The sequence below is a fragment of the Strix aluco genome, chromosome 6 (genome assembly GCF_031877795.1).
Source record: "Strix aluco isolate bStrAlu1 chromosome 6, bStrAlu1.hap1, whole genome shotgun sequence".
NCBI lineage: Eukaryota > Metazoa > Chordata > Aves > Strigiformes > Strigidae > Strix > Strix aluco.
The window spans coordinates 3,458,744-3,602,922 of record NC_133936.1 but is presented as its reverse complement, the minus strand read 5'-3'; the positions used below and the strand labels follow the sequence as shown (position 1 = coordinate 3,602,922).

The 144,179-nt window shown below is 39.3% G+C and overlaps 2 protein-coding genes across 7 annotated transcripts; one reads left to right on the top strand and one right to left on the bottom strand.

Annotated features, from left to right (window-relative positions):
- Window positions 1-32,626: 32,626 nt before the first annotated feature.
- Window positions 32,627-102,775, top strand: ACVR2A (activin A receptor type 2A). Of its 2 annotated transcripts, XM_074828512.1 has the most exons (12): window positions 32,627-34,466; window positions 70,080-70,287; window positions 72,526-72,635; window positions 74,033-74,187; window positions 83,297-83,320; window positions 89,342-89,485; window positions 90,714-90,857; window positions 92,517-92,662; window positions 93,702-93,816; window positions 95,118-95,256; window positions 98,260-98,390; window positions 99,326-102,775. In XM_074828512.1, exons 1-12 carry the CDS (start codon window positions 34,412-34,414, stop codon window positions 99,518-99,520), a joined length of 1,566 nt encoding a protein of 521 aa, XP_074684613.1. In that variant the 5' UTR covers window positions 32,627-34,411; the 3' UTR covers window positions 99,521-102,775. The 2 variants fall into 2 exon arrangements, with proteins under 2 accessions (XP_074684613.1, XP_074684614.1); XM_074828513.1 differs by lacking the exon at window positions 83,297-83,320.
- Window positions 101,230-123,801, bottom strand: ORC4 (origin recognition complex subunit 4). 5 transcript variants are annotated; one of them, XM_074828515.1, is made up of 15 exons: window positions 123,732-123,801; window positions 122,270-122,341; window positions 119,853-119,929; window positions 118,027-118,117; window positions 115,460-115,535; window positions 114,975-115,060; window positions 112,813-112,861; window positions 112,167-112,318; window positions 110,157-110,330; window positions 109,737-109,823; window positions 105,569-105,677; window positions 104,739-104,834; window positions 104,585-104,652; window positions 103,935-104,172; window positions 101,230-101,363 (listed from the first exon to the last, which is right to left on the bottom strand). In XM_074828515.1, exons 2-14 carry the CDS (start codon window positions 122,339-122,341, stop codon window positions 103,984-103,986), a joined length of 1,326 nt encoding a protein of 441 aa, XP_074684616.1. In that variant the 5' UTR covers window positions 123,732-123,801; the 3' UTR covers window positions 101,230-101,363; window positions 103,935-103,983. The 5 variants fall into 5 exon arrangements, with proteins under 5 accessions (XP_074684616.1, XP_074684615.1, XP_074684619.1 ...); XM_074828514.1 differs by lacking the exon at window positions 101,230-101,363 and having other exon boundaries at window positions 102,469-104,172; XM_074828518.1 differs by lacking the exons at window positions 101,230-101,363; window positions 123,732-123,801 and adding an exon at window positions 123,100-123,708 and having other exon boundaries at window positions 102,469-104,172.
- Window positions 123,802-144,179: the final 20,378 nt, after the last annotated feature.

Below are 144,179 nucleotides of genomic sequence, written 5' to 3'. Positions count from 1 at the left end.
TTTAATTATTTCATATTCCTCCTCCTACGCTAGATTTCTGTAGGGCAACAGTTTTCTCTTCTCAACTACACATATAAATGTCTTCTCACTTTGTCTCATGCTTCCATTGCTACAGATAAAATATCTTACTTGTAACCTGAAAGCCCTTTTTTCTTCAAATTCACCCTTAAAACCCACTTTTATCTGTGATGCCCACAAGAAACCGCCAGCTGATAATGCTCAGATAGCTCAGAGGATGGGGGCTTTTTGGCTCTGAGTTAATGGGATTTTTGAACTATACAAAGGAAAACTGCCAGTATCATGATCTAGTTTTGTATGAGCATGTGTAGAAAAATGAAATATCCCAACAGATCGCAGAGAATCCGGCTTCTGGCAACCCGTCACTTTTTTTTTTTTTTTTTTTTTGTTTACCATACTGCAAATAGATTATAGATACTATCAATTATAGAACAGGGTCCATATGGCAAAAGTTTGCCCTATTTTGTAATTGACACCTCAGAAAATATTCATAGCTGCATGGCCATGACTAGAGCTTTTGTTGACTATAATGGGATTTCCAAACTCTACACATTTCGGAAATCTAAATGCGAGTACCCGCCATACTGCTACTAACTCAATATGTTATAAGCAATGTCACAACAATAAGCACATAAATCTGCAAATCCCAGAGTCATGGGATTATGAGAGAATTTGAAAAGAGAGTTTGTGTTTCCAAAGCAATTTTTTCCAAAGCTCAGGAAGCCCGAAAAAGGAAAAAAGATTAAAATCCTTGGTCATGAATACAAGTTAAATTTCTTTCAGCCACACTCCACACACTGCAGATTGGCATGCACGACACACTCGGAGTGCTGCTCCTCTCCACCGACATTTCCTGAGCCAACAGTGACAACATTTCATGGTGGAAAAGGTACAGGATAGCCTGGTCTGCTGTGAGACCCTGACATGACCTTTTATTTTTCCCCGTTGTTTAAACTGTGAACTCTTTCTACAGACACAGTCTTTCAAATGTCTGTGATATCTAACACAAAATGAAACCCAGGATCAAATGACACTTTTGTAAAGTACTCAACAGGCAGCAGCTTCTGTACGAGTACCTCAATTTTCCTTTTGCAGATCCTTCTTTCCCAACGAAGATGGAATACTGATTAATTTCTACACTAACTACAACAGTGTACAGTGGACTCATGAAAAATTTCTTATGGAAGTTTGACTCTATCAAAACAGAAAAAGCCATGATAAAGAGAAAAGCTTTGTTACACAGTTATAGCAGAATTTATCTGCCATTTTCTAAGGATTACTGACAGATGTAGGGTTGTACAGTACTTTTATTTAAATCTAATGGAAGAAAAAAAATGATGCTGTGGACTTAAATCTTCTTCCTATAAGACAGCTCTGACTTCATATTCTATTCTTAACCCTTATTTAATAATTTTAAATAATTATTTTATTAAATCATAATTCATAATAATTATGCTAATTCTCAATTATTCAAAGATTTTTTTTTATTTAACTATTTGCATCCTGTTTCTAGCAAGTATTGATTTTAGTGACCCTAACTTCTTCATTAAAAAAAGCTAGACAGAATTTGCTAGGGAGAGAATATATATTACATCAGGTGATATAATTCAGACAAAAGAGACAGATTTTTGGGCACAAAGCCCTTCCTCAGGTCAGGACAAAAACTGCCTTGAACTCTTTATACAGCCGAAAGTGTATTTTTCTGATTTATGGCATTTAAGATGAGATTTTTAAGTTCAACAATTTCAAAGTCGACAAATTCTGCCAAATTACCTATTGGGTACGACACTATATGTTGTAAAATGATAAAAGTGGAGAAAAAAACTAATATCTCACCCTGATCAGTAAAGTACAGCAGGCAGGTGAACCACTAACAAGTAGACACTACAGGCAGACCTAACTGTTCCTGTGCTAAGATGTTTGCAGGTAAAGAAAAACATGGACGGCTAGTAAAAGTGAAATTCAGGTCTTCCACCTCTTAAAATTCAAAACCGTATCAATGGAACTGTATTAAATTACATCAAAAAATACTTAGTGGGGAACAGCAGAATCTACTGCAGTTCTGGTTATAACAATGTTCCTGGACCAGCTCTTGGAACCTCTTCTCCGTGGACAACAGAACTCCCCATTTCAAGACCTCATGAGAATGTCGGTGAAACACTATTCCAACTATAGAATCAGGAATTTTCTTCATAGTTTTAGAATCATGAAACTTAATTTCTTGCTTATAAGCCAAGAAAAGGCATTTTTAGTCTAGCTAATTATTTGATGCAACTCTATCTAAAAAAACCAGCAGGCTATTCAATTAGTTAGGATTGGCAGCAAAAGCCATAGCATAAGCCTAAAGATATATCAAAAACTCAGCTCAAAAGCAGGCTTTTTAATCCTGATTTATAGGATTTCTTGAGACATAAAGCTTTGATCATTTTTTTTAATATCACGAAAAATTGCGAGGTCTTGTGAAATATATGTGATAGATTACGCGGGTTGTACATCAACAGACCAAACATGGGTTCAAGCCACCGCCTCTAACCTACAAGACTGCTCGTGGTCCCTCAGACACACGAAAGAAATCTGTGCATATACAAACACTATGCAGATGTTTCCACCAACCCATCATTAGCCTGAAGGATGTCAATCTCAACACAGAGGTGCTATCAAAACCAATGTAAAAGTACTAAATTTTCCACAATTTTTAAAACAAACACTGACAAAATTTATAGAATATTTAGGCATAATACCCTTTGAATAGTAACCAGGGGCTCTAGAGCTTATGAATTACTAAATTCTCACCAACTAAGTAATAGCAGACTTCAGCATTAATACACATACCGAGAAAGCACCCCAATAACTTCAAGTACAGCAAAACTTCAGTTTGAACTGACATGGGCTATTACACAACTGCTGCACTCGGTGCCAAAGGTGGCTGCATTTCAGCAACACGAGAGTGAGTCATAGTTTGCACAATCGGAAAAACTCTAGGGATGAAAAGTACTGTACAAGTCATTCATAGTATCACTAGTGTTCCAGTACTGAAATTGGCTACATGCATGAAAACACTCCCACTTACTGAAAAAACAAAGCATGACTGTCAAGGGTTTGGCTATACATCCTATATCTACTTACACCTGTTATCTTTGTTATTTTTGGCAACAGTGGTGGAGGAGTCCAGTTTAGGTGTAGATTTCACTACGGTTACAGCAGCCTATTCAACCTGTTGGCAAATTCAATCAAGCGTTGTTCTCCATGCTTGGTGTCACAGTGCAGTGCAATGGGAAAGAAAACAGGAAAATTGGAGGGGTCAGCCCCTGGTATGATGCTCCCTCCCAGGATGATGTGTAACTGTGAAGGAAGTAAACAACGGGATGAATTCTGCAGTGCACCCCTGCTGTTCGTATTCTCTGATCTCCCCCAGTTCTGTTGCTGCTTTGGAGTCATCTCCCTCTAGCTATGATTAAGGAGGCAAAGAGCAGCTTTAACAAAGAAAAACACTGAGCTGAAGACTAAGGACTTAGGGGAGATTTTTACAACATGGACTGATATCACAAATTCAATTTTTTTAATTGTTCTAGCGATGCAAGCAAAGATAAACCATAAAATGATTGTGTTCCTGATGGACAACTCTTTGGGTCTGAATAATGTTCATCTAACATATTACCCTGGCTCTGGGTGTCACCAAGGCCTTTAACACCTCTGTCTCCCGCAATCAGTCATTTAGGATGTTCCTAAGCAGGACTTTGTACCCTGAACAGTTGTTTTGTGTGTGGTTTTAGGTTTTTTGTTTCACTTCAATAGCCACTGATGGTGATTTAAAAATCTATTCATGCTTTTGGCCTCCACAATCTCCTGTAGTAGCGCATTCCAAAATTTAATTCTGTGCCATTTAAGAACACTTCACGTTTGTATACCACCAATTTCTTGTATTATGAATAATGGTGTTCAGTGCACCTTTCCCACACTATTCGTGAATTCATAGGCCCCCTCCATAACTCTCCATTTAGTGTTCTCTTTGCAAAGTGGAAAAATCCTAACTAATTCAATCTCTCTTCGCAGAGCAGTTGTTTTGTAATTTTGGTCACTGTATCTCCTCACTGTACCTTCTCAAGTTACTGTCTAGTCTTTGTAAAATCACGGTGCTGTTTGAAATAAACCATTGTTCTGCTAGTCACAGTTAAAAATCACAGTTACAGTTAAAAAACAAATCATAATCACAGTTAAAAAACACAGTTAAAAGTCCTCTCATTCATAAATATAGGGAAAAATGAGCACTCGCAAGTGAGTAACAGCACTATATCGCTTACGTGCGATATGTTGGTCCAAAGGTGTCTCACATAAAAGTTCTAGAGCTTGGGGCACTGCCTTAAAATTAAAAATCGTAATTAATGTTAAGCAGAAAATAAGTTTTGTAACCTATACAAAGATTTCAACTTCAAATTTGCAGCAGTCAACCTTGCCATGAGACTTCCCCTTTAGCTCCAAGGCAGCACTGGAGCATTGTGACTGGAAGCTGATGATTTCTTTGTACCTACCAGTAGATTTCCTACTGCATGATGGAGAGAAATTAAAAAAAACAAAACAAAACAAAAAACTGTTCTGGCTGCCTCATAATTCTCTTCTCTAGTCCTCTCAGAGTACCCAAGGGGAACAGAATGAAAACTCTTGCTACCACCACCACCACAGAGGAGCAGGGAATCTAACAGTTATAAAAAAACAGATTCTATCTATCACGCAGAGACTGCATGAGAATGACGCTGACCGGATCTGTAATTAGAGAAAAGCAATGGCTCTATACAGGTAAACCCTCACAGTATAAGGCTGTCACTCTGGGTAGATATACACTGTGGAGAAATACCAAAGAGAGCATATGGGGCGGTAAATCAGGCACTGGACCTAAGAAGATCTCAGACAGGCAAAAAACCCCAGCAAGCTGGAACAGCTGTGCCGCAGGAAACAGCAGAACAAATGGATTTACTACCTCCTGACTACAGTGATACCAATACCTCTGTAGAGAACAGCAGGGCAAATAAGGGAAACTGAAAACTGTAAGATAATTTCTTTGATAAACAAGTACTAAATATCCAAAATGCTCCTTCATTTCAGTATTTAACATTGTGTTTTGCTCAGAAAGGAAAATACAGATGACTAACGTTAACAGGATAACTCTGACATCAGACATTGAAAACCAGGCGCTGTGTTTCACGCAAGCTTATGTTACACAGTACTGACCAGTTACAGCAAAGACAAAAGTCTTTGGCTTTCTATAGCTCTATTTACACCAAACAATGCAGAGCCACTCTGAGATACATGACAAACGCTGACTGAGGTCATATTTTTACGTGGCAAAGAGCATTGCTGCGCACAGATACCAGGGCAGGTCTTTAACGTAGTCCAGCTGCTTCGGTGTAACTCAAGCTCGTTCCCGAGAAACATGATAATCCTAACGCAGCTCTACTGCTTTCGGTTCTGGAGAGGACTTGAACATTGATCTGGGTAGCTCAACTTGGCACCGCATTGCACAACACGAGCGTGCCATGACAGATTCTCTGCTCTTAGGAATTTCTGTACTATAAAATAGATAAGATGGTCCTTTATCATGGAATTGGAAGGTGAGAAGCGCTGGGGCAGAACAACTTTCCACCACAATGATTAACTGAACACAGCCAGTGCACGGCCCGTAACGCTCTCAGCAAATCCAGTGTGGAACTGTGCAGTTAACCAAAGAACAAGCGCCAGAACAAGAGGGAATGGCCTCAAACTGCGCCAGGGCAGGGTCAGACTGGCTCTTAGGAAGTATTTCTTTGCAGAAGGGGTTGTTGGGCGTTGGAATGGGCTGCCCAGGGCAGGGGGGGAGTCCCCATCCCTGGAGGGGTTGAAGAGTCGGGTTGACCCAGCGCTGAGGGATCTGGTGGAGTTGGGAACGGTCAGTGTGAGGTTAATGGTTGGACAAGAGTATCTTCAAGGGCTTTTCCAACCTTGATGATTCTGTGATAAGAACTGGGGTCCTAATTCAGCCTAATTGCACAAACTCACAGGTTATAATACGATATATTTTGGATTCAGCTGACCGGGTTCAAAGATCACTGTCTCTGGCTGGAGGCAGTTACATTACCATCTTTATTCTCCCTAAAGGCCACCATCCTCTCCAGTCACTTACTGTACAGGCAAATGTTCTCTGATCTACCCGTATCAGTCCGCTGGATCTTAAAATTCACTTCAATTTAACCTCAGCCATTTTGACAGAACTGCATTAAGAAACTACTATATACGCAATTTTTTGCAGCAGCTTTGCTAGCTTTTGGCATAAATGGAGGGATGAAGAAGTGTCGAAGTACCCTGCAGTAAGTCTCAGCTGCAGCTGGAATGGTACATCCAGCCACAGCAGTAGATTTTTGCTGCTTTTACAAAAGTAAAAGAAAATTAAGTAGGGCTTGATTTACAATTTATCCACCCGAATTCATTACTGTATTCTATTTTTCTGTATGCTGTAGGATAGGTGTTTCCTTTTAGGTATCACCCTATTACCCTGAACATTTGGTGAGGACATCTGATTAGGTTTTAATTAATTTTTTCAGAGTTTTTGACAAAGGCCTGGCATACAGAATAATTATAATACCAAGACTTACTGGTATGCAGTGAGAATATTTATGCTATATTACTTCTGTAGGAGGAAATCAAGTAACAGATTAATTTTAGCTTTTAAAAACACACATGAAAGCCCTAAAAAATGGAGAACAAGAGAGGTAAGTATCAAACCCCATAATGATCTAAAGCTGCTTAGTACAAAAACTGTAATTTTTTTGGTAAGTTATAACTTCTTTTCGTTCCAAAGATTTTTCCTGAAAAACTACCGAGAAAGAAAAGCTTTCTTACAGTTGGTAAAACATAAAATATTTTAAAATCATGACATGAAAGACTCAAAAGACCTTGAACAAAGAGTTCAAATTAATAAACTGAACTAAATTTTGAGAAACCACGTAGGGATTTATTCTAGATTGGCATATATATTACAGGAAATTAAGATTTATTTATAATAATGAAATTTATATCACAAGCATTTTTTCTGAAAAACACAAGCTAGAGAAGAAAAAAAAATAAAATTAGCATTAAAGACTAAGTTTACTAACATGAGAGTTCCGTGGCACATAAAAAGAAAATTACATCTCCCATGCATTTTGTTCCCAGAATTGTTTATTAACAACAAACAAAGAAACTCAAGTTAGAAAGGAATGTTATCTTCTCTGCCACCATCTGCAGTGGGAAACCATCCACCAAAAATATTCCCCTGAAAAATATCTAACTAGTATTGGATATCATGCTCAGAAAATTCCAAATACTGCTGAACACCATCAAACGCTCTCTTTTTCATTAGCTGAATTAGTAACGCTACACAAATCCTTCAATTGGCCCATGACAAGTCAAACCCAAATCAGCCCTACAGTCTTCAAGAGCCATTACCATCCAATTAAGCGTGTGAAAGAAAAGGCAGGTGTCCTGACAAAAACTGGTAACACAACTGGCTTACAACCATTCTCAAAAAGGAGGCAGAAAATGAACTGTGGTGAATATCACAATTGTCTCACCGCTACAATTCCAGGCAGAAACACACTCAGCACTTCATGTATTTTTTTCTATTTTAAAGATGTTTCCTGTCAGGAGGTATAGCTACACAGTGAAGTAGTTGATATTCAACAGCTCATCTGTGCTTGGTAAGGCTTGGGATGTGGTCGAACAAGGTTTGATCAGCAACGTGACCAAGTGTGCTGTGGAACTAGGAAAGAACAAGCATGGACGGCATTAATTTTAATGTGGGTTTAGAATAAAAGTGTTTTGTTTTACCCTCAAAAGAATAAGCTGCCATCTATTTTTTTAATCCACACCTAGAAAGGACATAGTGTTCCTTTATTGGGCATTATCCTACTATTTAAGGCAAGAAATAGCCATCATTTCATCTATTTAACATTCTCTAACAGAAACCATCAAGTTTCAATCAATTGCACTGGAACCAATCTCATTAAGGATATTTGATGAGTGTAACATTTAGACACAAAAGAATTATTTATTTCTGTAGTCATCAAAAACAATATTAAGGATTTAACGAGTCTCCAAGAGAGTGTGTATTCATCATAATTCATCATAAAATCTTTAAAAAAAGTTTATTCATTTGCAGTTATAATTGGGAAAAGGGATTCAAATGAATCAGCTTAAATAAATCTCAACATCTTCTCTAGCCCAACCAGTAAAAAAAAATGTTAATGCATCTAAAAGACTGTATCTATTAAGGTATGGCAAAAAAAAAAATATCAAACTGAGTATTTCTGTATACCAGCACTACATATTTCAGAACTAAAATTTTCCTCTACTCTTCTATTAACCCATTTTAAGCAGAAAACACAGTTGAAAATAACTAAGTCAAATGTAAGAAATGATCCTCCATGTATATTTTATTTGGTCTGTAATGAGTGTTTTTGAATGCTTAACTGAATGTTCATAATAAAGTACCATGTAATTAGACTTCTGACTTTCAAGTTGATTTTTCAATATTTATGTGAATCACATGACATTATCTTTTCTATCAGGTACTAACTATCAAAAATGGCTGAGAAAGATCAGCAACACAGCAGGGTTTCTTGTTGCTGTGTCTTTTGAATTCAGGTGAGGTTGAATCCTTAAATGTTATCAAAGCACTCCCAGTTTACTTTGAAATCTAAGCAACTAAGCTAAAAGAATGTCTGTAAGAAGAAAAAGTGTATAGTAAACTTATTTCAAAACAGAAACTTCACAGCAGAACAAATAATATCTTAGGCAAGAGATGATGGATGTGAAAAAGGATGATCTGCCATTAGAAAAGCTCTATTTTATAATAAACTGTGTATCTTTTAAAAATATGTTAAAATATTATTTAAAAGAAACAGGGATTAAAAATAATCTTTTGTACCAATGATAACTTATTTTTAAACTAATTTCTATTTACTTCCTGTATATGCTATGATTGTTTACTTAAAGTGGGTTATGAAGATGCATAACAAAAAAATAGCATTATAATATTAAATTAGTAATTGTTCAGTAGATGTGTGGCATTTTCTTTTGCTCAAATTACCACTGACTTCTCACAATACAGTTGTAGTACTGGATTTATTACAGAAAAGGCTGTGGGAACTCTGAGGTGCCAAGAGCCTTCCAAAATGATGGGAGAGGAGGAAAAGGCAGAGATCTGTGTCACCATATACCAGAACCAGTGGGGTGCAGAAGAGGAAGTACTTTGTGTTTCTAAGGGATGCATTCTCCTCCATGCTTGTTAATTCGATGGGGACTGAGATGACCACATCTGTGGCACCATCCTATTTGTTTCACCACCTGTTTTCTCATTTCTTGAGGTGAGGATTATTGCTATGCTTTCCCAGTTAGTGATAATAGTCCCTTCCTAAATAATACCACAGAGGCAGGCAAAGAAAAGAGAAGCAGCATTAATAAGAGTGTATGAGATGGAATGAGTAGAATTAGCACAAAATAGTCCAAAACAGAAAAGCAGTAGACCACAAGATGAGACTTGTTTCATTATCTATAAGTAGCACGATGTGTAGGAGCATATAAAGTGTGGCTACATTTCAAATATAAAAATATTACCATGAGGCTTCTCCCTCCCACTCTATTATACTCTCCAAGAGAAAAGAGAGTAGGTAGACAATGAAATTCTTAGTTCACTGCCAAGAATTCCAGTGCAAACAAATTATCAAGAGAATCAGATAAGAATAATGATGTGATATTGATAGAGAAAGCAGAAGCTCGGTATAAATTAAAGTTTAAAATAAACTGTAGGAGTGACAGAAGGAAAAGGTAAAAAGGCAGGCAGAGAAAAAGATCTGTATTTTGATAGAGAAAAGGGTATGTACATCCTGTACATACTACTGGTAGCAGCATGAACAAACAGATCTCACATTGCAGGCAATCTCCTCCTTAGATAACAAGAGCAGCAGCAATGCAAGACACTGCTTATGTAAAAAAGCAGTATGTTCAGCAGAAAATAGATCCTAGTTGCCAAAGTTAGTCACTTGGAAAATAACCTGCACTAGACTGTACTAGTATCTGTACTAAACAATGAAGAGCAAATAGGTTTTATTCCACTGTTTCAAAGTTTAAGATTTTAGTAGCTCAGTCCATTTTGCTTAGCTCATGGGAATATTACCATCGTCTCCTGAATTGCAACGCACAGTCCAAGTATTTTTACCCTGCCTGGCTTACTTTCCAAGGTTATCTAGTCTGAAGTGATCAGGTATGAAATCAGAATTCTCCTTCACAGGCCTTCTTGAACAGTCTCAGTGATCATTTCAATTGACCTAGTTTTCCTCCTTCTAGATACTCATGCTTCATGGTATCTTACTCTGATGTATTCGATACAATTCTGCAGGGAATTCCCAGAAAGATACATCCCCACTCAAGGACACAGATTTACTTAGTCTGCTGTAAGTGTACATACTAAGAAATGTTGATCATTCCAACAGAGATAAAAAAATAGTATATGGAAATCTGCAAAATTGTAAATTATGATAAGATGATTTTGTTTGGTTGCAAGTCAAATTTAATCAGTTCGACGAATTGGCAACAGTATTCTACGTAATCACAGAATCAGCATTAAATGAAAATTGTATCAGAAGACCCAAGGGAATTCAAATGAATGACGGTTGAAAGGTGGAGTAACTTTAAGAAAATGAAAAAATTAAGGGAGAAGAGGATGCTTTACTGACATATGGGAACGCCTGAAAACTTACAGGGTAGAAACACTATAATAAAAGGCAAAAGAGCTCACAGGCAGACAGTGGTGCAGCCATCACCAAGGCAATCAAATACTGATGCTCAGTTTTAAGAAGGAACAAATCACACCTAGTAAAGAATGTCTATATTGAACATGCTCCCACTTAAAGATGCTCTAAGATGAAAGTCAAGGACTTAAAAAAGATCACCCAAACTCCTAAAGATATGAACAGAACCGATTAAAACATTTTATATTTTTTTTTTCCACACAAAAGAAAATTCTACCTATAGAAATTATGGACTTTCCAGCTCTACAACTGTTTATTATATGGAAAAAAGTAAAATTGCGGTATAGCTCTGTCCTTCGTTCTTAACCAAGATAAATGATTGGAACTAAAATTAAGCCATTAACATGGATACTTTTGAATGTTGTCTTAAAACAAAAAGGGGAAAAATAAAAAAAATGTATTGCTTTGTATACAGTAATGAATCACATGTAACCTAAAGAAAAAAAAATCCATTATAATCAGAGGGAAAAAATATTTTAAACCGCTGACGACTCTTTCACATTTTACACACTTAACACAAAAAAGCATACTATATAGAAATTAGTGACCCACAAAAGCAAAATTTCTGTTACTCAAAGACGACATAAACTAGATTTCATAAAGCCAGGAAGGTCTTTGCTACCATTTATTTCCCTATGTTCTATTTTATCTATACTATTTTATTGTATGTGAGGGGCAGCATATGCTTTGAGATACAATGACAAGGTACGTATAAGCGTATATGTTGAAGTATACTACAGAGTTATGTATTTCAGCAAAAGGAAACCTTAGAAAGTTAACTGTCCAGCTTTGCAGCCTTTCTAAAGGCTGAGGATCTATACACCACCTTTCAGCTTCTTCCTCCTCCTAGCTAGCCTGCCTGTATGCTCACACATTTAAACAAGTATTGGGTCCTATTACTAGCTCGGCCAATTCCCAGTGCTTCCTGAATATTGAAAGGTAGATTTTTTTTTTAACTTTAATGGCCAATAGATCCATGATACTTCTGAACAGGACACTGCTGCTTAGGCCTGAGCTTAATATGACAATATTCACAAAAGTATTCATTTCTAAAATCATCTTGGTTGCCACCATTGCAAACTCATGTTTATGGTACCACATCCTTGTGGCCATTCATCTTTGTCTCATTTGCAACTTCTCATTAATATGAAATATTGTAAGATACTCTCAAATAAACCCCAGAGAAAGCATTTGTTGATACTTTCATTGGAAGTGTAGTGATTTTCCCTGTTTATATCAAATACTACAAAATGAGTGAACACACTCACCATCCTCCACCCACTGCATAACAAGTTAATTGTAGAGTGGTTGAATCTTCACCACGATCACAGCTATAAATAAAACCCTACTGAAAATATTAAATATATATGCTCTAATTTTCTGTGCACGTACTTGTGCTTCATCTACAACAATAGACAAAAAAGAGCAAAAAGAATGATGTTGAAGCATTTTACAGTTTTTGGTTCTCCTATACTAATTTGACCTGACTGGAAATCTAATGATTTAATAGGTATAATGGTGGAGAACTACATAGGGAAACCTTAACCCTCATTTATTTTGATAAGCAGGTCTGCTGTGGTCTTTCTGGGAAACACCTGAATAAACAATGTGTCCACTGTGTGGGTCACAGTTTGGCTACTGTATTCATAGAGAGGAATTTTTATAAAACCTCCTCACTTCTTAACATAGATACAGATATTCAACAAAACTTGAAATTGAGGGAACAGCAGATCTACAAATCAGTCACAGATTATTTTCTTTAAAGAACTGTAAGATCAGAAAACACCACTGTAAGATCAGAAAACACCACTGTAAGATCAGAAAACACCACTGTAAGATCAGGGTAAGAACAAATCCAAAGATCTTTGAAGTAAAGCCTCATGTCCACAGAGCTGGTGAGTGAACTTAGTTACAGTCAGAAGTCCTCAGACGTGCCAGTAATGATGTAGTTACAATGGTTTTCTATGAGCCGGTTTGTAGAAAGAACAGATTGAAAAGCACCTTATTTATATAAAGTCTTTGTCATTATTGTACACATAGAATTTCTTGGAGATACCTGAGTTGGGTGGCAAGTCCTATTCTATTGCAATAGGTTCGCTTACAGGGAACCTGTGATAAAGTTGATGGAATTTCACGTCTCTTCTCGGGCCATGTTTGTGCCTCATTTTATCTGAAGTATTCAGCAATTGCCTTTACCCACATAATGCAATTAAATCTGTGTAACCTAGGTACAGTCCAATGGCCACGGAAGCTAAGACTAAAAGCTCTGAATTACCTGTGTCAGCAGTCAGTCAACCATATCAATAAAGTTCAGCATAAATGTCTTGGAACTCACAGATACTAATGCTATAAACAGTCTTGCTAAGAAGAGTTAGAGAGTCTATATAATATGAATGTTACATAGATTTGTAAAAATAAAGTGATTCTTTAGTACTTAAAGTACCATTACACTTTTAAAAATAAAAAATGTAACATACTGCTAATGTTTTACACCTACATGCTACTTAAACACAGAAGTTATTATACAATTAGGCAGTAATACTGTAAGTAGTACAGCAGTACAAGACTTTGACTCTTCCTATTTAACAACACCAGAACTCTGAATTGTTTTTTCGAAGCCTCCATAATACGTTAAAGGATGTTTAGGCAAAGTTTTTAAGCACCGTGTTGATTACATAATTTGTTTTTAAGGCGTTATACTTTTCTGATTCTTTAAGCTCTTTATAACTCCCTCATCTCATTTGCACTGCTGGAGATCTTTAAACCCACTCTCTTCATAGTTAAAAACAACGTAACAAGATTAGGCTTAGAGCCAACAAAATCAAGTGTGTGCCAACCAATCTTCTGAATTCTAATTAGAACATCATTTGTATTAACCTCCATTTTTCTAACATAAGGACAATACTATTATTGCTATGATTATATCAGTGAAGTAATTATCTGTTCCAGGAATATATTGCAAGATAGAAACAATAAAATGTAATACTAATAGGACAACTTGTAGAAAGTTATTAGTAGGCAATTATTCCAGAATGCTATATATTAATCTAAAAATGTTTAATAGAAATGCAGAAAGGAGATAGCCATTCGTAGTCAAGAAGAATTTGATAAACAAGAGTACATACATGAGTATTTATGTCCTCATCTAGTGAAAAATCTTTCTAGCTGGGCAAGGAATTACTACGCTTTCACCTTTTCTGACTAGCTTTACCATCTATATTGTAACTCACTCTGAAGAGAGGATAGCTTTTTCAGTCAACCTTGAAAAATATTTTATTTTCAGCCTCTGACTTAGGAATGACAAGCATTGCTCTTTTTTTTATTCAGTTGTTAGCATGAATCAGATCACCGAGTTTACATGTGCTTACTATATGCATGGATTACTAAAATAAATGATAATGACTATTCTATATAGAAAATAAACATGTATAGTCTCCTATTATTTTTATTTAAATAAGACATTAAATATCTTTCATTACCAAAATAAAATTTCAAAAACTTTCATTAAAAACACACAAACTTAGACTGGAAATGCAGTCTAGAAATGGAATGAAGAGCTTGGTAGATATATGCTGTATATATAAACCCTCTAAAACCCAAAGATCTGTTTAGCCACCGACTAAACATATTTAATGCTTAAAAATGCTTTCCTTTCATTCGATCAAGTATGCAATCTGTATTCCAAACGCCGGTAACGCTGCTCTCTCCTGTCACTTTGCATGTCATTCCATGAAGTATTCTTTTTCTCACATTTCATGATCAATCTCAGTGTCAGATGTCTGCTCTACTCAAACCTCCCTCTCCCAGGGAAGGTCTCCAGAGGCCCCTTCCAACCTCAACCATTCTCCACAATTCTGATTCCCTCGTACCCTACACGTACCTCTCCAAATTCCTCCTATAGTTTCGCTATTGTACTTTTTCGGTTAATCTTATAAACTGTAGAGAGACTGCTTACCCAATACATTTGTGATGAATTTGGCTTGGAACAGACCAGTTTGGCATTCGGTCAAATTTTAGGATATTTCATATTACCATGTGATCCGTAACACTGAGACATTAAGAGTTTTTAGTACAAGGTAAATTTTGTAGAAGGATATTATTTGGTGAATGATATCTTCAAAATCCAATAAAGGCCCCTAAAATACCAGCCAGAACACTTTTCATATAAAAGAATACATTTTAAAAAACCAAAACCAAATCATAGGTTTTAATGCAAAAATTGCAAGACTTAATGAACTTACACGAAAATTCTGTGACTTAAATCACAGATATTATTATCACTCTCTTGCACTGAAGAGAGCTTGAAAAGCACGCATTGAAATAAATATTAAAAATAGACTTACAGCAATAATTTACCTAACTACAATCGGTGAAATGAAAACAGCATCCGTATTTTAAACAGAAAATTACCTAAATATATGTATTATCAACGGGTATATATACTCACTGAAACCTGTGGCACTCTGTGCAAACTAAACCTAACACAAAACCAAGAAAAACTGGGGATGTATGGAATGCATGTGTTTATCATAATACATTTACCCCAGTAGTATCATATATTAACATGAATCTCAAAGTGTGAAAACACTTACGGTGCATGTTTTAGCAGTTGTTTTTCAGTGAAGATGTTATTTTTGCATCTATATAAGGACACACAAAAAATATGAAATTATAAAAATCCTTTTAGGTCCACTATCTTAGAACGAATCAGCTAAACTTTCAAGAGATTATTAATTGTTAACTTAATAAATAATTAACTTCAGGTAAAACACCTCAGGTTATGGGTGTACAGTTTGAATCATATTTCCACATGGCAGGGATCAATATTGCCTGAAAAAAAATTAAGTTCTTCATAGGACATCTCAAGCTGAGCAGCAAAATTATTTATCATATACAAGAATTCAAGTACATATCTTCTTTGCAGACAGAGCAGATAAAAGTATTTTGTGCAAGGAAACACACTTCCTATAAAAACAGTCATGAAAATATCTTTTAGTATTATATAAACTCATTTTTCTACCATATAATTTATTATATAACATAAACTCATCTATATAACAATAACAATTGTGCTATGCAATTGTTTATATAAAAGTATAAGAATGTAATAACTGAAAAACTAAACTACAAAAATTGGTTTCAAAAATCTCAGTGCCTGATCTGCCAATAAAACTGTTACATATGTAATGATTTTGATCTAGGATATCAAAAATATTCCTCATTTATTTTCAAGGTAACATCACTTCATAGAGTAAAGACAGAATATCAGCTCTATCCAGAAGCAGGATGAACAGAAGCAATGAGAGCACAAGAATGACACATTTTTACTTAAAAAACAAATGGAAGTTTACAGTTAGCAAAGTAAGGCTGTAATACAGTTCCTTTATTCTAACACCACGGAAGACATGATTGCCAAATATCAATTCAGAATCACCTCTTTACGTTCAAGGATTGGTAGAGGTTCTATTACCTTATATTCAACATTATAGTCCTGTACTTTAAAAAGAGATTGTTGTCCCTGGAAATGAGTACCGTGGACAAGGGGTACTGTAATAAATACGCAGAGACAGGTACTGAAATCATTCTCTCTTAGCACCAGTCCTCATACACCTCAGGGAGAAATCAGAAGTCATGGAGTAAGGAGCAGCCACCTGGAGTACTATGGGCAAATCAAAGCCAGTTCAGCATTTCCAGTGGGCCGCAGCAATTTTGCCAGTTCTTGCTAAAGGCATCTCCTGTTACAGTGTGAGAGGTCAAGAAGCAGCAACCACCTCTGATATATCTAAGTCTCTCAGAGACAAGTTTGGAAATCAATCCACTAGAAAATGCACAGTTTCTTTATCTTGCTCCTACTTTTTGCAGAGGATTTTATTTCCTCAGGAATTTTTCACAGAAGGTAGGAGAACAAAGACACTGGAAGGACACAATTGGGAAGGGAAGAAAGCTAAAGAAAACAAACGTTGGGAAAATGAAGAGTGCGAGCTGCAGGCTTCGTAAGAGAGAAGAGGCTGCGAAGAAAAGTGGGAGGTTGCCACAGCAGACAAACCAACTCTGTTCTACAGATTGCTGTGGAGAACCTCATAGATTCTGTCAGCCAAGTGGTAAATACATATGGGAACTTCTTGCTTAAGGCTTAATCAAGCTCAGCTGCAACAAAAACTTTTTCAATTAGTTTTAAAGCCTTTCAGAATTTATAATGCTTTGCTTGATGTTTTACAAGTCACTGGGCTCAATTGCATTTAAGAAGTTAATTTCTGTTTTTGAATAGTCTTAAAGACAACCATATGACTGGAATTTCCACTCGATTCTCCCCAAAAGTATATTGCCTCTGCAGCTCATTTTAACACTGAACAGAGCAATCTTACATTTTAATACATTCAGAACTAGGTAAAGTTCCTTCCACAAGAAAATATGATTGATTGTTACAATGACAGTAATTGCATTTTAGTAAAAGTAACCATTATGGTAATTTTCCTCTAGAAAGAGACGTTTAACTAACTTAAGTAACTTGTTACTTTTCAACACATTAACTTTGGCAAATTTAACATTACAAACGTACAGAGTTCACAGACACAACAACATGCATCACTTAGGGAGTGTGCACACTTTTTTCATTTTATATATCAAGTAGTGTTTCCAAATAGTATATGCTAAAAAAATGTGCATACATAACACAGCATTAATTAAACTGTTAAGAGCAGCTACAGTTACATCTATTGCCAAGTCTCCTGTTTAAAAATTCTGACTTCAAAGTACCAAACTTCAGATCATTATGAGACATTAATTCCTAAGCATCTACAAAGATAAAATGCCAACTCTGAGAAAACCATAATAAAAGATCCTGGTGAAGCAAAGCAGATCAACAGTAACTCATGACACACCGCAAAGAGAGGTAGGCGAGTGAATGACAGAAACAGAAAAGCGTTCATAGAGGAAAAAAACTGTACAGAACCCTATAGCTGTAGATCACAACACAGGAAAAAAAGCAATTTCTGTGATAGACTACCTGCTACATCACAGTAATATCTATAAGTTACTAAAAGCCAGTATTAGCATTTAATTTCCTGTATTGCTTCCAAACGTCACTCGAATACGAGTTAGAAATGAACCAGGAAGTCTGTAGCACTGCACATGTGAAAGAAGTGCATTATTTCTTCCAACCTGCTATTTATAAACGTTCAACGCAACTTAGATGGTAGTAACTTATTATTAAAAGTGTAGTTTCTGATAATTAAGAACATAAAATAATTTCAGCATCCAGGTTTTGTTTTGTACTACTTCACATGAGTTAAAATAAAAAAACTCCACCTTTACTTTAAAGTTGTTTAAGATAATAATCATTCCTTACGCTTTAAAGGGATTCGAAAGTGGAGCTGGTTGAATTTCCATACTACTGAACATTTTTACACTAGAAAAGAACTGAAATTAGTCTGGATTGAAATGTTGTTTTTAAGAAATTTCATTTAAATGGAAATATTAAAAATTTGAATTTCAATCAATCAGATTTAAAATTTTCACTTCGACTTTCCTAGCTTACAGTTTTTGTATCTCTGGCTCCTTCTACCTCCTATACCCTTTTTGAATTGCATATAATGTTTACAGTGCAGAATTCTGTGTTCACAACTTGAGTTCTCATATACGATGTTGCAAGGAGAAGTAAATCCTTAGTCTTTCCAATAATTTTTCCTCAGCTCAGTAGTTGGAAAACTAATCTGCTCCTCTAGTTTTTCACACCTTGCAAATGAAATACCATTAGATAACTCAACTGTCAGAAGGATTTCCCCCCCCCCTAGTCAAAGGAGTACTATTAGAGAGGAGGCTATTCTTCCATGCTCACAGTATCTTGGCTGGCAGGTCCAGACTAACAGGTTCTGTCCCCATGCCATCAGCAGTGGTACACACTCCTCCCTTCTGAAAATTGCTGACCTTTCAGGTGAAATACTCCATTCTGTGTTTTAAGATGATTTTTTAAAAATTGATTTAGATTAAGGAGCTTCAGTTTAAACTGTGATTGAAGTATTTAGCTGGAACGGTCAATGGTTTTACCCTCCTCTTATTTCAAGATCCCAGTTATACTTTCAAGATAAAATAACATAGATGCTATAAGATGGAGGAGAGACTAGAGAAACTTAGAGAACAGGGCTAAGAAATAAAAAAATTAGAATATTAATCAGTATTATCTCAGTCTGTTGAACTGCTTTTTCAGCAGCAGCCTTCCAGATAATTTTAGATAAACCTTAATTTTTCTTTTTTTCATTAATTTTTAAGAAATTACACCTGTAAATTGGTCAGGGGTTTTTTGTTTGCTTTTATAACTAAAAGCAACCATTAGGTTGCAAACTCTTAGTGAAAGAAAAGCCAGAACTCTTGAGTAACCAGAATGAATTAGAAATTCACCCAATTAAAGAAATCTTTCTTTCAAATATTTTCAAGATTAAAATCTTTCCAGTGCTGTTCATCTTCTACTACATTACAATGAGAGAGCATTTAAGAAAATTTCAAAAAAAGTTTGGTTGTTCAAAGATAAAGTGAAATGAGAAAGAAATCAGTGACTGACACACAAACAGCAACAACCTAGGGAACATGTTACGAGCTTACTAAGATCCATTCCACCACAGAATTTTGTAAGACTGTTTTTATAATGCAGTGTCCTAGTTACTTTTGAGAAGAGAAGGAAACTTAGAGAGTTTAAACAGAATTGACAGCTGACTTCTATAATTAGTCCTTTATCTTTTGTGTATCTTCTAAATTTCACATGGCAAGCTACATTCCTGAATTTTGCTTTGCAGAGCATAGGAGTTAATTCTTCAATATTAGCTGAAGAAATTAATGATTTTATAGTGACTTTGCAGTTGCAGAGGTGATGTGCTTTACTCAATGCAACTCAGAATAACACACCTTTGCCCAGATGTTTAGGCTAACTGTTAAATAAACCACAAACAAAAGCAATCAGCGGTGGAGTGCAACTCTTCCCTGCCCATGCCCACGCTCTGCCTGTAACGGAACAACTGCCCATTTCCTAAGAAAGGTCTACGTGGGTCAGGTCACCTTAGGGGACCTCCAGAGAGAATGCAGCTGGGAAGAGAAACCTTCCAGCAGAGCTCTGCTGAGGAAAGGGACACCTTTAACAACTACGGCAGACATCACAGCCTCTTTCCATCCTCTGCTTTAAGCATCTGAGGTCAGAGAGAAGCAGCAGCTGTGGCGCAGGCTCGCAATGTATTAGACAAAAGTGCCAAGCAGGCAAATACAAATTGGGACTTACATGAATAACTCATAATGCATTAAATTTGGCAGGCTTATAGCAGAAAGATGGGGAAAAAAATAACATAACTAGTATTTGCATTGTACTACAAGATTACTTAAATTAAGGAGAATTTCTCTCAAAAAAAAAAAGGCATTTAATTTTTATTGAACTAGCTGTAATTGTCTCAGAAATTCCAAGCAGTACAGAAGTATGCGTAAGTACTGTGTAAGACCTGTAAGACTAAGGAAAGGAGTTGATGCAACTAACCATGGTCCATAATTTTATTCTGATGTCCAACAATGTAATAAATGAGATGTGAATGCATCCTCTAGTATATAATTTGGGATGAGTGAAACTCTGTAATTCTTTGTAATCCAAAGATAAAACACTTCTGAAACGCATAAATTATCTTAGCACAGTTTTGGAGAAAAGGAATGAGCTACTTAAACTGTCAGATTGTAATACTGACAAGCACATTTCATCTAAGTCCCATATTTTTCTCCAATTGTTTTGTTGCATAAATTCTAAATGTAACTACCTAATATAGAAAATATCTGTTGTGAGAGGTTGTTAGAGGGTAGAGAAATATTTTAGTGGGTGTGGAAACGTGTTTTCCTTAGACACAGTTTGGATCACAGAAGATACAACTTGAAGTTCTTTAGAGAAAAATGGTTAAAGGCAGGCGGGTGATACAGACAAAATGAGTCCAAGGCCACACCCTGGGTTCTATCCAAGGTGTGTCTTGGGAGTCAAGGTGTAAAAAGATGACCATTAAGCCTCCTTTTAGAATGACTGGTTGTTTAGCAAGGAGCCGCAACCTAAACTGCAGTTCCACAAGCCCTTTAAACCAGCTCTTGCATCAAAAAAGAAACTCCTGGTTTTCTTCACACACTTCTTGTGGTCTTAAAACCAGGAAGGTGAAGACCTTCAAGCCAGCATAAATATTTGTGAGGCTAGGAATGAAGCGAGTTCAGAAAGTAGTTGAAAGCTAATGTTTTGTTTTAGTTTGTTCGTTGGGCTGGTTTTAACCCAAATCAGTTCCCCAATCAATTAAGAGTGCAGCTGCAAGCACATTTGTGCAGGGCAGGGCAGCATCTCTTGGCTTATGCTGGCTTAAAGTGTTTGTGGAAGTACAGCATGAGTGTAACTAAAGCTCCGCTATAGTCTATCACTGCTAATAATCCACAAATGCCATTCCAGAACACAGGAATAGTTAAAGCATATAAATGGCCTTGCCATGTGCCTTACAGAGGGGCCTAACAGAGGAGAGCTTAGAAATTGCTGTAGCAGCTTGAAAAATAGATAAGTTTTGAGGTAACTCTGTTCCAAATCTGATTCCCAAGTCACTTGCCTCACAGTATGCTTGATGCTAACAGGAGAAAAGTACTTTCCAGACCTCGCACAATGCAGCTTCTGTGAGAAAGCTGATGACACACTTAGTGCATTCTTCCCACCTCTCTAACCCTCACCTGTCCTGCCATCCTTTGACCCTCTTCGAACCTGTCTGTAGTCTGCAACTTTCCTTCTCTATAATAAGGCCACTTCTAAGCATTTCAGTCTCTGCTTAAAATATCCAATAATGCTCCAAAGGTAACAGAGAATCAACCGGAAGTAACAGCAGACGTACCAGAAGAACCAAAAGGAAATGACACTCCAGTTTTCCCATTACTACATCATTGTAACAAACACTAGCCAGACAACCTGGATGCTCTTATTGTATTGATTTCACAAAAAGCTGGACAACCTGGATGCTTTTATTGTATGATTTCACAAAAAATACATATCCATAAGTGTTGGCTTTATGCGGAATCACAAGCTTACTGCATCGCATCAGCATATTCTACAGTCTGTTTGAAGGGTTCATCTTTGTTGCTGTATTGACATAGCAATTCTACCAGAAGTATTAGCTATGGCAAGTACTAGGAGCTCTCTACTAGAACTTGCATGAAAAATTATTTCATGCTGACTGATTTGCCACCTTTTTTACATAATATTTTATCGATGTATTTTTAAGAAACTTTTGATAAAAAGGTTGGAATTACATTCTTGTTAAATAAAAAAAAACAATCTCCACCAAAAAAAGCACATCTTTACCTGATACAAATCTTAAGCAGAATTTAAGCAAAGCAGTAATACAGAAGAATAATCACCTGCTAACAGATGTTTTATATGGTGCGTATCCCACTAAGTTTTTCTCAGGCAGGAATCAGCTAATAGGGCTTAAAGATAACAGCATGTTATTATTTAAAAATAATAGTTAAGAAAGGTTGTTTCAATATTTTGTAGTTTGTTTGCTAAAAACTCAACAATAAGTCGAGGTACAGTTGCTACTCTAGAAAGCAAATCTTGTGCATGAGAAGAGTTTTTCTTCAACTGACATTAGGCTCTAGAAGATGCAGTGTAATGTTGATGATCCTAAGAAGATCCACAAGTAAATCAGTTATTTATACAATTCCTAAATATACCTGGATAATTTCCATTCTAGAATTATGAAAAAGCATGGCAAATGATCAATTGACAGCATACTATATCCTATACACTGAGTTGAAACATGCTCCACAGTTGCACAAAGTTACTGCAGTTCAGTTATATTAACTTCATTAAACCTGCTTCCGAAACTATGATTAACTGAATGCTTCCATATTATTTAGTTGGAAAATGCGAGGGAGAGCGTCTGTTCTTACATTCTAATTTGGTTTCTCCCATCACTGCTACAAGAGACAACATGGTTCTATAAAATTCTTCTATGCTAGCTAAAACAGATGAAACATCCGACCACGTCTTAGTCCTTCCCTCCAGCATAACTCAGTGAATTGCCTGATATCTTAATGACAATAAAACTTGTAAACCAATATAGATTGGGACTATTAGTTGTAACAGATCATTAAAAGAAAAACCTGAATCAAACAAGAAAAAAACCTGCCTCTTTCCTTTCATTTGTTTTAGCCAGTGCCTGAAAACTTTCACAGCAATGTCCATTAAACTTCGCAAGAAGTGTTGTCTGAGCCTTCTCAAATGTGAAGCACTCGGCATGACCTGAACATTCAAACTTTGAGTTTGCTTAATAAAAAGAGGAAAACTAGGTAGTGCCATGCACAATTCCAGGAGAAAACCACCTGATCTTTCAACCCAAATTGCAGCCAAGCAACTGTTCCAGTGGAATAAGCCTTCAAGACCATGGGAATCTCTCTCCCAAGAGCTGTTTAAGCTTCCTTAATGCTCTTAATCCACCTTGATTTTGAAATGCTAGACACACTGGCACCCACCTTCCGACTTCCAAATAGCTGGTCAAGTGTCTGAGAGTTTCTTTTCTCTCAGTGTAGATCCTGACAGGCTTTAGGACACAGACTAACTGCGGTTTTCTACAACTGTGCTTGTGGCCTTCAAGAAACACCTTACTGGAAGTGAAAATCTCTCACGAACTTTGAGAAAAAACAGACTATGATAATGGTGAAACAACTAAATAAACCTCTCTGGAAAAGAAAGACATTATTTAGGAAATGGCACAGAAAGAGGGACCTCTAAACTACACTGCCAGCTCTCCTGGCTATGCCATTAGTTTGTCAGCATTTATGGTAAAAAGAGGAATGATGGTCTCATGGCTGAGGCAATCACTGTCAGTGTATGAATCCTTGGCCAAAAAGGCCCACTTTCATTTCACACCTTTACAAACTTCATTGTTACTACTACTACTACTAAACCACCAATACACTCATAAGCAGAAGTGACCAATAGCTTCAAAATGGTGGTGTTCCAATGGAATATTCAAATGTTTTGAGGCAAGTATGTAAAAAAAAAAAAAAATCTAGTATCCATGTGTGTGTACTTCAGCTTCCCTAGCTCCCCATATAAAAACAAACAAAACCACTTTCCTCTCTGAAGTTTTATGAAAGTTAATTACTTGATATTCCTTAAACAGGGTACATGCACTATGTATCACTAAAAAACAACCTTAGAAGCATGCTTTCATTGCCTAAAGGATTTGAAGGCAAAAAATGAGCCTTTATATTAGAAAGGTTGACTGCTATGTACAAAACTTACTAGTTAAATGGAAAAAAGGTTAGCTTTTATTCCTTTTAAAATAGCCTGAACTGAACGAACTTCTCACTATAGGGAGTAAATGAAATTTTGTCATCTCAGACATTAAAATATTATTTGTTCAATGGTTGAATTCTAATTATTATAATTTGTAGATGAATCTGCCCCAAAACTATTCAGCAGTAGAAGCCGGAGAAGGATTTAACTACCTGGTGAGGTGGACGACAGCTAAGCATATGTAACAGCAGCAGGCTGGGATCTTCTACGGGTTGCCGAAGCAAGATTATAGGTTTTAATTTACAGAACTTTAAATCACCTTGGATTGGCTCACCCCATCCATCTTGCCAAAGGCACAATCATCAGAAAGAAATGTTACAGTTTGATTCTCTTCGTTATAATAAAGTAGTGGACAGCTAGTAGGTGTTCCTTGAGAGACTTCTAAGGCTATAAACCTGCTCTGTCCTTTAGATCTGAAATAGGTCAAATGTAGGAATCTTCCATACTCTTTACAAGGAAACCTGTAATGTGCCAGATTTTCAGGAATTACAGCACTTGGGGAGAGGTATTATTTTTGTAACAGTGAACAGGAACAAAGGGGTGTCTGCAGGCTGAGCTGCTGTTGGCAGGATTATTTTAATGCTACTTAAATTCTGTGCAGAAATTATGAAAACCCTAAATCACTGATTATGGGCTGAAACCAAAACACATTAACTTAGACCAGTTCATATCTATCAGGCAACACTGTCCCAGAGTCCCACTCCTGACTTCCTCAGGATTCCTGCTACATTTCTACATAACTACCTTTAATAAAAAGCAGTGTTTTACTTGGTAGGTCAGAGAAGTGAGACACTGGAAGAGGCAGTTTAAGGTGAAACACTGAGAGGCAACAGCAGCTCTCACCTTTAATGCTGTCAGATCTCATTGCTCAGGCAGTGATGTAATAGATTTTTCTGCTACACATCATTTAGAAATATATAGAAAAAATATATATAAAAATACAGACTCTATATAATATATATATACATATAGAAAAATATATAGAGAAAAAAACATTTAGAAAAAATACAACCCTCAACAAATACAACAGAAGCTCTGGAAGCTCCCCTTCCTTTTGTAATTCTACTCTGTATCAGTATTTATTCGATGTAGCTGTTCCTCTTTCACAATGGGAATTCTAACAGCCACTATTCGCTGCTTGGAGTCAAGTATTCAAACAACAGCAGGAGCATCAGTGGCTAAGTTTCTTTCAAGGAAGGGGGTCTTAAATCATGTTCCAATCATTTCCCTTTGCAGGAAGGCTATATTTGCCCATAATTGCTGCCTCTAGAAGCAGGACAACTTCTTCTGCCACATAATATACTTGTAAGGGTTAATCCTACATTCTTCAACTAGCCACAATTATTAGTAGCTCGTTCATTACCATGGATCTTCACATTTCTTTTCTAAAATTTCAAATGACCAATTCTCAAATGCAATAGCCACAGATTTTTTGATACTTGACTCCCAGCTGCCATTTCTTTCTGAAACCAATTAGTTACATTTTGGAGCCTCTATTTCTTCACATTTTAGCAAAACCAGTTTTGAGCGCCAATATCCTCCAATCCGTCTGAATCTTCAAAAAGTCCACCTCCCCTTATTTTTCTTTAACAATTCTGTTGGGAACTTTATCATTAAGTTATCTGTTGAACCAAAAACTGGCACTCACTCGTCTTTCCCAGCACGCATCTTGTCTATGACATCGAACACAATCAAATAATATTTCCAGGAATATTTACTGAGGTTTTAAATTACTACAGTGGGACAAGAGGACCTCTCTGACAGACAGACTCAGAAACAACTGTTAACATGTATTCTCACAAAAGGCCTCTCACTCCTCTTGCTCCAGGCAGCTAACTCTAGACCTGCCGACCTTCGATTCATTGTCGAAGGGTTTCTCCAGCTAGCTATCACTGTTTGTCTCTGCTAGCAAACTCTAAAATCCACAAATACAGAGCTCAAGTTCCCTCTGTTTCCTGAAAACCTGGCCTGTGACAATACCTGTAACCTGCCTAGCTCATCTCATCATTCCACACTGCAGTCAGCACAATGCCCTTTACTAACCTATCGGGACCTTCTCATTTGTTGTTCCAAGACAGACTTCCAGAAGCCACATTCTTAAGGTTTGCAGCTCAATCTTTGTCACTTCTTTTTAATTTCAGTTGGTCGACTATTACTGTCCTATCAACTTTACTGCTACAAAAGAACTCAACATTTTAAGATTCAGGGCTGAAACGAAGAGTCAAAGGACAAGCTCTGTTGTCAGTTTGTTTAAAAATACTATAAATATATGCAACTTGTTGCTAAACTTTGAATCCAGACTGCACATCACAGCTCTGATAACTAGCCCACTCTCTTCAAGTTCTCCACCCCCACCCCTGGGGGCACTTTTCTATGTGTTTCATTTTGATTCAATGAGCAGAACAGATCTAGTTTTCTCTAGAATCTAGGTTGTATACCTGACACTTGTACTGTGCTTTTCATCAAGCTCCCATAAATTGTTTCTGCTACTAAGAAAATAGACGAAGACTTTGGGTACACTTTTGATAAAACATCTTTGGTTTATGAAAAACATATGCATTAGCTGTGACAGTGTATTTGACCTTCTTGTGCTCCTCTAACACCGTTCAATAAAAATAATATACATATACACAATTTGTGATCAAACTCTGAAGTTAAACCATATATCAAAGCTTGGAAAATTAGCCAACTCTCCTGATCCCATCCTTCAGTCACTACAGAAAGCTTCTAGTATATTTTGAATGACATCATAAGTAATTACATCTATTCAAGTATTTTTCTTGTTTCAAAAAAAAACAAAAGTCATATTAACAAAATAACTCTAAAGAGCACACAATTTAATCCTCTAAATATTGGACAATCTCTCCCCACTTTGTCCTCCTATTTCTTATGACTATTTAATTACAAATTGTCAGTCTAAAATATGTAATTCTTTATCAACGAATATACACACATATAAAGGTTTTCTAAGTAAGTGTGAAAGATATATTCTTTAAAATCTAGTATTATCAGGACACTGTAGTGAAAGAAAACACTTGTCACACATTTTAAGACTTCATCAAAAACAATGGTGAAAACATTACAATGTTGTAGCACTTTTGCTTTCTGTGATGAACACGGAGTTTGTTTCTAAAGGGGTATATAAATTATCATACTATATTCCGAGAAGAAAAATCTCTACACAGACCTGAAGAACCTTGTTTTCATAATACCGAGTACGGTTTTAAGAATTCATCTGGGATTCTTCATGGCACCTCAAAAAAAAGGATTGTATAGTATAAATGAGGACTGTAGTTCAATATCTAGAAAATTTAATTTTACTATGAAATATGTATGAAATCCTATATGATAAATGCCACAGGAATAAAAAACTGTGACAAAACAGACTGCCTCTAAGAGACAATGTAGTGTCTGAAAGCAACAGGAAGCTCCAGCCGGATGATCTTTTCTGACAAGACAGTGCAAATCCTCGAAAGAAACATCACTCTGTCCTCCAAGAAAATAGGTTAGGTATTTCTGAATCTCTGCACAAGTATGTTAAGAAAACAAAAGTCTAGATAGCGGATCAAAAATGAAAAATAATCATTGGTATATATGTAGCCTTTAACAAAAATGACTCAATGGAGATTGTATTTAAGTGCTATTTTCTGTAAAATTTTGTATCTATGTGTTTGTTTTTAAACTCAAAGCAAGGCAACACTCATCTTAGTGTAGGTCTACAGGCTCCATCTGATTCCATTAAAAAGGAATTTGTCACACACACAAACTCACTATAGAAATAGCTTTACATAACACAATACAGGCCAAATCCTATTCATTTGTAGTTATTAGTACTGCTCACATGAATAAAATGAGCACACTTGGCCAAACACCAAAGTACCTGAATCCGAAACACAGCTATGATTTCAGCTTGTATTTTACTTTCTGGATATCAGCTGCATTCAACAACTGCATGTAAAATTTATAAGCTTGATTACAAGCGTAAAAGGAGAAAATTTTGATGGACGTATATACTGACCCAATCCACAAGCATACCAGAGGCAAGCTTTTGATTTCATTTCAGTTCATCAACATTTAAAAGGTTGTTTTATTCTACATTTTTTCATGCTTTAAAGCTGTGTTATCCATACAACTGTAAAGTACCTCAGTAGTTTTGGAACAGAGTAAAAAATGCAAAATAATGAATAATTTGTAGCAATTTAATTATCTGTCCACTGCACTAAACCTGAAAATTTGTATTAAAACTCTTTTAAAACATTATGAGTTTCACATGAGTTACGCATATTCATATGAAATCAAAAATAACTTTCAGGCAGTTATTTATCTGTTAAAAAAATTAGGCTGTCCTCCAGTATCTGCACTTTTTCCCACAGCATGGAAAGTTAAGCAGGCTGGTAAGGAGGAGATCCCTGAGGAGGATTAATTTCTTGCTGTTTTGGTCATTTTTTGGTTTGGTTATGTAAGGACAGTGTCTGAACGTGGTCCTTTCTTCCTTCAGAGTTTCAAAGGGAAAATTACTTAGATCACGAGGGAAGATTAATGAGATAATGACAAGGGTTATATCTGTTGATGCTACTCCTGATATTATAAACCCCATGTTTCCCACTCTCTGTTTTAAAAATGCTTGTATAGCTCCTATGAATGAGCCTTGCACAATAGCTTCTTACCTATAATGCTGTTTCTGCGTAAACAGTATTGATTCAGTGGTAAGTGTGGAAATAGCAAAGGCACAGTCGAAATCTTCTATTCCTAGCAGCGCTCTGAAGAGAAAAATAAGACATTGCTAGGTTTTAATTCTTCTCATTATTCCCTAGAAGGAAAGTTATATTTGTGCTGCCTCTAGGCAAAGTACCATCCCACATGAACAAAAGAATGAAACTAAGATCACATCCATTTCATCTTGCTGCTGCTACTCCTGCACAGAAGCTCTCCACAGATGCTTAAGTCCCTGACACTGTATCTTCAGTGCTCATATGTCACAGTAAATGATTCATTAAAAATGCATAGACAGATTGATCTTAGAAGAGGGAGAAAAGATCTGCAGTTTAAGGCGAAAGGAAAATAGAAACGAAAAGTCAAAAGGTAGAAAAGGGAAACACCCCCAAAATTCACATCAGAAAGGCATGCAAAAAGACACTTAAAAAGAAAGAGGAGACAGCAACTGTGTTGGCATTTAATATGTCTGCTTGGGATGAAACTCATCATTTTACTAGCAATAAAAGCAACAGCCTAGAGAAAGCCCAAAGCCCTTAAAGCATTTTGTATCAAGTACCTCACAAAAATGGTAGGCAATTTCTACTAAGATCTGTACAATATTTGCACCAAACTACCTGATTTTTTTTTAAAAAAATGTAATTGAGAGCAAATCCCTAATGCAGATATAGATAGCTCTATTGATATTGTGCCTATAATGACACAACTGAAACAATATTATGGTGCTGCATCCACACAACAAAACTGTTTTTCATTGTTTGCATACCAAAAATGACCATATTTGTACCTCTCCTTGCTTGTTTCTTTTCATATGCTACGCTAGGTAGGTCTGCAAAGGATGCAAGGCTTATGTGCAGCACCAGTGGGCTTGAAAACTGTCTGATGCTTCTGGAAAGGTATGAAACTGTGAGCAGGTTGCCTGATCCTGGTTACTACTAGTCATCCTAAGTCATATACCACTTGCCATGTTCCCATGCTGCCTCAAAACTGGAAGGAAAAGAGGGAAAGGCATCGCTTCCTTCGTGATTCCTGCAGTCTCCATAAACACATGATTGACAAGACTAACCCTATACTATTACTATTTTTCTAGTATTTTCTGGATGGCCAGAAGGCTTTGCTCTGCTAAAGGAATCCTACAAGCAAAAAAACACCCATGCTTAAGCATAATAAGCTACTTGAGTAAGAGACACCTCCTTACTATGACATTCATGCAAATGCTGTTACGTAGCTGATGTATTTATTCTATTTTTATTAAAAATCATTGGTAAAATACGAACATGGACCATAATTTACATTGTGTCAGTAAAAAAAAAATAAAGCCAAATACCTACAATGGGAAGTATATATACATATTTTCACACACACACGTACAATAGCAATATTTTTAGCTATAATTTCCTACTCATGTGGCAACATGATGAGCATTTTGAAGAAGCTGAGCCAAGTGAAAATACAACCTGCAGAACAGGTCACGTTTAAATATTCTGCTATTGAAGAATATTAAAAACTACAGATTAAGTAGGAGTGTTGTAATACATTAATTAATGCTTGTAAATCATTCTGAAATACTTGGATAAAAGATGGCATAAAAAGTGTTGCCACATGTCTTGATGCTTCTAGATGTGCACAATTCCTTACATCTTGTTTTGCTTTTTTGGATGTTTCAAATCATCAAAAATATCATCACTGGATGAATTCAGTGTTGGGAAGTGTTTGAACACGGCAGAGAACCACCAAGGATGCTCGAATCCTGATTAAGAAGTCAAGCAGATCCCTCAATATAAATAGACTGAAATATCTACATTGCTTCATGTCTGAATCGAAGTGTTAGTGGTGGCTCTTCAGGTCTAGTTACTGATCACCTCTGTTGATCAGTGAATTAGCACAGCTGAGCTTGGCAGTATTACTCAGCCTTGACTTGGCTGTATATTCACATATGTGAAATCCATACAATACTCCTTCCAATCTAGTACCCCCTAGTATTCCACAACCCAAAAAACTTAACCATGCCATCAAGCAGACTGAAAAGGAAGGTATCTGGAATCACTCAATACCGATCCAGGGTTAGCAAACAACATAACCAGTTTTCAGAGAACTTGGAGTTCTTGATTATGCAAGCACAGTCCTTTATAAAACACAGAAATTAAAGGCCAGCATGAAGGCCCTTACGCTTTCCCACAATGCTCTCCAGATCTAAGAGACAAGTCTTCCTTTTTATTCAGAGACAAGTAAGGTATTTAATGGCATCCATTTTAAAAAAGGCGTAGGGAGCGTCACCAAACTCACAAAAGAGCAGAACCACTGTCCTTAAGGGGGATAATGTAGTACAAAAGCCTTTTACCTAGAAGGAGACAAAGTAACCACCAATATACACACCTTCTCCAAAAGGTAAGAACACTGGAAATTATTTGTCCTTCCTGTTCTCTCCCTTCTCTATTCCAAACCGAGCACATGTACTGCTTTATACCCACGTCGTGGAGCACAGACTGCTCGTTCTGCTCTCGCACAGCACGTAAAACAATGTAGTCTTGTGCCCGTCTCGCAAAACTTCTAAAGGCTATCTCCCTACAAATAAATACCGCAAGCCGCTGGTCTGTGGCAGCCAAAGGACAAACAATGAGAGGAAACAGAAGTTTGTTGTGATTCAGAGGGAGGCGAAGCGAGCTGCCAGGGGCAGGAAGCACAGCCACCATGGGAGCGCAGCACCCCTGTTCTTCAGGGCAACCCGCGCAAACGTTCATGAATCGCACGTGATACGCTGTGGAGGTACAACCCCCTATTAACGTAGTACCTTGGTGTGGCGGCGAAGGCTGTAAGACTTCTGTAAGACACTCTGGATGTTGTGGTGGCAGCGACTACCCCGAGGAACGTGCCTGCCATTGGGGACCACCACAGGCCCCACTGCCGGCCAGGACTCCCTGGCAGGGAGCAGCAGGGGCATTTCTGGGTGGGGGAGTGAGGCAGAAGGCCAGGAAAGCGGCGTTTGACATCGCTGATAGCAGCTCACAGCTTTACACCGGGTCTCACAGCGTTTCTTGTGGTAGTTTTGTTTTTTTTTTTTCCGCCACCGGGGAAGGGCCGCGGTCAGGGAGAAAAGCTCCCGAACATCCAGAACAAGCCCCACGAAGGTGAATTAATAATAAGGGGGGGGGGGGGGGGGGGGGAAGGGGACCGGCAGGCGCCAGCTCTCCTCCTCCGGCGCCGGCAAGGCAGGGCACAGCGAGCAGGTGCCGGCGGGCGGCGCGGTCAGGCCCATCCCTCACACCTGCCGGTAACGGCTGCCTCCAGCAGCCGCCGCCCTGGGTTCCCCAGGAGAGAGGCGGCAGAAACCGGCCCTTAAACGACCTTCGCTCTGCAGAACGGGCGGGACAGAAGCGGGGCGGGGGCAGCGGCCAAGAGCGGAGCACCGGGGCGGGCGGGCGAGCGAGGGGCCGCGCCCAGAGGCGGGCGGGAAGGCGGGAAGGGAGGGGGGGAGAGAGGGAGGCGCGCGCACGCGTGTGCGCGCGGGCAGGTAGGGGCGGGGGGAAGGCGGGAGCGCGCACCGCCCCGCCTCGCCACGAGGGGAGGAGGCATGGGGGAGATAGGCGGGGCCTAAGTGGCGGCCGCTGGGTCGTGAGTGGGCAGGGCTGCTGTCAATCCGGGGCGGCGCGCGCGGCCGCCCGGCGTCGCGCGAGGGGCTGCCGTGATTGTGGGGGAGGGGGGGAGGAGGAGGAGAGGAAACAAAAACAATCGCCCGGGCGCCGCCATCTTGGGTCCGTTCTCCACGCCACACAAGTGAATGGGTAGATATGAAATTACCACAGGGGAGCAGCAACAGCAGCAGGGTACGGAGGGCTGTTCCGAGCTGCCAGCTGGACTCGGGAGACTCTAGAGACGGCTCCTGCCGCCGCCACCGCCCAGAGAAAAACCCCGGGCTCGGCCTTTTCTCCTCGCCAACCCCTAAACTGCACTCCTGGAGGGACAAAGTTGGTCTCAGCCGCGCTGCCTCCGCCGCCCGGGAGACGAGAGAGTTGCGTTCAGCGGCGGCTTCCTCGGAGCCGGGAGTGAGCCGGGGTCAGAGTTAGGGGAGAGGGGGACGAGGGGCTTCCTCCCCCCACTGCCCGCCGCCCGGGGCTCGCCTGGTGCGCTCTGTGGGGGACACGAGGAGCAGGCAGCGGGAGCCCAGCAGGCTTTTCCTTTCCAGCCCTGCTGCTTCTTATTCCTTGCTCCTAAAAGGAAGAGAAAAAAAAAAAAAAAAGGCAAGGACTGGATTGAGGGGGGTTGTGGGGGGGGGGTGGGTGGGTGGGTGCTGCCTCGGGTCTCCGTTTGAACCAGCGGTGAGGCGGACGGAGGGGCGGCGAGGGAGAAATGTGTCCGTGAGGAGTTAGGAAAGGAGTGTGCATCAAGCAGAGGAGTCCCAAGCCTGCTTTCGCGGGAGGAAGAAACCCAAACCCGCCGCCCGGCGAGCCCGGTCGTCCCCGGTGCCCGCAGCCTGGCTCGCCTCCTCGCTTCCAAAGCAGCTGACTTCCCCGAGAAGCACGGCACTCAAGGAAGGATTTGCCACAAAGAATATATCACCCTCCTCCCCAGCGGCTGGATACTGCATTTATTATTTTTATTTTTTTTTTCCAGTCACTCTTCTGTGTTTAAATACCAAATATAGCCTCTTGGGGGGGAGGGGATGGCAATCTCTTAGAAGAATTTGAAATCTTGCTGGGGTTGCACGGCCCGGGAGAAGGACGGCGGAACCGGGGGGAGAAGGGGAGGTGAGCGGCTCTCGGTGACTGGCGGAAGGACTCGAGATTTGCCACTTTTCGGGAAGCCCGAAGGTTGGTTTGTTACCAAACTGTTGTTTCTCCCCTTTTCTGGGTTACGCTAAATCCCTCAGCATTATTAAAGAAAACCGAAGCGTTGCCCACGTGTAGCTAGCTGGTGGCTTGCGTTTTTTTTTTTTTTTTAAGATAGTTTTCATCAACAAACTGACAAATTTTCCTCCCTTCACCCGGAGGCTTTTGAGGTTTGAAACTGAAATGGAGCTACTTTTCTCCCAAACACTACATGTTGTATGAGGGGAGCCAGGACGAAAACATCGTGTTTACCGATTTCGAAACGACTCCCCGACACTCGGCACCCACGGGGGATGCTTCACGGAGCTTGATGTGGAAAAGAGTTGGAGTGTGCTCAGAGACTTCGTCGTGTCCAGCAGCTTAATTGTTGACTTTTTTTTTTAAAGTGGATTCGTAGCATACTTTTATGAATTAAATTTTGCCACCGTTTGTACAGAAGCCAAATGACACGTGTGTTTTGAAACACGGTTCCAAATATATCCATCCCTCAACCCGGATTCTCGCTAGAAAGAGCCGGAGGGAGATCGTCAGTGTCTAAACAAATCTGATTTTACTGTTTTATGAACACTATTTGCTGCAGAAGTGTTGCTATAGATTGCTTTATAACGGTTCAGCAAGAAGGGAGATTTTCCAGCTTGCAGGACCCAGGAAACTGGATACTTTAAGTCACTTAAATGTTTTAACAGCATTGGAAAATGGGAGCTGCTACTAAGTTGGCGTTCGCTGTTTTTCTTATCTCTTGTTCTTCAGGTAAGTGAATGGTCTTGGTTTTTAAACGTAAAGCTTTGGTGTCAGCACTTAAAAGAGCTTGAGGTTAACTTTGTTTAGTGTGAATGAGGAGAAACCTTTTTTCAGATGACCTATGTTTGGGGATGGCAGTTGACTATTAAAGGCAGAAGCTGTTTTCATCGTTATTCTTAAAAATGTATAACATGAGCACTTCAAACGCGTGAGGCGCTTGGATTTCAGATCAGTTGTGTGGAACAAAGGTGGAGGCATAACCACCTAGTGTCACATACAGTAGTCTGGCAGCGCAGTTATTAGGGTTTCATGGTGATTTTCTTTTTTAAAAATAAGAATTACCCAGCTGAAATACTCTTAACTTCAATTAGATCTCTTATTCCGGACCATTCACGGGTGAATGGCAACCTTCATTAATGCTTCATTAGTTTAGAATAGGCACCGCTCCGAAAGCGTTAGCTCGTCCTTTAATGATAGCGAGGGGTGTGTGCCTGTGTAGACGTGTGCACAGAATTGGGCTGAAAAGGCAGACTTTCAGTTTCTAAACAGTAATTTGGAACGCTTTGTATTTTGCTACTCAGTACCGCCTTGCGCTGCAAAAAAAGCTACTACTTTCCTCTTTAAAACAGCAGAAGTTGAGTTTCAGACGCCAGCTCTTGAGTCCTGAGAAGCCAGCGGGGTGTGAGGACTTCCCCACGCTTCTTGAGGAGGAAAATTGTTGTGGTAGCAACCAGTGGTTGGGGGAAACTGCTGGTACATTTCTGCTTGAAGCTCCATCGGTTTCACAAAAAAACTATTGTGGGCTGTGTAACGCGTCTACTACTAGTTTACACGGCAAGCCTGGCACTTTGCTTACCCTGTGGATGTGTATATAGTCCTCTGTGTAGGTTGATAACGCTTTTTAGCGTTCTTGCACGGTGTGTGAAGGTACACTTGTTTACCAGTCTGAAAGCCAGCAGACGAGTGCTCAGCTTTTCAGTGTAACCGGTGTAAGGGAGTAATGAGATCCATATAACAATGCCTTTTAAAATTTCAGTGTTATAATGTACAGGATTTTGCTGAACAGGACGTTTTCTTGTGGTTAGTAAATGGATAGTCTAGTCTGGTGTCTGTAGCGGTATTGATCAATTCCGTGTGCACTAAATGTGCTGTGAAATGGCGAGCGCTGCCAGAAATAAACCAAAAAAATCCTCTCTGTTTTAACCAGATAAATAACAGAGCAGGTTAAGGACAGGCAGAGGTTGGTTGGTTTCTTTGTTTTATTAGAGTATTCATTTATTCCTCTCTTGAAACAAAACACGATGTCTTCTGACAGTTTTGTCATGCAGTAGAAGTGGTGTCTTTAATTTTTTCCTAATACCTTATTTTTAAGTTGCTCGAGCAACATTCCTCTTAATTCAGGAACATTTTCTGCAGGAAAACTTCCCCCCCACCCCCCCACTGGCAGTTTCTGGAAGACTTGGTGCCATCTGCTCTTCATGTCTGTCTCTCCTTTCCACGTCCTTCTATTAACATCTTTTTGCCTAGAGCACAGAATAGTTATCTTGTTGACATTACCTATCCGACTTACTAAAAAGAATGGTTAAGCAGCAAGAGCTGTCTTTTCTTTAGCATTTCTTGCTCAGGTTATTCTTGGTAAGGTAAAAGGTATCTTGCCTGTGAAGATGGAATTAATCTTTGCTAAATGAGCAGGAAACTGGCTGCAATTCGGACTGCACCTCATGTTAATGACATTGTTTTGGTGGTTGTTCCAGTACTACACATAGAGCGTTCAGGTATTTAATAATTATTAAACTATTTTCTACTCACCCAAAATTTTAGAGTATCCGCGGTTCTGGTGTAGGTCTAAAAAGAAATAAATTCAACAGGAAGCTTTTGTTTTTACGATCAAAATGAAAAGATTATGTAAGTTTTTAGCACAAAGTACAGGCATTTTGATAAGTAGTGTTTCTTCTCTTAACTGTAACTTGTTTCGGTTTAAAATCGTACCTGATCAATTGATTCTAATGTCACGGTCAGAAGAAATTGTTTCTTTTCCAGTCTTTAGTCTGAAAAAAGTCTGCCCAGGCTATATATTCAACAATATTGGCAAAGGTTGAAGAAATCCCAGAGTTCAGGTGTGAAGGTGTCTGGTTTGTCTTTCTCCTGTATGCAGTCTCCAGCTACTCTGAGTGTGTGTGCTGGGGAGTGGGGGTGTTGGTTTTCTGTATTAATTTATTTTTACATGCAACTATTTTCTGCAGTTGTTTACACAGCCAATTAATACTAGTGTTCTTTAAATAGGTGCAAATGTTGTGGGTTTTTTCCTATGTGGTGGGTGTGGAAGTGGTCTTTTGGTTGAAGGCATGTTATTTCACTAGCTATAACTGCTGTATGAAATCCTGGAAATGTACTTCAAATGGATGGGAATTTCCAGTGAATCTAATAATCTTAGCTAAGGGAGTGAAAATATTTCCCCTTTCTGACTAAGATATTTGAAAAAGAGCATCTGTGTTATGTTAGGCTTTAAAATATTTGTAGATGCTTGGGTAAAAGTGGGTGTGGGTTTGCACTCATTTGTACTAATTCAAGAGAAGGAGATGAATGTGTATTAACTACACATGAAAACAAAGTGCCTGGGTCAAGGTTCTGTAATTTTTATATAAACCTGTGTGCATTTTTTATTTAATAAAGAACAGAAGATCCTGAAGTAGTAATAAAATACTTAGGAACAATTGAATGAGCTTCCTGTGCCTCTGCTGTAGGTGAGGTAAGATTGTAGGTGAGTTTAAAAAAAGAAAAATAGTAAATAAACCAGCTTGTTCATCAAAGAATGCTTCTCTTTAGATATTATCTATATTATCTCCTCCCCCAAGGAAGTGTGTTTCAGTGTCCTCTAGTTTTTGTGATTGCCGAGTTATACTTTATGAAATTTCAGGAACAGAGAAAGTGCACTTTCATAATTTTCTGTCACATTTCAGAATATATACCCTATGCAGACGAAAATGTGGGAGATGTTGAAGTACTGGATTGTCTTCAACCAAAATCTTCCATTGTGGGTGCTGTAATTTTTAACATTTCATGGTTCCTTTTGTTAAATTCCTTATTTCCCAAACCATCATTTCTTTACTGAGCTCCCGGCTCTGTCTTTGGTACCTGAGTGGTTCATCATCAAAGTAGTTCTGCAGTTCTGAGTATCTTACAGGGAACAAATCCTGTATTTGTTAAAACTCACTTAAGCTAAATTCATGCTAAAAATCACCTAAGCAAAAGAAAGCCCATTAGAAAAGTGTTAGTCTTCTCTTTTCTTTCTTAATGCTAGATCATTCTCAAGCCACTCAGAAGGTCTTGAGTAATTGTGCTAAAGGAAATGACATGTCAAAGATACGTTTGTAGTTGAAGTAGCATTTTCACTGCATGGGAACTTTGATTTTTAATTTATTCTTCTCCTGACTCACAATGATGATTACCATGGGAAATGAGTGTTTAATTCCCACCCCCCGGGAAAAAAAAAAAAAAAAAAAAAAATTAGAACTGTAAAGTCTAAGATACTGCTCTGGCTTCAGCAGCTGAATGGTTAGGTGTTCTGAAGGGATTGAGGGGTGGGAGGTGAGACTCTTTTTTCTTTAATTTTACTACTGTAAGGTTTTTTTGACTGTCCTCTCATTAGTAGTTTGGTAGCACTTGAAAATCCTGCCAAAGGGCTGGGAGTATTGTTTGTGAAATTGTCTCTGCTGGTATGTTCTCTGCAAGCGGCCCGTGATTGTGGTTGAACTCTAATCACTTCATTGCACAGGCAGAGCAATAAAACACTTCAGACTTAGTATTGCTTTTAAAGTATAAGTTCTGCTCAAGATTCCTTTTTTATAAGTGTACGCTTTTTTGTATTAAGTGCGTTATCATTGGGCAATACCCCAGCACTCTTGATGTTGCTGTTGAGAGCAGGACTTGTAAACCTACTTAATATTGTTTCCAAGCATAGATATGTTTATGTAGATGTAAATGTTACGTAGTTTACAAAGTTTCATGGTTCCAGGTTGGTGTTACAACTTTGATTACAGATCAAAATTCTGTTACTATTTTTATATAATCTGTTAATACTTAACAGCAGTTTCAAACCCTAAATCTTCTGGGTTATGAAAAATAGCTGTACGAGTGCTAATGCAATATTAGAACATGGAAGCATAGTTCCAGTAGAGCTTTAGAGAGAGAGATGTTTCCGGAGAGATGCTGCTGTCATGGGTTTATTTCCATATCTACCTTTCAGACACAAGTCTTTTCTCATAGAAAAAGCTTAAATAAGTTTGTCTTCAAATGCTGGATGCTATGTAAGTTGGTGGAGGGAGGTGTTCTGTGCGAGGTGTTTGCTGCTCTGTGGGGGTGCAAGGAAGTAATTACTGCTATCATGAGTAATAGTTTTCAGCTGGTTTTAATGGAGAGTATTTGAATGCCATTTCTTCCCCCCCCCCCCCCTTTTTTTGAAATTTGGGGGTGAAATTCCTTAGGTGATGGGTTCAGATGATTTGTAATGAGGATAGACAAATACTTTTTTTGTTCCCTCTGTTTAACTATAGAGGTTCATTTTCGTCATTAGTTTTAGGTAGGGGGAAAAATAACAGTAACTCCAGTGTTTTTCCTTCTTACTGATTCTGCCTTCTCTTCCAACGTTTTACACTTCTAGTTTTGACAGTGCCTGGCTTTCAACTCCCATAGCTTATTTCTCTTTGGAATTCAGTTCTATTTCAAATCATCATTATGAAGTTTCTATGAATAGTGTCTGGATCTCTTGAAAGTCAGTAGTCATCTTTATTCACAGACAAGTGTGGTGGACACAGCATGCAACAGTAATCTTTTGGAGACCTGTGTGATTCGGAGCCGAGATATAGCAGGTCCTGGGTGCTTATCCTTGGGAAATCATCTGGAGAATAAGCATTAGAACATGGGCTGTAAAAAGATAGAGGTTGACAAGGAATCTGATTGTGGAAGAGATTTCTTGGTGAAGGGGAGATGCGTTTCCACCACTTAATTAACGGAAAGCAGATTAATGCAAATGTCTGCTTTAGCTGGTTGGTAGAATACATGGTCTGTTAGCTATCTGATGTTCCTGAAAATGAGAACTCTTTAAAAAGATCAAGAAAATTACGAATTTTACAGCCAAGTTCTTGTGTGATGAAATCTTAATGTGTTTTTGTTGCCTTGGTGCTTAAAATTCAGCATATCTTATTTCCTGTTATTTCCATATGGAAATTGAAGTGTTATTGGATGCCAGTGACTTTGTGGCATCTCTTATCTTCTCTCCCCTACACTGTCTGTGTGGTGGTGGAAATTTTTTTCTTAGAAACAGTTTGTGACTACGGTGCCAAACAGCAGAGCATATTTAGGCTTAATCCCACAGAAAATGAATATTTACTGCCATATTGTTTACATTGCATATCTTTGTGGCTAAGAATCCCAAATGTACATTAGATAGATCAAATACTTCAATTGTTGGTGGAAAGGGCAGAGAAGGCTTTATCCACTGCAGTAATTATTGTAATAGTTTCACTGTCAAGTAAGCCTTGATGGGAAAGGTTTCATGGTTTTCTTCTGAATTTCCTAGTTAAAGCTGTAACTGGAAGCAAGCAGTCTGGCTAGGAAAAAAAATAGCAGTTCACTAACTGGAGGCATAAATCTTTGGTTATGTGGTTAGAGGTATTCGAAAAACACTTGGAAATGAGGGAAGTGTTTGTGGGAAGACTACCTGTTCCCGCAGCCAGAAGCAGCTGGAGGTAGCGCTGGTATTGTTGTTAGTGGGATCTGCTGAGCCTGGGCATGGGAGGTGTGAAGTACTTCTTTGTACCCACCTCTAGTTAGGTGCTGCCACAAAAAAACGAATTACTTTAGATCAGTGAAAGAGTGTGCCGTCTCTTTGTAGAGCTTTCTTCTGTTGCACGGTTCTCCCAAATTGATCCATTTTCAGGCTCGCAGTCAAAGGAGGATGAGCAGGATGGTAGCCTTTACCTCTCTGTCTGTGATGGTCCTCCTAATGAACTGTGCTGCTGTTGCTTTCAGGCAGACACTTCGTTATGGAGAAGATGAGCAAGTGACATACTTAGAATTGTCTTGATGCCGTCAAAGGTCCGAGTGACGGCTGTGTAACCTAAAATCTTGGTGACTTTATGGTGTAGCAGTGGAAGGACAGGAACGCTTGTGTGTACTGCCAACTCAATGTCTCGCTGATTTTTTGAGGTTAACTAAAGTATTGCTGAATTCTAAAAACTTGCCTTGTGAAAATACTGGTATTCTTGTATTCTACCAGTGTTCCTGGTTAAATTGGTGCAAGATAATCTGTTTCAATCAGGATGCAGAGTCAGTCCAAAATGTAATTAATTTCAGTGTTATTCTTGAGTTACTGAGAAAGCTTGTTAGAAACTCTTAAACTACATTGCTTTGGCCTTCATATGATGTTGAGTACCTTTAGTTGGCAAGAAGGCTACATGTTGTTGAAGTAATTTAAGTGGCTAGATACGGCCTTTTGAGATTCCTTATTTTGTTAAGGTATAATTTCTATTTTTAAGGATTTATATGAAGCTGTAATTAGGTGGTAATTCAACTCAAAATGCTGAAACCAGAATGTAATTAAAAGTAAACCCCTATATACTCCTTACTGTGATGGGCATGTAAGAAATCACAAAATACTTTTTTTTTTTTTCTTTTGTAACTAATTACATGAGGGAAACATTGCCTATAGTTAGTGAATTGAAGTGACAGAAAAGCAAGATACTTGAGAAGAATCAGCGTTTTACAAATGCTAGATCTTAGCTAAAATGAAAAACAAGACTATATCTCAATTTTTTTTTTGGTTTGAACTTGGAGATAGCCATCAACTAAGCTGAAATTGAGAAAATGAACGTTGTATTCTGCATTTACAAATGGTCGGTATTGCTTTCTGATTTTGTGTGCCTAAATGAGCCTGTTCTCACAGTTGGGAATAATCTACTGTCTATAATGATGTCAGCAAATCAGTGAACTTTTACTGTTTTAATTCTTGACACAGTTTAAAGCTAATACCTGAAAGGTTACTGAAGACATTTAATTTCTTAAAAAATTAAAGTTTTGTTTTCAGGAAGTGTCTGCATAATTATTTTTAAAACCGGGAATAAGAATCTATGTTGCTCAGGTTTGTTGCTTTTCGATAGTTTTAACTCTGTGTCTTTCACTCCTAAATGGAATACATTCAATGTATTGCTATTTTGCCAGAAAAAGTTAGTTTTGATAACTGAAATTGCAGAGTTTCTTGTGGCAGATTGACTTTTTAAGTTGGAATGTACATCCATCCTGTTTAGAAACAGAGAAGGGAGAAGGTGGTCATTTAGAATATTGTTTCTATATTTTCTGAAAGATACCAAACTTTTTATGAGGATAAGTCAGTATGCAGTTTTTATTCTGGAAAAAAGTGGAAAGGGGTGAGGCGACTCAGTGTTCGTTTTTAAGATTTTTTTTTTTTTATATATGATTGACTGTAGATCTGAAGAATGTTTTAGGGGCGATCTGTGACTTGTCTCTTCTGACTGTTTCTAAACTTCTTAGTGAAATGAGGCTGCAGAGTGAATGCAAATGCTGCTTAACTACTAGTGCAGCCCTGATACTGTTTTAGCTTGTGCCAACTGGTATCTAATGAGATAACATGTAGGCACAGTTTGAGGGGTAGTGCAGGCAGGGGACCAGTGCCAGGATGCTCAAGATTGTACCAGAATTCCTGCAGCTTCAGGTCTTCAGTGCACCCTCATCTTGTATCTGAGAGCGTGGAGTATGTACCATCAGTATGCTGGGAAAACATTATAATGATTTACACTGGGTTCCAGCTTAGTTTTTGCATTATTTTGGATGTTCAGATTAAAAACTGTCCTGCTTACTAAAAAACAAACAAACAAACAAAACAAACCCAAACAACCAAACCAAACAACAAACCAACCCCAAACCTGCTTTCGGGGCCAGAAGAACATGCCACGGGGAGGAGGTCTGTGGTCAAGTACGATGTGGAATGGACAGACTCAATCTATGACACGTAGCCAAAGGGCCAGTGAACAGTCCCTGGACCTGTTGTGATCTGCAGTAGAAATACGTGACTTGAAGGAGAAAATTCGTGCTTCATGTTTAAAGATTATTTCTATTTTAGATGCTTATTGAAAGTTTTGATGCAGGAACAGTGCAATTGGTGGTTACTGTAATCTTCCAGTCTACCTGTTCTTTAATGTCACTTCATAATAATGGCTCTGAATAGAAATGCTAGCTTCTTGCTTGAAATTACTTTTTAAAATCATAGCAGCATAGATTCCTGTGGGTCATCAGACGATCTTCTCTAGCATCATGCTCAAAGCAATGTATTGTTAACCAAACAATATGGGCTGCCCCGGGCAGTGGTGGAGTCCCCATCCCTGGAGGGGTTGAAGAGTCAGGTTGACCCAGCGCTGAGGGATCTGGTGGAGTTGAGAACGGTCAGTGTGAGGTTCATGGTTGGACTAGAGGATCTTCAAGGGCTTTTCCAACCTTGATGATTCTGTGAAACCTCCAGGTTGTTTTCAGCAGAGCTGCTGCCTTGTCTGACAGCCCCTGCTTGTACTGATGCAAGGGTGCTCAGGCCCAGGGCATCCCCTTTGTCCTTGTTGAATTTTGTGAGGCTCCTGTTGGCCCACCCCCCAAGTCTGGGTTCTCCTGAGTGACATCCCTGCCACTGAGCACCCCACCCTCTGGCATTATCTGCAGGCTCGGTGGTGCCTTACACCACCTCCTCCAGCCATCCCTAAAGGTATGGGACAAGGTGGGTCCTAGGGTGGGCCCTTGGGCTGCGATACCTCGCATCCTGCTAGGGACATGTTCCTTACCTGGACGGTTCTATTCCAATTGCATGTTGGCTGTATCTCGAGCTTCATTTTCTACTCAGCTGATTTTGACTTCATTTCAGCAGCTTCCTTCCTTTTGGTGACTTACGAGAAGAGCTCCAAATCACAAGTTTGTAACTGAAGCTGTATAGCATGACCTTATTTTTTCAGGTTGAGAGTTCTAATCTCATCTAGATAACGCTAATCTCTAGTCTTTAAATACCACCTAAATGATCATGGTGATCTTTATTCTCTCAGCTGTATTTTGAATACTTGGATTTCAGTATCAATGTGTAAGTTGAAATTTAATCTGTTTTTTAAAAGCTATTTTTAAATATAACCATTTTATCAAGCCTTCTGACATGAAAAACTGTTTCCTTCTAGGAATTTTGAGGAAGAGCCACATAAACAGGGAAGTGGTTTAATCTTGTTCTGTTAGTGTTAAGCATATGAGACAAAATTAAACTTAGCAGTAAGTAACTGTTAATTTTAGAAATTTTGGTAGTGTTTGTCAGTAGAGGGTACAGATAGTTCTCTCTAGCTCATAGCAATTACATGATGGAAGAGTTTTCTTTAAATATTTCCATGTTTCAGGGTTGAAAAACATTTAGGCTGTGAAAGTTGCAGAAATTTTAAATTGCACACAATTGTTTGAATTACTGTACTTTTTATAATAAATGATGTATTTTTTCATCATTTGTTTATAAAGCTACTTTGAAAGTAGTGTAGAGAAGACCACTGGTTAAATACTTTCATTTTAATTCTCTGATCTTTAATTTTGAAAAGGGTCTGTTTTGCAAGTTATCCCTAGGGATAATTGTGTTTCATTAAATTTAACCCAAACTGTCAAAAAGGTTGTATTAAATGGCTTTTTAAAATGTTACGGTTTGATTACATTTTCTGTTACTTCAGCTTGTGGCACATACTGGGAGGGGACAGACCCCAACAAATTAAGCTTCATCTAACCTTGCCTCTTTAGAATAATATAAATCAGTGGTGAGATCTTAATTAGTTTGTATGTGCCATATATGTACTAAGAGAAAGATACAGAATCGTGAATAATTTGTAAGAAGGTTACTTAAAACCACAAGATGGTTTTGTTCCCATTCTTGCCCCCAAATAAATTGCTTCCTCCCTAAAAAAACAGCACCCCCAAACTTAGCAGTGAGGAGTGACTTACTAACACTGTGAGAGACCCCCTATGAAAGAAAATACATGGCAGTTTAGTGAAAGTCATCTATTTCTGTTCACTTGAAAAAATACTGAATCACATCCTATTAGGTTAGAGGCTTTCAAAGAAGCCAGGAGTCCTCAGGTCCCACTTTTTATTCCAGTGGAAATAGAGTGGATCCCTTATGAAAAATCTTGGTGCTCCAGTGTGCAGCTGTACTTTTCCAGTGGCTTACAAAAAACATTCTCATGGATGGCAGATAAAATTAATTTTGGTTGGCTTTTGTCCCCTGTAAATGAGAGAACTGTACTTTTGACAAGTTGAACTCAAATCTGCCTTTTGTCTCCCCCAAATGATTCTGTAAAGTATTACTAAAACAACTTTTTGTTTAATTACTTCTTAAAACCTTACAATTTGTTTGATTTTACAGCTTGGAATGATTCAGAAAATACATTTGAATGCTGCTTAGACCTATGGCAACAGGTGCTCTGGAGATTTTGTTTGAAGAAGGGAGAAGTTTTCTCCTGTCCCTTACTCTTTTGTGTCCCACCAGAATGTGTGAGGGCAGAAACTTTTTTTCTTTTCTAGCATCCCCTAATACACTGACTCTGTACCTTTGAGAACACCTACACAGAGGCTGTATAGTAGATAATTTGCTAAAAAAAAAAAAGTAATCCAGCTTTTCAAATGAGGAAGAAGTATGATGGGAAAGAGAATCGTCTATGGCATATCCTAAGGAGAACTGTCTTCTAATAACCTGTCATGTGGATTCAGCTATAAAACAAATTCAGTTTTTGTTGTTTGGGTGTTGGTTGTTGGTTTTTTAAATCTTGAGTCTAAAGTGTGATGAGAGTATGTACCAAAAGTGATGGTATTGATATTACTCTAATGATGTGTGAGAACAAAAATTGAATAATCCTTGGATTTTATGTAATGAATGATGAGTAAAGTTTAGAAATTTTGGAAGGATAATGGTGCCTAATAGAGCTTTTTAGTTGGCGATTGATGAAGATTTTTCTAGAAACCTGCTTCGCCAAAATATTTCTTCTGAAATTTAGTAATTCCAGAAGTTTTTCTTCATTTTTACAAATATTTTGGTGTGGGAAGTTCTCTCAAAGTGAAGATGAGGAATGGTATCTGTGTGGAAAAGCTATTGGCATTTTTTTACTTCAGTATCATCACCTTGGTCAAAGTATGAAGCTTCTTTCCACATGTATAGCGCATCAACTCAGGCAGTTAAAATCTTACCAGGTGAGTGCTAGCAGACTTCAGTATATGAGAGAAGACGTAGATTACAGGTTCCCATTTCTTCATACGTAAAAGTGTGCGTTTGAACTTGGTTTTGATAGACTTTTGGGATGTTTACATGCTGACAAAGTATGTTTTGGGGGAGTTTCAGTTGACCATCTGAACTCTTCTCCCCACTGTCTTCCTTCTAGCCAAAGTCAGCCTGACATTTTTCTAAGAGAAGCTTGTTTGCAGCCTCAGTCCTCGTTTAAGAAAGCCATTATTCAAGCACTGACACCTTCACCACGCAGTAGGTTGTAGACTTTGATGGGAACTCTTGGAACATTACTAATGAACCGCATAATCCTTGTGCGGAGAGAGAACAAGTTGAGTGCCTAGCATGTGTCAGATTTTGCTTCCTCAATGGTATCATGAGACAGTATATTCGAGAATATTTGAAACAGAGGTTCAGTAAGGAAATAAAGTTTTAGAAGTAAGCCAAGAAAGTACCTGGTTTTCAGTTGTTGCTCCAGTAGCTCAGCCAGCTTCAAAAACCCAGTTAATTAGCTTCTACTTCTCCAAAAGTGTTATTTCAGTTGCACCTCTTGTTAAAGGTGACAGCCAGTATCTGTAATCAAAACCAGAGGGGTTTTCTTTGGTTGAGAAGGCCCTGGTTCTCTATGTGGTAGAAGGTTACCTATGGTAAGAAGTTAAGTCTTTCCTTTCCACAGGCATCTTTGAAGTGCTTAAAATTTCTATTGTATGGTACTTTTACGTTTCCAGCTTTAAGCTAGTTTCTCTATTTGACATAGTGTGAAGAAAAGTTTACAAATTATACTTAGTGAAAAGTACTACATTGTAGAGTCCTTCCAGTGTTGGTGTCCTGTAGTACTGTCAGATTTGATTTTATGTGGGGTATTTAAGAAAACTGAAAAGATCGGAGGACTGGGAGAGTGAGAGTTCCTCTTCTCTGTATCCTCTTCCTCATCCACAGACCCACCTCACGGTGAAGTCACACCTCACTGTTGGTTCAGCCCTCTCATACACCAGCCCTTGGGGCTGTTGGACTGTGCAGGGCTGATTCAATTTGCTGAACCAGCTTGAAAAACCAGCAAGTAGCTTTCTGTATTGAATGAGGAGAAGAGTTGGGTTAAAAGATGATGGGGGAAGGGAAAAGATGGATGGAATAAGGGCTGGCAGTGAGTCTGCATGAATTGACCTAGGAAATGAATTTATCAAGGGGAAATGATGCATTAGAGGTGGTGAATGAATAGAGCTGCACTGTATATGTACTGGGTAAGAAAGGAAAAATGACAAAATTAGTTACATTTTTAATGACCTCCATTTTTAAAGGCAGCTTGCTTCTCTTGTTGTTCTAAGGATCTCAGTGCATGCCTGTTGTCACAGGATTATTTCTCTTCCCTTGCTTTTTAAACATCTTCATGTCACATTATTTTCTAGGGGCCCTAGATGAAGCATTTCCAGACAGAACAGCAGGTCACGGCCTGTTGCAACATTGCTCTAGACAGCACCTTTGCTCATCCTCCATTTCACTGGTACAGAACTACTGGGGGGTTTTTTGTATGGACGTATGAGACTTGCCTATGAGAGAGCAAGAACCTAGTGGTGAAATGTTTTCATTGTCATCATTCCCTCTTCTATTACACTTGTGGGTGTTTCACAGGTAGCAGAAGGCAAAGCTCCGATATTTAGGGAGAGCATGTCACAAATGGGTAGAGCTGGAACCTGCATCTGTGGAACCCGATTCAAAGAAACAGGTGATAAAATTCACTTCAATCTCTCAAGACCACTGGTAACAGTGAGGTGAGAACTAAATAGGAGGTTCAGACTGATCCAGTGGGCTGTAAAATCCAGTTACATCCCAAGTTTAAGAAAGCAATTTGAAAAGACTGTTTGCAATGTAATCTTAGTAGTGGCTACTTTGTGGCACTCAAATTTTAACCACAAGTTGTCCTAGAAACTTCTTATGAGCAAGTAGGCATAAAACTTTATGCAAAAACTCTGGAAAAATTCTGAGCCAAGCAGACAGCACTCAAGGATCTAGAAATGATGGGGGAAGAATGTAGGAGAGGTCCTTAAAATAACCAACCTTATTTGATAATGCCTGAACATACTGAATTCAAAACACTAAACAGAGCATCAATAATAATGTTTACAGAAAATAGCTGATCTAGTGTTTTTTACATATGGCTGAACAGCCATGCAGCAATGATGTCCAGGGTCCCCATCTCTCTACTCTGAGCTGTCTCAGTCCTGTGAGCATCTTCTAGTTGCCAGGGGAGCGTGTAAGAACCAGGCTACTTGTGAGGAGCTTGTGGGTGGTGTTACTGTTCCATATAGGAGTGTCTGAAGCCAGATGAGCAAGCGGGTGGAACCAGGGCAGTCAGGAGGGCAGAGCAGCTGTAAACAGTCATTGAATTGACAAAAGCCATAAACCAGGGAAATCTTCCAGACAGCAGGGCACGCTTCCTGAAAGAGAAGGTGTGGCTCTGACCGGTCAGATGAGATTGTGGTGCTTACAGTTCAGCTGATAACCAAGTCTTTGGGGCACCTACCTAAGCTCATCAGCCTTCTGTTACACTCTAGTGTAAAGTAAGCCTCAGGCTTTGCTCAGACATCCTGTTGCTTTTAAGCTTCCCTGAAACTCTGCATGAGGGCTTCTCCTGTATTAAAATCCAAACATGGGCAGGAAAAGTGAGATGCACTTTGGTCTCCAGTAGCAGTATTATGAAATTCTGACTAAAACATAACTAGAAGTCCACCAGATTAGCTTCAGAAGCCTGGAGGAACCTCACCTTAGGTGTTATGTGAAACCTGTCATCCTTCTACTTCTTCCCAGCCTTGGTCATCTCCAGGTGAGCACAAAACCTGCCTCCCTTTTAGGGAAGAAAGAAATTAATGGTCCAAGGCCCAGGCTGCTATTTTCAGCATCCTGATCCTTTGCTTCCAATTAACTATGATGTTTAAGTTGCATTCTGCTTAAACAAAGCAGAATTTTTAAACCCTTTCTTCTGTGAGGTGATGGCTTCTGCTGAGGGCCTCTAGGCTGATGCACTGACTTGCTGCCACCAAAAAGTAGAGACCTAAATCTACATTGTTTTTCTTTTCTGTCCACCTTCCCTTTAGTGAGGCTGTTAATTCTCATGGGAGCATAATGTTCCTTTCTGATTTACCTTTGCCAGCACACCTTTCTATTCAACTCAACAAACTCTCCACCCTAGTCCCCAGAAGATGTTTGTTTATTTGTTGCTGGAGTAGTTTTCTGGAATTTTAGGAACTCCAGTGACTTATGGAGAAGTCTGGTAAGTTCTGGAGGAAGGATGAAACAGTGGCAGTGGAAGCAGAGAGATGGATAAAGCGCTGGTGAGACCTCTGGCTCTCACACTCCTAATATCCTTTTCCAAGCAGATTCAGAACATTACACACAAAGTGCATTAGTTCCTTTTGTTAGACTAGTATTCAGCCAGCTTGGCCCACTGGAACAGCTTATTTTTGCAAGAGGGGAGTCAGAGCTTTCGTGGGATTGGGTTGGGCTGCTGTGGAATTGCAGCCACAGAGAGGCAGAGGCAAAGGGAAGTGAACAACTCTGAAATTCCCTGCTCAGATTATCTTCAGCCTGTTGTGGAATCTAACTGCTCTGAGGCTGAGAAGGTAATTGAAGCCTCAGCCCTCTCTTCCGAGCTGCTGAGCTTTTACACAAAAAGCTTTTCTGCAGCTTCCAGTAGCTGCCATCTGGAGAGTGAGCTCTGCTCTGGTATGTGCATCCCTTCAAAAAAAATATTGGTAATCTAAGTGCATGTCCTCAAGGCTGGGAAAGAGGGACAGGATGGAGGCATCAAGTCTAGAAATTTAACTTCTGTGGGCAGAAACTTCTGTTTGTGCTCTGGGTTCCTCTGATTTGCTTAGGGCAACTCTCCGCTCTGTGGTTACAAGGCCCCTGTTTCTCCCCTGACTGCACAGGGAACTTGGGTACCCAAATTCATGGAGTTACCAATCTTGGTATCTCTGCATAAATAATACATTGTTTATTTGACTATAGTAAGAGAAGAAGCAAAGGCAATTGGAATGTTACATCCACCTTAACTGTAGAACGTTACTGTTAAGTAAATTCAAGTTGAAGGTAGGTGTCAATCTCCAGTTCAATTTGTTTTTCAAGGAAGCTTTTGTTATAAGGAAGGTAGCTCAGAAAACCCTGGGATTCCCTGGGGGTTGTCTCTAAAATACCACTCTTGCTGCTCCTCATAGGACAGAATAAACCCCTCATAAGAGTGCTACACAGAAAGTTTGTGTCACTGTTACAGTTTGGCTGCTGATTTACCAAATATCTGTTGGCTGTGTTGACTACCTGTAGGTAGTCATTGTCCTGGGGAAAAAAAAAAAAACAACCAAAAATAAAAAGCAAACCGTTTTTCTTTTCATTTGAAAAGGCTGTTCTCCTATTGATCTTAGTGATACAGCTTTTTATGTACCCATTTAAATACTCACTGTTGCAGAAAAAACACCTTGAACAGGCAGGACATGAGAATTCTCAGATAACTACTTTTTTGGTTCTTTGCAATTGTGAAGCTTTGGTGTTCTGGACTGCCAGGAGAATTTGTTGCTGAGTGAATTCCTCACTTGTGACCAGAGAAACACTGTGCCTGAGTAGAAGCACTTCTCCATCAAAGACAACATCTGGCAGCAGAAGCCCTTAAGCTTCTGGTTATAACTTCCCTTTCTGTGTAAGATACTCCAAATAGAACTCTGGAAGTTCTCTTGAGAAGGTCAGTGTCATGGGGGTTGCTCGCTATCTTGAAGAAAATACAGCACTAGAACACCATCATCATTCTGTCCATCTACCTGAAGAGGCTTTATTTGACTATTAGAAATGCATTCTTTTGGATGTTTGTTTTTTTTTCCCCAGCAACTAGAAATAGAAGGTTACATATGAGCACATATATAACTTAATCAAAACTGAATGCAAACAGCTTGAAATCTGCCTAGTTTTTTTCTGTTCTCTTAGAAATGTCCTAAGAATTCCAAGCATCAGATGGGAGGATTCAGCTTTAAAGTATCATTCTCTTTTAAATCAGGTTGGGAATTTGAAGTTAATACCCTAGATATAAGTACTTAGCTGTAATTTCTCTATCCCAATCCATGCCAATGTGCTACCTTGTCTGATAACTACGGAAATGCATTTAGGGATGCTTTTGGGGCTGAGTACATTGATAACTTGTCTTTTCTTCCTGTTCAGCTTGCTGGCCAGCTGCTTCACATCAAATCCAGTGAAGTGATTGATGAAGGTACTTTAAACAGAAAAAGTACATTTACTAATGATGGTAATTAAACTGTAGAACTCACTGTTTCAGAACATGTGGAAATAAAAAATGGTCTCTCAGATGGACAAATTCAGGGAGGATAGTTTGTTCAGAGGGGCTTTATTAAACTTGGCCTGGATGAAAATTCCAGATCAAATAGTTCCTGATTGCTGCATACTCCTGCCAGAAGCCTTTAGTTAAACCTACTGTCTGATGCTTTTGAAACATTTGCTTCAAATGGATATTTCTGATGAAAATTAGGCAAACCTGCTGTTTTTTTCCTTATACTGAGCTGGCACTTAAAAAACTAAAATGCTTTACAACAGTTCATGAAAGATGGCTACTGTTGGAACATGTTTGTTTTCTCATCTCTTCCAAACAGGAGAAAAGTTCTAGCCTTAGTATTTGCACTTAGGAATTTTTGCATGTCTGTGTCTTTGACAGGGCAAGCTTAAAGGAGTATTCCTTGCACTCGAGATCCCCTTTCACTTCACACCTGATCTTGTGTAACTGCTGACTCCTGCTGCAGAGGGAGCAGTCCTTCCGCTCCCTAGGACAGGTTTCCACAGCCTGCCTTGTGCTGGACCCAGCAGTTGTGTGGCAGAAGGGACGGAGTTGAATCAGCAGTTATAATCTCGTGCAAAGTTCACTTTCCTTCCATTTGCCATATGTTTTTGAAAAGTTAAATTGTAGCTCACGTAGTAGTTGTGATTCTGTAGTTGGTTTTTTTGCGTAGTCCTGAAAGATTTTTCTTTAGGACATGAAGAGGATCAGAGGGTACCAGTAAGGCGTGTCCTGAACAGTTAAGTCTGTGGTGGTAGGTTCATAGGAAGCTCTGGGTAGTTAATTGGCCTCTGTGAGTTTGTCTTATCAATCCTAAGCAGGGTTAATGTCTGAATTCTCTTCACAGTCTGGATGTTTGAAGCATACAGCGTCAGCATACTCAATGTAACATGCTGCTTGCTTTGAACTTGCTTATTCTGGGTGACTTTAGCCACAGTGGCAATGAAGACATTGCAAATGATATGGGCTAATGCAAAGTAGTATCCTGGCTTCTTTTAAAGTTGCTTTGATGTGTTGAATCCTCTGCTTCTGCTGCTTTATTATCAATATTGCCTGAGCAAAATAGATGAAAACTGGTTTATGTATAATACTGCAGCCTGTGACTTGTACTCCTGTACTTGAGTATAGATTTCTTTTTCCTGGTCCTAAGAATCAGACATTTATAACTTTTAGTTAAAAATTCTGGGTTTCTAGTTACCTCATCTAGATCATTGATGGTCTGGAAAGTTTTTTCATCCTTTGCACTGTGTGCAGCTATTGAGGTGGATTTTCAAGGAGTTCTGTTGCCAGCTTTCTTAAAGCCTTAGTTGACACAGGGTAGTCTAGGCTAGTCTTACTTTCCAAAATGCTGTGAAACCAGAAACTCAGGATAATTACTTAGTATGGTACAGTCCATGAAGAGAGATTTCTTTGCCTCTTACTTCCCTGCCTCCATGTGCAATGGATGGAATGCTGTTTCTAAGGAATCCTGTAAGAAACTGGCATTATTATAAGCAACCATGTAACTACTACCATGGCTTGAGGTATATAGATTGGGAAATTCTGGTGAATTTATGCTTCTTGGAGAACAACATTAGTAGGCAGAATTATAATTTAAACTTCTTTTTTATAATCTTTCGTGCAGCATGACTGAAAAAATGTCTTTTTCCTCCCCTACTGAAAGTGTCTGATACTCTGGTAATTTCTTAGAAGTGGTGCTGAAGATGTTTTAAGCAGATAACCTGTCTGGTAGGTGCTCCCAGAAATAAACTAGTGGCATACACCTACAGTCATCTTTGTCCTCTTATCTTAAGTAGGCAGCAGAGATTGATACTGTTACCTCTGGGCAGGGACAGTATGTATAGAAAAGAGGGCTAGGGAACCCTGCTTGAGACTTTCATTAGCATGGAACTTGGGAGTTTTTTTCATCATATTTAAGACTTATTTTGTCAAAGTGTGGAGAGGCTTTTTAATGTAGTAACAACATTCATGTTCTGGCTTTCACTGTGTTCTTGAATAAGAAGAATAAGGTCAAAATCATATCCTAAAGTGCATTCAGGATTTCAGGTCAATAGATGTCGTTTTCTTAATTGTTATCTAAATTTAGAACACAAATTAACTTCTGGTAGCAAGTGCAGTACTTTTCATGTGGAAGCTTTTGTTTGTGTTGTTTGTTTTCTTCTAGCAGATTCCTGATTCATCCATAGACTTCTGGGTTTCGCTTTTCCACTCAGCTTGATGAGAAGTGTCAAGGCCTGAGTTGTCTTTATATAGTCACAGTGTTATTTCTTCTAGGCAAAGTGGTTAATTCCTTATTCCACAAAAAAAGCAGAATAGTGTTTCTTACCTGTTGGTGAGGCTGGCTTTGCTAGGTGAATTTGTAATATAAAACATGCATCCGTGAGATTCTCTTAGTGAACTGCAGTTCCTTTGTGTCATGCTCCTTTGATGGAAGGGGTATGCACTTCATGTTGGATCTCTGTAGACTGTTAGAGTTTCCAAAGAGCAAAGCTTGTCTTCTGAAGGGAACAGCAATTCCCATAGCAAAGAGGTCACATAGGTGCAGGGGGGAGAAGCCAGGATGGCAGCCTCAAACGTGATACGGCCAAGGGAGCAGATCGCTGTGAGTTCTGTCGGCTGGCCAGTCGGTAGCGGTGATGGGCTGGTGGGTAGAGTTACTACCAAGTATGCTTGAGTTAATGGATACAATACATAAATAGATCACCATGCAGTTGCACTCTTAAAAGAGTGAGATTTTCCTTCTCTTCAGAAACTTCCAAAGGTTAAAATGTTCTTGAGACTTCTTGGGATACATATTAATGTATATTAATGGTTACATAGCCATACATTCATTCTGACAAGAAAAAAAAAGGCCAGGTAATAAAAATTGGAGTTCATAGTTTCTATCATACTGAAGCTGCAGTATAATAGAAACTGCATTTTATTTGCTAGGTACAAACCAAAAGTAGTCTAGTTTTACTTTATCAAATTTACCTCATTAAAATTGAACACAGTAAAAACTCTTGCAGCCAAAACCAATGCCATGTTTTTGAAGATAAACAGCCAAAATCTGAGACAGCCTCTGCATGATCTTTCAGTACTTTAAAATTTCCTGGTCTACCTAAATACTTACAATTAAAAAAAAAAAATAATACTCGTAGTATTGTAGTATTGTGGTGGACTACATCAGATAAGCAAATTGAACAATTGGCCCAAAAATAGATTGCCTTGGTGTGACACTATGAGGTGGCCCAGTTAAATAACAAAATAACACCCTGCTTTATATTATTGTACACTCACTGCATGTGCCAGTCTAATCTGCTTTTGATTGATGCTTTTTGCCACCAGCCTGCTGCCCTGGCAGCTTTGCAGAACTCTCCTGCTAACTCTTGTCTTCTCTTCCTGAGGAAGCAATGAATTTAATCCATAGTATATTGGGCTATTTCTCAGAGCACTCTGGTTTCCACAGGTGTAGGAGTCTCAAAAGGTGTGTGGAATATCCCTTTGTTAAACTGCATTTTTAGGAGGTTAAAGTTAGCACTAAAAAAAACCCAAAAACCTGTTGTCAGTAGGAGTAGAGATAGTTAATTCTTTAAACAATAGGCGGATGAACTGCAGCACTACAGAAATACTGCAGAGCTTTATATATTATATATATACCATATATATAATATATATGGTGTGTGTATGTATATACCAGTATATATAATACTGGTGCGTGTGCAAGAATAAAATACAGATGCTTGCCGTGTTCACTTCAGGTTCGTGTTGACCACTTCAGTGCAAGATAGTATTACTATGGCATTGGTGTGACTATTGCTGAAAAATGTATGTTTGGAAGCTTTGACTTTAAAAATGGAGTCGACACATTGGCAAGGATTCCGAAAAAAGATCTTCAAGAAAAATGGTTTTGTCTACAAATCTTGTGTTATTGAGGGGCTAAGAAATCTCAATCGGTTGAGTTTAAGAAACAGCATGACAGGCAATTATCTACAGTGAGAAAGGATATCTGACCTTAAAGGTGTTAGAAAGTATAAATATTAAAAAACAGTGTTTTCAGTGAATCCTGATGAAGGTAAGATTACATAATGTCCACTTTTAACTGAGAAATTTAACACTGAACTTTTGAATAAGACTCATAAATTTTTGAATTGGCTGCTGCATTTCATTAGATTTCCTGTGAGATGTGGGGTTGTTGAAAAAGTTGTGAGCTTGACGCAGAAGTCAGTAGTTGTGGTTCTTTGCTTCGGTGGGTTTAAAATGTTGTAAATTTTCACAGCCTTAGGTTTATAAGATAATGGATTTTTTTGTGGGTATGTCTCTCCCAGGCTCTTGTTGAAGGGTAAATCATATGAAAACTTTGGCAGAAGGGAAGACTTTAATGCAAGACACTTTTATTAAAAGAAATTAAATGATTGCTAGTGCGTATACAAAATCCTAAGTGAGGATGGACCAGAACATAAGCAGAATAAGCAAATGTGTACACAAGGGATAGATTATTTTTGTATTAAAGTGTATGTATTAAATCACATAAATATTCTATATGCATATGCACCTCCTCTCTAGTTTTTAATTCCCCTTAAAAATGTAGGAGCAAGATAAATTTTTTTAATAGAAAAAAAAAAACTCAAGTTATTTCCCAAAGCTAGTTTAAGAAAACTGAGTATAGAAAATATCTTATGCTTTATTGCTGCCTGCTGGGTTACAGTCTTAAATGCAGAAAAGCAAATCAGAACTCAATTCAGTATTTAGAATAGAATATTTCTGTTGGGAGGGAACTACAACAATCATCTAGTCCAGCTGGGTGGTCCAGTATTTAGAGAATTCCCATTTTATAGCAGCAATGCAAAAATAATTCTGTTGCTGTCCAGTAGGTTTCCTTACCAATACTTTCTTCTGTCCTGTCTGTCCTCAAATCCTTTAACCAGGGTACTATGCAAGTGTGTTTCAAATTAGCTTAGTGTGTTTCAAAGTCAAGATAATAGCATTGTAATCAGTGATAAATATCTAAAGATCATTAAAAACGCTTGTCATATAGAAGCATATGATTTTTAAGTAAAAGTTGTTTCTGCTTGCTTAGGAGGTGATAAGATTGTAGACTAAATGTGATTAATGTTCTTTGCAGATGTTGCTTTATATGCTTAGGCTTTCAGAAGTAAAGCAGTCTAGACTGTCTGTCTGCATTCCCCTACAGCTTTGATCTTGATTAAAACTGGTTCTATTACATTTATCAACTTCCTTTCTTGAATGCCAGAAAGTATCTTAACTGGTTTTTTGCATGTATATATGTTTGTATAGAAAGATACTAAGTATCTTCTCTGAGTACTGCAAAAATTACACATTTGGATATGTTCAGCAAGTGGTGAAAATTGGTATTTTGTATCTTGAAAGCCTTAAAACTATCATTTGGCTTATTTCAGATACAGCAAATGTAATTCAGAATGTTACTTAAATTCGTAGGGAGCGAAGCAGGTTAACATTTTTCAGGGTTTTTCTCCCCTCCTGTTGGATGTACATCTAAAGATAGATGGTGGCTTCTTTGATCTTCTTGCTGCAGTCATCTGTGTTTTTCTCAGGCCTGATATTAGGGTATAATATCTGTTAATATCTGCTTCCTTCTACTAAACCAAGGTTTTTCTTCTTGACCAATAACCTCGCAAAAGACTCAAACACGGCGGTGACAGGCAGAGTACCTGAATGGAATAAAATTTATTAGGGACTGATGTGGGCCCACTCTGGCAGAGCAGATCTGAAAGCAGTGAGTTTTCCTCAAATCTTTGTTTTGGTATGAGATCATTCTCGCCTTTGGGAGATGATCAGTTCCTCCCTTGTGCACAGCAAGTATAACTAACTAGAATGATTTGTTAAGGTTGGGAATAGTCAGATTTTCCTTTTATTTATCAATTGAAGATTGTATAGGATTGATTTGAGAACTTGATATATTTTATGGGGACGTTTTAAGTGAAGGGAACCCTTTTAATACTAAGAAACTATTTGATGGTCAGTCAGCAAAACATTTTGGATAGTTCCATTAAATATTAAAGTAGATGGGGTTTATTTTTCTATTATAACTTTTGTTGTTGCTGCCACTGAGTGCTTTATGTAAGTCTGTTGGTTAGAGTTGCTTGAAATGTTTGTAGCTTCTAGACCACAGTGGTGTCTTAAATCCAAGTTTAGGAACATGGCTTCATGTACTCATTGAGTCTACAAATGGGCGGAGAAGTAACTAGATAATAAGTTAAAGAATACTTAGCTGTCATAAAACACTTCTAAATCCATTATAGGAGGCAGTGAGTTGTGCGCTGCTCTGTACTTTGCCATTATCTAAAGTTTTTTCTGATCCTTAACTGTACAATGCTAAAACTGTTTTGATTTTGTTATGTCTTGGCAATGATGTGGGATTTATTTTTATTCTTTTAATGTGCTTTTATGATTCTGTAACAAACTAATATTTTTATACCACAGCGTGGTTATCAGTATGGATATCGGTAATCTTGCCTGAATGGTGACATAGTGATCAGGAGGAAATTAATTAAAATACTTCAATACTAGTCTCACAGCAGATCTGGATTCCCCCTGTTTTAAAAGCATTAGCCAGTACATAATGGATAAACTGGCTGAGCTGGAATTGCTGTTCTAAATGTAGATACTTTTGTAGTTGAGAACTGTGTAGGGCTCTCTTACACAGATCTGGGGTTCTTAATAAAATTCTGGTGAACTATCTTAATACTTGGAATTAGCATATTGAAAAGTTAACATTAAAAATTTTATACAACGTTTTGTAACAAATGGATTTTTTAAGGCTTTCTTGCAAAGTTAAATGAAGCAAAACTGGCTTAATTGAACACTTCAAGGCAATTTCTTCATTGATTTACATGCTATAAACTTCTTTAAATGGTTTAGAATGGTTATACTGTGTCAGATGTGGGCTTATACAGTCAGGGTATGTAATAGCAAAATTCAGTTTGATCATGTGTTATCAAACATGTGATTAAGACATTGCAAACATTGCTGAGAACAAAACATCCAGTAGCAGTATGTTTTTAGTGTGGCTTTGAATACTCTTCATAACAAACATACGGTGAAGCATGGTCCTGTTGACTTCAGTTTTACTAAACATATGTGCATGGTTCTTAAAATTTAATTTGATACATTAATTATTAAATGTTTAGATGTTTAAGGCCTTTAAAACATGCCTTCGGTATCTTCACACTTAGAGATAATTCCAGCAATAATCTTGAGTTTCTAAAAGGTATTTTGGACCTTTGTTTCTTTAAAGGGAGACATTGCAGATCGACATCAAATTTTTGTTATTCATACATAACCACAAATAAGAATATTTTGATCTTTTGTTCCTTAGTTGAATCTTTTTCTAAAATACTTGATGTTATGTTGTAAGATCTTATGTTGGTCTTATTGTAAGATTATATATATAATTTTCCAAATATTTTGTGCATTTTAGGGAATGGGGAGATGACTTACAGATAACTAGAACTGAACTGGTATTCACTCTAATAAGGGAAAAGAGGGGTGATTCCATACTGTTCTTTGAAATTTTCCAGTGTATAGGTTAAGCTACAGCAGTTCAGAAGCATTTTTCTGGTGGAAGTATAGCAGCAATTTTCACCCACTTTGGAATTTCTTTTGAGAAGACTTTCTGGCGAGATTAATTTTTGCCACTTTAACTTTTGCCACTTTATCAGGGCCAGACTTTAGAAGCATGTACATAGTTACCTTTTGTACACAAGAAACTGTTGTAGTATCTATTTGGAGTTAGCTCATGTATCACAGAGCTCTGATGATATTTTCAAATACCTGTTGGCCTTGCTTCATATTGAACGGCTTAGAAAAGGCTTTTTTTTTTTTTCCCCATAAGGAAAGCACTGAACATGAAAACATAGACTATTTGTAAGTGCTTGTAGTCAGGTAAGAGAAATAAAAGCCACTATCTTGGATTACTTTTGTATTGATTTGGTACCTATGTTAGATCAGTGCTGATTTATTTAAGGCAACTGTTGCAGCAGCTGCTGCACTTAACTCTTCTAATGACAATAACTGTGCTGGTTGTCCAGTATGTAGCATATTCTTAAAGTCACTGCTACAGAGTTATGCTCTAGAACACTGCTAAGAGTTTTACAAATGTACTTTTTAAATTGCTCCCTTTTCCAGTCAGTTATTGTTAAACTTCTGACAACAAATACCAGCTAGTATGTAATATTCTGACTTTAATAATCTTTCGGTTTTGAAATACTTCCTTTTTGGTTTTGTTCTTCTAGATGTCGATCTTGCTTTTTCTGGATACAATTAGTAATAATATCAAAAAAATGAGTATTGGATAACAAAATCTGCTTCATGAGAATCCATAAAGATTTTTTAAAAATAATAGTCTAATATTGAGGTGTGTTAGGAAACTGCTTTGTTGTTCCATTGCTTTTTTTCATCTTGTTGTGAATCTTAAATACCTGAAGTTTTGATAGTTTCCCAGTCACTTATATCAGAATTTTTTCTACGTTAAACTGGCATAATAATGATTTCTAGTGAAATTGTGTCAGCTCTCACTTCCTGAGGGAAAGCTGACTTTGATGTAGTATCTTTAGAGCATGGGAAGGTAATGATGGGGGTTAAAAAGTAATAACAGTATTTAAATTACGAGCATTACATATGGTGAAAATGTTTAGCTAATGAAGACTCCATAAGATGGTTGGACTCTGGATTTCCCTGATCTTCTCTAGAAAATAAGTCCAGAACTAGGTACTTCAAACAAAAATAATCTTTGTACTCTTCCATCCTTCAGTCAGTACCTGGATCATCTTTGCTAAGACGAGTGTTAAGCTGCAGCCGAGGTGATGTGTAGCTGGGACTCCCTGTGTCATTTTGTTTGGAGTTTGAGACTGAGAAAGTTGACGTAGGAGCTTGAAACCAAGGAGAGTATGTGCTTGCCATGTCAACAGTGTTCTTGCCCATAAAAATATGGGTTGTTTCAAACTATGTGAATGAGGTTTTTAACATAATCTTCAGATTACGTCTGATTCAGTGAGCAAAATAAGGCCACCTGAGAGGGGACACCTAGAAAATCCATTTCACGTGACAGCCAGTTTAGAGGTAGAGACAGTTTTACTGGATTTTTTTTTTGATACAATGAATACTGATTTCAAAACATAAAGACACAAATTTAAAAATTCTTTCATTGTAGAAAAGGTTTGGAATTTTAATATAAACAGGACTGGACAGTTGAAAAGGAATTAAACAGATACAGCAAAGTTTGAGGTTATGCAGATTTTTTCTGCTTTGGGAAGAGGGCTCAGCAGTCAAAAACATGTTAGCATTTTTATGATGATAGGTATTTACTCAGATGTGTAATGCTGCAGTCTGACATTTATTTAAGTTTAGTGGCTGAAGGAAGGAATTACTTCCACTCGTTTGTGCCAGTTCAGCTCTTTGTGAGGCTGTACAGCAGAGTCTGCTTTTTTGATTGCACTACAACTTAAAAATGTATTTCAAACTGTGGTCTTGCATTTTAACAGATACCATGAGCTACTAATGTGATTTGGCTGTGATTCATCCGATCCTAAAATGCTTCTGAAGGAGTATTTCCTAGCGAACAAAACCAATATTGATAGCAGACAGTCTTTGGAAATGTCTGAAGTACTGAATGTAGTTCTGGCCAACCTGTGTAAGAAAGATGAACTTGGAAAGGCTTAGTGTTGTGAGGAGGCAGTGAAATGAAAAGGGGAATGTAAATGAAAATACAAAAAAGCCCCTGAATCATTGATTATGCGGAATGGAGACTGAAGCTAAAGTTGATGATTCTCCATAAATACGTTGGAAAGTTAAAATAAGGGAAGGGTGAAGAAGGGTTTCCAGCTCAGTTAAACGGGTGACCTTTAAAGGCTTGAATTTTTCAAAACTGGATCTTGCCTTTTCCCCACCATGTTATTCTGTTCGCTTGTGTGTCCAAGGTAATCCCTCTTTCTGTTCACACAAATCTGGAACCTGTCTTTCATACTGCTTAGCTGCCATCTGGACAAGGGCAGCTGTAGCTTGTCTGAATCTGTTGGTCAGTGTATGTGGAGAGTATAGATTGTTGGGTGCAGTCTGTAGAGAGGGAGGAAGTTCACTTGGATCTTTAAGCTGTTAAGATAGCATTTATTTAAAGGTAAACCTTTCCTTTTTTTATAGTTACAATTCTCTGTGGCCCCTATTTTATCTTTGGAAAAATCTAGCATGACAGAGAAGGGTACGAAGAAAAGCCAAATGTAGAAGGCAACACAGAAGAAAACATTAGATGAGTGTGGAGGCCTCGAATGGATGTGCAGGGAAGGAGCCTACACTGAGACTTCTACCCGCAGCGCTGGCACCCAAGCGCTGCAGGATTCCACTTGCTTTGGGACTCTCAAATCAGATGAACAGCTATGACGGGTATCTGAGATCATGACTGGGAAACTCGCTGTCAGGCCTCAAAATAGAAATTCTGCTAGTTGCCACCAGCAGCATGATAGTCATCCTTCACAACGATTCATATCTTCCTAATCTAGTGTTGACATCCTTAGGTAGTTTATTTAAGCTTTAGTCTGGGAGTGTGGCTACTGGTGAAAATCTTACTTTTTTTAGTTTAATAACAGCATTCTGAGTCTGTGTGGAGATGGTGTAACTTGCATGTGTGCAATGGGAAAGGATCACTAGCTATTTCATGAGCGTTGCCTGAGCTTCACCCAGAGACAGCTGTAGATGATACCACCTAGACAGGGTACAGCACAACCCCAATTTTGAAGTTTTTAAACCCAAAAACTGAATTGAGTTTTTACGAGTCTTGTTTATATATTCAAACCTGCATATACAGTATTGAGGGGCCAGTATTCTTGGGCGGAGTGGTGGGAAGGGACCTGTTGAGGCAAGCATTGTCCCTTTCATCTGTGCCATGTCCCTTTTTCTCACTTCCTTTCAAATCCTGGCTGACTTGAAACAGCTTTTCCTTTGTGGTCAGCTACTGTGATTATTTTCTATAGTGATTGATATTTTTTTGCTTGTGTTTGGGGTTTTGTGCTGGGGAGATGAGGGTAATCCGAATTAGAAACTGTATTTCTAGCATTAGTGCCTCTTTGTCCCTGGTCTATTTTTTTTTTTTTTTCCCAACCTTGAATCTTGTAGAATTTAAACTTTTCTGGGGAGTATTGAACCCTGTTACTTGTTGTGGTAGATTTTTACCATCTTGTAATACCTCTCTGTTGTGTTGAGGAGGGGACGTTTGATGTATGAGGCAAGTGTAGTCCCAAGGCTGTGCTTCAAAAAACCCAAACAATTTACAGAATCTTTCAAGCTTTTTTTTACCTATAAAACCATTAGACAGTAGATGAGAAAGTTTTTTCCTGTTTTGTGCTGCTCACACCTTGCAGTGACAGGAATGGCATGTTTGAACTTGAAAACATCAGCCTGTGTTTTAGTGTGTTCCCTTGAAGTCAGGAAGTGTGAAAAATAGCACTTATCTTAAGTTGAAATTTCTAGAGATTCCCAGAGGATGACAGTCTTTATTTCAGAGGTAGCCAGCTGATGCTATAGATACCAGTTGTACTATCACTGGCACCTTAATTTCTACCTAAAGAACATAGATGTCAACCTGACCCTTTTTCTCCATTTTTCTGCCACGTGCTTTGCTCTGAAATGATTCTGGAAAATTTGGACACCAGAGGTCAGGTTTTTTCCCACTTCCTTAAATCTTAAATAAGATATTTGGAAATGTGAGGCAGAAAGTGGAAGTGTTCTACAAAATCCTATTATGACATTATTAATTTCTTTTAACAATAGGACAAACTGCTTGGAGGAACACATACTGCAGTTCAGCTTCATACTGAAATTACGGCTTCTACAATTTCAGCTTCTTTTTTTTTCAGTGAGATGTGGATACCTCTGTTATGCCTCCTGCAGTGGCCTCTGAGTACTCCATGGATCACAATTGCCCCCTTAATCCCATCTTCTTTAATCACTCAGATGGAGACATTACTTCGGATGGTGCCATAGAATCTCTCAAACTAACAATCAAACTAAGAGGCTCCTCAGCTTCACTTAAATCCTTTTCCTTGAATTGTGGCCTTACCCTATAAAGATGCTTTCCATTCGTTCTGCCACCACCATTTCTAAAATCTCAGGTCTCTGAATACTGTAGCTCTTTGTTTAAATTAATAGAAAGTTTAGTAGTCTCTCTGAAATACTATTCTGGAGAAGTCATCAGAATGAGTTCACAGTTTTATAGATACACAGGTTTTAGCGTGGCAAGTTACTGAAGCTTGAACTTCAAAAGGTCAAGTGGCCACTTGTGCATAGGGATTCACAGGTAACGAGTTTCTTCTGACTTGGATGTTCAGCATGTTTTAACGGCATCTCTACAGATTCCAAAATCCTAGGTTTTTCACTTGATTGTACCTAATTTGGTGTTGCAGGTCGTGTGTGGATAGTACTTTGTAGTCTCAAGTGGTGGTTTTGTTCAAAAACTGCACAAGTTACATGAGACCCAAGACTGCCAAATCTCTCACTAGAACTATAGTATCGCAGTGCCTTTAAATATTAAGTGGAACGTACCTGTAAAAATGAATTGTTGATGAGATTAAGAATGTCAGAGTGTTTTGGCCTGTTGCTTGCACCCTGAAGAGAAACGGTGATCTACTCAAGCCATGTACAGGGTTCTGCAAGTATTGTATGAAGCTGTGGCTCACCTCAGAAAGACTGATGCATTGTGCACTGGCTGTTTAATGTCAGAAGAAAGCTAATGAATGGTCCAACCCCACCTTCTGTTGCCAGAGCACCGGCATTTGGATCTGTGACAAAAAGAGAGATCAAATACCACGCGTGCTGTCTTGATCGTTTGTTTGCAAAATAAATTATGTATATTACCTGATTCTGTTCTAGAAGCTCTCTTGGATCCAGGAGTGATACCTAACAGTTTTCCAAGCTGCCTACCTTCAGAAGCAGATGAATGGTTTGATATATTGTCTATGTCGAGTAGAATCTGTATTCACACTCAATATCATTTTTTTGAAAATAAACCCAAGATATAGAAAAATATATAAAATAGCACCACGTGGTTATAGCAGCTGACTTTTTTTTTTAAATTACCTTCTGTACAGATACCTGTAAATCCAGAAGACAATTTTCTAGTAGAAGAGTGTTTATTTTCTTGTTGCTGTCTGTCTAGCAAAAACAAGGGGTTGCAAGGAGTTTTTAACAGTATAGCAGTGGAATGATATTACTCTTTTTTTTTTTTTTTTCCTTGTTTTTAACCCTCCTTTCTCAGTGGTATTTCTTACTTATAGATGAATTCATCCTCCCTTGGTTCCACTATATTTGGGAACCTGTACTCTTAGGACTTGATGTAGTGCCATTAGATAGTTCAGTCTTCAAATTTGCAGCACTGGCTGCTGCTTCTGGAAAGCTCTTTTTCAGAAGTGTTCATCTCAGCTAGAGAATGTCATAACTCCATGGCAGGCTCATCTGTACAAGTTTTCCGTTTTGGCAAGGTGTGAACTGCAAAAAAATTGAAATATTTTCGAAGTATATGATGAGATACCTAAGCAAATACAGGCTTCCTGGTATCCCCCCCCCCCCCCTCCCCAAATCATACTATAATCCTGGAGAACTGAAAGTTAATACAGCTATTGTTATCTAAAAGGCTACACTAAAACTTCCAAGTTTACTGTAATAACTTCCAAGTTTGCTGAGTTGAAAACTAATTTATTTTTTATTTTCAAATACTATTTTAGGAAAAGAAATAAGCCTTTGAGAACATTAGGTCTATCTTTAAAGATTGACCTTTTAGCCTCTTAAAAGGTAAATCTTGTGGACTTCTGTGCAGAGGTGCAGCACTTTGGTGGCATTTCTCCTTTCTTCCCCAGTGACTTTTTGATTGATTAACTACAATGCAGGCTTGGTGGAACATGCTGAAAAAGATCATGATAATGAGAAACTCTCATCTGAAAAGATACGCATCTTCTGTATAAGGCAGTATGACAACAGCTCAGGTGATTTGTTACTTCACCATCTTGTTTATCTTTTTCCTGATTCTTGCATTGCTTAAGTTAATTGCTGTTGTGTTTGGATTTAATGAAAGCACTTTGGCTTAGTTTATATGAAGTATAGTCCTTGTTTGACCTGTGAGCATTGAGAACAATGATAATAGGACTAATACGTGTCTAAAGATCAACAAAATATGTTTTGGGACATATTGGTATGTGTAAGGAGAGCAGAATAGGTCCTTTCTGTTGTAACTCAGTTTGCTTTATTAGGTTGAAAATAACCTCTTTATTTTCCCTTTGAGAAGCATTCCCCTGGGTGTTATCAGCAAAAATACAGAATGAAAAAAACCTGCTTCCTGCTTGCGGAAACATCAAAGCTGGACCTTTTTAGTATATATTTGTAGTCTGTTCTTAGATATATTTGTGGGTCTATAAAGTGTATATGAGATCAGTGTAGAAACAAATAGGATGACATACATGGACAAGTACTTGAAAAAGATACCTGTACAGTAACTGAAGTTTTTTCAAGATGCTATTTTTATTTATGCTACATTTTCATCCTCTTTTGTTCTTCTAGAACAGTGTGTTACAATTCAGATCTTTTAATGAAGGGGACATTATGTCTGTTAAATAACTCACAATGTCCAGTCCCTGTGGTGCTTCAGGCCATTCTGCTCAACTAGTTTATTCTAACAACCTACTCCATTCCCTATATGTTTGTGGATCCTCGGGGCTCAGAATGAGTTCAAATTAATCTCAAACATAATACAATTTAAGTAACATTTCTACTGTAAGTATAGGTAGCTGCCAGACTGAACTTCACCCTTCCATTCTTTTATATACTAAGTTTTCTAGGGAACATTAAAAAAAAAAAAAGTCCTTTTCTATCATAAGGCTATTCCTGCATATAGATCCTTACCAGTACTGTCACTAGTGCTCATAATAGAATCAAGTTCAAGAGCAGTGTAATGGGCTTGTCTGGGCAGATTGTGCAGCCATGAAATACAGATGTGATTACTCTTTCCAGACTTCAGTGTTGCCGTTTGCATCTCAAACATAGTCGATGGAAAAGTCTGTAGTTCTGTTGAGTGCTGGAAGACATGCAGAAATAAGCTGGAAATTTTATTTTTGGTGCCGTCCTAGTTAAGGTCGTGTTAGGTGCACACTGGGAGCACCCATCAGAGCAACCTACACACGTAGACTGGCTTTCAGAAGACTTGGGGGTTTTTTTCCATGCTGGTGTTTTAGATCTCAGCTCCATCAAACTTACCTTTGTAGCCTTTTCACCAGTTTGCATGACTTCAGCTTGAAAATTTTGCTAGTTTTCATAAACCAGCAACGTTCATCTTCCCTTTGACTGGAAGCCTTTCTGTTTTTACGTGGTGTCACCAACCAGGTGTGCTGCAAAAGCAGTGTTTGGGGATGGGAGTAGGATGTGGGGTGGGGGGGGATGTCTCTGTTTTGAAGCCTTCTCAGGAAATGAGGGAGATGATCGTGATCACATTTCAGATGGTTTTTATTAAACATGTCATGAAACCATTCCTGCATTACCAACTGATATGGCTGTGTTGCTCGGTTGCAGTTTACTAAATAAAGTTAGATGATAAACTCCCAGAAGTTTATATCTCTCTTTTCCCTCTGGGTGTAATGTAGTGGTATCTGTAACAGAGAAGTCATATTTCATTTGGTATCTTTTTTCCAGTAATCCCTTTCTAAATTAGGACTCAGTTAGTATACTCTTTCTTATTAGATATGCATAGATTTCGTTGTTTGCCCCTTTTTTAAATTCAAAAAAAAGGCTAGGTTTTTTTTTTTTCCAGGCATTCATATAGTCTTTCTGCTTGAAAAAAAACCAGTAGCCAGTCCTTCAAATTCCTACTAAGGTGAGGTTTTCCAGACTGCACATGTGCACTCTAATAAAATTGCTTTCTGTACTGCCAACAATTACAGTGTATCCTGTATTAACAGCAGTTCAGAAGTTCACCAGCAAATGTTGGTTTTCTTTTCTTACTGCAGCTGTTGTGGATGGACACAAATGTATAGTGATACAGCAGCACACTAACTGCAATATGATAACAGCATATATTAAATGTGATCTGCCTTAACATGCCAAAATTAAACTCTATTATATACTTGACTATTCTTTGCTTTTTTTAATGTGTTTTCCTCTCAGAAGCTTTAAGTTCAGCCCATAGGATACTCCTGGTGCTTTGCTCATGGCTTCTTTCAACAGCAGCATTTTGCCTTTTGAGATTCAGGAACAGATTTCTCGAGCACCTGATAATTTCATATGAAAACAATTTGTCAGCACTCAGAGTGGTTGTAGGAGTTTCATTATAGACATACTATGCCTAAACTGGGACCCAAATAAATTTGCTTTTGTTGTAAATGCCAGCTGCCCTTCTCCTCTAAGAGTTTGATTCCTGCGGACGGGGTGGCAGAGCTGATTACGAGCAGATGCTCCCTTTGTGCGTGGTTCCCCTTTTCCTCTCCCCTTGCTTCCACCGTGCTCCCGTTTTTCTACTTCAGAAGATTAATCCAAGATTGTCCTGGTATGTCCATAGCTCAGCTCAGTCTGGCCAGACCTACTGCAAATGGCTGCTCAGCCCCTAGAGAGGAGGTATTACGGTTAGATGCTCCAGTCAGAGCCAAAGTCCCATATTTAACAGTACCATTGCTGGCCAGTTGGCTAGAGAGCATTAAAGAATAAGAAAACCTGAGTATAGAGAAGACGTGTGTAAGGGGAATATTTGGGCAAAGTTAATTTGACTGTAGTTTCAGAATTTTATCAAATTCAGCTTGTCTATGGTCCTTCAAAGCCAGGCTTGGCAGCAGAAGAAAAGGAATGGCACGTATGAGAGAAATCCAGGACTTCTGCTTTATTGCACTGACAGAACCAAATTGTTCAATCTGTTGCCTCATCTGTTTCTTGCCATAGCTGGGAGTTGTAAAGGTCAGGCCATCGCAGCACAAAGAATATAATGGTTAGCATGCTGCATCTCGCAGTGTTACCAGCTGGCTAGTGCATTTCTCCCATTGAACATCCAGGCTCTTTCCCAAAAAGCGTAAGCAGCATCCTCTGCCTATTTTGGGAATGCGTCAAAGTCAAAAGTTTCTGAAGGTGGTAATGTGGGATGCCCAGCACGGTCAGCGCTGCGCTCGTCTCTTGGCGTCCTGTGCTGCGCTTCGAGAGGTCTGCAGCAATTTTCAGTTTGAAATAACGCTTGTCGCCCCGAGAGGTGCAACTTTTTTTGTTCCTTGTACAGCCAGGTCTGTTCACGGAGGAAAAAATACCTTACTGTCCATTGTGTGTGTTCTCTACCAGTGTACCAGGCACCCTGACCCCCACCTCCTACCACTGTTGGGTAGAGTACCTGGGTGACAAAGACTTCACCCCACAAAAGAAGTCGGGGTTATAGCTGCTCTGCTTGTTACACCTTCACGTCGGAAGAGGAGAAGTATGGGTATGGCTACGACGCAATAGCTAGTGTATCAAAATTATTGTGACTATGTGTGAAAAAAGGAGCTAATGAGTGATACAAATAAATATGTAATTAACTGTCTGCTGTGGAAGACCTTTTCTGTTTAAATCTGATCTTCAGCATGATGTCTGATGTACCAGTCTCTTGAAAATATCTGGTGGGTGCACAGGCAAAGTAAATGTGCTTTTGTCATCCATCCTCCTGACCCTTCCTCAATTTTGAAGTGAATCCTCTTGACTCTAGCTCTTCAATTTCCCTCTCTGTTTTTCCATATTTTAAATACATGTTAAATGATGAAATTTGCATGAAGATTAACAACATCCTTTTGGCAGTATTTGAGAAGATAAAAACAGAAGTAAAAGACATTTATTCCTCCCTTCCACTATTTTTTTAATGGTTTTGTGTCCTCACAACCCCTTACCTTTGCAGAAACCAGATTGGTGCTTCATATCCCATTAAAATGATGAAGTTAGCTCCACTTGAGGTGCTTCTGTCTGTTAATATTTGCTGGGGTTTGCTGTAGGTTATCAGTAGGCATTGATGAATCAATTACATTTGTAATTTAAAAGACAAATTCAAAAGTTCAGAAACTTTTATTTTGAAGAATACTGGGATGACAAAGAAAAATCTTGTGGGTTGGCTAGTCTGGTAATCTGTTTTGGTTCACCCGTGTGTTGAATAGAGACAGCTTTGGCCTCTGAACACCGCTTGGCTTTCCCTGCCTGAGGTGTGCAGGGCAGCTGTGGGGTTGATCCCCCTGTGTATGTTGGGCACGGGCTGTGGGAAGGGGAGATGTGGCCCTGGGCCTTCTGAGAGGGGAAGCATTTGGTTCATGAGTTATGCCAAAGATCTCATGACTTTTATGTTGCAGCTGACGGGCTGGGTGGGACTGCAGCAAAAAAACCAGTGCTGTCCTTGGAGGTTAGGACCCATTGCCTCACCCCTATGGGTCTCCATTCCAGTTGCTCGCTTGGCAAATCAGAGTGACCTAAAAGATACTATTTCAGCATATACTTCAGTGCTTTGTATTAAGAAGTGATATCACAGATGAAAGCTAGGGGAAAAGATGTTGGTGGTTTAAAACTGAATTTATTAGTTGGGTTTAGGTTTCTAAAATGTACTAACTGCTTTTTTGGCACATGTAACAAGAGACAAAAATGCCTCTTGGTAAATTCTACTAGCTAAAACTTCTTGTTTGGCTAATATTATAATTAAATCTTCACCATTCAGTATTTAAAATTTTCTTTGTTATTGCTATTCAGGGAAAAGTATCACCATAACTTTATTTCTTCAAATCTTGCTAAGTTATCCAAGTCACTGTTTGATTTAACAGAGGATCTTTGTTTTATGTTTCAACACTTACTTGGAGTGCTTGTGAATGTTAAATGTTTTCTTTCCTTATTAAAAAAAAAAAAAGGAGGGGAGAGGGCATATTGATACATCGGCGTATGATATTTTAGTACATCTTGGTTTTGACTGTTCATATTTCTCATCCTTCAGAATGATGATTAATTGTGATTTACTTTTCATTCCTAAAAGGTGCCATACTTGGCAGATCAGAAACACAAGAGTGTATCTACTACAACGCTAATTGGGAGAAAGATAAAACAAATCGCAGTGGTATTGAACCTTGTTATGGTGATAAAGATAAAAGACGACACTGTTTTGCTACATGGAAGAATACTTCTGGATCAATTGAAATTGTGAAGCAGGGCTGCTGGCTAGATGACATCAATTGTTATGACAGGTGAGTGAGTTTTTCTATAAATTTTAAATTTAGTTGTAATTTTAAACTATTTACCGGTGCGTAATTTTTACATTGTCCATTCTGCAAACAGTGCTTGAGAGAAATGATAATACAGTAGTCTGTGAATAGTTATCTTATTTTTAAACGCACACACCCATACACACATGCTTTTGTTTTTGCTCACTTACCTGTATTTAGGGACTCGACTTCATCTAAGTACTTTGTCTTGCTTGAAGAGTAACATGTTTCACCTTCTCTTACTTACTATATATTAAAAAACAGGTGTTTAATTTATTTTCTTTTAGGTCATTAATAATAGATTTTTCTAATGACTTGTGGCCAAACAATGCAAATATAGTTATTGAAACCAGAATGCAAAATTCTGTAGTTCACTTCTCCAAAGTTTTTGGAATAGGAAAGTCAGCACTTGATGTCTGCTGTTTACTTCAGCGTGGAAGTGTTTTGCCAATTTATTAAAAGCTCACCTCAGTGGTGACTCTGAAACACTGAATATTCTAAAATTCCAGTCATTTTTTTTACTATAACAGATGGTCTAGCAAGTACCTGTGAGCAGTAGCAGCAGGACTTGGGGTTTGTTAGATATTGGTGGAATAAAGGTCATGACTCTCTTAAGAAATGGTATTATAGTTCTTTGAAGTACTGCACTAAGGTTTATTTGACCAAAACGATTGTTGTTTGGAAAGGGAGAGAATTAAGAAAATGCATGCGTACTAGGTATTCATTAAAATGTATTTAGAATTTACTTTTAGCAGTATTTTAGAAAACTTGCCCTCTGTGTTTTTTAAATGTTGAATGAGTAGAAGAAATTATAGTCATTTTTACCAAATAGTTGCCCCATACACTAGGGTGTTTTCTCCTTTAATGATGGTTTAAAGCTAAGTTGAACAGTAGTTCTGATTTATCTGTTTCTCAGAGAAGTAGCAAAGCATCTGCAAGCTTGTTTGCACAGCATGATTGAAATTCAGGTATGCTGAAGGACAATTTTAAAGAAGTCTTACTCATTGCCCCTAGTATCTAGTAACTGTAAATCACTCAGGATGGGAAAGTACTTTTTCTTGTTGGTGTTTTTTAATCTGTTCTTAGTTGTAGCTTTGCAGAAGAAGCGGGGGTATTTACAGTTTCTGAACTAAGTTTATTTCTGCTAAATGTTAAACTTTAAGGATGGAAATAGAATCAGGATCTGTAGCATCGTTATCCCCCTAGTTCCACATGTATCTTTGAACAGTCTAAAAAAAATTTATATGAAATTCTCCCTCAAGCTAGGAAAAGAAATTGGAAGAACAACTGAAATGCAGGAAGGATGGTAAGGAAATAGTTGAAAACTAAGTAAAAATTTGTCTGGCTCTAAGACCCCATTAACTGTAACTTGTCATAAGAATGCATGCTGCTGTGTTTGTCTAAAATATCCATTAAACAAAATCTTATCTCTGGGAGTGAAGAGTGGTTTCCTAAACAGGGAGTTGCAGTATGATGAACTCCAAACAACAGCAGATTAAGAACATAAAAAATGAATGTTTTATGGAAGTTACAGTACAGTGTAACTGTAATAGCTGGTTCTGTAACACAACCCTAATTTTTAAAGATGAACCCAAAACGTTTTTGACAATCGTCAGCTGTATTTAAAATCCTGAACTATATCTGCAGGACTTTCAAATTCTCTTTCTGCTGTCAAGTTGTCTCCTGCATGACGCCTATTTTTCTTTCCTGACTTGAATAGTTTCAGCTTACTTGTTAATAGAAGTCCCTTCCTGCAGTTAATTCATTGAGTGAAATAAGCCCTGTCCCTCAGCATATTGTAGGCAGGGAAATGGTAGAAATTGAATCTTTTTTCCTAAAAATAAAACTTAAAAATTCTCCTTCCCACTTATCTGCAACCCATGTAACCCTGTACTGTGGGTTTATGGTTAAACACTAGCCATTTATTTGATCATTTGTTTGTCCTGTTTGAATCTACATCGTGAACTGTTCTTCGGTATCCTGTTGGTGGGGTTTTTTTAAACTCTGTCTTAAAAATAGCAAAAATGCTGTATCAGTTTTAATGATATTTCATTGCAGTATAAATTTTTTAATTTGTTTCTGCAGATTTAACTCTTATTTGGGTGGAGTGTTATCCTGGATGATTGAATGAAATTTAAATTTTCAATCTAAGCATATGTTTTCTTTTGAACAAACAAAAATATTTAAGATTAATAAATTGTTTATTATTGTCTTTCATAGGAATGACTGCATAGAGAAGAAAGACAGCCCTGAAGTGTTTTTCTGTTGTTGTGAAGGCAACATGTGTAATGAACGCTTTTTCTATTTTCCAGAAATGGAGGTCACGCAACGTAAGTTTGTCTAACACATTTATGAAGGAACTGCTTAGCAGAGTTCAGAAATACTTGATATTGGGCATGCTCGAGAGATAAAACTTTTCCAAATGTTGTGGTCAGTGTTTCCAGGTGGAAGGCTTCTGATTCCCCGATGATAGAGCGCTGTGTGCGTTCACATAAAGAGCCTAGAAAATTGCCAGTTCATTTCTTCAATTTTGAAAGGTCTTTATATTAGAAGTAATTTAAATTGATAAAAGGTACTTCAGCTCTTTTCTAAGGGTGAGGAGGGAGGATAATCTGAAATAATTGACTGTTGTAAGATATAGAAGTTACTGTAAAATCTTACCTTAATTGTATAGTTAAGCTTCTGTCGGTGTCTATAAAACATTGGGCTAAAAGCCATATCATCCTTCTGTGCATGTACCAGCCTATGACTGCTCCTCTTCTTGAAACAAAGCTCTCACTATTTCTTTAAACTAATTGGACCTTTGAGTTTCTCCCTTAAATTGACACAGTAACCTTTAAAAAGGGGGAAGGAATTTTCTCCCAGGTTACAAAGAAAATCAGATAGCCAGACTTAACAAATAATTATTTTAAAAAACAATAACTAAAAGATTATTTGATTATTCTTGCATATCTTCTTCCAGTCAAGAATCTAATCTTTGCTGGAAAACTGAATAATCCTAATAACTGAACTGAAAACAGCAAATGTCTTGTGTACCAAATAACCAGAGGAAGTTGTTTATGAAATTAAATAACATATTCTGTGAGATTAAAATAGCCTTTGTTGACCCAAGAGAGTATTATTGTCATTTTTGTCAATGATACTGCTAAGGCCCTAATTGACATTCTTCTTTGCTCTCATGAAACCTGTTTTGCCCTGAGGGTCTGTGGCTGCTCCTGTCCCAGCTGCCTCGGAAGCAGGGCTTCTCTGGAGCCTTTCTTGAGCTCGTATGGCAGTGTCTTCAGCTAGAGAACTTGTGCTTTCAGCAAATCAGCAATGCGTAGAAATGCTGGCAGATTATTTCTGGCCTGCTGTACTTAAGAATGACATCTTACTGTATACATTCCAAAGCCTAAACCTCTGTATTGATTCTTTTTTCATTCATTAGGGGATGGCATTCTTGCGATCTTTTTAAAATACAAACACCTCTTACACCCTGTAGATAGGCAGATCTTAGGAACATGAAAAAGTTAGATGTGCTGTGTGTAAATCTGGGGATCCAAGTTATTTCTGCTCTTTCCAAAATGCTGCCTCTCTATATTAGAGTACGCTATTTAATCAGGTATCGTTAGTATTGTTAGCCTGGTGTGCTGATGGCAGGAATTTTTAGAAAATCTGGGTGCTAGGCATTTCAAGCACATGGTAATTCGTGGTTTTTAAAAGCTGTGTCCCTTTTTTTTTTTTTCAGCAACTTCCAATCCTGTTACACCTAAGCCACCTCTGTTCAATACCTTGCTTTATTCATTGGTGCCTATAATGGGAATCGCAGTGATTGTGCTCTTTTCATTTTGGATGTACAGACATCACAAGTTAGCGTATCCTCCGGTACTCGTTCCAACCCAAGTAAGTCGCTGCATTATGATTTTGGTTTTCTGAATGGTAAAACTTAATTTCTGAAGAGAAGAGAAGGGGATTTGCATCTGTCACGTGGCTGGAGTCTTCTGTTCCTTTCCCAGTTTAGAGGTGCTGTGCTTGCCACCCGCAGAAGCAGAAAATTAAGCTTTACTTAAATAGCCTTACCTCCTTTAATGAATTGGTCTTTGAATGTGTGAGTAACTACTTAATGTTTTTACACATCTGTGTGTTTTGGAGGAGAAAAAATTAAACACAGAACTTCAGGTGACCCAGTGTTGCTGGACAGCTGTGGGAAGTTTGCACTCCCACGCGGTTAAAAGGACTCCTTGTCTGAAAGTAGTGTACAGCTGCTCCCGTGGAACTGGGATACAGATACTGGTTAAAGGGAACGTAAAGAAGATTTGCAGTTGAAGTATAGATCCAAGGCTTAGCTCAACTCGTGGCCTTACTGTGATTCCAGTCACCATTTTCCTTTTACTTGTTTATGTATTTTGTGTTTTGCCTTAAAATGTTTCAGTTTTAGCAGTGTTTGTGTCTTACTTAGAAAAAACATTATCAGATTGTGGTCTCCAAATTTGAAACGCAAACTGGCTGCGTTGCATCAAAACAAACCTTTTTTGGCTGCATGTGCGTAGTTCCTGCTGTTGTCAGGCTCCAGCTGATTCTGTAGGTGTAATTAATATTAATACCAGAATTCCTCTTCCTTCAGTTATGTCTAGAGATTTAATTGAGATTAGGAGGCCTTTATGAAAAGAGGTAAGACAGCAAATTCTCAGACTGAAGTAGGGAAGGTGAACAAAACTTGGTAGTGGAAACGGAGAGAGAAACGATTTACCCAGGGTCCCGCGTCACTGGGGTTTTTGCAGAAGGAACTGAACTTAAGCTTCCTATCTCAGTGCAGTGACCACTCAGAATACATTGCCTCTCCTACAGTGGTGATGCACTGATGCTATTTATGATTAAATAAAACAAAAACACTTGGGTTTTTTGGTAGGATTGCATTTTGAAAGGGTTTGCATGTATTTGCTCTGTACTGCCAGCTTCTGTGATATTTTCAGTCTTAACTGCTTGACTTTAGGGTGTTCCAGGAAGCAGTATTGTCTGTGGTTGATAAATAAAATTGGTTTAGTTTCAGTTTTGTAGTAGTAGATAAGAAAAATTTGGGGGGAGGCAGTGGGCATATGTTCTTGCCAAATGAAAAGAACATAATTTAGAGGAAAAAAGTATGTTTCCTGTCCTTGCAGAAAGTATTGCAGATCCTCAAACTCCATGCAATCTGTTAGCATAATTATTTCATCCATCTCGATTTTTATGTATTTGGGACTTTACGTCAACCTAGTAGTCTTCACTGTAAGATCAGATTCGTAACTGCTAGTTGTGTGAATAATTTCAGCGTGTGATTTCCTTTCTAGACTTAAAGAAATTAAATAATGGATAAAGTGATAGAAAAGCAAGCAAATGTTAAATATCTGTGAGGTATCAAGAACTTGAATTTTTATATTCTTCCTTTTTATTGCAGTTTTTTTCTTGCATGGTTTGTGTTTGGAACAGGAGTGGACACGTCATAATTTTTAATAAATAGGGTAATAACCTGTTTTGTTAATGCTCAGATTGTATCTGTTGGGATAAGTATATGTTGGTGCTTGAGCTAGTTATGTTGTAATAACACTTTCTTATCTTGTGGTGAATAGGAATTAAGGTTTGATGTGGAAAGTCAGGAAAAGCTACTTCTGCCTGAAAAACTAAATAAAATTATTATGGAAATAGAATGTATAAATATTCTCCCATATGCAGCAGAGCAGTATTTCCCACTTTAAATTTGATTAGAGCTGATTTGAACAGGAGGCAGAGGAAGCAGGAAGAGAGAAAAAAGTATTAGTAATTTTATAACCACGAAACAAACATTTAAATATTTATGCAATTATTACATTAAATATTAATATTATATGTAATAATTAGGGCATGAGTAGAGTTTGTAGGCAAATGGATTCTTTTCTAAATCTTTCTGTAGCAAATGGTAGAACAGCTAGATCAGATGTATAGCAGATCCTCCCTAGAAAACAGGGATTTCTCTGTATGAGATACAGTTAAAGGTTATCTCATTTTACTCGGTTTATTCCTGGAAGGCGATGGGAGTGCTTGGGTACAGTATGCCCTGTGCTAATCTTTCCTTCAGTAAAAATTAAAAGATGGATGAGGGATGAGCAAAAGATAAAGATGAGGAAACACTGAAGAATGAGAAAATTTTGGAAGAATTAGGAGAAGGGATAAGTAAGTAAAAAATCAGAGAGGAAAGGGAAAGAAATTGTTTGGAATATCTTTTTTAAAAAAGGAAGAAATATGCTAGAAGAAATTTTTGAACCTGTAGTGAAATATAAAGGACAAACATCTGAGAAAATGCCAACAACTTTATTTTCTTTTGAAAGTAGAATTGTTTTATGGTACGTGCACCTATGGGTCAGGCAGTTCCTACACAACCAAGCTCAGTTCCCAGCTATGTGGATTAAGTTAACCTTATGTTCCCTTTGAATGCACAGAGAACTATTTTAAAATTTCATGCAGTAGAACTAGTTTTCATACGTTTGGTTTTGGAAAGCGGTGCATATTTTTGTTTGCTCTTTACATGTTTCATTCTTAATTTCTTTCAGGCATTTGGATTAGAGAGGTCAAGGGAGTTGGTGGAGTAGGTAGCTGCTGTGGGGTTCTTTGCTGGTATGCCAGCCCGGAGGCGTGAGTCCAGCACGGCCGCGGCAGAGCCGGGTGCTCCCGGGTGCCACTGCCAGCGCAAGGGACCTGGCGTTGCTCCTGCCGCTCCCTTTAGTCTTGGCTTATGTAGTTCTTTGTCTCTTGTTGGTGCTGTTAACTGCACGCCTCACTTTATTGTGTGGGGTGCTCTCTAGTTAAAGCTGTCAAATTTTATAAAATCTGTCACTCTTTAAATTCTTAAATGAGTTATCAACAAATGTAAGTTTGCTAAATATGTATGTGTATATGTAAAACAGTTTGAACTATTTCATTTTCTTATATTTGATTTAATCACGCAGCAAACATACATTCATGTGTCTGATCAAATTTACTAAAAAATGGATTAGTATTATAAAAATTCGAATCCGTGTGTTTTTATATAGAAAGAGTTACTCTCACCCGGTTAATTTTCGCTCACAAGCACCAGGTAGGCTGAAAAGGAAACGCTGCAGCCTTTGCGGACAAAGGTTTTTACTCTCAAATGAGGTGTAGTTCAGATTTCCCCACAGCATCCTACTAATATTCCTGGTAGAACTACTGAGTGCGGATGGCAAGGAGTTGATATGTTGTGCTCATTTATTTTTTACATCTCTTGAGCTCGGGCCAGAGTTGTCAGTCAGTGCTAATTACAACTATAGTGTTACCACTCAGTCATCTGATAGAGGGGACCATAACCTATTTTATGGCATAACTGACACAAGTAACACTTTTGGTTTTTATCAGTTCACAGAGCTGTGGCTCCCAACATTTTACATCCATACTGTGCAAAGAGAGATTAACCTCTTGTACTTTTTGTTGAGTGCCCAAGTTATGAATATCTTACTGGATCACAGAATTGCTTTTTTTGTTTTGTGTTGTTTTTAAAATAAGAGTCATATGTTGAGAGGGTTGAAAAAAAAGCTTTACAGATTCACATAACGTCTTCATAACCTATTTTTGTGCTTTCTTCTGAAACGTTTGAAATTACTTGGGTCAAAGATGCTTCATGTTTTTAATCACTAATCACAAGGAAGCCCTGGTCGAGGCCTGTCTGGCGTTACCAGAAGTTTTAAAACTCGGAATGGACAGATCCTGTCTATTAAGAGTGTCCGTAAAAGCAAGCTTAGTTGCTAGGAATTACCATTTCTTTTTCTCCTCAGAGAGGAGGATTACATAGTTGAAAAATACGACTACATCTTCTGCTTCTAACCTCTCTTATATCACTCTACTTTAAACTTTTCACCCAGTATTCCCTGTATTGAGCACAATAATCTTTGATGTGCTTTATTTATTTTTTTTTCTCCCTGTATGGATGAACCTCACTGGTCCTATATATATGTATGTGGAGAACATCCCTTGTCTTCAAAGTCATGTGCTATGTGAACCAAGAATTAAGAATAATTGAAACACATGTATCAAATATAGAGAGATGTAGATTTTATTCCTCTGATCTCAGGAGGTTTTTTTGAGCATAAAAGAATACTCTGATTTTGGTTGATGGCAATTTTGGTGTGTCTCCCTTTGCCACCATACCATTATAGTCTTTCTTCAGCATATATTTTCCTGAAGACACCCAAGTATGACTAGATCTTTGTAGCTGTGTCATGGTTGTGATATTTCAGATTCAGCTGTAAGAAATTAGAATTGAAAGCGGTATCACATAATGTGAGATGAATAATGATGAAGGAGGAAAATCTCTCGCAGTGGCAGATGCAAGACATTCTGAACTACCGACTGCAGGTCCGACTGCATGTGTAGCACTGGAAAAACAAATTCTGTGTTGGAAACTAACAGGAAAAGAACATATAACAAGAAGCACTGCTCTTTGCTGCAGTTTTTAACCTCAGACATCTGGTCTAGGCCACCACACCTGTGCCAAGGAGTTTGGTGAGTGTGTGTAACTTGAATGGTTTGTTTTCAAAAAAATCATAAAAAATAATTAGTAGTGGGAAGTTTTTTATGATTGGCATTGGAAAATATTTTCATTTATTCTCTTTATTCTCTACATTAACTTTTAGCACATCAAATAATCTACCTGGTGCACTTAAAATTTCTGGGATAATCTTTATCCTTTTACCACACCAGGAAAATCAGTTGGCTGCTGAAGAAGAATGAAGAAATCAAATCAAGTGTTTGGGTTTTTTCCATTTTTGTCTTCCAGCCACATATTTCTTCTTCTTCTTGTTGTAAATATTTTAATAGAAACATTCTAACACTTGAAAAATGAAGAATAGGAAAGGGAGAGGGCTTTTTTTGCAAGGACTTATTCCAAACCTAGGAAGATTAATAGCTACTTGAAAAATAAATGGAGGAGAAGCCAGGTGCTTATATGGAATGGAAAAAGATTGATCAACAGAGAAAAGCTGGAGCTCAGGAAGAGGAAGAATTTTTAAAAAATAAAGACTCAGTTGAGAGCATGTGGCTAGCTAGGAAGGAGTTAAGGTTGGGTTCATATCAGTGGTTAATGAATGATTAGCATATAATGAGTGGCAATGTTGGTATTAAAAAGGAATACCTGAATGACCTCAAGATTTGGACTGTTAGATGTGTGCATGATTTTGCATTCTCTAACATTGCATTTCACATCTTCAGGACTAATAAGAATTTCTTCTATAATTGATTCCAGGCAATAGCTGGAACGACACAGGAGAAAGATCTGGTGCTGTCGGTTGATTGTGATACTGTGAGGCACAGCCATGATATGGTTGTTTAAATGAGGGGGAAAAAAAAAAAAAAAACACAGATATAGGGATACTGTGAGAATGCAGTAGGGAAGTTATTACAGATAAGGAGTCCTTAATGTGTGGTTGGTAAATAGCTTGTAACTGGGTGTGTTTCAGTTTTTTAAGAGTTCATGGGCTGTTGCAAGACAAGTAGTTCCTTAAAATCTTTAACAGAGGGAAGAATTTGTATGACAAATAATTGAAAACCAAGTACATAGTGATGCATGCTTTTTCAGTGCTCAGTATACAGCCAGACATCCAGAACTTTGGTTCTAAATATTGATAGCTTTAAAAAAAAATGTTTTAAAAGTAGTTTCCTGAATTTTCAATTTGCTTTCAGAATGTGCTATTTCCATTTAAATAAACCATAAATGCAGCCATATTTTTTTAAAATCTTTAAGGGGTAAGAAATACTAATCCAGACTTACAGTATCTTATCCTGAATGGCAGCCTAAAAGGAACTTTATAATGAAAGTACAATTAAAATTAAAAACTTGTTTCAAATGTATGTCTACAGTGACCTTCAAGTTACTTTGTGGTTTTGCATTGATTCAAGCAGAGCATTGTGTTGCAGTATAAAGCATACAATTTATACTTTATTCCTGGCTTATTAAAAAGTTGGTTTAGTTTTAGGATTAGGCCTGTACAGAGTGGGTCTGAGAGGCCGGTGCAAGAAGATGTGCATCCATCTGGTAAGGCTGGATGTAGGCAGTACTGTGTGTCTTATTCTCCTAAATGTTGCTTTGGCATATACACATTTAACAACTGACAAGACACTGAAGGCTTTTACAGCACTATATTTAATTTGCCTTGAAGAATTTCTCTCTGTCGTTCATTCATTGTAAACAGTAATATTCAAAATTATTTACATCAGCTAGACCACATTTAGATTACAGTCTTAGCGCTTCAGAACAATCCTAGGAAGGCCAAAATACTGATCCCTGAAGTCTGCAATCAGGTACTCTACCTTCAGGAGCTTTTTAATAATTTTCCACAATAAAGTTCAGTTTGCTGCATATCCTCAGATACGTGCTTCTGAATGTTTTAGATGGGTGCCGTTCAGGTAGTCTGTTATATCACTAAATGGATCAGAATTCCACATTTCACAAGGTATAAAAAAGTCATTCATTTTACCTTACATTCTCCAAAGAGTCTGAGGTACTGGGGGTGAATACACAGATGTCATATTTAGGAACAAATGAAGGAATCTGCACAATAAATTTGTAAAAAAAAAAAAAAAAAAAAATTGCATTTATTTTGAACACGGTATTTAAAGACTTTTGTGACACATTTTGAAGTTCAGAATATGGTTGTGGATAGCCCAAATTTTGGAGAAGACATACACACGCTGCTTGGTTTTTTTGGTCTAATTGGTTATAAACATCACAATCATTTCCCTAATCCTTGATAAAACCTTTAGAAGTAGTTTTCAGGCAGTATAAATAGGAAGTTAGTGTGTTTATATACATTTGTATAGGTGATAGCTACTTTGGGGGGCAGTTAATTGCTCCCAGTTTTTATTTATAAGAATTGTATTAGTTCTTGATACAAGAAAGCACATATTTGTATTTCTGTAATAACCTGATACTGCTTAAACTGGTGATACTTGCATTTCTAATGAAAAATCTGAGGTGGTGGTCTGTAAGTCTGAAGGGAAGGACAGTTTTAAAATCAGAAGGTCTGTGATGTGCATAAATCTCTCTCTCAAAATTTTCATGTGTGTCTTAATCTATTAGCCTTTGGGGGAAGTTGATCCCCTTAAGAGAGTAGCAAGAGGCTTTGGAGAGGATTCCTTTCTCAGTTTCTCATTATGGTAAGAGCAAAAAGGTTGGATTCATGTATCTTTTTCCTTATTTCTGAGGAATTTACATAATTCTCAAGAGCTGGAGAATTTTAATAGCAAATAGGCCCGAAAAAAATGACTAATAAATTTTTTACAGCCACAGGAAAGATGTTTCTTGAATAACTATTTCATAGAAGCAATGCTTTTAAATTTTTTGAAGTTATTGTCTGTTCTTTGACTACTTGAGTTAGTAGAAATATGAGTACACAGAGATATTTCTGTTACTCTGTTCAGTAGCCATTCCCTATTGGATTCACAGATGGAATGATTTTATTTTATTTGGCTACTCTTTCTGACAAAGGAATATGGAGGGCTTGAAGGGGGAACTTCTTTCAGTAACTGTGCTCATGGTTGGTGGACTTTGTGCTGCAGAAACTTAACTTGTAGTTTTTTGAAGTATACATGGGATAGTAGTCACTCTGCTGGAACCATCAGCTCACAGAGATTAGGAGGTGAAGATGATCAGCTGCTCTGAAAACCAGTTTTAAGGGTTTGTCTTCTTTCTAGTGTGGGCTTTGTTTGTTTGTTTGTTTCCCCCCCCCCTTACAAAGTGCCCCAAAATGTTTGCAGGCTGTGCAGGTCTTGCAAGAATCTGCTTCAGGCTCTTGGGGTGGGTGTTACCCTCATCTCCGGTGGTCTGCTGCCCGAGGGCGAGCCTGCTGGGCTCCAGCTCTTGAGTGTTCTGTCAGTGGCAGCAAGTTCTATTACAGTATTTATAAATCTGACTCCCAACTAATCTAGCCTTCAAGAAATACCTCAGCCCTTCTATTATTAATTATTTAGATAACACTAAGTGTGTGCTAGACAGTTTTCAAGCATAGAGAAAAGCCTCTTGTTGGCCCTGTGCTCTGTAGCATCCTAAGAATGTAAAGACAAAGGGTGAAGAAAAGGATGTGGCAGCTGAATACTTTAAGTGTCTGAATTCCATGTTCTTGCAACATCTATCTGATCAAATTATAAAGGAGAAAGAAAATGGCTGAGGCAAAAGTACAGGAGGAGGAACAAAGGTGTCTCAGCGCGTCTCTGCTTGAGTGGCGATGAGATGGTTCAATAAAAAAAATGAAAGTAGCATAAACAAGCTTGTGTTATTAAAATGTTTTTTAAGTTTCAGTAACAGTGCTCTGAGACTTATGTTTTTATAATGGATTTCATTCCAGAGTCTGTAAACTCATGTGATTTGTTTGAAAGAATCTTTAATATTGTAATCTCCCTTTATGTATGCTGGATGTAGTGTTTTCAAGTTCACTTGTTCTAGCATGCCAGATGTATTGATTAAATTTAATAATGTAGACCTAAGATATGATGACCTAGTTGTTTATAAGGTTTAGCTATAACTTAGACATTAAAAAGTTTTCGTTTTCCTCAGCTAGCTACTAATTGCAGTGAATTTTTAAAAATACAACGCTGCCCTCTACTGTACAGTTGCGAGTGTAACAAATAAGTTTGCATAACTTGAGTTCCTATGTTTAATTTTCTGCATGTGTTTATATACTGTTTTGTAGTAACATGACTGTTTATTAAAACCAGAATTGTCCATTGTAGGTGTATAATAAGATCAATTCAGGTGATGGTCTGTGTAATAATCTTTTTTTTTTTCCTCCTATTTTTCTTGGTAATGTATCAATGATGGGGGTTTTTATTATAAATGATCCGGCATTAGTACAAGAAAATATTGCTATCCCCATGAATATTTTTGTTAATTCACAAACAACTGATTTTTGTCTCTTTTCTTATAAGCTGTTTTTAAATCCCATTCTTGGTATAAATAGTAATTTCTTTTGCCTGTGTTTTTTCCCCTCTCTACAAGCACGCCTTTCATATAATGATTGAGGTAAGATGCATTGATGTTTGTTCATGGTTATGGAACTTTCTGTGGACATGTAAGAAGTTGTTTTGGTATGAGTTACATTTTTCCGGTATTTTGGACAAGAAATGTGTAAGCATGCGTGGTTTAAAAATACAGATTTAGTCTGCTGTTCATAGCTTTCTTTAAAATGTACTGCCGTTTCTCAGGCTATCGAGGTAAATGTCTGCAGGGATGGATAATGAAATACAGCAGGCGTAGTCAGTCTGTGGTTCTTCAACTACAGACTAGCTCGTTTGTGTCGCTTCCACCCTCGTGCCACGTGGTCCAGTGACAGGGACCATGCGTCCTGCTGGGGTGGGTTCCCCTGGCGGTAAACGGCGCGTCCTGCCCACTTCTGTCCTGTCTTGGGTATCTGTTGTCATCTCCCACCTGTGAACCTTGAGGTGTGTGGTCTTCATCTTGTGATTCAGGGTGGTGTGATGGGGTTGGGTGTGATTCAGGGGCTTGGAGAAATAGATCACCTGAAGGAAAAATATTCTTTCACTATTAAGCCTCTACTTGACTTTTTCACTGACCAGAAGTTATTTGTATTTGTATTAAATTACTGATACCTCATGTGAAACTACAAGTAACTGAAAACTGTTAATCCAGAAACTTGGTTATCATTGCTAGGCTTTTAAATTAGGCTTTAAAAAGTCAAGGGTTGAGTTATAATACGAATGCTCAATTTCCGTTGTCTCTATAGGTCTTTAACTAATAGCTGAAATGCTCTGTAAATGTAATTTAGGAGAAGATAGAACGATGCTATTCAAGTATTTTCCTGAACATCTTGCATCTGTAAAGAGTTATTGGCGTTCCTTCTATTTGTATTACTGTTTTGCTTGAAATGCCATAATTTCTGTTAGGGAAGAAGCTGGAGTATCCTGCCTACAAGTAACTACTTTGTTTACATTACTTCGGGGAATATGTTTGCAAAGCACAATAAAATGCAGGGTTTTGTGGGGCTGAAAAGGAGAAAAATTGTTGCCATTTAAAAGAAATGTAGTTTGATACAAATCTGAGTCAATTTTAGAATAATTACAAACTCTAAGAATTCTGAGTGCTCCTTTTTACTGTATTTGGGTCTTAACTTTGCAGATCATCTGGTTGTAAATGAACCAGTCCCAAACTAGAAAGGGGGGAACCAACCAAGATAGTCATTGGAGTTTTCCAGTGAGAACTTGTCAGCCATATTCACAGTATAAGCTGGAGAATAAATGTAATGAAGGGGAAATATTGCACCGTTCAACAAAGAAAGCTTGCCTGTGCTCTGGAAGGTTGAGAACTTGTTTATATTTTGGAGTCAGGGAAGAGAAATATGTCTCTGTACAACCCTGTTTGGATAATTGGTCTTTTTTTTTTTTTCCCTTTGTTGTATGTGATAAATCACCTGGTTCAGTTGCCATATGAGAGACATAACGAGATAAACTCAAGTGCTGACACTGTGGTGGGGCAGGTCTTTAAACAATCTGTTCAGTTGGTCATATTTTTAATGGAGTTGTAGTTTCATATTATGTTTCTCTCTGATCTTGAGAACCATTCTTGGAGACGCTTGAGGAAACCTATTTCTGGAAGTTACCATTCTTTAATGACTATTTTTCCCTCGGTTCTTTTTCCAGTATGACTAGTATGCACTACCTGACAGCTCACTGCAACTCGCAGCTGTAAAAATCCAAACCAAAAAGCTGTTTGAGATTTGAAAACCTTACAGTGTACAACATAACTAGATGCTCGTGATTTCTGAGATCACCATACAACCCAAACTTACGGGCGTAACGATCAATGACTTCGAGCTGTAGGAAGGGTAAGGCCTAGTTGTCTGAGTACTACGCAGCATACGACCCAGGCAGTTGAAGTATTTTTTTGCTGATGTAGCTGCTTCTGCTTTTTATCTGGCAGTAGATTGCTGTGCAACAGGAGTGTTTCTGCTGCCTTTGTGAACCGCCCCAGGTTAGGACAGCGTGTCTGTGAGAAGGTGGAGGACTTGATGGTGAAGTTACACGGGCCACTGCCTTGCCGCTCCCAAACGAGAGCCCAGCTTCCCTCTGCTTTGCCGTGTTTTTTGCCTTAACCTGGACCTTGTTGTAAACTGATTCCATTTGTTAAAACTAACCTGATTTTAAAAACAAATAAAAGCTTTAAGGCAATACAGTATATTGCTTCAGTTTGCTGCGTGGTCAAACAAGGACCAGAATGAGCCCAATGGAAGGGACAGGGAAAGCTTGGGAACGGGAAGTTGGGCCTTTATTTTTTGACAGCTGTGGCAAGCTGTTAGACTAATATATCCACATTATATCTTTACTCACATTATATCATCATCCTCGGCGCCACAGAGATGATTTTAAAAAGCCATACAAAAATAATTACGCCTGTGGCACGTTAAACATTTTTGCTTAGAAGTAGAGCAAGTTGAAAATATTGTCAAGGAATGTTTCTGTATAAAAATAGTACCTGTAGTTTTAGAGTAAATGCCTGTTGATTTTTAACAAAGTTGTTTAGAGGAAAAAAAAAAAAATCAGAAAAAAACCCTGGAAAACTATTCTTTTTAGTTATGTTGACAGAAGGCAATTATACTTTCCATTTTAAATCAGGATTTGTTTTGATTTGTGTGTGTGGGTGTGTGTTGCTTCTTCAGAAGAATGCCGGAAGTTTTGACTTCGTAGAAATGTTTCAACACGAAAGGGAAATGTGCAGGGAACCGCAGGAGGCTGCTATATAAGGTAGTGGGAAACTTTTTTTTTGAAAATGTGAAATGCCAGGATTTTCTAGGAAATATGAAATTCAGGAATGTGAGACGTATCATGGTCTAAGGTGAAAGGAAGAAGCACCAGTTTTCACTGGCCAGTTTTTCCTGAGGAGTTACTGCCTTCTCTCATGTGATAGATGCTGTAAGTTTTTTCATCAAATCTTTGAGAAGTACTAAGTGGTCGAGAAAAAATTCATAGTGTGCTTCAGAATACCAGCAGATTTTTGTGGGTGGAGGTATGGAAAGGAAAGGGAGCTGTTCTAGTCCTTAAAGCAAAGTGAGATTTGGGTTTACTTCCCACAAATTGTTCTCTTAGTTTAGGCAAGTCACTAGGTTCAAAACTTTAAAAAGTTGTCTGATCTCCTGATGTTAAATCCCCAAATGCTACACAGTGCTCAGGATTCTTAAAAATAACAGGGTTTTTTTTACAAGTTAAAGTAGGCTTTTGTGAGTAAATTTGGGCATCTAGTTTCACTTCTAACTGTAACTATTGCAAATTGAGGACAGTGAATTTCCCAGGTGCCTGAAATAATCATAAATGGGTTTGGCACTGAACGAAAGGCAGCACGGGAGGGAAAACTTAACTCTTAAACTTCATTTTCTGTATTGTTGTTTGTCCAGTTTAAATCCAACAATTTTGATGTAACAGCTGTAAGCATCTTTCGCTGTCATATTTGCAAGAGGATTCCATACTTTTTTGAGGATAGTATTGTAATGTGTCTCTGATTTGAATTTCAAATGTTCCATCTTCTTTTACAGTTATTAATCTAGGGAATGAGGTTACAGTTTCTTTAAATTGCTATAAATCTGTGTCTCTGTGAAACTTGTTCTTTTTGAAGGATGTATTTGTTGCTTAATCAGAAACAAGAGAGTGGTGATCTATACCTGTGCTTAAACTGCTCAAAGCTTTTGTTGGGTACAGAAGCACTTGTCTCCATTCTCACAATAGTATACTTCAAACCACAGTTGCTCAGAAAATGTGCCTTTAACATGCACAAAATTTTTATGTTGCTAGCTGAAGTGCTCAAATACTTAACTGTTGAGTACTCTCATTTCTTTCATCAAAGCAGCTACTCTAGTGTTTTTCATTCTTTCTCTTTAAAACAGCATTACAGCTGTGACGGTTTGGGCAAAAATAGAGAAGCCAAGTGTATGTTTTGGAGGCTTTTTTAAACAGTAGACTATTGTGTTTTGCTGGATTCTTTTTGTTGTGTTCCGCAGGGTGGATATAATTTTAAAGTGATATCCACTTTTCATTTATATGTTTGTTTCTTTCTTGCGTAATATTGAGACTTGTGGTACAGTTTTGTGGTCTGCACAGACCTTCACTGCCACCAAAAGCAGCCATTCACCCTCTTCCTGTCACTGATCTATCAGTCTGCCCCCACGCTACCATCGTGGGCATCAGCACCTGCAATTCTCTGTAGTAATTTGGACTGAGGAACAAATCGGGGGGTTAAACTAATTTGCAGGAAGGTGGAATGAAGGTGGAGCTGTCTCTCATGACAGTATTGGTAATTCTGCTCAGTGACCACTGCACATCAGAAGATATTTTCCTGCAGGAAACAGGGATCAGGCAGAAGAGAGAGTGTTTCTCTGGCTCTGTGGGTAGGGTTATGCTGTTTGATGCAGAGGCACATGTAAATGGGTCTGGTGTGTTTGGTGGTGGTAGGGAAGAAGCTTACGCAGGTACGAGCTTAACCCAGCATGGTAGGTGAGAGAGAAGGGCCAGCCCTGAAAGAAGCACGTCTTTGGCAATAAAGTTGAAGATCTGATTGTTATATTCAGACGATGCGTGTGACACAGAATGGAAGATATGTGTAAAGTATGTCGATAGGACAAGAGGGAATGGCCTCAAGCTGCGCCAGGGCAGGGTCAGACTGGCTCTTAGGAAGTATTTCTTTGCAGAAGGGGTTGTTGGGCGTTGGAATGGGCTGCCCAGGGCAGGGGGGGAGTCCCCATCCCTGGAGGGGTTGAAGAGTCGGGTTGACCCAGCGCTGAGGGATCTGATGGAGTTGAGAACGGTCAGTGTGAGGTTCATGGTTGGACTGGAGGATCTTCAAGGGCTTTTCCAACCTCAATAATTCTGTCATTCTGTGAAATACAAGATATTCAATAAGCTGTTGCATTTTTTTGCCCAGAAAGGGGAATTGTTCAGATCTGTAGTGATTACATGGATAGCTGTATAGAAGTTCTCTCTCACTTGCAGTTGTTCTTCCCAGCTCATGGTGTCATATTTGAAAAGGAATTACTGGGCTAGACCCTCAGTGAAGTACAAACCCTGTAAGATATGACAAGATAATCTCTCCCCAGTTCTGTTTCTGGGCTACAGCCCCGAACTCACATCTCAGTAACGTATTGGCTGTCTGCATTAGGAAATTTGGGGGCAGTAGAAGTGGATCGGTAGGTTGAAGCCTCGGTGATGTGGCTCCTCACACCGCTTGCGGGGCTGACTGTGGAGATGCTGCCATTTGGATTCCTGTGCCAAATGTCTGCACTATACACTGGATCAATGGATTCTGAATGAAAAAATGTTAGTTACGTCCTGGAAGACGTTGCAGTAGCAAGGTTGGCTTTGCAACCTTACATCCCTAGTAAGCAGTGGAGTTTTGGAAGTAGAGCTGTGCTTGGTACCGGCTCAGCGGCTTGTGAGCAGGGACCTGGTGTACGTGGTAACTGCAGACAGCAAGGGGATTCACTTCAGCTCTGCGCTGCTGCCCCCAGCCAGAATCCTCCTGCAGATACCTGCTGCTGCCTGGCTGGTGGCCCAGCGGTGCGGGGAGTCACATGGAAATGGCCTCTGTGGCTCTGTAGAGTCAAGCCACCCAGCCACTGAGCTAAAGGATTAAACAGGTCTCATGTATGTCAAACAAACAAAAAACCCACCCTTAAATGTATCAACGGTGCTCATTTTAATTCTGTCTTTTAAAGTAACAAGTAAAGCTTGATTATCTTTATTCCTTAATTTCTGCTGTGCTTTTACACCTGGTTAGACAGATTTATACTGTAACTGTTGTTATGCTGTCGCTTGCACATTATTTCTGAGCATGTTTTACAATCTTTTTTTTTTTTTTTTTTTTTTTTTTTTCCCCTGCGGAGAAGGGTTGCTGTTTTGTTTCTGGCTTGTTTGGGGGAATTTGTTGCAAGGAGGGTTGGATACATGATACAAGTCTCTTCCAGTTTACAAGCCTTTATTTGTAGTGCTGCCATCACAGCACATATAATAGCAAAACTAATTAATGCTTTTAACCTGATTTCAGGATCCTGGACCACCACCACCTTCACCGCTGATGGGTTTGAAGCCGTTGCAGCTACTAGAGATCAAAGCTAGGGGAAGATTTGGTTGTGTATGGAAAGCTCAGCTACTAAATGAGTATGTTGCGGTCAAAATATTCCCTATTCAGGTAAGCAGAAGTTATTGGTGATGCTTGTAATATCATAATGTTAAACCAGCTTTTCTACTCACAATAAGAGGCTTTTGTTATAGAGAATTTTCAATATATACTGGAAATCTAGATAGAAATGTCTGGAGCTGAAAAATGCACAGGTAGAATTTTATTGAATTAAAATCAGTATTTTAATGCAAACGTGTAATTGAAACATAAACTCTGTGAAATTCATAAAAATACGTATTTGGTGTGAATAGTTTCAAGCAGGTCTTGCACGTCTCTGAGAATTTAATTTTTTTCAAATTAAAGTGTACTTAGAAGGAACATCCTGAAATGCAAACCTATAAGGTGATTGTTCCAATTAAATATGCCTCAATTAAGTGAAATAATACTTACTTCCCACCAAGTACCCTCTGAAAGCCATGTTTTAGAATAGATTGTGCTCATAATTTTAAGATCCAGTCTAGTTAAAGAATACAAAGTGATCATACATAGTGATATTAGGATAGATTTTACATTAATTAAAACCACTGCTGCTACATGAGGTGAGGAAATGTGCTTGTTCTGATGATCAACCAAGCGTTGACTTGCTGAATAAATACATGTGCAGGTTCTTACTCTTCTAGGAGAAATGGCATGTACTTATGCTGGTTTCAGCCATCAGCACAGCATAAATTAAATCTGAGACTTTGTTCATTATTTTTAATTAAGGAAAACCTATTTCTGATTCTTTATGGGGTTCTTGTAGATTAAGAAAATATAAAAATTGAACCATGCTCTTAAGACTAAATCAATTGTAATGATTTGCATTATGTAGACTCCAGTCCTAATCTACAGCTTTCTGTGTTTCCCTGGTTCGTATCTGTGATAATTGAGGTTGTTTTCAGCAGTTGATGTTTGTTTATAACAAATTTTAAGTTTTTCAGACAATTTTCTACTATATGCGAGTATGTAATATATGTGAAGACGGTTTTTCAGGGTTTTTTTATATGTTAGGTCAGTAGTTTGTAGCACAAATATTGTTATTACTCTAAACATTTGTAACTTTTAAATAATCATCCTCATAATGTTAATAGCACACACTATGCTTTCTCTCCTTTAGGTAGCAAATGCCATCTTGCCAAAAAAAAATTTTAGTCATTTTGACAGCTCATTTACAAAGGCACAGTAAATTGTAGGAGAAAGTCCCTCTTACTGCCATTATTACGGTATTAACTTGATTTGATGTGTTCTTTCTTTAAAGGACAAACAGTCATGGCAGAATGAATACGAAATTTACAGTTTACCTGGGATGAAGCATGACAATATTTTGCAGTTCATTGGTGCAGAGAAACGAGGCACTAGCATTGATGTCGATCTCTGGTTGATTACAGCATTTCATGAAAAGGTACGGTTAGTTCTCAGTGTAGTTAACAGAGGAAGAACAGCCTTGGAAATGTGTCACAAATGTGAACTTGAGACAGTTGAGAAATAAAATTTAAAATAGCTTTCTCTTACAGTTAGCTTGTCTCTTTTCAATGGATATGAATTTATTTAAATTTATTTTCAGCCAGCTGAGAAAGTTGTCATCAGTCTTTACTTAATGGAGGAGTTGTTTTAGAAAACAAAAATTCGTTCTACTTTTTTGCTTCTTAGAATGTGTATTTTTGAATATCCCCCATCTAAACCTGCCTAAATTAAGCTCCATCTTGCAAAGATCCTGCTGTTCTTTTTCCTCGTATTAGCTGACTATAAGAATGAAGTGATACCTATCAAATCTATTGTGATAACTGCAATAAGAAACGTAAAGATATCTAATTAAGAATGTGGTCATAGCTGTTTTGTTTTATCCACTTAGATTATCTTTTTTTTTTATGCATGTAACTGTCACAGAGGTGTAAGTACAAAGAGAAAAACCAAAAAGCACCCAAACTTAAATTTAGCCCTGGCACAGGCAAAGAGGCATTAGGAAGATGTTACCTGTAGCAGATTTAAGAAAATGCAAATCTGTATGATATGGACATGCCAACACATTAAGGCTAGCTCATAGATCATACTTCTAGTTTTGAATGTTATATTCTTCATTCTGGCATTTTTGTCCCACTTCTGCTTTAATAATTCAGAAGTTCAATCAACTATTTAAAATTTTTGACAGATCTTCACAATCAAGTTGAAAATATCAAACTAATTTGCCTTTCTCAAAGGTTACTGCCCTTTTTTTCTGTTTGTTTTTTGTCTAAGAGTTTTAAAAATCTTGTTACTGTTGGAAAGGTGGCACCTGAGATGATTCTCATTGATGGAAAATATGAATGTTTTGTTTTATTTTCAAAGTGTAGCCTCTACACTTTGACAGCTCTTTGTTTTTCCCTTTTGTGTCAGCTTTTCACGCAGCAACGTGTGCCACAGTGACATTTCACAAATGGGATAATACATAAATCCATGAAAATGTCTGCATAGAGTGGGCTATAGAAGTGTGTTTGAAGAGAAGAGTTTTATGTGGAATAGTTTTTACTTTACATTATCTCTTTCTATTTATTCAGAGTGTATATTTAACTCTGAAAGTGTGTTGTGAAACTGGAGTTCACTGTTGTTGGTCCATGAGAACAGACAGACTGTCAATTAAAGGCCCTCAAGAGTGGTCATACACAGTTCAGTGAGATTCTTGAAGGTGAATCTGACCTGTGATTTCCCATGCCTGGAAGATGATAAATCATATTTGTAAAAGCAGAGTTGTCTTTATAAAGAATTTAAATACCTTAAGTCGAGCTCCCATTTCTGACACCGACAGTTAAGCGCAGTTATTGTCAGGCGTGCCGCTGGAGTTGATTGTGTTCTTTGCTTGTTGAGGTGACGTGTAGATGCATCTTGATGCTAATTCATGGCCTAGAGGTGATGCAAAGGTTAATTTTTTGTTGTTTAAACTAGCAGTTGTTTGTGTACGTACGGGTATAATTATATGGTCTATCAGAAAACAGAGAAAGGCAGGCAGGCATGTAGTGTTGGAGGCCATCTCAGGCTTTGCTTTATGAAACTGATCTCATAATTGTTTTTCTTTTTGGCTGCGCAGGGTTCATTAACAGACTTTCTCAAGGCTAACGTGGTTTCTTGGAACGAGCTGTGTCACATCGCTCAAACTATGGCTAGAGGCTTGGCTTATCTTCACGAGGATATACCAGGGCTAAAAGATGGACACAAACCTGCCATCTCACATAGGTACAGTATATGTAAAATACTTGCAGGTGATTGTTAGTATTCAACTTTGAGCTAAAGGATGGGAAACATGGATAGATAGGAAGAATTCAGATAATTACTCAGTGGTATCCTCCTTCCAGAATTACCAAGAGCCTCATAAGAAAAATCTGCTCGGCCTAAGCAGAAATCTAGCTGACGATGTATAGAACTTGGTGTGGTGATTGTGGTTAATGTCACAAATTCTTTTTTTATGCAGTTAATTATTTAAGTACCCTCTGCAGTATATGAAATAATTGGCATTATAGCCATCTGAAACAACTTAAAACACTTCTATACGTAACTTTAGGTAGTACTGAATGCCTTCAGACAGAAACATTTACTGTGAGTGGTGTTATGCCTGTTTTTGAGGGTAATTGCTGGGGTTTTTTTCAATGAGGTTAAGTATAGAAAGCTATTAATAGAAGTAGGGAGCTGAAGTGATAGTGGTAACCAAAATGGAAGGTAGGCATATAAAGTAAGAGAAACATCCAAATTCTGCAGAATTCTGGCTATTTCATGAGCAAAACTGCTTGGCTGATGGTAAAATGGGGGAGGGGGAGAGGTACACACAGGACAGATGGGAATCCCTGGATCGAGTCCATAATCTTTTGTTTCTGCAGGAAAACATGTATCTCCTTGTTAGAAACAAATCAAGATTAATTTTTCAGTGTGTTTTGTTTCCTGTCATTTAAACAAACAAAACGTAGTTGTAACTAAAGTATGCAGTACCTACATTTTTATTCTATCTCGGTATCACAGATGCTTATAAATCTGTATGTATTTTAAAACGAAGCATAAAACGATAATTCCAAGTGCAGTCTCATACATTTCCATAAGAATAAAGGTGTGCAAGCATACCCCTAGGTTTTATTATTATTATTTTGTTGTTTAAATGGACTACTTCTGTATAATTTTCTTGCCCTTCACATTATAATGTTGTTTTGTTTTATTATGTTTTCCTTAGAATTTTATATGATATTTCGTGTTGTAGATCTCCTAATTTTTTTCCTTAACTTGAAAGGGACATCAAAAGCAAGAATGTGCTGCTGAAAAATAATCTTACAGCTTGTATTGCTGATTTCGGTCTAGCTTTAAAGTTTGAGGCTGGAAAGTCTGCAGGGGACACCCATGGACAGGTAAATACAGGTTTATTTCCATAAATGATACAAACTGCGTGTGAATGGAAGGGGGTAGTTTAGGCCACCTTCATGCACAGGACACTCTGTCATCAACCCTATTTTCGGTGACCTTTAAGGAATGTGGCAGTTTGTGATTTCTTCTCACAAGCTAAAAATTAAACAATTCTTTAGATTATTACAGGTCACAGCTTTCCCCCATCTCACTACATGGCCTCTCTCTCTCTCCCTTTATTTTCATTCTTACTGAAGGATTTGGACAATAAAGAAGAGTGGTCTTGCCATCTTTCATGAATTGTTTTGAGATTCTGTTCAGAAATTGAGGAGTGATACTGGCAGCCAGTTTCTAACTTTCTGACCTAGCAACAGTCACTCTCCTGAAACGACAGCAGCACTAATCAAGTGCTTGGCATACACAGGGAACTAACTGGTGTAGTACCATGTACTTTTAAAATAACAAGCTGGAGCTTAGAGCATTACGGTTTCTGGAAAACTAAATATATTTAATTTTAGGCAGAACTTCACAGTTTATCATTGAGCAACAAAAAAGAAATGCTTACAATAAGATTATAAAACGCCAGTCACACTGCTTAAGAGAAACGTAGCTATTACAGTGAAGGTTTAAATAGTGAAGTTCAAACATCTTGTAAGTTCTGATTTATTCAGATGACATAGTTCCATCGTCGACTGTGGTCCAAAATGATGGATATCCCCGGAGTTCTCACTTAATAGCTAGTTTTGTGTGATTTCTCAGTATAAATTGCACTTGTAGCTTATTTTGCTTTGGTATTTTTATCACTACTCCTGTCATGGGGAGAAACATAAGCACGTTTCACATCCTTATGACATGAAAAAATAAGAATAGTGACCTGGAAGAAAATCATAGAATCACAGAATAATTTGTGTTGGAAGGGACCTTTAAAAGGTCATCTAGTCCAACCCCCTGCCATGGGCAGGGACACCTTCCACGAGATCAACTAGATAAATAAGAAATGGCGGTGACAAATAAGTTGAATTGTTATGCAAATGTGTTATTTAAAAATAGATTCAGATTTTCCTGTTTCATAAGTATCCTTTATAGGGTCCAGTTTCCAATTCGTCTTACCTACCACTGGATAAAAGAATACAAGAAACTTCCCAGGACTTATCCTAAGCAAGGATAACCATGGCAACTTTTAATCATTGACAAAAAAAAAAATAGTACTGGCCTACGGTATTTTTATAAATGGCACTGGCTGGAGTGGTAATGGGGTCCTGTTGATTTTGAGTGTACAGATTTTTATGCTTTCCTTTCTTTGAAGGTTGGTACACGAAGGTATATGGCTCCTGAGGTACTAGAAGGTGCTATCAACTTCCAAAGGGATGCGTTTTTGAGAATAGATATGTATGCCATGGGATTAGTCCTCTGGGAACTGGCGTCACGCTGCACCGCCTCGGATGGTAAGCAAGATAGATGGTCTGTGGAAATACTGAATGTTGTTGGAGAGGTGTATTTAAAGCAAGAAAGGGGAAGGTAGATCATAAGTAATGAAATTTAGTGAGGGTGGTAAGTCTTGTGGTGAAATGAATGAAACGCCAACATCGCGTAGTCACAACATCATGTAGTCACTTTATAATTTAGTGTCAGTATTTGGGGAAAGTTGTTTTGGGTTTTTTTTTTTTTACTAGTTGCAATTTCTTCTGGTCATGGTGAGGAAGAGACTCTGGAACTCCTAACCCAATATGTTCCATTTCTTCTAAGTTCAGCCTGACAGTCTGAGTGCCCATCAGTTAATCTTAAAAATATTGCTGCTTTTCCTAAACAAAAGCTCAGATGAGCTCCACCTGGTAACAGAGACTGAGGAGGTGATGTCTTCTGCCATGCACCCTGGGATGTGGACAGCGAGACACTCCTGTCCCAGCATAGTGAGGGAATACAAGGCTATAAGACGTGCAGAATTTTCTTAGGGCAACATATATTTTATTACAAAGAGCACTGATGCAGTTAATAATTTTCTAGCTGCTCGTAAGCACCATGGCCCCTCCTGAACCACGATGAGCTTCAGGGCATCAGGAAGTCAGTTCTCAGCGCCGAGACACAGAAAAGTCTCTTTCTGGTTTAGCCACAGGTGCCAGAGTGAGAGTGCACTGTGTCACTTCAGTGCCTCCCTACCTTCTCTTTCTCTTTCTTGTCACTAATGTAACATTAGTTCAGCTCATACAGATGTTAGAACGGAGGAATTTCTAATTGTTCACAGCTTAGAAATTGAAAACCTGGTAATGTCTTCAAGTCTGCAGCTGATACTTGGTTAGCTGTGGGGTCAGCACGGTTGTCTTCCTCAAAGCAAACCATTGGATCCAATTTTTAAGCTATCAGGGAAAGATACCCGATACCCTGTTTGAAGTATAAATGATATTCTTAAATTTTGTAAACAGAGATCTTTTATGGGTGCCCAGTATAAGCTGGGATTAATCAAGAACAAGACAAAATGCTCAAAAATGGGAGAAAGTTGCGTTTTCAGTACAGTCTCTAAAGCAGCTGAGTTCAGCAAAGGAAACAGGCCGGTTTTGGTTCGGCTGGTGATGGCGTTTGTGGTAAATCTCCCCTGTGGGAGCCCGCTGGAGCTGCCAGACACCCACATAAATACCCCGACATGCACTGGAGAGCTCAGATCGGTGCTGCTCCGCGCCCACCAGTGCCCTTCATCAGCCCTTCCTGGCGCAGGAGAAGCCACGAGGGAGGTTTGACCCTTTTAAAAACGTTAAGCCGTTGGCTAACAGGAGCGGCAGTCTTGCCCAAATCTCAGGGGCAGCCCCACAGCCTGTGTGGATTCTTCCTGCCTCGCTGTGCTGTAAAACACGCGTATGGAAAGGGCTCTGGAAGTGGTGTAGGTCTCTCTGGCAGGGGTGGGTATTTTTCCAGGAAGTTAAGGAGACATTAGTGATGGAAAGCAGCTGCCTGAACCACAGCTTGGTGCAGATCTAGTCACAGCCGCTGGTTTTCTCTCTGCAAATAATTTTTTCTTCTTCTTTTTTTTTTTTTTTTAAAGAAGGTATCACTAAGTCTCATCAGCTTCATCCGTACCAGACTGTTCACTTCTTCTGTCTTCCCCTTCCTCCTTTTTTCAGCCTCTTGATCCGAGAGCATAAAATACATATGACAATAACATAGAATTGTATAATCTACAGCTGTGTAATCTATAGTTGAGCATATAAAGCTCGTTCTGTTGAGGACAAACACCCTGCTTAGCCTTCAACACACCTGTTTAGCCCCAGGCTGTGGGGATGGGAGAAGGGACATGGTGGTTGCTGGTGCAAATTGGCCTCTTGCGTTGAAACCTTTGCAAGCAGTGTGGTAGTTGGGTACCAGCAGAGCCAAGAACCGGGGAGGAGGAGGAGGAGGATTTATCCTACCGAAGCAATTTGTTGGGGAGAAGCTGGGGATCCGGGGAGCCTCTCCCCACCCTTGGGTTTCAGCTGAAAGGGAGCCAGGCCGGGAGGTGCCACGTGTGGGAAAGCGAAGCCGTGTAGCTCCTGGAAACGCTGCTGCTGCTTCACAGAATGACAGAATCATCTTGGTTGGAAAAGCCCTTGAAGATCCTCCAGTCCAACCATGAACCTCACACTGACCATTCTCAACTCCACCAGATCCCTCAGCGCTGGGTCAACCCGACTCTTCAATCCCTCCAGGGATGGGGACTCCCCCCCTGCCCTGGGCAGCCCATTCCAACGCCCAACAACCCCTTCTGCAAAGAAATACTTCCTAAGAGCCAGTCTGACCCTGCCCTGGCGCAGCTTGAGGCCATTCCCTCTTGTCCTGGCGCTGGTTCCTTGGCTCAAGAGACTCATCCCCCCTCTCTCTGCACCCTCCTGTCAGGGAGTTGTAGAGGGCGATGAGGTCTCCCCTCAGCCTCCTCTTCTCCACACTAAACCCCCCCAGTTCCCTCAGCCGCTCCCCATCAGACCTGTGCTCCAGACCCTGCACCAGCTCCGTTGCCCTTCTCTGGACACGCTCGAGTCATTCAATGGCCTTTTTGGAGTGAGGGGCCCAAAACTGAACCCAGTCATCGAGGTGCGGCCTCACCAGTGCCGAGTCCAGGGTTAAGATCCCTTCCCTGTCCCTGCTGGCCACGCTAGTGCTGATACAAGCCAGGATGCCATTGGCCTTCTTGGCCACCTGGGCACACTGCTGGCTCCTGTTCAGCTGGCTGGCAATCAATCCCCCCAGGTCCCTCTCTGACTGGCAGCTCTCCAGCCACTCCTCCCCAAGCCTGTAGCGCTGCTTTGTCAAGGCCTGGGTCAGTGCTTGCTCCCCCCTGGCCTAGGGCGAGTTTTAATGGCAACAGGAGGTAAAATGCTCCAGAACGCTCTGATGGTGTCTTCAAAATGTAGTCCCCAGTCTTAGGGTTTCTTCTTTTTTTTTTAAAGAAAAGTTGGTGGTTTAACTTTTTTTTTTATCCCTAGGCCCAGTAGATGAATACATGTTGCCATTTGAAGAAGAAATTGGCCAGCATCCCTCCCTTGAAGACATGCAGGAAGTTGTAGTTCATAAAAAGAAGAGACCTGTTTTAAGAGAGTGTTGGCAAAAACATTCTGTAAGTAGTTACACAACCACGTTCTTCAAAGTTTGGTCACAATTGGAATTTCAAATTTTGTTAATCCTATGTTGTGTTTGTAATACTTCAGGAAGAATTTAATATTTCTAATGAGAATTAAATGGACTGTAAACTAATGTTCTTAAAATATTCTCTCATCTTGTGTGATTTGAAAGTGATTTTTTGTTTCCACTTTTTTTGGTGAAAGAAGAGATTCTTGAGAGTTACTTTTGAATGCACCTGTTTAAAATATATTTAAGAAATAGCAGTCTTGATTTACTACAGGAATGCTACAAAATAGCATAGAATAACATAGAGTAAGCAGTGTGTGTGAGGAATTTCTGGGATTGGTGAGGGGAAGAGCCTGCTTTCCTGGGCTGGTTTATGGCTAGAGGCTCACAGTAATGCCACTGCTTCTCCTGAGCAGTGTTTGCTTTGTTATGTTGTTTTTGGTTTTTTTTTAAAAAAAAAAAGGGTTGTTAGAAACAATAGATGACAGTGTCTGCCTGCAAGAAAAATGAGGGTGTGTTACCATCTGCTCCCTGGCATTAGCATATTGCTGTATTAGCTGAGTGTTACTGTGGAGAGAAGTTAACTCCTGTCAGATACAAACCCCCTTTTGTGCTGTTTGGTATTTTTTTCATTGAAGTCTCCGACGATCGCTGAAGGACTTGACCCCTTTCAGAGTGAGATCTTTGGAAATCCCCTGGTGACTCTCCCAGCAGCCTCCAGCGCTGCGTGGCGAGGAGGATTTCCTCGCTGGTGTGTGTATTGTTTAAACAGTGCCAAATAAATCAGACACGCTGGGCTCCAAAACAAACACAGCGTTAAAATTGGTTAAAATTGGGCAAAGTTTCTCTGAGAATTGCCATCCTGGTCACGCTTGCTGCTGACTCTGTGCCCCTTCTTTCTTTCTTGGCTTTGTTTGCTGGCAGGGAATGGCGATGCTCTGCGAAACAATAGAGGAGTGCTGGGATCACGACGCGGAAGCCAGGTTGTCAGCGGGTTGCGTAGAAGAACGGATTATTCAGATGCAAAAACTAACTAACATAATCACGACAGAGGATATCGTGACTGTGGTCACAATGGTGACAAACGTTGACTTTCCTCCCAAAGAATCCAGTCTATGATAGTTGCACTGGTCACGGCACTGACCGCCAGGACTCTGCACTGGAGCTGCTACCGCGGACGGGACGCTGATGGCGTTGCTGGTTTCTGGGGGAAAGGAGGAGCGGTAAGTCTCTGCGGAACGTCACCAAGAGGGGTGGGGTTTTTTTTTTCCTTTCTTCCTCCCCTTCCTCCTCCCCACCGTGGATCCGTGAGACTTTTTGCATTCCCTGCTTCCACCCGAAGGACTGAGAAACGATAACGTGCTGTTAAGGAACTTTTACATGAAGAATACGGACCTGTACCGGCTAATCGAGCGTTTTAAAAACTGACATCAGATTTCTTAATACCTGTCAGAAGAGACTAATTCCTTAAATGAACTACTGTTATTTTTTTTAAATCAAACATTTCATTTCAGATTTAAAAAAAGGGTAACTTGTTTTTATTGCATTTGCTGTTGTTTATAAAAATGACTATTGTAATGCCAATATGACACAGCTTGTGAATGTTTAGTGTGCTGCTGTTCAGTGTACATAAACAAAAGTAATCAAGTGGGATATAGCAAAGAGGCTTCCAAGTATTACTTAACCTCCCTCAACAAGGTATACCTCAGTTCCACCTCGCTAAATTATGAGATTGACAACACTAATGAAATTGGAATAATAAATTGATCCATGTTTTGTAAATGATGTATTTCAAATTCACTGTGTTATTTAAAAAGGGTAAGCTACGCTTCATGCCAACAGTAAATGGCCATTCCTAAAGCAGTGTTTTTAGCCTTTTCTTGTACTAGCTTGTTGTGTATAAAGAAATGCTGTTTATTGAAACAAAATTTTCCTTCCTGTTTTAGTTTAAAGCTTTTCTCTTTCCTCCATTTCCCAGAATATCTCATACATTTATTTAACTGAATACTATTTAGGTTTGCTGTGTCTGAGGAATATTTGAAAACTTAAGCATGACTTTTTTTTAATTTTTCTGTGAGCTGTGACACTGGAAAGCTCTGAATTCTTGTTCTTTTTTGAAAGAAGTCTTTTTTCCTATTTATGTTTGTGACCAGGTCTGCCTAGTGTGTTCTCTGTTTCACTAAACAGGATGATGCAGTGGGTTCTGTATCACTGTTTCAGGATCACCTCAGGAAGCTCAGTTACCCCAAATCCCTCCCTCTCTGCTTGGAGATCTGTAACTTCCCTCGACTTAAAGCTTGGTGCCATCCTGTCAGAGTCCTCCTTAATGGCTGCGCCACGCAGGTTTCTCCTAGAACAGAACGAAAAATTCTAGCCACAGATTTCAGATGATGACAAATTTCAGGGATAATTTAGTTATGCTTACAACTTTGAAAATATGCAAGGACTGTTTAGAGGTAACGAATACCAACGTCCATAGCCCAGCCTCACAAAAAAAAAAAAAAAAAAAAAAAAAGGAAAAACATTGAATCTGCTTTCACAACGTTCTTTGGGAGTTTAGGAAGTCATGCCTTAGACTCCAACTCAAGTGACTGGTAGGTAGGTGCCAAAGTGCTTCTCAGAACTAGTTCCAGTGCATTGATTTGCTGGTCCCTTCCCTCAAAACCAAATTTTCCGAACCTCTCGGGTACAGAACCGCCAGGAGCGTGCTGCGTCTTCTGTCATTGTTTTCTCTGTTTTTCCACCGTGCGTTCAGTGTCTTGGAGGAAGCTTTTCCTGGTGCAGTCAGGGGCTCGCTGTGAACATTACCTTGAAAACTGCTCTGGACAGCCACAAGATACTCATGGGTTTACCCGTGCGTGAACTCCTTCATTTCTGGGAACAGTAAGAGACCTCGTGGAGAACCAGACGGAGGGCAGCGTCTTCTTGCCAGGGCGGGAAGGGAAGGGCTGGCAGCGAGGGGCTGTAAAGAGGAAGAACTGTAGTTTGTGGCTGTAATTTTGATGTGATGCTTTCGTTTGGCTTCTGTTTTTAACCCAGAGATGCGACTTTACGCACACGTTGCTGCCGAGTTCTGAACAAAACACCAATCCATTCCTGCTTCACGAGTTGTAACCCCCTCCCTGGCAAAACTGGTGTAAATACAGATGGGTTCCTAAGGAGTTACTCAAGCTCTGATGCAAAAATTGGTCATGCATAAAATGTGTAAATAAATATAAATTTCAGTGGGGTCTAGGGCATTGCAAATGGTGCCTGGCCTGACCTCAGCGAAACTGAGAACCTCTCTCTATTTTAAAACCACCTTGGGGTAGCTCCAGTTGTTTAAATATTGTACCACTCTTAGTTTTCCTGCTTTATAACAGCGTAATTTACATCACTGTGAAAAGGATATTTGCAGCATAAATGCTTTTTAATGGGTAAAATTCATGTCCCCAGGGGTGCTGCGGTTCGGTGCTTCTCCCTGGGCTGTCTTTCCCTTCCAGAGTGTTAAATGTGCTGGGCCAGAAGATGCCTGAGCTGGCAGCACTGTGCAGGATTTGGCCAGAGGGATGCAGGGGGGAAGATTTTGCTGCTTTTTTCCCAGCAGGCAGCAACCAGTGGCCCTTTCAGTGTCCCTCCATGTCCCTCGTGGTGTCCTGAGCTCCAGAGGCTGCCCCTGGTCTGGGAACAGCCCCATGGAATGCCCCGGGAGGGTGAGGCCTTTCCTGGGTGACTCCGTAGCTCCCCAAGTTGTTGAAGTGGGGGTGAAAGTCCTCCCTGTCCCCTTCTTCTAGGCAAGGTCTTAAAACATTGGTGGCGGTGTCAAATACCAACTCTTGGTGTGCGAACTAAGCTGTAACCAGACAGTACTAAGCCTTTCCTGTTCCTAGTAGCAGTCAACAGAAGAAATCGGGTCACCACTTTGCTCTTTTTCCAGCTTCTCTTTTTTAAGCTTTTTTTTTTTTAAAATACATTTATTAGGAACACTTGGTACAAAATGCAGAAAGCTGCACTCTGCGTTCATGGGCAAAATGATTCAAGTAGCATCCTCGATGGAACATCATTTACCTCAGATACTCAACCAGCAGTACTTTTTTTTTTCCTTTTATTTTATTTTTTTAATGCTGTTTCAGTCCATATACTATTCGTTACCTCTCAAGATTTTGGTAAGCAATTATTTTACCTTTACTCTTTGTATCTGTCAGTGTTTTGGGCACAGGTTGTTGTACTACTGTCAAAAGGTACTTGCTGTTTTTCTGCAAGTACTAAAAAACAAACCAACCCCTTCCCCTTGCCCTCAATAAAGTGATTGTTAAATATTGTACAAATAAAAAATGTATACTCTTTCTCCCCTATTCCCCCAGAAAGTTAAAATAAAAAATGTGACTACTCTGAGTTGCATATGCCTTTTTTCCAAGTGTAACACGGTGGGAGAAGAGAGGTGTGGCAGCAATTCTCCAGCTGCAGGGTAAGAAAAAAAAAGGACAGACCTAGCAGTTTAAATCTAGTGGAGAAGTAAAGGCAGAATCTGCATCAGCTCCAGCGTTTCTGGTGGAAAACTCTCCTCTGGTACAGGGTTACTGCTCAGTACCCCCAAGGAGCTGATGAGCTCTTGTCCTTCATCTGAAATTCAAAGCCTGGCACTTTTCTCCCTTCTAAAAACATTTATGCATGTGACATGGAGATGATGGAACCATTATTCTGTTAAAAGTGTTTTGTTTTTTTTTCCAGCCAGCATTACTGCTGCAGTTTGGTTTTGCAGAAGTGATGCAGGACTCAAGCCAGAGCTCTGAGTCTGCTGTAAAAGCAGAGTTTTGCCTTATTTCTGTTCGATGGGGGGGGCTGGGGGGGTTGAAGGTGGTTACTTACAGCCCAGAGCTCTGAATGCTGACACTGAACTTGAGCATGGCCTGTGACAGGCAGGGGAGGTATCACTTCCCCCAGATAAACACCTCTTTGCCTGAAAAAAAAGGGCTCTGCAGGAGCCGAGGGAGGAGGGGCCAAGCAGGAGCTGAAATTTCTTAGGCCTTTTGACAGACTGAAGCCACAGGGCTGCTAAAAAAAAAAAAAACACCTGATCAGGGCTTTAAGGGAAGAGTGAGCCAACTTTGCTCAGGATGGAGGAAGCCATCAGCCCTCCTGCTTCATGAAACATAACCTCTTCACACCACAGTACCAAACCAACCCTCACTCACCCCAAAATGGAGCATAATTCTAACATGCTGCCTTGAAGGGTGTCTACCTAACCCCCCCCTCCTTCCCTGCTGAAGCTAGTTGTGATTAAAGGTTTAATTAAGGAAGTTTTCTTCATCAAGTCAAATTTGAGAAGAAAAAGTACATGAAGTACAAGCTTTGAACTGCGTTAGAGGGATTTGTCCTTCAGCACCCAGCGTGGGACCCTGCACCGGCAGCTACCACGGCCTCACCCCGCGAGGGAGGAGCAGCAGAGAGTTACTCACAGTAGCCGCGAGATGACAACAGCACTAGAGCTCTCCTTAAAACCCAACATTCCTGATCCGTCAGTGAAACAAGCTTCTTCCAAAAATTTATTAACCTGGGGGAAAACCTTGCATCATCGGGAGTGCAGAAGCGATGGCCGAAGCTCAGAGCCAGCTGAGCGAGGAGGCCGCCCACTGCTTCACGTCCGTCGGGCAGTTGGGATACGCCTGCAGAGCATCCATGATCTGATTGTTGTCCAAGAGCAGGTTCATGAGGAGATACTCTCTCTGAGCACGTACAGACGGTCTTTCTATCGGTTTTACTAATTCCAGTTGTAGTAAGTGTTCAAACGCCTAAAAATGAAAGATAAAAAGTAATTTAGGAAGTGGAATATCACATCACTCCGGGCTGTATTGCTCATTTTGAATGACCCAAGCTGCTGTTTTGACAGAAACCTGTCAAATCCAGGGAGATACTAAATGCCAGCTCTATTTTACCATAGCTTTTCTTAAAAAAAAAATAGTATTTAAAATCCAGCACATGCATAACTGAGTGGGAATGACTCTGTCCTGCAACAGGGCCCCAACAAACATCTGCTTCAAAACTGAAATACTGGTTTTTGATTCAGCTTTCAGCACCCCAAAGCCCCCAGCCTTGGTTCTAGGGCTGCACATGACTACTTGAATCTGTGCACCAGGGAAAAAAAAAAAACAAACCAGAACATCTAAATACTTTACAATTAAGAAAATAACATTTCAGACTCACCTTCATGACAACTGGCTTTTCGAAGTTGTACATCGAATGCGCCTTCCTTTGTATGAACTTCTGGAATTCTATAACAGGAATAGGGGGAAAAAACCCAGTTAGTTAGGGGAAAGTAAAAGATGTAGGGTTTGTAAAGTTGGTGTATTTCTCTCACCGTTGTAAACCATCTGGAAGTTAAATGGTTCTCCTTCATAAACATCGTTTAAATGTTTCATAGCTATAATTAGACAGATTTCCAGGACAGACAAACCTAGAGGGAAAGACAAGAGCTCTAAATATTTCTCTCGAGCATATCAGGAAGACAAGCAGCTCACATACTATTTTTATTCCTCTATTTTTACATGCTGTAGGCCTCACCTATTTGTGTTACAGATCTTCATAATATAAAAAAAAAAATCCAGAATTGGAGGGGCTAGATAAGCAAACATTTGTTTTCCAGATATTTGAAGCAAGAATGTTAGGAAATGGGCTGCTTCCATCAAAAAGCAACAAATTTCAGTATAAAGAAGAGCCAATTGTACAGCATGACAGGGAATTTTCAGTAGCACCAAGACAATCTCCATGCTGCTGTTGCGGAGTGAGCATGGGGAGGTTATTCACTACTCAAGAGCTACAGAAGTGACAGTCCCTGGGCCTGAGGAGACTTTGAGAAGCCCGGGGCCAAGCCAGACCGAAGCCTGGGAAATGTGGGAGCTGTAAAGCAGCCCGGAGCTCAGTCAGCTCTTCCTGCTCAGGGAAGCGGTTCCTCCTGTAAGGATACTCACACTGAGTATCATCAGCAGGAGCCGTTTCTTTCTTCTCCCTGTTTGCACAGGTTCCAAATCGCTTATCAGAGAAAACTCCAGCGTGGAGGAATCCCCCCACAGCTCCTCCCAAGGGGAGACACGGCCCTGTACACCATCTCCAGCACCAGGAGAATTTCAGGAAGGGACTGGACACGTTCCGTGCTCCTAAGGAACATTTGGGGACAGAGCTGAACTTTACCGTGTACAATATTGGCTCTCGAGTCCATTCTGTGCTGCCTGCTTGCCTCCTGAAGATCTGAGGCAGTGATAAGCGGGTGATGCACGGTTACGTTACTCACAGCCAGCATCTAAAAATAAAGCAGAAGACTTTTTTTTTTTTCATTTCATTACTAATTACCAGACGTACTTTCTGCTTGGGGAGGGAATGCAGAACACATTTCCCCTGGAGTCACCCACTGGAAACATCAATGAACAAACCCAACACATGGTAGGCCCACACGGAAAACCTTGTAAATAGCTGGTAGCTACAACCTCACTTTGCCAGGAAGGTTTTCCAGGCTTAAAACTTTCAAGCCTCCTCACTAGAGGAGATAAACACTCATTAAGGTGTTTATATTAATTTCAGTGGATTAGCATATTTCAGTGATTGCTGGAAGAATGATTTACAGCTGTTTTAAACACACCTCTGTACACAGAGCTACAGCGCTCCCATGGCCCGGAGTGCTGAGGAAGTGTCTGCGGGCAGCTCTCAGTTTGTGGGAGAGGAGCTGCCCTGTCACAATGTTTGCTGAAAGCTCACCTAGTGGCAATTCGAAGCTTTAAATCTTCACAGAAAGTGAGTTTTGAACAAACGTGAAGTGTTGATCTGCTCAAGGATAGGGAGGCTCTACAGAGAGATCTGGTCAGGCTGGAGCGATGGGCTGAGGCCAACTGGAGGAGTTTCACTAAGCCCAAATGCCGCGTTCTGCACTTGGGCCACAACAACCCCCAGCAGCACAGGTCTGATGGGGAGCAGCTGAGGGAACTGGGGGGGTTTAGTCTGGAGAAGAGGAGGCTGAGGGGAGACCTCATGGCCCTCTACAACTCCCTGACAGGAGGGTGCAGAGAGGGGGGATGAGTCTCTTGAACAAAGGAACAAGCACCAGGACAAGAGGGAATGGCCTCAAGCTGTGCCAGGGCAGGGTCAGACTGGCTCTTAGGAAGTATTTCTTTGCAGAAGGGGTTGTTGGGCGTTGGAATGGGCTGCCCAGGGCAGGGGGGGAGTCCCCATCCCTGGAGGGGTTGAAGAGTCGGGTTGACCCAGCGCTGAGGGATATGGTGGAGTTGAGAATGGTCAGTGTGAGGTTCATGGTTGGACTGGAGGATCTTCAAGGGCTTTTCCAACCTTGATGATTCTGTGGAGTTGATAAGTAGGGAGTTAACTGGCCTCTTCTGACACCATTCTTCCAAAGGTGTCAGTGATCCATGAGCCATTACAGGGCAGCAGTGACCTGCACCTGAAGTACCTGTCTTGTACTTTGTAGTTTAATACTCATCAACAAAAAAAAAAAAAAAAAAAAAAGAGGCATTTAGTAACTGCCTCCTACTTTCGCAGGTCTGTGTGATGAAAACCTGTTCATTTCATCTGCTTAACGGAGGTTTTTGCACCAAGAACATCCACTGCTCTCCTACCACCAGCCTTTTCCAATCCTTTTTCTCTCCTAGATGTCCAGGTAACAGCCTGAAAAAGCTGTGCCGTCATTCAGCCTTCTAAAGGTACAGAGTGAGGTTTTGTACGTTGTACTTCCCTTTGTAAAGGGAATTTGGACAGGGAAGGAAGGGACAGTGAAGCAACGACAGCCCCAAGTCGCTAATGGATGTGCAAAATGGAAAGAAGTGGAGGAAAAAGGAACAGGTAACCGGCCATGCAGAGCCTGAGCACGCAGCATCCTCTGCCTCAGTGCCTGCAGAGGCAGACAAGCAGCTGAGGGGGTAAAATCACCCACCCCAGAGAAACTGTGGTGAAACAGCATTTACCAAAAGCAAAACTAGATTCTACCAGCTCAGTTATGAGCTATCTAGTTCAATTTACATAAAAAGTAAGTCATTTTACTCTGCTAAAAAGCTTGTTCAACTCGTTCAAGGTTTTGCACAATACCGTTTAGGGTACCGCAACATGAAACAGGCACTGAAAACCCACGTGTTCATCCGACAGTGCAAGTGGTGGGGAGCACTAAACGTAATTTAAAAGTAGCTGGGCACTGAAAACAAGGCTTCGCCACCAAAAAGCGGATAATTAGCAAGAGTAGCTCCAGTTCTCACCACCACCACGCTGCCCATCACGAAGCTTCTCACCAGCTCAAAGGGCAGACTCCCACAGGTTTTCAAAATTAAAGACGAATTCATCCTGCCAGGCAATTAATCCACACTTCAGCTAATACAAAAGAATTACAGAAGGGCTAGAGTCTGTATTAGATACTTTTATGAGCAAGATGACTTCAGAGTGAAAAAGCCCCTTTCTAAAGGAAAAATTCAGAACATGCTGAAGAAAACAATTAGGAACTTCAGCCTCAGCTCTGACACACCTTGGAGCTCAAAGGGAGGCTCCTCAGCCATCGGCTCTTTTGCTGGCATTCCTTCAAGCCACTGAGACAGAACTGGGTGCCCCTAAACTAGAAATAATCTGTAATCTTGTACCAAACTCAAGGAAACAGAGGGCTACCAAAGAGAGGACTCTGATCATGCTCTGGGTTTCAGAACTAGCACAGAAAGGCTATAATCTCCTTTTCAGAGCAGCAGTAAAAGCAGCGTTGGGAAAAGCTGTCAGCACTGAAGGGTCCAAGAACAGCCCCACCGCGGAGCCGGAGGTTAGAATCTGAATATTTACACAACACAAGATGAGCAGGTAGGTTTAGTGGGCTTTTCACACTGACAGAAGCTCACAGATATTTTAAGATGGTTAAATAAGTGTTACTTATCTTCTGTAATGAATGTTACTGCGTTTGTATTAACTGTGTTAAGAAACAAAAATGAGGGGGACAGATTAGAAAAAAAATAAAAAGACCCTCCAAGAGAGCCTGACCACACATTAAGCTTCAGCTCGTCTGTCGTGATAGGAGGAAGCTCACTGTCAGCATTTCCTCTCCTCCTCACTGCACACAGAAGCCTTCCCTCAGGTCCCAGGGAGGCAGCAGCCGAACGTCCCTGTCCCCCTCTCCCCTGAGCTAACTGGGAGACGCTGAGGTTACGCGTCAAATTCTGAAGGCTTCCTCAGGCCCCTGATGCCAGCTAACATGGTCATGTGGCAGAGCTGAATTAACTCCTGTCTCAGTATTTCTAGGAATTAGTAGCCTCAAGCTTCCAGCACCTCAAAATTTAAGAGATTTAAGATCTCATTTCCAGTAATGGCTGAATTCAGGACAGCATCTGGGCTACCTGAGCTGCCCCACACATGAAACCAGCTCTGGAGAAAAGAGGTGCCTCATCATACAGTTCATAAAGTGATTTTATCTGATACTCTGCCTAAGAAGAAATTGGAATTGATAAAAAGAAAACAAAAGTGTTTCCTCTGCGTGAATAACAAGACTGTTGATACACGGGGATGCTCCTACTGAAGAGGGATCCAGGAGCAACTAATCCAGAAACACGAGTGATCTGTGCTCAGGAGCATCGTAGCAGGAAGGAAGAGAGGAAAGAGGGATGACAACAACAAATATTTTAGCTCTAAGTGACAGTTACTCCAAACGCAGCACCGTGTGCTTTTATATCAGAAGTACATATGCCTACACAGGGAGTTACTCAAGAGTAGCTGTGCTCAACAGGCCAGGAGCACAGACAAACCCAACAGGGTCAGGAGCAGCACGAAGCAGAGAGCCTGAGGTGATGCAGGAATACAGTAAGAAACCACAGTAAAAAAATGGCACAAAATTTATTGATCTTTGAATATGACAGGCATGGACGAAGAGAAGCAGGTTTGGTATAGCAACAGAATTAGTGAAAGAGGAGGAATGGAGGAATATTTGGCTGCAACAACAGACTAAAGGGTAGAAAAAGTAGGTTTCACTACAAGCCGTTTTCAGGATTCACCAGCAACCAAAAACAATCTCAGAAAGGAAAATACATTGTGAGAATATTTTGCCTACAGTTTTGCTTTATAAATGGAAAGAACTTGGCAAAAGTTATTTTAAATACCAAAAGCCCACCACCACTTTAATTAAACAGTACACCCTGTAACTGCTACTGAAACTGGAACTATTCAAATTCATTAATAAAGCATGGACTGATAAAGCATGTGAGAAACCAGCACTGTCAAAAGCCCACTGAGTAAAAAGATGTTTCAAGCAAAGCTCAGATAACTGCCTTGAAAACCACAAGTTTACTGACTACTGTAAATCAAGAAGATGATACATACATATCGAAATACATACCAACAGCAAATGAAGTGAGCGCAGATCTTTAGTGTAGTGAAAAAGGTTCTGCAGCGTGTCTTGCACAGTTTTATCCTCTGGGAGACGCTAAAAAATAAAAATTTAAGTGGTATTTTAATCATCTCAGCAGATCATTTCACGCTTACCCCAAAAAAAATAAGGTAGCTAACTTTCAGAAAGAGCTCGGCTTACGCTTGACAATACAATTCTTCATGTCTAACCTTAACTTGCTGGTCTTTTTTGTGGCACTTCTAATTTTATCTCCAGACTTCAATAAGCAAATATTCTCTATCACGATTTATTCCATATCAAACTCAAATAGTGAAAGGAAATACTAATCTTAGGTAAAGGCTTTACACTTACAAACCAGTCTTACTTTAGAAGTTTTACTAAAACCAAGTATAAAAGAGCTTTAAATACCTGAACATTATTATTCCATCTTTGTGCAAAAGACTCATCAGGAAATTCAGCAGGAAGAGAAAGCTGTTCCTTGAATATCCTAATGTATTGTTTAAAATCAAAGGAATTCATCAAATATATCTGTCGGTGAGAGAACCTTGATTTTACTCTCTTCTCCAAGAGCTCCAGGATATCCTTGTTAAAAACAGTGAAAATAATAATTAAGAAAAGCAGGTGCATTCTTTGCTCCAGTAAAAACTACAAAACACCAAAGTAAATAGTGTTGAAAAAAAATAACAAATTATTAAATTCTCAGGTTTAAAGTGTTCTAACAAGACCTCTGCTAATTATGGTAATTGACATGCCTTGAAATGCTTAACAGCTAGCCATTTACCCCGATCATGTGATGCACTACATCATACAGGATAATTAGTTGCTAGGATACCCAGCAAAATTTCTCCATAGATTATGTAAATATTTCAGTTACTTAAGACTGCATTCAAGATGCTTCAGCCTATCATGGCTCTAGACAAGTTGTCTATTTAGTAGATACGTAGGTTGGCAGCTGTCAGTTCACATGCCTTTTGTCAGACTGGAAGAATCCAGCTTAAAAAAAAAAACCAAACAACTACTTAAGAGCCAATATTTCTCTTTACAGGTTGCCACACAGAACTAAGCAAGTCTGCCATCAAGTTGTTGTTGGAGATACTAGAGAAAAGCTCTTTTCTCAGAACACAGAGCAATGGGCTGATATCAGAAACATGCCAGCGGCCTCATCCCTGTAGAGAAACACAGCACTATTCCCCCAGCCTGTACTGGGGCTGAATGATCACGCTCCCTTTCTAGGAATTTGGGGTGGGCTTTTTGAGTTTTGAAGGGTTTTTGTGTGTTGGTTTTGGTGGTTTTACTTGCAGCAAAAAAAACCCCAAAACTTTAAGAATACTGAAATTCCTCACCAAAAAGAGAATGGTGAGAGTAAATAGCCAACAGTGCAAAATATAAAGACCCCTTTTGATTTAGAAGTCACATTCAACAGGAACAAGTGACTTAAAAACAGCAGCGATCACCACAGCCACGGTACAGCCTCCGAGAACTCTACCTGAATTACATGCAAAAGCAGAGCACTACGGGGTGCTAAATAATGGGTGACGAGGATACCAGCCTTGGGACAGTAACGAGGAGGAAAAAAAAAAAAGGGTTGTAATTTACTACATCCACTATTAACTATTTTATTAACTTTCACAAATTTGCCCAGCTAAATATCACCTGAACCCAATCAATCCCAGATTCAGGTTTTGAGGAAAGATTTTAGTTAATCTTTTTCTTGTCATAACCCAGTCATCTTCACCACCAATCCAGTTTATTGATAAAAATATAAATTTTATATTTTATAATTTTATTAGTACTTTTATTACTTTTATAAAAGTATCAGCTTCCATAGTCTAACCGAGTGACTGCTTCACAGCATACACATAATCTGTCCACACTTCCCTACAATGTCACTGAAAAAAAAAAAAATCACAGTCAGTTTAACAGGGATCCTAAACCCTTTTTGAACATGCTAATATTATAGAAAAAGTGTCCTACTGAAGTGTTTGATTAAAAACTTAAAAAATCCTTGTTCTCAGCACAAGGATTTAAACACCGGAGGTTAATACAAGACTGTTCTTACGACCAGGAGCTCTCCAAAGGGGGAACCACAGCCACATGGATAAATACAGCTCTTCTGTGGCAAGACAAGACAAGACAGCAGCCCTGTGCCTCCTTAGAAATGTAAACCTGCTCCATTAGCAGGAAAACTGAATGCTTTGCAGTTTTTCGGTCATCTAAAGTTAGCTCTCAGCACAAATTTATATATTTTTTTTACCCACTCTCCCACCCCCCTTCCCAATTCAAAAGTCAGAAAAATGGATTAATTGAGGAGAGTCTCTTAGTAAATTAAGGTCCCAGCAGAGGAGAAAACATTCCAGCCAAGACAAAAGTCTCTTTAAAATAACTAAAAACTTTGAATGAGGAAGTGCAGCTCCTTACCTGTCTACATGTAAGTCCAATAACTGTTACCGGAGTCTGCGCTGACTGGGATATATCGAAGAGATTGTAGAGCAGCGTCTGGTTCTTGTGATGAACAAACAAGTCGAATTCATCCAGGATAAACAAAACTGGACAACTGCTAGTTCGATCTCCTGAGATGGCAATTTTAAAAGTTAGGACAGGAACTTCATCAGACTTCCATCTCTACAGCTGTCACAAATTCTGGTTTTAACAATTTACATATTTTCTTTTAGCTTTTCACCGCTACAACAGTCAAAAGAAAAATACACTGAAAAATTGGTAGGGTTTTGTAGTGTTCTGCCAAGCATCATTTCTGGTTGCAAGGGAAGACAGACTTCTATGGCAAATTTTTTAAAAAAAACACTGTTTTTAATAGCTTCTGGATAAAGGAATCCACCCTTCATAGCTGGCCATCACATGCAAGCCTTTACGGCATCAGTTATGTTAGGCAGATGTTTGTTCAGTATTAGGTATTTTTTGCTTTATTTTGTAACCACGACCCATTCTTGGGCTAGATATCTTCATATCACTTGTACAAAGTAGATGAAAAACCACATATATGCTAACTTTTCAGTCAAGTGACAAAAACACGCACAGTTGCAGAACGGGGGCTACTAGCACTTACCTTTCCTTAAAGCTTCCAGAAGGAACGCAAGATTTTCAGCAAAACTGCCCTACACAGAGAAGAAAAAAGCTTCACAAAAGATTTTCAGCATCATTCTGAGAATTGTGTAGCTACATCAAGTTCAGGCATGTAATGGAAGGCCATCTCCTCCTAAAACTCTGCTTTCAAAACCAGTGCACATCTGAAAATTTATGATGTTACTTCATGTTGTACAGCCATAACCTCTGCAGGACAAGGAAACTGATCGTTAACTACATCACTCCCCTTTTTTTCCACTCTGAAACTCCAAACTAATTGCCTCAGACAAGCAAAAATTAGCATCAGGAGAATGTCTACACTAAGCTAAATTTACAAGTAGCTTTATCTTTCCTTACATACTCATTTTCCATCTACACACACGCAAAAACTGCCACCTAATGTGTTGTGCTGAGAGCGATCAGTATGCAGTTTTTCAATTGGCAGCCTGATTAGACAGATGAAAGTGTCAAACATTCATGACAGAAAACAACAAATCACTACAACCATCCTGCTTCAGTCACACACACGGTCCCACTCTGAGGCACACGAGTTGTGAGATGGGAAATAACTGTAACTGAAGACCACAAGCCCTATCAAAGAAGGCAGAAAAGCCAATTTACTCTCTGAATGCGAGTTGCAGAAGCTAAGAAAGGAAAAATTTCTATGGAGAGAAGTAAGGACATTCCTGCAAATCCGTAGGTTTCCGTGCCCGTGTGCAACCAACGGGATTAGATGGCTAAGAGTTTAAATAAAGTAGTCCTCCACAATAACTTAACGGGGAAAATTATAGAGGAATTAAGCATATTTAAATCCAGTTTTGCCTCCAGCGTTTTTGGTAGTGGAACTGTGGACCTTGAGAAGTTGTTCTAGTTCTCTGTTGAAAAGGAAACTCAGTCAAACAGCTGAGCTGAAATTAAATACTTGCTATTTCCTTTTATTACTGCAGCTGTATTTGGGAAAATTTTAGCTCACCACCAGAAAGGGTTTTCCACCCTCTGTATCTAAAATTATTTGGGATAAGTAAGAAAGCAAAGCACAGCCTAAGCAGCAAGCATTTCCAAAAGATAATAAGGCCTAATAACTACAAGCTCCACTTCATCTTGTATTCCACGCTGCCTCTAACCTAGTTCTCTGGTCTCTCTTACCCAAAGTAGTAACATCTTATCTCTTCAGCTTTCCAGATGCAACTGTTGGAAATAAACCTCATCTGTGGAGATTTCACCTTCCTACCCTCACCTAATTGTGCTTTAGCCACCTGGAGCAGTATGACACAGGACTCCCAACTCTGTAAATGCTGCCCATCTCCAAGGCCACACCCGGGAGCAAAGGAGGAGCCGATGCTCAGGAGGGCCCTCTGCCGTAGCAGCAGGTGGCCCCTCCAGAACACTCACCGAGTAACAGACAACCACCAGGCGAGCTCCGATCACCAAGTTACTGCACACTCAAACGGGTGAAAGTTCATCAAAAGCACTTCAGTTATTCTCTTCATGACTGACTTCAGTACTAATGTAAATGGAGTTTCTTATCTTTGGGAAAAGGTCAATAGAAGCAAGTATTTCAATAGAAATTCCATGCAAAATGAGACCTCTAGGAAGCCGAGATCGATTTCCCTATGAACTACAACAAGTTGCAAATATACTACAGATACTGCTTTTTGGCTGGGTAACTTCCTCGCTCTTGGTCTTGAAAAATTAAAGCCAATGTTTCCAAAATACCCCTCTGAACACAGTCCCTTTGGAATGCTTAATGTTTGTTCCATTTAGAGGCTTGGAATTAATGTGAAGAGAGCCTTCCCATTCTTCCTCCTCTCTAAGTCAAAGCTGATGTTTTTTGAAAAAAATCAGATGCATTAATATTGCTTGACTAGCAAAATGTATCATTCAGCACTTGTGCCGCACACACTTGAAGTGTTTGTAAAGCAGGGGCTTCACAGGTAAACGCTGCCACAGTTTACTATTGCCATCAACTATTAAATATTTTAAAATAAGAGAAAGCTTTGAGAAGACTGAGCCAGCCCATCGCAATTTTGCTACTAAACTCTCAAAGCCCATTCAGTCTCAAGTAGCTGCATTCTACAAAGCCAGTTTTCTAGGCAAGGATTTTTGAGGGAGATAAGCAAAGAGTATAATAAAGTTGATACTTACAAAAACTTTATCCCCAATGACATTTTCCAGCTGCAGCTGTCTGGTGATCTCCTTCAGGGCCACTTTATCATTAGTCTGCAGAAGCCCTGAAAAAAAAAAAAAAGATTTTTCATGAACAATTGGCAGTTCTACTCCCCTCCAGGTCATCTCTACAGCCACTAGAAACTTATCCAGAAGCTCCTCTCCATTTCCAGCCTTACAAAGCTATGTCTTTTTATAAAGTAAAACTAAACAGTAATTTTCCATATGTAGTAAGAAGTTACTTAAAATAATCTGGTCACAACTGAACTGATTTTTAACATTTTGAAAATTAAAATTACAGAAGTTCTCTCTATAGAGAGATACCAGGAAACACATTTTGGAGCTCACGGACTAAAGTATCCATAATTGAGGCTAGATTACAATTGCTGAAACCAAAAGTTTTGTTCAGGACTTACAATATATAGCAACGAAATATAACATTTGAATAGTGCTGTATTACTTGCCATTCAGATGAACTTCCAAGAGGTTCTCTCTAACTTGTTTCATTTTTCTGAGCTCTTTTAAAACCCAATTTAGTAACTAGGAGAAAAACATGTAATATCTGTATAAGAAGATTAATGTATTAACAGTAAGTGTACAAATAGATATTATCAGATAGGAAACAGTATGTGCAGTTTCATTAGGTAATAATGTTTGAGTATTTTCAAGACTAAAATACTAAAATGACAACTTCACATTCACTGTCATGACTGTAGCAATTACATTTGTTCATTCTGCTGAATTAATAAGGAAAGAAACTTAAAAATAACTCCAGTATTTTAGTCATTCATTTTGGGGATAATATCTAGGGCTTCTCCCTTAACGAGAAAAAGCTTTACGAGGTTGAGATGTGAGAGAATTTGTCTTGAGTTAATATAGTATTCGGCTTCATTGCTGTAGAACAAGTATCTTTGCTTTAAATCTTTAAAAACACTATGCTTATTCTTTTCCTCTTGAAGTTAGGAAGCATGAGACAAAATTAAATTGCACATAATTGCATCAATTACTGCTTATAAAACTTAGGGGCCCCAAATTTACAGTCCATCAGGAACTTGTATTAAAATACGTATAAATAGATGAAATGTTAACTTTTCATCCACTTGCTACTTTGCTTTTCCTTCCTCACCTGAGAACTCACAGCTCCCATCTGTGTATGTATACACACATATACACTTAACATAGACACATACAACTTTTTGTCTCCAGCAGGCTTTTTTGAGAACTAGAATCTTTCACTTGATATAGAATAAGAAAATCATTCATTCTGCATACATGATTTGCTTGCTTATATTCTGGCAGGAAGAATCACAAATTTTCATCTTCACTATCCTTATGTAAAAGGTTTGGAAGAAAATTTAAACTTGAATTAAACAATAAAAATAGTTTGAGTTTCGGTGATGGGGGGGCAACATGGTGTTTGGGGGATTGTTCTGTTGTGGGTTTTTTAAAAATGTTTACGTTTACTCCAATTTGCTTGTAGTACTGAGCTCATCTATACTTTTCTATTGATAGTCTATTTAGAAGCAGATATGGTTAGACTCCTACTACAGGTGCCAGAACTTACTATATGGATACTTGGAACAAAAAAAAAAAGCTTATTCCCTCAGTTTCTCATGTCTATGCCCAATGAGCAGATGTCACCCGTTCGGGCTAGCCCCTTATCGAACAATCTCAATGGCACCTTAAATACAAGAAAATCTAAAAACTGCTTTCTGCACTATGAAAGTGCTTGTTGCTTCCTTACAAATCTGTAAATCTAATAAAGGAAAAATAAACTCCTGTTTGAGACTGGCAGGAAGTACACAAGTGGAGGAATTCTTATTTGTCACTCACTGGTTTATCAACTCTTCCCCCACCACCACACCACAGTATTTTGGCAATTATCCTTCTTCTGAAGCGTCAGGGGTAACAGTGGAAAGTAACAATAGTGACTGGTTTTGGAATGCAAAAGAAGCAAGCTGTCAACAAACTAGCAAAGTGATTGGTGTCAGCTGTAACATGGATATGTTTACCATCTATTAGTTTTTTTCTATTAATCTATATTTAAAAGCTTGAAGGCCACTTGCTTTAGCACCTGGGAAGACTGCCGAAGTAATTTTTGTAATTTCTTAATCTTGACTACTTTTTGCAGTAACAGCCAAGCTATTTATCACATACTCAGATAAACATAAAAGATGTAGGTGTTTGCATAATATTAAGGTATATAACACTTTAAGTTAGACGACATCCCTTCATATGACTCAACTAACAAGAGTTCCTTTAAAATACAAAACCTACCCTTGTAGAGCTACTCCTAGCAATTTAGGTAAAAACATCCTCCAACATGTTTAAAACAGGATTAAGATACCTTACCATTCTCTACCTATAAACAGCTATGTAGAAATCCACCCCGTAGTCTACTTTTACAGTTTAGGGATGCCTTTTCAGTCATTTTTAGAGCGGAGGCCCAATAGCAATAGCAGGTTAACTTTCAAAGAGTAAGCAAAAGGTGTTTTTCATTGCAAAGATGAACTCTGTGGCAAGAACCACTACAGAATTGTAATAGGAGAAACACTGGACGAAGGCAGAATCTACGATGCAGTCAGATCACTGAACAGCAAATGCCACTTGTTCTGATAAAATTACTTCCATTTTACACGTTTTGGGTATCTGTAGCGTGTCATGAAACCTGGTGAAGACACACAAAGAATTTCCAAACTGATGCATACTCCTGCAAGTCACTGTGAGGATGGACAGGTACGTGTTTTTGTCAGGTGCACGTTCTATTCTATTTTACAAACTCATTAGGAACTCAGCTTTTGAAAAATTTCAGAAGATGGTTAGGAAACTGACTTCTACATACTGTTATGCAACAGAATTAGCTCACAAGAAGTCCTGCAATGTTTTTAAATTATATGTAAACAATTAGCAATTCTCTCTTTAAAAACAGGCAGAGATGAAAATCTAGCTCCAAAAACTCCCAGGACTTCAGTGAGTTTATCTACCTCGTGCTTAATTTGACCTTGTATAAAATTTTACTACATGTTTATACCGCAGTCTTTCCCGATCCTCGGGGTCCAATAACGAGGGCAGAATTACTTTCTCCATGAACCGTGGTTCGTTTCAGCAGTTCCAGCAGATGTCTGTATTGACAACAGCAATAGGTTAAAAACTTCAAACCAGACAACATTCTCTGAAACTATGGAAAAGTCGAAGAATCTTTAGAAGATAAAGAGAAAATTTGATACATTTCAGTTTGCTCTCAGAGCCAAGACTCCAGGCACGCAAAATGTAATACTGGCTGAGTGATCAGTTCTCTTAAAACATTTTAAAATATTAAAACAGAAGTCAGGAGTATCACTAATGCATAAAGTTCTACAATTCTGCATCATGAAAGGACAGACTTCAATAATTATTTCTTTTAAAAAAAAAAAAAAAGAGATTGCTCTCTGTGATACCACTGTAGTTCATGAAAAAGGAAGGCTGGCAAACATATTGAAGGAAAACCTTGACACCAGTAAAAATTAATAATCTAGTTGAATATATTTATTTTGACAATCTTCATAAAACTGATTATATGCTAAATTTAGGCACTCAAAGCTTGTGAATGGTAACAGTGATCCTGAACTTCGAGTTCATATTCTATTCCCACTGAAAAGAAGGAACAAAGAACAACTCTAAATTATCTTCAGACAGACTTATTGCCTTGTACCACATTTAAAGTGCTTCTAAAAACTACCAACACTTCCAATTGTCAGATGTTTACAAATGCATACATTTAATATGCCTTTTTTTTTTTTTTTTTTTTTACTTTGAATATTGCTTCTCAAAGAGTGACAGTCATCACTGAACAGCTGTAGCAAATGCATTGGTTTTGGTCACTATTTGAGAGCTAACTATAGCTACAAGCCCTGACACATCTTGGGAAAGAAAAAATAACAGCTGGGAAGTTCACCATGTTTTCTCTGCAGTATAATTCACCAACAGTGGCGTATTAAGTAGAAGACACCCTGTAAACTGTTTTTCAGAATTCCAATATAAAGAGGGGAGGCCTGTTTTGTAGAATACTAACACCACAGAATTACATTTTCTGACAACAACAGTAAACATGTCTAGGTGAGCTCTGCACATATATTGCGCTACACTTTTTTAATAACAGAAATGTTATTTTCCTTCTTGTAATGGAAAGAAAACTAACGCTCACATCAGGTGATTCCACTTGCATAAAGCTACTCTTGGAAAAACTGATTGTTCAAAACAAGTTCTTTAGATACACATTTGTTATTTTCAGAATTTGACCTGCATGTGTAAAAGGATTAGTATTAGGATAGTACTACTGTCACAACAAGTCCCTCCTTATCTTTAACCTCCACATCTGGATGACCCCGAGAAGTAGGTTTGTGTTAACTATGGGTCTCTACTTCAAGAAACATGATGCTGGCATCCAAGGTTTAAGATTTATTTTTAACACAGCTTACCAGTAAACAGGAGAAAAACTGAAGTAAAAATAAAGATTCACAACAAAAGAATTTAACTTTTGCTTGGTCAGATCATTAAACATAGCCTTAGAATATGCAGTAAAAGTACCCTTCAGGCTCAGAAAAAGTGTTCCATGAACTACAGATTTGAAACAAGGACAAGAAATCCAAAACTCAGAGCCTGGCAAAACAGCAAACAACAGCTGGATAAAAACCTCTTAAAATCTGAGGCAAACAACTGTTAGAAGGGTAGCACCAAGTCATTTAAGCTTGTATAATTTAGAAAAACAGAGGTAGCAGAAAATTCTGACTTCACCTGATTATTCTTCTACTGCAGTTAAAATAGAAATTACTTAGTATTTGAGTAGAAATTACTTAGTATTCAAATCAGCTCACTCACCTGTACTGATGGTCCATCCCAAACAGTTTTTCAGGAGCATGATGGTGACAGAATCTTTCACGTAAAATTTTTTGCACCTACAGATATAACACAAGACAGAAAGAATGCCTGGTGCTTCAAATGCCAGAATATACCAATAAAGTAACAACTGCAGTAAAATAATAGCAAAATATTCACGTTCCTGTGGTGTTACAAACACTCTGTAACATGTAATTTTTAATTGTGATCAATGATACAGGGGTTTTGAAAGTAAGAATGAAGTTGCAGTAGGCAGAGTATTTAACAGACTTTTGTAGCAGAAAAGAGAAAATTCAGTTCAATTATAGTGATATATATCTTTGGTCCCTTCTGCCACAGCTTCTTTCCTTCATCCCCGAAGGGATGTTATACTTGTCACCAAAATTAGGTCAGTAGTTCATCTAATTCATAGTTCTGACTTCTTGTGTAATACAGGCAAGAAAACATTTACCAGCTGACTTAAGTAAAACTTAACTCATTTAGTGATTTCCCCAAATCCTCAGCGAATACACTTTTTGCACCACAACAAGGTTGCAGCCTACCACCTGCAAACATTGGAAAGTATCAAATTTAATTTCTTTGAAGATTTAATTCAGATACCTTGTTCCTAAAAGTTTGGAAGGGGGGGGCAGGAAGTAGTACAAAACTGAAGCTAATATATTGCTTACAAAGGATGGAATGAAATCTATCCAGATTGATTCTTAGATGAAGTCCTGATATCCTTCAAACTGCATAGTGAATGCAACTATTTTAATTATTATTTTGGATGTACTGCTTTGGATATCTTTAGATATACGTCAGCACTGACTACCAGTTTCCACATTGAGAACTGTTACTTAAAATTGTATTTTCAATTCCCAAACAGCCAACCTGCAGCACTACAGCAGATTTCTTCCTACTACTTGACCAGCAGCATGCAAACTGGACAAACCCAATTATTAAGAATTTACAGGACTCTATGCTACCTTCTCCCCACCCCTCATATAACCCCTCCTAAAACACCTGCATACTCCGTCCTTTTAAGGTGCTTGGTGTTCAATTTAAGTGTTCATTGACGAAGAATTGCAGAGATTAAATTGCAAACTGTCAATGAAGTGATTTTCCTTTAAAAACACATTTGAGCACCTCGCCTTTTGGTCTAAGTGAACATCCATTTGACCTAAAAACTAGTTAGACCGTTACCATGCACATCTGTGTCACTGCTTTTCCATTCTCTTAATCCAAGTTGGCTCTTTCCTCCCCCCCCATATGACTTTTCTTTACATTTTTCAGTTACATCTCTTAACCAAGTCCTTTTTCATTTCTCCTGAATCCTAACAAATCATGAGAAAGTGTGGGGTTCTATCCCAGATAAACCTCCACTGAGGCAATACTGTACTGCAAACGTTTTGCCTTTCTCCCACCTTAGGCAGCAGTTACTTGTTCATGCCTAGTTTAGCCAACCAGTCACTGTCCTGGGGTACCTTACTAACAGGCTTTTAGTATCATGAAAATATGTCTTCTTCTAACACTTAGCTAATTTATAATTTATGATGGAATTATCACCATCAGCTCTCAGTGGTTTTAGTTTAAAAATAAACACAGGTGGATGCATCTTTGTGAAGTACTGCTCAGTAAGTCTAAATAATGGATAGAGGAACAAGAGGAATGTATTTTGCTAATAATTCCAATTTATGAAAGGAATTTTTTAATGATCTGTGCTTTTCTTCCTGATTTTTCAGTTACATTTTCTTCTACTAACTTCTTAATGATTTAACTTTCAGATTTATTCTGCTTTAATGCATAATCTATCTGAACAATCACCATTGTTCATTCACAAGTGAAAAGGTTTTCCTCCTATGGAGGGATTTCATAGGTAAATGAAGGAAAGATATTAAAATATAAGAAATCACTGAACCAGAGATAATTCACTACAAGATGAATCACAGTTTTGAAGTAGCCACTTTGAGAAAACAGAAGAATAAAGCTTAAAATAAAAACTGAAAATGGATTTGGCAGCTGCTATCCTGCCTAGCCTAGGCTGTTAAAAAAAGTCACCTAGACTCTGATTCACCCTACAAGCAGGAAGATAAAGAATGTGACTAGATAAAAATAGATTTATGCAAATCTGGGGCCACAAATGGCTGTAAAAGCGCAAGACCATCTTTACCATTTTTATTAAGACTCCAAAAAGTAGATCATCGCTATAACACTGGAAGCAAGCAAACACCAGGTGAGAAGCTGGAAGAAATACAGAACATAAATATAAAACCCATTTGTAGTCCTAGAATTTAAATCAAGTATCTGTACGTGCCCTTTTAACTGGTCTAGAAAAAAAGCTATAGAATGACAGGGATGTCAAGAGGATGGAAAAGCTTCATAGCTTATAAACAAAGCCTGCTAAAAAAGATGTTACTAACCTGTGAAATGCATTCTCCATTGACCCCGCTGCTCTCCTTCAACTTACGTTTACTCATTGCTGAAGCTTTCATCTTTAAATAAGAAAAAGAATATAGAGGTTATACTAAATAACATTCCTTTTAGTCAGAAACTGTACCTGAACGTTAGTAAACTAGCACAGCAAACACAACAAAGTTGCTCGTTTGTAAGAACTTAAGTTGTAATGAACTTCTTAACTGATAAAGATGTAGTGGTTCACCTTACCAGTAAAAAAGAAAAGATTGAAACATTTTTAATTAATTTCTGATTAGATGAAATCCATGTTTACATGCATCTTCTGCACAGCATTTGCTTTAGGATGCTTTGCAATGCAATTCAAACAGTACCTCATGCAACTGATATGAAAGTTTTTCTAGCAAGTTCTTCAGGGCAATGAGGCCACTCACAAGCCCGTGATGTGCCAAGTTGCACTCAGACAGCACGGCCTCACGCCAGCTGGTCCCGCAGAGCCAGGAGCGGCTCAGCTCACACCTTCACACTTCAGATACGTTATTGTGCAACAACCAAACCGATACTCCAGGTAAATTGTACTAACAAGTAACATTTGTACCCCTCTGACAAACCACCGACAGTATTTGTTCACTTCAACTGCCTTTAGTTTGAAACAATGTAATTATGTTTCTGCAGCTGGAACAAGCTACAGGCGCACGGTAACACGTTAAGTCACAACAATTAAGTTTTTAAAGGAACAATTGACAATTGAGCTTATAAGAATAACCACAGTGCCTCTCTAGATAAGCAGCAAGAGTTAAAAACAATTCTTCTCTGTGTTAATCCACGAGTCGCTCACAATTTACGCTTCTTTTAACACAGCCGTTTCCCTCTTCTCCCAGTTTTGCTCCTGCTGCTGTAAGCCAGCGTCCTGCAGCCCCCCGGCACAGCAGCCGTGCCCAGAAAGGACGAGGCAGGCTGCTAAAAAAGTACACAAATAAAGAGGTCGCTACTGAAGTGGATGCAAAGGAGCGCAAGGCACCAAAACGCAAAGCCGGGGAAGCCGAACTGAAGCCATTAAATTAATTAAAGTGGAGCGCGACAGCAACAAGACTACCGGACGAGGTGCATGCCCGTTCCAGTTCTTTATCCAGGACTCGGAAAGTTCCACCGAAGCACCGCAGCCGTCAGGTGCTGCCCACGGCCACCACAACCGATACCACCCCTCCCCTCCCCCGGCAGCGCCGAGCGCCCTGTGGGGGAAGGCGCCGCTCCCGCCTCACCCCCCCGCACCGGAGAGGCAGCGGCCTCCAGAGACCTCCTGGCGGGGCGGCGCGGAGACGCCAAGCGCCCCAGAGTTCGGGGAGGGGTGTGGAAAGGCAGAGGAAAAGGCGATTCCTCCGCACCGGGGTAGCCCGACTGAGGCAGCGGGTGAGCGGCCTGGCCTGGCCTGGCCCGGCCCTCGCCCTCATCCTCATCCTCCCCCCTCACCTGAAGCAGCGGCCGCAGCAACCACCACCCTCGCGCCGCTCCCGCCCAGCTGCCGCGCTCCCGGCAGCCCCCGCGCCGCCCGCCCCCCTCACGTGATCACGGCGGCCGCCTCCTCCCTCTTCTTCCTCCTCCCCCCCACTTCCGCCCCGGCCCTTCCCCGCCACTTCCTTCCGCCCCGCGCGCGGGTCTCCTTCCGGGGCCGCGCACAGCCCTCTGGGAAGGCACGTCCCTCCCTCTCCCCCCCCCGCGGCCTCCCGAGCTCCCCCGGGGCGCATGCGCAGTGGCTGCTCCCCTCTTCCTCCCCGGCAGCGCCGGAGCCCCAGCAGCCGGAGCAGCAGCAGCAGCTGATGATGAGGAGGAGCGCGGGGGGGGGGCGGGGGGGCCCGTTATTTATACCGTTAAAGGGACAGGGCGCTCATTCCGCTCGGCATCGGCGCGGGGGCGGGGGGCCGGTGCCAGGCGCCCCGAGTTTCTCCCCCCCACCCCCCAGCCCCGCCGGAGGAGCCCGGGGAGTTTCTTCCTCCCCCCCCCCCCCCCGCCCCCCCCCCTCCTCCTCCTCCTCCTCCTCTCCCTCCCCCCTCCTCCTCCTCCTCCCCCCCCCTCCCGCGGCCGTCGGCGGAGGGAGAGCGAACCCGAGAGGCGGCCCCGGCGGGAGGCACCTCGGCGGGGGAGCGGCAGGCAGTTGGGCAGCCCCCACCCCCCGCGCTCCCCTCCTCCCCCTTTATTACCCTTTGTGTGCGTCTCCGCCTGCGCCGCTCCGGGGCCGGCCGGGCGCCGGGGGGCCGCTGAGGTGAGTGCGGGGCGGCGGCGGGGCGGGAGGGGGGGGAGCGGCGGTGGCGGCGGGGCCGCCCGCTTGTTTACCTCAGGGAGGGAGCGGGAGGGGGGGCCCGGCGCTCGGCCGCGCTGGGCCGCGGGCGGCGGGGAGGGGGCGCCGGGCGCCCGCCTGTCACTTTTTTACCCCCTCTTAGCGCCGGGGGCTCCCCCCCAGCACGGTCCTGCCGGAGCTTTGTTGTCGCCGGGGAGCGGGTGATGCTCCGGCCCCGGCCGCGCTTCTCTCCCCGCCGCCCCGGGGGCTGCTTCCTCCCGGGCCGGGGTTGTGGGGAGAGGGGAGGGGAGTGGGGGGGTGATATCGGCGGGGGAGGCCCCTGTGCTGAAGACGCCGTGTTGTGAGGAAAGTTCGGGCTCCGGTGGGTGCTGAGCCCCGGCTTGTCCCGAAAGTGGTGTTTTACTCGCCGCAGCAGGGATTTCGGGTGGCTGAAATAACGGCAGGGTGCTGGGGAGCCCTCGGGATTTGCTCCCCCCCCCCCCCCTCCGGTTGGGGTCTCTGTGGCGGTTTCAGGCCGTTATTTGACTTATTAAACCCCCGCGGTCGTTAAGGCCCCGGTCGTACAAAGACCCACTCGTGAGCTTAACTTCCAGGGGTAGTCCAAGAACTGGACTCACGAGGAACGTCAATGTTTGCGAGATCGGGATGGGTGTTGCGTGTTCGATAGCAGGACGTGGCTATCGTTGGTGGCTGGCTATATTTGGTCAATGGTTTGCTCAAATATATATGTCATGATCTGTTTTTCCATGGCCTGCTGCTGGGAAGGCCAAATGTCTCCATCCAGGCTTAGGATGTTGTTGGTTTGTTAGGTCAGGTACCATGGGTAGGCTGATCTGACCATTTTTTCCACTGATGAAAAGGAAAGTTAAGTGTTAAAATGTCTGAAATAGATTAAAATGCAAGGGGGCAAACTAAATGCGTAACTCCAGGAAATATTGGAAGAAGCCTTCTAGAGATATGCAAGAATCCAAAAGTAGGAGTTTGGGCATTAGCGCCAAGTTGAAAGAAGAGTCCTCTACATAAGTAGGATGTTTATATTAAAATTGCTGTTGTCTGCTTATTTCTGGAGCTTAATTATGTCCTCCGTAATTTTAAAAAGACAGTTTGAGTGCTTAGTTTATTAAGTGCTGTGGAGCACGCTGAACCATGAAGTAAGCCATGAGCATGTATTTCAATGGGGCATCACGGTTAAATGGTGGTCAGCAGAGAGCGTGTGTCATCTCTGCCTCACGCTGGAAGGATACCCACAAGAAAGAGCTCTCCTGTAATGCTTTGGTATCTCCCGTTTCTAATTTGTACGTGCGTGTCTTGTGCGAAGCAGCAATTTTGTGATCAAACTGGAAAGAGTTTGGAAAAGCCGTAATTTGATGGGGTGGAAAGAATGAGAGGAAAATATAGTTGGACTGATACTTAACAATATTGTGAAGAAGAACTGAAGGTAGCAGCCATAACTGTAGTTCTAATAGTTTGCCATTAGTTTTCTCTTAGCTTGTAAAAACAAGATTACTTTGGTTTTAAGCATGTGAAGAAACTCAACGGCGATAATCATCATCAAAATCAGCAGATACGCGTATGAAAACCCATTCTATAAACGTGTGACTCTCCTTTTAGTTAGTTTACTACAGACAGGAGTTGGACAGCAAAAGACTGTCCAGGAGTAAAGGACACGTTTTTTTTTTTTTCTTTTTTTCATGACAATGCTTCCTTTCTCAACCTGAGATACCATTGATCTACTTTCATCTGTACACAGAAACCTATAGTGGCTTCAGGATTACGCTCCCAACGTATATAGAGCTGCAGATCTGCCTGCAACTTTCATGGCCTACAGCTGATGAGATGTATTATTTATTACCGGGATTTAACACTTTAATTTCTTTGTGGTTTAGTGTTAAAAATAGGTATGATTTGATTTAATGAGATCACTCAGTAAAATATCCGAATGGAATTCTAAAACCGGGCAGAATAATACAGGGTCTTCTCTTACTCTAAATCCTAGAGATAAAATTGTTAATAAAACCTTCATTTCCATAGGCCTCCAGCTCCTGCAGCCAAGTCTGTGCTAGAAAGACAACCGCTGGGTGGGGGGGATTGGGTAGGGAAGGTCCCTCCTAGGGAGCTGCTGGTGGGGCTGGGATTCTGAGTTGTGTTGGGGACAATTCCTGCATTAAAGGGGTCAAAGGCTAATTTGGGGCTTCTGGCTGCTGTCACAACAGCCCTCTGACTCGACCTGTGTTAAGGAAGACTGCCTTATCAACAGCTATAACTAAAGTGCAATACAGTTTTGTTTTGTTTGGGTTTTTGAGCCAAAATGAATAATTATTTTCATATATTCCAGGTTAGTGGCTTCCCAGACTCTAGGTCTGAGAGATTGTTTTGAATTTGCCAAGGAACCTACCATGGCAAAATGTAGGCTGTGCTAGACATCAAGATGCTGTTTAGGCCGGGCTTATATTTGTCTTTAACAGTCTTTCCTTGGAGTTTGCTGGCTTACCTTTCTTCATAGATGAATGTGTTGGTTTCTATTTAGCCTAGGCTGGCGGATGTTTGAAGAGAATCTTTATGATGCAATACTTTCAATAATTTAACTTTTCTTCGCTTGCAGTCCTTTCGTTCTCGTTTGGCAGTGGAGGGATCGATCTTCCTTGTTCAAAAGCACTGAAGGTCTTGGCATAAGTAACAGTCCACTCAGAACTGGAATGCCTTGGTTTTCAGATGGGTTATTTAATTCAGTTTGTCAGTAGATTTTATTTTTTTTTTCCCCTCTACTGTTACTCGTGGCGATTCCTTGTATGTGGAAGATCAGTGACTTAAATACAACCCATAACTGCAAAATTAGTTTCTGAATCAGCAGCAAGTGCTTGTTGTGGCTGTTCCTTCTGGAAAGCAGTAGACCAGGTGGGTGGCCCCTTGTGCCCATCTGGAGCCCCACAAATGTCAGTGTGTCTTTCTCTGGGTTTAAGAGACCACATGAGCAAAGCAGCTTGCAAGAGAAGAATCTCATCTATTCATGGCTCAGGACACAATTTTTGAAAGTGACTGAGCTTCCTTTTCAAAAATACTGTTAAAACTTTTAAAAAGTGGGGAGTTCGGTTTCTTCTTCTGGGCTTGTTCAGTTGTTTGGGTGCTTGTTTTTGTTTGGTTGGTTTTTTTAAGGGCCCTGTATTGGTTTCTGTTTTGTCCCAGTGGAAGTGGGTATCACAGTTACCATTGATTTTAACAATAAAAAGATACAGGGTACATTTTTGAATGCTCTTATGTCATTAAGGACCTGCTTGTTCTTTTTAAGAGTTATTTGAATATTCGAAACCACAGGCTTTCACTGGCTTTTCTTTGTGATTATTTTTGGAACTATTAGGTGGAATAATACTGCTCAATCAGTTTCCAGTAGGCCTGCACAGGAACCAAGGCCTGTATTAGGAATAAAATTTTGGAAGAGCACAGGAGACAGAAAAAAATTAAAGCATCCTGAAAGCTACGTAACTAGAGTTAAACTGAGTGGGATGATAATAAAAAACTGCAGTTAAGAAATTAAGAAGTGCTGACTCCTTTCCCCTCTTTGAGTTCCAAGATACCTTTTTTTTTTTGATGAATCGTCTAGAGTTCAGACTTTGCACTGTTTTTAAATCAAGGTAAAATTTGTCAAAACCTCTGAGACTACGATGTTATAAAGTGTATGAGTACATGTGCATATATGTTTAGCTACATACACAAATGCACATGTGTATATACCAAGCAGGAGTATATAGAAGTATTAAAAATCGATACTTTAAAACAGTACTTAAAATTAAAGTGACTGTGTGGCTCTAAACATCTGTATTTTGAGCCTTTTACCTCTATGTTGTTGTTTTGATCTGGCACATGGCAGCAGGAATCAGTCATTACCATGAGATGGCTATTCATAGACCTTTGTGAAATGAGTTGATCATCTCAGTTTATCTGCAGCTTGACAGGTGTTCCCATCTCAAAAATCTCCATTACCTCCTGTCCTTCCCATGGGTATGATTAAGGAACAGATCGTGAAGGGTGGCTCGGGGTGGTGGCTCACTGGGTTGGAGCTGAGGAACATTGTAGAGGGCAATACGGAGAGCTGGAGATGCACAAGATATATTTGTCGCTTGTTTGTTTAGTGGTTTGGGGTTTTTTTCCCCCTGAAACCTGTTTCAGAAGCTTTAAATTTACTTTAAAAAAAATGGTAAAATGTCTGGAAATTCTTTTTGAGGTTTTTAATAACTTTCTTTATCAAAGAAAAAATAAAGGATTTCATTTATTACTCTGGTTAAATTCTTCCATGTGTTGTTGGGGTTTTTTTAATTTCTTCTACAGGAAATATTTTAAAATAAAGTAAGCAAACAGTATTTTAAAAATTATCTTGTCATGATATCTGGTAACTAAGACCTACAGAAACAATATGTTAATTACATTATTCCCATATGATGTGTAGGTGAAGTCCAGGATTTAAAAAAAATATGTATATTCTCATAATTTGAGATTATTCTACATTTTCAGTGACATGAAATCCAAATTTTTTTGGTGACTTACTGAAGGAGGAGTAATCTGAAACGTAAATAGCATCTTAAATATTAGGGCCCTTGGTTTTCAGCATCAATAGCATGGCCTCGCTAAGAAAAAATTCCCAAGTGAGGGAACCAGAACAGTTGTCAATTGTTTGCACAACAAATCCTGTTGGATCAAATGGTGATATTCTCAACATTTAGATAAAGAAAGGCTTGCAATAATGTTGCCTTGTACCCCGCTGCCAAAGGAAACAAATGCAGTCTAAGTTAGGAGAAAAGTAAAAGTTGGCCAAATAAAAGGTAGGCCTACGTATCATAAATATAGATAGCCTAATTTTTCCATCCATACTGCCTAATGTTTAAAAACCGTGTAAGTTAAATTTCAATTTGCCAATTTTAGACTTTATTTTTAAGCCCTGATAGATCGTTGCTAATACATTATTCAGGATTATCTGTTGTGACAAACTAAACTCTGTAGAAAAATGTGTAAAACATTTGATTTTGACTTCATCCTTTAAGCTTTTACCTGTATATCTCGTGTATATTTTTATATACATATATGTATACAAATGCATGTATATTTATGCACATATGAGCATGTATATATATGCATATATATGATTAGCTCCACTAGAATGAGTACAAATTTCATGTGTTTTGGTAGGACTCAAGCTGTAGCGTTGACAATAGCAAGCAGCTGGCACTAGCTTTATATTTTGACTGTGTTTGCACCTAATCTACTTTGAAATTATATCTATTTTTTAAAATTTATTTTTTGCTTTTAAGACTGATGCAATGAAGATATATGCATCTCTTAATATTTTTTTTTGTATAAACATGCTGTTGATTTAAGGAGGTAAATTTTATTTATTTTGTATGTATGTAGAAGACAAGCACAAAAAAAAAAGTTTTTGCTGGATCCTCTCATCCAACCCCTAGATGAGAGGGAGAATTTTTTAGCATCTGCTATTTTTGTAAGAAAACACTGCAAAAGTGGACAAATGACATCATTGATTAAAGAAACAAAGTAGTCAGAAATCTGTAGCAAGATGATTTTTTTTTTTAGAACAGAACTTTTTTGTCTTTTACGGGCCTGGGGGCAGAAGGGGGGGGGGGGGGGGGGGGCGGGGGGGATACATTGTCCCTTCATAATCTTTCGGGGGAAGAAGCTGGGCTAAAGCAAATTATGAGAAGGATCAGATTTAAGAGGCAGACACGTTGGTATAAATTGGTGATCCAACGTGTTTTTCTTAATGATGTTGTTGAGCATGGCTACTTGGAATGTGAAATGATACTGTAAGATCTGCCGGTATTTCAAAGTTCAATAACTTTTCTTGATGCATTTTGAAGTCTTAGGAGAAAAAGCCTTTGGAAAATACCGTTCTGTTTTGCAACTGTTTGTTGTAAAGTTTTCTGGCTTTTTTTTTTTTTTTTTTTCTTGAAGGATCAGACCATGTTTCTCAAGGATAGCCCCCTTTGAAAACTTAAAGTAATTTTCCTCGGAAGACTCCCATTCATACTATCTTAGGAAAGGTTAGGCTTTTTTAAGATACTCTTTCGAAATATTTTTCTTCCTTTAACATTTTGTTACACAGGAGTTCTTGCCGAAGGGATTCTTGGCTGTTTTAGAAACTGTAATCTAGTTAAAAGGTTTGTTTATGCTTCCCATCTCTGTTCTGCTGATGGTACTGGAGTGCGGGCCAGAGCCAGGCAGCTAACTGTTTATAGCAGTCAAACTTCAATTAAAGCTGCAGCCTTCAGTTTACTAAATATCAATATGTTCATGGCAGCTGCAAATAACTGCGGAAGGGATGAAAGTAGAGTGGTCACCTGTGATTCTTCTCCTTTTCAATAAATTCTTTTTCACTTGTTGGTCTTTTCATATTTAGAACCCTGCATACACTTTCAGATTTGCTTTGAAAGAAGCTGTCTATGAAAGACTGAGATCTATATTTGGGACTGTATCTTTTTGAGGCAAAACATTAATTGATTTCAGTGGAAGTTTTGTCCTAAATAAGGGCTGTAGAGTATGTTCCTCTGTATCGGAGCAGGTATTAAAATTCTTCTGCCACAGCCGTTGCATAGGCTGTTGTCTAAACTCAAAGTACAACTGACTTTTCTCCACTGAGATAATTAAAATGTTGAGGGCTGTGAAGTCCCACCTCCTCAGGGTAGCAAGAATGTGCTATACTTAGCGGACAATAACTCCAGAATTCGTGTGTTTAAAAAAAAAAAAATGCAAACTGATAGCATAGACTGCATTTAATAATTTAAACTTCAGGTTGATGTTTGGGTTTATGTGTTTTAAAATAAGTGAATTGTTGGAGCCTTTTAAAACACGCCTGGTTTTCCTTGAAGTCTGCTTTGGTGTTATTAAGCAATAAAGCACGTATGCGTCTGTAGGCCATCTGAACTGAAGAAGCAAACCATATCTGGCCTGTAGGGTATTGGTTCCTCACCTCTGTTTTAAAATTAGTAAAATCATTTGCAGCGTGATTCATTTCTAAAAATTGCTTGTCCATCTGTGCAGAGCGTACTAGCTATAAAGTTGCAGTGCTTGCTGTGGTAGTGTTGATGTTTTTTCTGAAAGTTGCATTACTCTTGTAACATCTTTGTTGTAGCTTTTGTATCACACTTTAGCCAAGTTATTTTTCTTGGATAAATATGTTTGGATTAGGCATGCAATTTGGGATATTATAATACTGCTGTGTAGGGTGATTTTAATTTTTTGAAATGTCAATAAAATATTTGTATTCTTGTTAGTAAAAATATATATATGTGAAATCTTTACACTGAGGAAAAAAAAATAAAGGGTCTATTCTGTTTCTCTGATGTCAGTGCTAAAATATTTATTAACTTCCTTGGGTGCTGGATCAAGCCCTAAACCTGAATTTTTCATGAGTGCTAACTTCACAAAGGTATTGGGGAATGAGCAGTTCTAACCATGTAATGATCCCAAAAGCTGGTCGTTAGGCAGCTTCTTAATCAGCTGGTATGTGGATTCCTAGTGGATCACCTTACATATTTAGCTTTCTTCCTGTGCTTGTGGTTTTTGCTGGTCTTTTTCCCATGCTCCTTTTCTTAAAAACTTCACAGTTATGAATCAGTCTTAATCATTTTTTGTAACCCAAGTCATTATCTGATGTGAGAGTTCTGCTAAGAATCTGCAGACACATGGTGAGGTAGAACTTACTGAGCATATCCCTGGAACTGAAAAATAAACAGCAAATTAAAAGGTTGGGGTTTTTTTTATGTACAAGGAACTTATAAATACTTTACGCTGGTAAAGGTATTCCTGCATGTAGGAACTACGTCGTTTTTCTTAAATAGTAACTATCAGAGCAATAACTGTTGTTTTGTCAGAGAATGAATATATAAACTTTGTAGAACCTGCTGTTTACATTTTTTTCTTTTATTTCAAAACAGTTAATCAGCTTTCTCCAAATACTGATCTATGCTGAATAAAAATAAGTTTAGCTTTATTCAGGTTTTTTTGAAGTTATAGACTTGATACAACAACCCAAGACACATTTATCCCATAGTGGAACTGTTGGAAGTATATCATTCTGATTTTTAATATTACTGCATTTAACAAAACAGTAAAAAAAGTGTTGTTATTCAGCTTTTGCTAATTATTGCAGATAATTATAATACTTTGTGTGCACGGGAATTTATTTATAGTATCTGTATGTCTAGAATATTCCTGAGTTTCTCTTATAGAAAAAGTGAAGTACTTTTAGTTTCTGTTTTGGCTAGATAGTAGTCAAAGTTCATATGTAATATATGAAAATGTTCATTATAATGGTGGTGAATATAAACTTATTCATTGCTGACAACTGGTGAACCTTAAATTGATGATATCTTAGAGCATCTCCAGTTACCATTGTCTTGAAAGAAAGCTCATTATAGAGGCTTCTATTTAATGTCCTAATGTAGGGTCTGAAAAAGTCAGCGTGTGTACTAGAGGTCTCCACAGACAGGTGGTATTTTAGGATTAGGTTATATGAATCTGTACGTTCATCCAAAATTTGCAAATAATTACTGTTTTTTTAATCTCTGCATTAATCCTGTCCAGTGTAATCAGTAATTGTTCTGTCCTCAATTTGCATGGACTCATTTGCTTTTGCTTTACTCACATACTTTATTTTGCCCTAATAGAAATACCTAAGAACCTACTAACTGCTAGTTGGTAGAAGTAATGTTTGATGCTCAACTTGGTGACCTTTTTCTGCATGTCAGCAGTGCAGTGAGTTTGGAATGCCACAAATAAACTTCAAACTTCAGAGAATGCATCACTAGGTAGAAATATTTTTATTTTTGTTGCAAACAAAGGACGGTGAAGCCTGTTTCACCGGAGAGGCAAGTTCCCTGAAGCTGCAAGGTGCTGCCTGCGGATAAGTCTGGTCACTGTGGTATTTGTCTTCAGGTGCGCTTATTTTAAGGGAAGATGGTGGTTTTCTCATTGTAAGAGAAAGGGGGATTGTAACTGAAAACTGCTGGAGAAGCCTTGCAGTGTGGGAGTAGGAAGGAAGCAAGTAGTGAGACGTTAGGAAGTAGCAGACTTTGGGGAGAGGGGTCGGTGGTCAGGAGCAAAGCAGCGCAGTGGGACTGTGATCAGGGTGGGAGGTGGATGGAGGTGAAGGAAGCGTTTGAAGAAGAGCGGAAGGCTGGGGGGGGTGGCACAGAGGTAGTCAGGGCTATAATGAAAAATGGGAGGCATTTGGGGAACAGGGCCACGTGGCTGTGCGTAAAGTATTTGCCATGGCAGAAGGGAGGAGATCCAGTAACGAACCTGACGGGAAGGGGAGATGGTGACTCTTTGAGGGGAAAAAAACCCGGTAGCCTTACTGAAGACACAAGTATGAAGCCCCGTGGCTTATATTTTCACACAGAGTATCTACTAGAAAGTGCTGCTTAATCAGTCTTTACATGCAACAGGGTGTCAGAATGATTTGAAAAGGGAAATAAATAGGCATCCAACTACTATCAGGCATAGAAATAATTCCATAATATTGTCACCGTTGCTGCCTAGACTTGGAAGAGCTTAAAGTTGTTACAGTCTAGATGGTCGGGCCTATTTGGACACCGAGCCCCACTGTTGTCAAATGATAACTGGTATCAGTAGAAAAGAAGTGCTTAAATATCTTTGAGGACTTTGGCCTAGATGTTTAGGTTTCCACGAGTTGAAGTCTCTAGGCAACTAAATACATGACTTGAGTTCAGCTTTTTCTTCTTTGTCCTACTTCAGTTCTGTCTTGTGGCTGCGAACGCCACGTCTTGGTTGGAGGAAAGCATCGGAGAATTCTGCTGTTCCCGTAGCATAAACAGCTCTCTTTCTTTGACAAAGACCTATGTGTTTAAGTTTTCATTAGGAAAATCATCCCATCATTATATTCTGAAAAGGGTGACTGAAATGCTCAGCATGCCTTCCCTGGCTTGCCATTTTTTTGTTTACTTTGACTATATTCATTCTTCCTCGTCTCCTGCGTAAACAATTCTAATCCACTGCTGTACATGCAAGTCTTTTTTTGTTATTTATTTCTGAACCTCCCTATTTTTTTATGCATCCTTTTGACATCGGATGACCAGAAGTAAACACAGTATTCCTAGTGAGGGGAAACCACTGATTTATATGGATTATTCTAATCCAACATCATGCAAGCAAAATCAAAAAATAGTTTGACTACCTAATGATTCAGAAATGCAGAAGTGTTGCCAAAAATTTTAGCATTTGTTAGCTTTACACTTGAGCAAATGCATTCTGGTAGAGAATTTAACTTCTTTGTTTTAACTCTTATCTTCAGAGTTTTAAGGCTATGAATTTATTCCACAAAAGCAGAAGCATGTGTTTTACAATTAATAGAAATATGACTTTTTTTTTTTAATTCTTTGCATCTTCCTTTTCAGATAAATATTTCTAGACTTACATATGAAGGGACAAACATTCTTCCATTGAATACAGCCAGAAAAGTTGTGGGTTTTTATTGTACAGGAGCTTGTAATATGATTTAGCATTTTCTAGTTTGAGATAATGGTCTGAAGTATGGCTTATGCCATAGGAAATAAATTCAGTATACCTTAGTGAGGAAAGGAGTATCTCTTGAATAACATCAGTTTCTATGTATTTTGAGTGCTTAAGTATTTCAGCAGAAATAGGAACAAAATTTTTTGAGCAACCTGAGCAGAAGTAGGAACCAGATGTGTTGATTTTGTAAGCATTAAACAGTCTGCATTTTAAGAATTATTCTCTGATCCCTTTGAATTCAGTGACTGACTAAATTATTTTATGTGCCTCTTCTGGACAGTGTTTTTCTGTGTGTTTGTCAATCATAACTGGAGCCTTGGTATTACTGTAATACAGAATAATAGTAATAATGAGGGATTTTCTTTTTTCATTGACTTCTGTGAAAATTGTTTTGGACCTAATACAGGGGGATGATTTTACATAGTTCAATAAAGAATAAAAAAAGAAAAGTGGTAATTTAGGATGAACAGTAGAGGAGACTTCTTATAATGAGAAACTTGATTTCTAAATTTAATTTCTATTGGATAGCTTAAATTCAAATTGCTGATACTGTTCTATGTTAGCTTCTTGGCTACAAGGGAGTATCTTTGCACTTACAAGAAGTGAACTTAATTTTTTCATTCCTTTTTTCCTGTTCAAGACTTTAAAAACAAACAAAGAAAACCCCACAAAAAAAAAAAAAAAAAAAAACAAACCCCAAACCTGTCCCAAAATACTTTAAATGTATGTTTTTCTCTGAACTAAAACAGCAGTGCAACATTATTTTGAATATTCTGGTACAGTTCTGCCAAAAACAAGAAAAAGGGATTTGTTCAATCAGCTGAAATAAAATTATCTGCAAACTAGCAATGAGTTACTTATGCATTTTCCCCATGATTCAGCATTTGATGAAAAACATGATAATAAATATTTGCTTTAAGTTAGAGAACCAGATTTGAGAGGATTCATTTTTTTTATTTAGATTTTTATATAGTAATACACAGGTCAATTGACTATTTGACTTCAGAGAGGTTGGCAGGGAATTTAACAAAGTGAAAATGCCTGTTCTGCATGAAATATAAATACATGCTCAGCAGCTGGATTGATCTCTGATAATCTTTCTTGTTAGATGTTTTTCTCACTATTATAAACCACAGAATTTTAAAATCAAATATAATTGCTTTGGAAAAAAAGTGAGGAAAACAATAAATTTCTGCAACATTACAGTATGAAGTATTAAATGGGAAATAGATGGAGATGTTAAATGTTTAAGAGTGCTGGCTTTATTTTCATTTATAACCAGGGAGCTCTGCATTACTTTTACCATGACTTTTACTTTTTACTTTAAAATAAAGCAAATACCTCTTCTACATAGAAAAGTAAGTCATACATTCTGTCATCTAGTAATTTTTTTTTAAATTTTTATTTTTTTTTAGTATTATGTGCTGTGATTTGGTGCTACCATTATAACAACGAATGTTAATAATGTGGGTTTGGTAAGAAAACTTGAAAATAATGTCTGAACAGAACACCCTTTGTTTCTGTAGAGAAGATAATTGCTCACCTGAATTTGAAAAGCGTATGTTTGTGTGCGTAGATATGTGGGGTTTTTTGAGGCTACTTCATTTGATGGTATTCTCTCATAGGCATTGCTTCCCTTTGAGATGGATGGGACTTGGACCTCTCCGAGAGATGAGCTTATGTCTAGTAGGGGAGTGTAGTGTAGTTTTGTCTGTGCATTGGAGAAAGAAGTTTATGACTTGGGCAAAACACTCCACTTCTGTAGAGACTTGTGTCCAAAAACTTTTCCATAAATACAGCTATAGAATACCTAAAGCTATTCAATTCATCTTTTCAAGGGCAAAGAATTTTTTTTTCCTTTCTTTTTTGATTAAATTTTTTGAGAAAGGAAGCTGTCAGAACAAACTTTATAGTTTTTCCTTTGTTGAATTGACACTCTATAAAATTTTATTTTAGCAGATTCGATACAAGATGGAAGAAAATGATAGACTACAAGTAGGGCACAGAAGAAAGTTGTAGGTTATTAAATCTTTTCAAGGAGAAAAGGAAGTAGTTCAGTGTGCTCACAGAGGTTCCTGTGTCAGCATTTGAGAAGCCTGGAAGAGATTATCTTCAGCCAACAGCAGGTAACGAAGGACAGGATGTGAAGGGAACACTGAACTACCAGCATGAAGGAAATCTGAGATATTAGCCCATTTCAAAACTGGTTTTGCTTTAGAGGTCTTCTTGCTCTGCAGTTCTGGAGCAGTTCTCTCAGGGTGTGAGAGAGAGTTTTGAGCACCCAGGTTAAAAAGTGATTGCTTATGTCTTGAAATAGACATTTTAGTAGGCTTTTTTTTTTTTGAGTAAATTCATCATTAAGGAGAACTGATAGCAACACAACAGATAAACTGAAGCAATTTAACCTTTCACACACCTGTTTGGTTTTGGGAGGAGTTTTTCCTCCCCATACTGCTATCCACATCCATGCACATTTTACTGAGAATTGGCCCCTCTCTTGAGAGCATGGACAGTATTAATAGAATTAGTTAAGGGTCATTTGGCTGAAGGGTTCATGTCGGAATCTGTCAGCTCAGTTCTCTCTGGCAGGTGAGTTGGGTATTTAGGCTCGTGTATCGCTCCACCTGTGGCAGTGGTGGTCTCTCTGCATTCCTCCCGAGATTTCTCAGCTGGATTTTACTTTGTCTCCAGCAGTGAATTTGTCAAAAGGACACCAACATTTAAAAAAATAAATATATATATATATATATATTGGCTGTCCTCCCAGCACTGTGAATTGGTAATGCTTCTGGCACGTACGCTAGCGAAAGCGGGGTGTGTACGTATTGAGGAGCGGAGCAGGTGGAGCCAGGTAAGCTGTGCTGGAGCTGTCAGGTCTGTAAGATCAGTCATGTCCTTGCCAGTTGAGACTTGCGTTAGACTTGCATGCATTGTGAGCATAATCCTTTACTCAGATGCCATTCTCACAGAAAATTACTTGTTATTTTAGGTGCATGGGATTGGCCTGGCTAGGTGCTTGAGTGATACTGACCCTCTCTGATAATGAGGTTTGGGATCAGTGTATAATAACGTTACAGAATATGCCTATGCAAAGCCTTACACACGTATGAACACGTACAGAGCCTGTCTGTAACCCAGATGTGTATAGCTGCATCTTGCACTCTACTGTTGTGAACTTTCCAAACTCATAGCTGCTGTAGCCAGCCTGTGAATTATTACACTGTGAAAGATTCTGTTTGTCTTCCTTAAGCCCTCATGCATGACTCTTTGCTATCACCTTTTTCAAGCTAAGGTACAGCTGATTCAATTACATTCTTCCCTTCTGCCTTTTTCCAGCCAGTTCCAAACCCAGATTCTGTCACTGTGGGATGGGCTGCACCTGCTTGGGGCTGAACTGTTGTCTCAGGAGGTTACAACCAGAGATTTTGAGAGAATTACGGACAGTTTTCTACCAACCCCTTTGGACTTCTAGGAGCCACTGGCTCCTCTCAGAGGGGAGTAGTAGAGCTAGTTTCTATAGCTGGCTTCTGATGCAAGGCAGTTGAAACAAGATGAAATCATACAGTTATGAATACTTGAGAACTTTTGTGAAGAAAGTCATATGTGGAACTTTTCTGAGAGTATGCCACTTGTCCTTTGTCTAGCCAGGGAAATGAGAAATGCTATGACAGCCTGAAAGCAGGTGAACATTATCCAGGCTGCAATAGTTTGGGAATTGGACATGTTTTGGGAACTTGTCATTTCTGCAGTCGTGGAGATGCTCATTAAATATGTCACATTCAATACGCAGTTTATTGAGCAGTTTACTGACAAATGATGAATAGAATAAATCTATCTTGAGTGATAGCTGGTTTTGGAGAGGATGGTCTTCCTGGATTAATTGTGTTCGTATCTGTTCATGAAATTTCACTTGTGAAGATTACTGTCTGGTAGCACAGGTCTTGGTTAGCCGTATTAGCTCTTCCAGTAACAAAGCTAACAAAGTTGTGTTGGCAAAGTGTACAACTTCACACAGCTGGAAGGGCCTGTCATTGATTTATTTAGGCAATGGTAGACCTATACTTTCGGAACAATGTGATTTTTAAGAGGAGTATTGCAGTGTTGTTTCAGAAGATTTTGCCCACTTTACATTTATGTGACTACCACAGCATTCCTGGTGTGGCCATGGTTTAATTACAAACCTAGCAGTTACAGCATGATGTGCTTTTCGTACTTCAAGATAAAAACCTGCCACTTGAATGCTGTTAAGCCAGTGTGATCTGTGTTGCTGTGTCATGCTGTGCTCTGCACCACAGAAAGTGTGTGTGTCATTGTTTTAATCTGAAGTGGTCAGAAGATGCTGCTGTACGCAGGCGCATTTCAAACGGGAGCAACTGTCCAAGTGTGGGGTAGGTCCAGGTGAGCAAGGTTTAGGTTTGTATCTTTAGGTTTGTGTCTTTGCCTTGTGTGAAGATCTAGAGAGAGAAAACCCATTGAGGAGGTAAGGAGGGTGTGCTGTTCTCTTGCATAGCCTTTGGGGTTGGTTTTTTTATGTGCTGGTATTAAAAACCCTTAGACCCTTCGGTAATGATATGAGATGGGTGCAGTTTCCTGATTCTTCTTCCAAAACTTAAAATGATGTTGTATTTTCAAAGGAAACCAATGAAAAAAATAACAAAGCATTAAACTAACGAAAACTACAGTGAAAAGTGTTCCGGTTTCTTGTCCACTGATAAATTCATAGTTAGAACAGTGTAGTAAAACAAAAATGCATGTGAAATTGTGCCCTGGGAGGAATTCTACAAGCAGTCCAGAATAGTGACTTTTTCTGCACTGAGACTTCCACTAGATTTATATATTCTACAGCTTTTCTAGCACAGATAAAAGGGCCCAGATCAATGATATAATCTACCAATTTAGACCTTAGTTTCTATTTTTAAGTAAGTGATATCTTAACTTTTTGCCAGAGGGGTTTGGGAGCATCCTGTGAAGGAACATTTGTCCTCTGACCATTTTGGATTATAAGGCCAGAATAAATAGGAAGGGAGAGCATACCAGATTTATAAAATATCAATCTGAGCAGAACAAAAGGATTCTTTTTATCTCCTAACTGCAAAATACTCTGATTCTTCTTCCCCACCCCCAACAGAAGGAATAAATGAACAAAGAGTTCAACTGAACTAAGACATCAACAGAAGCAGAAAAGGTGAAAAGCCATAACCAGTGAGGGAAGACGAAAAGGAGGGTCATAAATGATTTGTTGTGTGGTACACAGGTTGTTAATGCTGTTAATGATTGAACTGTTTATTGAGGATTACAAAGGGTTAGTAAACTACTCTGCTCAGGAATTTCAGTGAATCGTACATAAATGAGCAAAAGGAAGGTTAGCAGGATGCCAGACTGGGACTCGGAGAATGACTTCTGGCAAATCTCCCTGCTGAAGCTCCCCAGGCCTGGTGAGGAGCCCAAACACAGATGGCTTCAGGGTCCTTCTTCGCTTAATTCAGCGACTGGTCTTATTCAGACTGAGTGAGACGCTCCTCTGATGCTAATAACTATATAGCACTATTAAGTTACCAGTGTGATAGAGTTACAAGGAGTGTGGAAGTTTACAGAAATATGCAGTAATACTTGCTAGACCTGTAAATCTAGTTTGGGGGTTGGGTATTTTTGGTTTTTGTTTTCTAGGGTTTTTTAATAAATGCAAATTTCCTAAAATCAACTGATAGTTACACGTTTACTATTTACCCTTGCTTTGAGTCCATCTTAGTTGCTACAGAGAAGATCAGGAAAATAGTGTTACTAATACCATTGCAATTAAGGACATCCAACTTGTTACTTATCCCTCATAACTGTAACGTTACAGTTTAAAAACTGGAAGTCACTTCCCCTATTTTACCCCATCGTAATAAAGTTTACAGCTACCACTTAGTTGCAGCTCTGGCTGCTTCTCCTCTGGTTGTTTGTTAGGCTCACTGACTCAGATTCTTGGGTTGTGTCCCCACGGGTGGTGACCTTAAAAAGGACTCAGAGGAGTAATGTGACTTGTGCTGTGTTTTGTTTTGCTATTCCAGTCTGAAATCACATCCATTTCATAAACATATCATGCAGAATCTGATCACGAGGTCTATATTTAGAAATCAAGGAGGAACCTTTCAAACTCCTGGTGGTAGAGATGGGGAGAGGAGGAATATCCAGTCATTTCCTCACAGAAGAGGCTCTTCAGTTTCTAGAAACATTTCTGGTGTTGTACAGCATTATGATCAGCCTGTACCTGTGTTTGTGTGTTAACTAAACAAATAGATATATCTGATGTTTCTCCCAAAGTCATAGACTCATCTTTACTCTTAATAGCTCTTGAACATGGTATTCTCAATGGTTGGCTGTAGAACAGACAGTTGGAGTTCAGCTGATTCATACAGATCATGCAAAACGATGAAAAGGTGCATTTAAGCAGTGTTAGTTTTCAGCATTAGAAAATTAGGGGAACAATGAGCAGATAGGAAAGCTGGAACATCTTGGCCATTGTAGGAACTGCAGGAATACTTTAATGTATCAAATTACACGCACACACACACCCATTTGTGCAAAAATCATTAATCCAAACCACATGTTTGTATGTGATTTTATTTTACCTATTGATGATATGAAGTCTGGGGCAAAACACATCTGTGAGTAAAACTATTGACATATTCTAAATGGGAATTCAACCACAAGCAATGTATCGAGTTAGCACAATTTACATTAATTAGCAAAATTCATCAGCTGCCAATCAAACTACTCTGAGCACCACTTTTGGCTGTAGGTTTATGCTTAATGGGGCTAACCTGAGTATAGTAACTCAAGTGGAGTAACTGTTAGCTGCTCTCTGTTGCAGTAATTTGAGCCGACTCTTGCTGTGAAGGTGAGCGACTGCTTGCAAGGAAGCTCCCGACGCTTGAAAGTTGTTCCTGCAGCAAACTGTGACAGTATTTGGTATGCATGCTCTCTGCTCTTGGCATGTTATCTTCTGGGGCTACTTTGCTCCTTCGTAATGTAACGTGCAGTATAGCAAATACAGAAGTGTAATGATACAGTGATGAATCCATCAGTTTAGGATTAATGACACTTTTTTTAGTTTTTTTTTCATAAGTTGTTCAAAAATTGGTGTAAAACATTGCATTAAACCTTGGTGTACAAAAGCAGAGATCGGTATGCCACTTTGGTGTGTAAGTTTAGGTTCCTCTGAACAGGATTTTGGAGAAATTGTACTTATGTTCGCCCTTCCCCCAGAAAAAACAGAAATCTGCTTCTAAAAAACACGTGAATCTTTGCAGCTGTTTTTGGACACTGGGAAGAAGGGAAAGTGGATGCGGCTGAATTAGCTCTATCTAGCATTTCAAGGTATCATTTAGGAATATTTCATGGTACAGTTGTGTTCTGCAAAAGTCATAGTATCCATACTCATAAATAATTTGTGCTTTTTCTGAACTGTCCTCCTTTAGAGCCTGCTTTGTTAGCAGTTCGAATGAAACCTCACTTGATGAACTTGGGTTTAGTAGTTGATGAGCAGCTAGGCCAGGAGCTGTGTCCTCTCTGAAGGAGCCTTTCTCTATTCGTTGGCTCTTAGGGAAAGCAATCTCCACGTTGTTGTCCACATGTCTCAATCCAGGTGCTGTAGGTACCTCCTTGGTGCTTCTCCCTGCAGCTGCCCCAGAATCATCTAGGCTGGAAAAGCCCTTGAAGATCCTCCAGTCCAACCATGAACCTCACACTGACCATTCTCAACTCCACCAGATCCCTCAGCGCTGGGTCAACCCAACTCTTCAACCCCTCCAGGGATGGGGACTCCCCCCCTGCCCTGGGCAGCCCATTCCAACGCCCAACAACCCCTTCCAGAAAGAAATACTTCCTAAGAGCCAGTCTGACCCTGCCCTGGTGCAGCTTGAGGCCATTCCCTCTTGTCCTGGCGCTGGTTCCTTGGCTCAAGAGACTCATTCCCCCTCTCTGCACCCTCCTGTCAGGGAGTTGTAGAGGGCCATGAGGTCTCCCCTCAGCCTCCTCTTCTCCAGACTAAACCCCCCCAGTTCCCTCAGCTGCTCCCCATCAGACCTGTGCTCCAGACCCTGCACCAGCTCCGTTGCCCTTCTCTGGACATGCTCGAGTCATTCAATGGCCTTTTTGGAGTGAGGGGCCCAAAACTGAACTCAGTAATCACAGTATTCCTACACATCCTCAGCTTCTTCCAGAAGACAGCCTAAGTGTTTGTCACATCTCGCCATTCAGCAGGGTACAGGGAAGATGCCCCAGGCTGCTCTGGACCTAGAAGAACGTGCTGTGTTAGCATGTATGCAGGATAACAGACCTTACCAGGGTCACCCAAACACCTCCTGGGCTTCACTGATCAAGCTGGAGAGTGTCTGTATTGTCCCAGTCCTGGAGGAGATGTGTGAGAGTATCATGTTTCCTATTTTATATGTGGATATTTACAGGCAGTAGATTACTCATCTCTGCCTTTTTTCTGCACCGAGCAGGAAGTTTTTCTGGCATTAAAGTAGGTTGTCTCAATTTGGATTTTTTCCTTCTAAAACCAAAGCTTTTTACTGCAAAAGAAATGCTAGGGAAAAGTTTTCTTAAATCAAGATGCATGTACAAAATGATGGCTGAGTACCCACCCACAGTTTAAAAACTTACTACTGATGGTAGTACTGTTCAGATACAGCGAAATACTTGTGTAGAGATTGTAAGTGGTGGAAAGTTGCTGTTGCCTGTTCTAAGAACATGGAGAGAACGAATGTGTGACTTCAGAACTTGAATTACAAACTGCTGAGAAAGCAGGATGGAAGTTCTCCAGCCTACACTAGTATTTATTGCCCAGGATACACGTTTGTGTTGGTCTCTTTAAGAGACTCTGCAAGACTGTGTCTGAAGTTCACCTACTTATTAGAAGGTTTTGATGTTCCCGATAGAGGATGAAGGAGGTTCTTCTGACTTGTGATGGCTATAAATTCATAGGTGAAGAAGGCTTAGCTTTCAGTGTCAGGCTTGCCTAAGGGGTTTGAAAAGACCTCTTCGCGTTCATCTCGGTGAACATGAACGTGCCAGTGGGCTGTGCTACAAGGAAT

What these genes read in the sequence shown, in the direction of transcription:
- ACVR2A (XM_074828512.1), top strand. Translation starts at nt 34,412, where the DNA reads ATGGGAGCTGCTACTAAGTTGGCGTTCGCTGTTTTTCTTATCTCTTGT. An exon ending in TTACAGCATTTCATGAAAAG is followed by an intron (nt 90,858 to 92,516) that starts GTACGGTTAGTT and finishes TTGGCTGCGCAG; the next exon opens with GGTTCATTAACAGACTTTCT. An exon ending in AGTGTTGGCAAAAACATTCT is followed by an intron (nt 98,391 to 99,325) that starts GTAAGTAGTTAC and finishes GTTTGCTGGCAG; the next exon opens with GGAATGGCGATGCTCTGCGA.
- ORC4 (XM_074828515.1), bottom strand. Translation starts at nt 122,341, where the DNA reads ATGAAAGCTTCAGCAATGAGTAAACGTAAGTTGAAGGAGAGCAGCGGG. An exon ending in ATGGAGAATGCATTTCACAG is followed by an intron (nt 119,930 to 122,269) that starts GTTAGTAACATC and finishes TTATATCTGTAG; the next exon opens with GTGCAAAAAATTTTACGTGA. An exon ending in GGGATGGACCATCAGTACAG is followed by an intron (nt 118,118 to 119,852) that starts GTGAGTGAGCTG and finishes TTGTCAATACAG; the next exon opens with ACATCTGCTGGAACTGCTGA.